General features: G+C 41.5%; 3 protein-coding genes and 4 pseudogenes across 3 annotated transcripts; 4 read left to right on the top strand and 3 right to left on the bottom strand.

Annotated features, from left to right (window-relative positions):
* The first annotated feature begins 27,375 nt into the window (after positions 1 to 27,375).
* LOC129492631 (protein FAM90A5-like) lies at positions 27,376 to 37,888 on the top strand (annotated as a pseudogene).
* A 3,759-nt stretch (positions 37,889 to 41,647) lies between these two features.
* On the bottom strand, positions 41,648 to 50,383 carry LOC129492629 (proline-rich protein 23D1-like; annotated as a pseudogene).
* Positions 50,384 to 59,780: 9,397 nt separating this feature from the next.
* LOC129457788 (beta-defensin 107A-like) lies at positions 59,781 to 63,538 on the bottom strand. The gene is made up of 2 exons (XM_055233281.1): positions 63,469 to 63,538; positions 59,781 to 59,923 (listed from the first exon to the last, which is right to left on the bottom strand). Exons 1-2 carry the CDS (start codon positions 63,536 to 63,538, stop codon positions 59,781 to 59,783), a joined length of 213 nt encoding a protein of 70 aa, XP_055089256.1.
* A 5,350-nt stretch (positions 63,539 to 68,888) lies between these two features.
* LOC129457651 (beta-defensin 105A) lies at positions 68,889 to 71,770 on the bottom strand. The gene is made up of 3 exons (XM_055233041.1): positions 71,659 to 71,770; positions 71,272 to 71,313; positions 68,889 to 70,001 (listed from the first exon to the last, which is right to left on the bottom strand). Exons 1-3 carry the CDS (start codon positions 71,729 to 71,731, stop codon positions 69,877 to 69,879), a joined length of 240 nt encoding a protein of 79 aa, XP_055089016.1. The 5' UTR covers positions 71,732 to 71,770; the 3' UTR covers positions 68,889 to 69,876.
* A 2,438-nt stretch (positions 71,771 to 74,208) lies between these two features.
* On the top strand, positions 74,209 to 77,743 carry LOC129457749 (beta-defensin 106A). The gene is made up of 2 exons (XM_055233230.1): positions 74,209 to 74,295; positions 77,495 to 77,743. Exons 1-2 carry the CDS (start codon positions 74,247 to 74,249, stop codon positions 77,641 to 77,643), a joined length of 198 nt encoding a protein of 65 aa, XP_055089205.1. The 5' UTR covers positions 74,209 to 74,246; the 3' UTR covers positions 77,644 to 77,743.
* A 7,487-nt stretch (positions 77,744 to 85,230) lies between these two features.
* LOC129457671 (beta-defensin 104A-like) lies at positions 85,231 to 89,927 on the top strand (annotated as a pseudogene).
* Positions 89,928 to 96,237: 6,310 nt separating this feature from the next.
* The window catches only part of LOC129493039 (sperm-associated antigen 11B-like), a 15,595-nt pseudogene continuing 10,199 nt past the window's right edge, over positions 96,238 to 101,633 (top strand).

Below are 101,633 nucleotides of genomic sequence, written 5' to 3'. Positions count from 1 at the left end.
CCAGGGCCCTCGGCCCCCATCTAGCTTGGTTAAACTCCCACTTGGGACAGATCAGGCTCTGTGCCTTATTCAGTGAGACGTGTGGAACAAATACTTCCCTCCCCAAAGCAGAAAGATCCCTGATTGTTGACAGTCAGGATTCCATGCACTTGACTTGGCCTGGGGCCCAGCTGCCTCTCACCCTCTCACCCAGTTCCAGTCGCTGCACTCTGTGGCTTCCCTGCCACCAGATTAGGTGTAGACAATGGGTGTGGGACAGGGCTGCTGACACCCCTGGCTGACCAAACCCCTTTCCCACACTGAAAGGAGAAAAGACAGGAGGTTAGGGGCTCCCAGAGGCAGCACTGCTTGTGACAGCACCATGGGAGTCCTTAGGGCCTACTAAGGGGCTGGGCTGGAACTCAGGGTCAACTGCCTGACTCCAAAGCCCATGCACCTCCATGGACCTCACAACTGAAGCAGCTTCCCTAGGCCTTCGAAATCCTGGAGATTGACTCTTTTGCAATAGAAGAAAGATTCCTTTTGATTCTCATCCTTCTAGTACTCTTCACAATTGGAAATAATCCCCACCAGAGAATGCTTCTGAAATGTCTTGGAAACATTTAGAATAATTTGGGAAAATGGCTGAAGGCTGAGTTTAAGAAATCAAGGCCTAACATTCTATTTTTCATTTCTTATAGGAGACATTTGATAGCACTTATAATGGACTCAGTATGTCTGCAAATTGTTTTTTTCCCCTTTCAGTATTTGTAGGCTGTCGATGATTTTTGATACAGATTAACTCAAACTACTGTGACTGAAACAAGCTTTTACTCTGAAAGCAAGAGACACAAAGGTATATCTGCTGAGAAGACATTTTCTTCTGCCACAATTAAGCCAAACAGCTGAGTACGTCTTAAAGTCAGCCTTTGATTTCTAACGAGTCAAGCTATGTGCCAAGACCACAATCAGACCATATGACTGCTTCAACTACTTCATTGTCCCAGAAGGTTGACCAGACAGATCGAAGCTCTAGGGGTGGAGTGGTGAGAGGACCCACACTAGCAGGTGGGCAGCCATAGGTCCATAGGTGAGAATCACTCATTAGGTGAGGTGTTTTGAGGTCCTGATATTTATGACACAATTATTGTATATATTACTAAAAGTAAATTATAGAACATTACAAATAATAGATCTGTATATAAACTAAACATGTCAGCAATTACAACTACTGTTATTTATTATTATTCTAAGTGTGATCATCATTATTACCACAATTAGAAATAGTAGTTGTGATTGCTGCTGCTGCTGCTGTTGCTGGAGGGATGGTGATAAAAACACCGAGTAAGGCTCTGCTGCCTCCTCCGCCTGTGGCATCGGGAGCTGCTGGCTCACTAGTTTGGTGCACACTCTGGACCTCTTTGGTGAAGCTGCAGCTGAAGAGCCTTCAGGCTCCCCTGTGGCAGAATTTGAACGTGGCAGGTAGGATGGTCCCGGGATGCAGTTGATGGTGAAGAGGCGCACACTACTTAGTGAATGAGTGAAAGCCTTTGGTGAAGGCAGAGTTTGTCCATGACACAGATCAGATTCCACTTTGACTGGGGCCAATCAGTGAAACAGACACATCTGCAGAACTGGAAATGGAGGACAAAGATTCAGTTGATGTGTTCCAGAAGCAGACAAGAGTGTCTACTGAGAACATACTCACTGCTTTACCCCAGAACTCTGTTCCTACAGACCAAGCAGACATTCTCACGTAGAAAATTGCAATATGGTTCCATCACGTCTACTGGTCCAGCATCCCTTTCTCTATTCTTCACTTTCCTGTTCCTCATTCCTTTATTGTACATAAATTATCGGGCATAGTTGTACAAACATATTGATAATTTTTGTTTGCTTCCTTGTTTGTTTGTACTGAATGAACAACAATCATTGATTTCCAATGGCCATTGAGTCATTGGTGTTGAGTGATTTCCAATGAAGACAGCTGAGGGAAAACACTGGTTGTGTGAAAAGACTCCCTTTCTCCACCAGGGACTGCTCACTCACCGTTTATCTCTATATTCCAGGACTTTAACAACAACAATATAAAAAATATAATGATCCTTTAGGCTTGTTGGGGGCAGGAAAAAAAGGGGGAATAACCTTTGCATACTTTGTTCAATTAGAAAATTTTATTTTTAAAAATATATCATTGTAACACTAAGGACAATTTTATAACTTTTTAAATGTAGCTGTTACACATAGAACAAATCTGTCCTCACACTAAGGACTAAGTGACAATTAAAAGAACACAACAGATCCCAGATATGTTCTTCTTCAAATCCAGGATCTGGTTGTTTAAATACACATCTTGTGTAAAATGAAAAGAAAAAATTTAATATATAAATAAAAACAGGAGGTAAAGTTTCTCTAGCCACCAAGTGTGTTAGTTGGACTGAAAATGAGGAAGAAGGGGTTTCTGTCTGCAATAAGCTTGAAGTTCCCCCCAGGAGCCAGGGAACTGTCCACACCCTCTGAGGCTGTCCCCTCCTCTTCTGCCTAGAGCAGGGTGCCTGTGAGATTTCCATGCCCTGACCCAGGAGGTACATGGAGGGTGAGAGGTTGTCTGTCTCACACCCAGGCAGACACCGCTGGTGCAGGGCCCTCTGGAAGATATTCCCAAGGTCTCCATAGGCTGCCAGGGTCGCACCCTTCCAGAAAAGTTATATAGGTAAATTGACCCAAGAAGGGGTCAGTCCATGGGTGATACCAAGCCACATTGCACCCTGGATAGAGGGCAATGCATCTCATGCAACTGCAAACTGCAGTAAAGCTCTATCTGCTGACAAAATCTGAGAGGAAGGAAATGAGACGTCCTCCTTATGCTTTGAAGGAAAAAACAACAGGCTAGAAGTGGTTGGCTCATGTGTTCATGACTGCCATTGTCAGGGTAAGCTGAGAAGTGCATGAGCTCAGAAAAGGACTGTGCCACATGACAAGCTGGAGGGGGTGTGACAGGAGAGAGAGGAAGATGACAAATAGACTATGGGAAGCAAAATGGAAGCTCCTCTTCATGGAAACATAGTACATTCTTTCCTCACAATGAAGAAAAAAGGAAGAAGAAAGAAACTTGAAGACAGGCTTTATTTTAAAAAGAAAAAATACATTCTATAACAAAGTCCTAATTCATCTGTGGGTAGTGTATCTGTGCTTTCATGCAATGATTGGATGAAACCTGCTACCAGCACGTCAATCCAATTGGCAACAGCATTCCAAAAAAATAAGAAAAAAAACGGGGTGTGTAGTCTCGCCAAAGACACCTGAGAAACTCAATTTCCATGCATTACCATGAGAAGAAAAAAAAATTACCCAGATTGAATCAGGGACAGGACTAATCACTCCTGGGATGAAATACATGCAAATAGATTAAAATGGTGCTTGTGGTGCACGCATATGTGCACGTGTGTGTAGTGTGTGTGTGTGTGTACTGTGGTGTGATTGCCACTGAGTACAAGAAACGCTGCCTGCTTGAACTAAAGGAAATGCTTAGTCCTGTGGAATCCAGAATCCTCTCACTTAGTAGGTGGTTCTTGAACCTCAGGTTTTGGTCTCAGCTCCTTTGAGAGCAGCCACACAGCAGACCAATCGCGGTGGGTGGGGGACTTGGTGGAGGGTGCCAAAGGTTTTGTTGGGGGCCAGGCCCTAATTTGGGAGAATTCTGTGAAAGAATACATTCCCACCCACATCTGAGAGCTAAGTCCTCATTTGGGCTCCAGAGGCAAAGTGGTCTCTTCATTTCTCACCCCTCTGCTTTCTTCCCCACTCTGAAGTTGGCCACCAGGTGGCGGCGGAAGATCAAAGATAGTATCACTAGACCCAGAGCAGGCTTTTTCTTTTTCACTGACAAATAATAATTTTATATATTTATGGGGTACAATGTGATCATTTTGATATATGTATACATTATGGAATGATTCCATCAAGCTAATTAACGTAGCCATCCACTCACCAATTTATCTTTTTTTGTAGTGAGAACATTAAAAATTTAATTTTGCAATTTTGAAATGTACATTATTCAGTGTGCTTGCCATGCAGTGCAATAGGTTACTTATTCCTCCAGCCTAACTAAAGCTTCGTATCCTTCCATAAATCACTTCTTTTTCCCTATCCCACCCTTCCCCCTGACACAGCCTCTGGTAACCACTTTTCTAGTCTCTATTCTTTGTTTCTGTGAGATCAATATTTTTAATTCCACAGCTAGGTGAGATCATACAGTATATGTCTTTCTGTTCCTGGTTTATTTAACTTAGCATAATATCCTCTGGCTCAATCCAATTTATCACAAATGACATAATTTCCTTCTTTATAAAGGCTAAATAGTACTCCATTGTGTATATACACATTTCTTTATTCATTCATCTGTTGAAGGACACTTAAATTTCTTGTATATCTTGACTATTGTCAATAATGCCAAAATAAACACAGGAGGGCAGATCCCTCTTCAATAGCCTAATTTGAATTCTTTTGGATATATACCCATAAGTGGAATTGCTGGATCATACGATGGTTTTTTTTCTTCAATTTTACTTTAACTTCCGGGGTGCGTGTGCGGCAGGTGCAGGTTTGTTACATAGGTAAACATGTGCCATGGTAGTTTGCTGCACAGATAAACACATCACATAGATATTAAGCCCAGCATGCATTAGCTATTCTCCCTGATGCTCTCCCTCCCCCATCCCCCAACAGGTCCCAGTGTGTGTTGTTCCCCACCATGTGTCCATGTGTTTTCATTGTTCAGCTCCCACTTAGATTCGAGAATATGCAGTATTTGGTTTTCTGTTCCTGCATTAGTTTGCTAAAAATAATGGCTTCCAACTCCTTCCATGTCCCTGCAAAGGACATGATCTCATTCCTTTTTATGGCTTCACAGTATTCCATGGTGTATATGTGCCACATTTTCTTTACATGGGATACTTTTATTTCTAGGTTTTTGAAGAACTTCCATACCATTTTCAGAATGGCTGTACTACTTTACATTCCCACCAACAGGGTACAAGGGTTTCCTTTTCTCCACATTCTTGCCAACACTTGCCTTCACTGGTTTTTTTGATAAGAGACATTCTAACAGGCCTGGGGTTACAGACATTACTCTCTTTTATTCTCAATTAAGTGGTAAGAATGGTTTATTTAAAGTCTTTAAATGACCTCAAATTCTCCCATTGAAAACGGTTTCTCATGGTATTAGCATAATTTCAAACTACTCATCAGAATGATAACTTGCCATGTGAGATGACATGGGGTGGGGAGAGCAATTGAGAGAGCTGCAGCCAGAACACAGACAAAGGAGGAGAAGGGCTGGGATGCCTGTGGTGAAACTTAACAGACAGAGAGGAACAGGGGAGAATCAAAAAATGAAGCCAGCAGAATTCTTGCACCACCGAATCAGTGCTGCAGCCTGGGAACAGGCGTCCTCTCTCCACATGTAGAAGCATCACCTGGATGTTGCAGTCTTTTGCCTGCAGATACAATTTCACTCTAATAGGACCATTTCTTAGCTCCACCGCAACCTCTGAGGAGGCAGAGAGGCTGAAAGTTAAGTTGATCACCAATAACCAGTGATTTAATCAATCATGCTTATTTAGTGAAGCTTGCAGGGAAGCCCAAAATGAAGAGGTTTCTAGAGCTTCTGGATAGCTGGATACATGGCAGTTCCTGGAAGGTGGGGTGCCCACACCAAGAGAGGGCCCTGAAGCTCCAGGTAGACGTTGTCAGAATCCAGTTGAATTATACAACACCCACCCAGTGTCTACTGCAGAATTGGCTGCTGATATAGAGAAATCTCCATAAATTTTGGTGACCAGAGGTCACAGAAGTATTCTGTATTGATTGTTGAGTGAAGAAAAGGAAATACACTTCGGTTGATTTACTTTTTCTTTTTTGAGATGGAGTCTCACTCTGTCTCCCAGGCTGAAGTGCAGTGGTGCGATCTTGGCTCACTGCAAGCTCTGTCTCCCGGGTTCACGCCATTCTCCTGCCCCAGCCTCCCAAGTAGCTGGGACTACAGGCAGCTGCCACCACGCCCAGCTAATTTTTTGTTATTTTTAGTAGAGATGGGGTTTCACCGTGTTAGCCAGGATGGTCTCGATCTCCTGACCTCATGATCCGCCCCCTTTGGCCTCCCAAAGTGCTGGGATTACAGGCGTGAGCCACCGCGCCCGGCCTCAATTTATTTTTTCTGTATCTCTCTGAGTTCGAAAAGTGAAAAATAAGGTGGGAGTGTGTATATATTAATGACAAAAGTTGTTGAAGAGAAAGACGTGTCAAACTGGCATCTATAAATGAGAAGTAAAATGGTTTTGATAAACTCATCCCAAGAAATGTGGAGAAACAGGTCTAAGAAACACATCCTATTGGAGCAGGCCATCATGCTTGTGAAAATCCCCCTGTGCAATATTCACATGCAGCCTGGGTTGACATCCACAGCCTTAGAAGAACAGAATTCTCTTTGTTATGAGCTGCTCTAAGGGCAGGGGTGACCTTTATCTTTCCTCATCTTAATGTACCACAGGGAGGCGAGGACTTCAGTAAGTGGGATTCACAGCAAGGTGCAGATTAGAACTCCCTACAGAGGGTTTCACCATCCTGTGAGGTCCCATCCCAGAGATTCTGATGGGATGACCCAGCTTAGGGCCCAGGCATCAGCAGGCCTGAAGCCCCCAGGGAGCTCTGATGCACCACCAGGGCTGGGAAGCTCACCCCTGGAGGGTCCAATGCCCAGGGAGCTTTTTCCCCTGAGATAAGGAAGACAGCTTCATGGACGTCTTGGGGCCTGGGGCAGAGGACTAGTGGGTGACTGAGGAGCTCTTCTTATCATGATAGAAAGCTCCATGAAGTCTGTTTTCATCTGGCTAATAGAAGTAAAAAGACGTTCTATTTTGTCTTTTTTTTTTTTTTTTGGTGCATATAGAAGTAAAACTACTACTCAGATTTCTTTGGTGATACATGAGGAGAAAGAGAGGAAAGAAAAGATCTTGGCCATGATGGGAAGTGGTTTCTACCTGTTTTTCTGAGGGTGTGACTTCAAAAGAGTTAAATCACACACACCACTACAACAATTAGTACTAATGATCCTTTTTTAAGGTAATAAAATGGAAAATACCCAATGGACACAAACATGTTCAAAAGGTGTTTTTTCCCCCTCAGGTCAATTTCCACAGTCATAAAAAGAGACAAAATGATTATATGATTGGACTGCTAACTCCATTGGACATTCTATAACTCACTCAGCCACTCGTCCCCCATAGAGGTGAGAGGAACAGGCAGTAGGGTTTATTAGTCATGTTATGGTAGTAATAAACAGATGTTTTAATGACAGCTTATTTGAGCTCTATTGATCCTTTGAATCCATATGACAAACCATGCCCATATCTGACCACATTCAGCTGCACTGGGAACCACAAAGAAAGAAAAAAATATTTACTCCAATGTTCATTAATTGGGATTTTGAAGTGATGCTTCTTCTATAGAGCCACAGGGTGGTGAAAATGTGACAGGGGCTGCTGTGATTTCTGGAACAAGCTCCCATCCTCTGGGGGTCCCGAGATGGATTGATCCTGGAGTCCAACACAGGATCCAACACAATGGATTGATCCTAGAGTCCTCTCAAAAGGAAGGTAATGGTCCTATTGGATGGAACATGGGTGGCTGAAATCCTGGTCGTAGCAGCAGGACACACCAGGGGCTGGTGGCCAGGCAATGCTCACCAAAGCTAAAGACGCATATGGGAGTAGGTTGCTGTGGTTGGCAGATACATCTTCTGCTACTGCAGGAGGAGGAAGAGTTCCTGTTCCTGGCAGTGCTGGAATAGGTGTTAGCTGGATCCCAGCCTGTGGTTCTGTCCTTTTTCTTTTCCTCTGGCTGCTTGGGATGCTCTCCATTTTCTACTGAGTCTGCAGCCCTTGACAATCAACTTATTAAAGGATTTCTCAGCAGCCACTTCTGCAGCCTGCCCTGTGGAAACCTGGATGAAAGCACTCTACATCTGCACAACAGTGATCATTCAGATCATCAAATAATTAGAAATGATTATTTAGATCTGTCTCAGTAATGGCATCACTGAGATCACCAACAAAGAGTGTAGTGACAACCTTGTCCTCTGGTGGATCCAGACAAGGCATGGTGAAGCCTGGTTTAGAAGCTTATCTGCTCTAGGGTCATTGATTCCATAATATCGGATTCAGTCTTTAATATTCTTATCAGCAAGGAGATCATCTGGATTTGTAGGCTTCTCATGTCTGTATGGACCCTCCTCTTTTCCCTCACACTCTTCTTTCACCCAGAAGAAGCAAATGTGCTTATTCCTTTGGCAGTAGCATGTGGTCTGTGCCAGTTTGAGCAGCATGTCACTGGTATATGTGACTCTCCCCAGCAGGCCAACTGACTGTGTTTCATCAGAGTCCAAAATTGCTCTGTGTGTATTCTGCATGTAGTACTCTTCAGTGATGTCTGACTCTGGCAAGTCATCTTTAAAGACAATTCTGTATCATGAACCTGAATGGACAGGCCAAAGTCCAGGACTAAGACATTCATTCTTCATCGTCCTGTAGGCTTGGCACACTTCAGTCTTCTTGAAATGCATGTGGAGCCCAGAATACCAGCAAAACATTGTGAATAGCCTAGAATAGATTTTCAATTTTTTCTCATACTTTTCTTTGGTTATTCATGTATGGGTTTTCTCTAAGAAATGTCTGACACAGAATGGAGAAGTTTGCATCCTACCAACTTTGCCTATTTTAGGTATTGGAATCAGGATATGTTCCCATCCCGAGAGGGTCTAGAGGCAGTGGTAGCTTTTTGGATGGAGACAGGACCACTACCATTGTGTCAGCCCATCTTTTCCTTCTGCCCCTGGTTCTTGAGATCTTGAGATGTTGAGATCATGGGTAATTTCCTTTGAAAGTATGTGATTCCTCTTTCTTGATTCAAGGTGAAACTCTCTTCCAAGGAATCCCCATTCTTGTAGGAAACTCTGGATTTCCTGGTCTCTCCAAGGACTGGCCTACAGGGGACAGGGAAATGTGAATACACCTTGAAACTACTCAGAGTGTATATTTGAGAGACTTTCAGAGACCCTCCCTCCATGCCACCAAGGCCTAAGCGTGACCTTGTGTCTTTTGGCAGGAGGATGATAAAACCTTAAATAACAAGTTTGAAAATGAGGATCACTGAGAGAAGTAATTATCCTTAAACTCATGGACACATCAGGAAGCATCTGTTTGTCTGGATATATATCATGCTTACTAATGGATAAAGACGCCTGAAAAGTGAGTGAACAAAAGAATTTTCAGGCTAAATATTCCTTCCCTGGAAGGGTTCTTCCTTTGTTGCAGGCTTAGTGCTCTGCCTTGAGGAGGGGCCTTGGGTCACCTTCTGATCACCAGGACTTGCTTGCAAGAGCTCCGTATATAACAGGCCATAGACCCATCATCTCTGGAGCCACTCCTGTTGCCCAGAATAAAGACTCATGGCTGCCAAAAAATGCCTGTGCTTAAAACAGAAAGATTGTGGGTTGGTGGGGGAAGAGAGCTAATTCAAACATTAAAGAAAAGGGTATTCTAACATGAGATAATCTCTTTATCATGCCTTTCCTATAAGTTGATTAAATATGGGAAATCACAGTACTGAAAATAATTATCTAAAATTCTAACTACCAAAAATTGAGCTACAATATTTGTGTCACTGTAAAGCAATAGATAATTTACCTCAGTCCAAAATTGATAATAAAGAATTTTAAAATCTGTTTAGAGGTTTGCCTTCTACGTATGTGAAAGAATAAGGTCCAGACTCCCTCCAGCATCAAACAAATAGAAAGCCAGATCCACTATGTGACCCGAATGTGTCCAGACCCTGGAAAGTATCTGACAGGAGCACAGGACAGTGGCCTGGAGGCTGAATCCAAGGGAAGGGACCCCCTGGCTGCCCCAGCTCAGAGCCTGCAAAGAGCATCCAGGAGGCAGTGCAGGGAGGGAAGATCCCAACAGAGCATAGAAATCCTTGAGTTAAGGAATCAGGATTGAGGATATAAGGAGAAAGGCAGCTGGAAGACACAGGGCTGAATACCAGAGAGTAGGAGGGAGTGGCTGAACTGAGGTAAGACTGGAGAATAGAAGATGGAGGTCATTGAATCATTGGCGAATACAAGGGTAATCACTAATTAAACAAATTTATATCAGTGTAAAACGGAAAAGGAACCCTGCCTTTTTCTTTGAGAGCATTTTTAAAAGAAATCTCATCCTTATGAGTTGGTTCTCTGTCCCTTTGTGATATATGGAAGTCTCTTCAAAAGTTAAGTAAGGCTCTTACCAGCTTCCGACCAGGGCTATCTTTCTCAAGGGCCTGGGAGCCATCTCTCTGAAATGGAATCATTAAGGGAGAGAGTTCCCATGAGAGGATAGGAGCCCAACTTCCGCCAGTGCCTGGCTCTAACTTACTAACCTACTCCTGCCATAAACTATGAGACACTGATCTTTTCTTGTCATAAATGCCATTAGTAAACACTGTGGCTACCCTTGAGGGACATGTAAAAACAGTGCTGTCAAGTCCCTTCCTTGAGGACTGGTTACTGTTTATCTCGGGAACACACATGCACTGGTTGTAACTGCCTGCCTATGCACGAGGGTGAGATTTCCTTCTTTCTTGCAATGTGCTAAGTTATTGTCTGTTTTGTGCATCACAATGCGGTTTAATGATTCTTCAATGAAACTGTTCTCTTTCTCTTCTGACTTTCTGGAGAGATTTCCTGGGTTGGTAGGAGATTTTGTTGTTAATCATGTTCTCCATCACAGGCAGTGACATCACTGTGCTAGAGGGGAGCTCAAGACCTGAATGGCAGCATCTCTCCCTGCTGCCGCAGCCAAGGCCCCAGTGCCCAGGAAGGGGTGCCACCACTTGGAGTAGGGTCTCAGATGGGGACTAATATCAGTAACTTGATATTTCTGCTTGGAATATGGGCAAATTAGAGATAGCTCAGTTTAATCCATTCACAAGTAAGCATTTCTGCTCTGGGAAAGACAGACTAGACATACATGTCTCTACTCTTCCCTATAAGTACAACTAAAATCCCTGGACATTATACGTAAAACAAAATGGAGAAAGCTCTAAAAGGTGGAAGAAAGCAAGCATACTGTTTGTAAACCGAAGAAAGATGTGATAACAGAGTGGGGTGAAACATGGGTTTCTTTGCTCATGTATTGTACTCTTGGAGCTAAAGAAACTGGCAACTCAGATACACCAATGGTCAAAGGCAAAAAAATAAAACCAGAAAACTTTTATCCAGTAACTGCCCTACTACAGCCAAAACCACTGAAAAGCCATGGCTGCCTGCCCACGTATGCCACCAAAAGTCAAATGAGAGGCTAGAGTTTCACCTATGCCTGGATGAAATGCAGGAAGCACCATAGGCTTTCTTTCCCTTTTGTGTTTTATAAATTGTATTTGATGCTTTAAGGAAAATGGTAAGATTTTCAACTCTGATAATTTCTGTATATAATGTTCTTGATCACACACTACAAATGCTATTATGTATTTATTGGGCTTTAGGCACCTCGCTGGAGCCCTGAGCTCAGAACATAGCCTGATGAGCCACAATGTCACATTTTAAGTACACATTGCATGCTTCATAGCATATTTGCTAAGTTACACAATCATAATCTCGGTCTAATTTAAGTACATTTCTGTTCATCTCTAAAAAGACTTTGTGCTATTTGTAGTCACTCTTCATTCTCTTCAAGCCATAGACTGCCATTAGTTTATATTCTGTCTCCAGAGATTTGCCTTTTCTGGACATGTCTTATGATTGGAGTTCTACAGTATGGGATCTTCTGCTTCTGCTTTCTTCTTAGCCTTTTGATAAGGTTACTCTTCTTGTACCACGTGTCATTATATGCCTCAATTTTGCTTCCTGAATAGATTTCATTATAAAAACATATATATATATATGTTTTTTATTTTACTTTTAAGTTCTGGGATACATGTGCAGGATGTGCAGGTTCGTTACATAGGTATACGTGTGCTATGGTGGTTTGCTGCACCTATCAACCCGTCTTCTAGGTTTTAAGCCCTGCATACATTGGGTATTTATTCTAATGCTCTCCCGCTTCATGCCCCCCACCCACTGATAGGCCCTGATGTATGATGTTCCCCTCCCTGTGTCCATGTGTTCTCATTGCTCAACTCCCACTTATGTGTGAGAACATGTGGTGTTTGGTTTTCTGTTCCTGTGTTAGTTTGCTGAGGGTGATGGTTTCCAGCTTCATCCATGTCCCTGCAAAGGACATGAACTCATTCTTTTTTATGGCTGCATAGTATTCCATGGTGTATTGTTTCTCCTCATTCTCACTGATTGATATTTGGGTTGTTTACCCATTCAGCTATCATGAATAGTGCTGCAGGGAGCCTTTGTGTACACATAGGTTTTCATATCTTTTAGTTATATAACTGATAGTGTCACATGAATAGTTTGCAAATATTTTCTCCCATTCAACAAGTTGTCTCATTACTGTTGATTGCTTCCTTTGTTGTGCAGAAGCTCTGTAGTTCAATAAGGTCCCATTTTCTAGTATTTGTTTGTTGCTTGTGATTTTGTGGTCTTAGCCATAAAATCTCTGGCTAGATCAATGTGCAGGAGGATTTCTCTTATGTTTTATTCTCATAGAGTTATAGTTATGGCTATTGTGTTTCGATCTTTTATTTTCAGTTGATTTTTATATATACAGTGAGAGATAGGGGTCTAGTTTCAAATTGAATTGAATAGCTTATGCATATAGCTAACGAGTTTTTTCAGTACCATTTATTGAAGAGGGTATCCGCCCAATGTATGTTGTTAGTGCCATTGTTGAAAGTCAGTTACCTGTAAATATGTGGTTTTTTTTTTTTTCTGAATTCTCTATTCTGTTCTATTGGTCCCTGTGTCCTTTTTTATACCAACACTATGCTTTTGGGATTGCTCTGACCTTGTATTATATTTTGAAGTCAGGTGGTACAATGTCTTCAGCTTTGTTCTTTTGCTCAGGATTGCTTTGTCTGTTCAGGCTCTTTTTTGGTTCCGTATATATTTTAGACTTTTTTTTCTGTGAAAAAGTTGGTATTTTGATAGTGATAGCATTGAATCTGTAGATTGCTTTGGTTATTTCAACAATATTAATTCTTCTAATCTATGAGCACGGAATTTCCTTTCATTCGTTTGTGTACTCTTCAGTTTCTTACATCAGTGTTTTTTGGTTCCCTTAGTAGAGGTCTTTCACCCCATAGTGAAATTTATTACTAGGTATTTTAATATTTTGTAGCTATTATAAATGACATGGCTTCCCTGACTTCCATTTCAGCCACTTCCTTAGTATATAGAAATCCTCCTGATTTCTGTATGTTGATTTTTTATCTTGCAACTTTGCTTATTTACCAGAGCTAATGGTTTTTGGTGGCATCTTTAGGTTCATCTAAATATAAGATCATATCATTTGTACAAAGCAACAATTAAACTTCTGCTTTTCCAATTTGGATGCCTTTTATTTCATTCTTTAGCCTGATTACTTTGGCTAGGACTTCCAGTACTATGTTTAAAAGAAATGGTGAAAATGAACATCTTTGTTTAGTTCTAGGCCCTGGCAGAAAAGTTTTAAGCTTTTCCTTATTTAGTATAATGTTACCTGTGGATTTGTCATATTTGGGCTTTATTAAGTTGAGGTATGTTCCTTTAGGCCTAGCTTGTTGAGAATTTCTTTATATATATATATATATTTTTTTTTTTAAATTATATTTTAAGTTCTAGGGTACATGTATACAATGTGCAGGTTTGTTATATATGTATACATGTGCCATGTTGGAGTGCTGCACCCATTAACTCGTCATTTACATTAGGTATATCTCCTAATGCTATCCCTCCCCCCTGCCCCCACCCCACAACAGGCCCCAGTGTGTGACGTTCCCCTTCCTGTGTCCATGTGTTCTCATTGTTCAATTCCCACCTATGAGTGAGAATATGCGGTGTTTGGTTTTTTGCCCTTGTGATAGTTTGCTGAGAATGATGGTTTCTGGCTTCATCCATGTCCCTACAAAGGACATGAACTCATCATTTTTTATGGCTGCATAGTATTCTATGGTGTATATGTGCCACATTTTCTTAATCCAGTCTATCATTGATGGACATTTGGGTTGGTTCCAAGTCCTTGCTATTGTGAATAGTGCCACAATAAACATATGTATGTATGTGTCTTTATAGCAGCACGATTTATAATCCTTTGGGTATATATCCAGTAATGAGATGGCTGGGTCAAATGGTATTTCTAGTTCTAGATCCCTGAGGAATCGCCACACTGTCTTTCACAATTGTTGAACTAGTTTACTGTCCCACCAACAGTGTAAAAGTGTTCCTATTTCTCCACATCCTCTCCAGCACCTGTTGTTTCCTGACCTTTTAATGATCGCCGTTCTAACTGGTGTGAGATGCTATCTCATTGTGGTTTTGATTTGCATTTCTCTGATGGCCAGTGATGATGAGCATTTTTTCATGTGTTTTTTGGCTGCATAAATGTCTTCTTTTGAGAAGTGTCTGTTCATATCCTTCCCTGACTTGTCGATGGGGTTATTTGTTTTTTTCTTGTAAATTTGTTTGAGTTCTTTGTAGATTCTGGATATTAGCCTTTCGTCAGATGAGTAGATTGCAAAAATTTCTCCCATTCTATAGGTTGCCCATTCACTCTGATGGTGGTTTCTTTTGCTGTGCAGAAGCTCTTTAGTTTAATTAGATCTCATTTGTCAGTTTTGGCTTTTGTTGCCATTGCTTTTGGTGTTTTAGACATGAAGTCCTTGCCCATGCCTATGTCCTGAATGGTATTGGTTAGGTTTTCTTCTAGGGTTTTCATGGTTTTAGGTCTAACATGTAAGTCTTTAATCCATCTTGAATTAATTTTTGTATAAGGTGTAAGGAAGGGATCCAGTTTCAGCTTTCTACATGTAGCTAGCCAGTTTTCCCAGCACCATTTATTAAATAGGGAATTGTTTCCCCATTTATTGTTTTTGTCAGGTTTGTCAAAGATCAGAGGGTTGTAGATGTGTGGTATTATTTCTGAGGGCTCTGTTCTGTTCTGTTGGTCTACATCTCTGTTTTGGTACAAGTACCATGCTGTTTTGGTTACTGTAGCCTTGTAGTATAGTTCGAAGTCAGGTAGCGTGATGCCTCCAGCTTTGTTCTTTTAACTTAAGATTGATTTGGCAATGTGGACTCTATTTTGGTTCCATATGAACTTTTAAGTTGTTTTTTCCAATTCTGTGAAGAAAGTCATTGGTAGCTTGATGGGGATGGCATTGAATCTATAAATTACCTTGGGCAGTATGGCCATTTTCAGGATATTGATTCTTCCTATCCATAAGCATGGAAAGGTCTTCTATTTGATTGTGTCCTCTTTTATTTCATTGAGCAGTGGTTTGTAGTTCTCCTTGAAGAAGTCCTTCACATCCCTTGTAAGTTGGATTCTTAGGTATTTTATTCTCTTTGAAGCAATTGTGAACGGCAGTTCACTTATGATTTGGCTCTGTTTGTCTGTTATTGGTGGATAAGAATGCTTGTGATTTTTGCACATTGATTTTGTATCCTGAGACTTAGCTGAAGTTGCTTATCAGCTTAAGGAGATTTGGGGCTGAGATGATGGGGTTTTCTAGATATACAATCATGTCATCTGCAAACAGGGACAATTTGACTTCCTCTTTTCCTAATTGAACACCCTTTATTTCTTTCTCCTGCCTGATTGGCCTGGCCAGAACCTCCAACACTATGTTGAATAGGAGTGGTGAGAGAGGGCATCCCTGTCTTGTGCCAGTTTTCAAAAGGATTGCTTCCAGTTTTTGCCCATTCAGTATGATATTGGCTGTGCGTTTGTCATAAATAGCTCTTATTATTTTGAGATACATCCCATCAATACCTAATTTATTGAGAGTTTTTAGCATGAAGGGCTGTTGAATTTTTTTCTGCATCTATTGAGATAATCATGTGGTTTTTGTCTTTGGTTCTGTTTATATGCTGGATTATGTTTATTGATTTGTGTATGTTGAACCAGCCTTGCATCCCAGGGATGAAGCCCACTTGATCATGGTGGATATGCTTTTTGATGTGCTGCTGGATTTGGTTTGCCAGTATTGTATTGAGGATTTTTGCATCGATGTTCATCAGGGGTATTGGTCTAAAGTTCTCCTTTTTTGTTGTTGTTGTGTCTCTGCCAGGCTTGGGTATCAGGATGATGCTGGCCTCATAAAATGAGTTAGGAAGGATTCCCTATTTTTCTATTGATTGAAATAGTTTCAGAAGGAATGGTACCAGCTCCTCCTTCTACCTCTGGTAGAATTCGGCTGTGAATCCATCTGGTCCTGGACTCTTTTTTTTTGGTAAGCTATTAATTATTGCCTCAATTTCAGAGCCTGTTATTGGTGTATTCAGAGATTCAACTTCTTCCTGGTTTAGTCTTGGGAGGGTGTATTTGTCGAGGAATTTATCCATTTCTTCTAGATTTTCTAGTTTATTTGCATAGAGGTGTTTATACTATTCTCTGATGGTAGTTTGTATTTCTGTGGGATCAGTGGTGATATCCCCTTTATCATTTTTTATTGCATCTATTTGATTCTTCTGTCTTTTCTTCTTTATTAGTCTTGCTAGCGGCCTCTCCATTTTGTTGATATTTTCAAAAAACCAGCTCCTGGATTCATTGATTTTTTGAAGGGTTTTTTGTGTCTCTATTTCCTTCAGTTCTGCTCTGATCTTAGTTATGTCTTGCCTTCTGCTAGCTTTTGAATGTGTTTGCTGTTGCTTCTTAGTTCTTTTAATTGTGATGTTAGGGTGTCAATTTTAGATCTTTCCTGCTTTCTCTTGTGGGCATTTAGTGCTATAAATTTCCCTCTACACACTGCTTTAAATCTGTCCCCGAGATTCTGGTATGTTGTGTCTTTGTTCTCATTGGTTTCAAAGAACATCTCTATCTCTGCCTTCATTTTGTTACGTACCCAGTAGTCATTCAGGAGCAGGTTGTTCAGTTTCCGTGTAGTTGAGCGGTTTTGAGTGAGTTTCTTAATCCTGAGCTCTAGTTTGATTGCACTGTGGTCTGAGAGACAGTTTGTTATCATTTCTGCTCTTTCACATTTGCTGAGGAGTGCTTTACTTCCAACTATGTGGTCAATTTTGGAATAAGTGCAGTGTTGTGCTGAGAAGAATGTATATTCTGTTGATTTGGGGTGGAGAGTTCTGTAGATGTCTATTAGGTCCACTTGGTGCAGAGCTGAGTTCAATTCCTGGATATCCTTGTTAACTTTCTGTCTCTTTGATCTGTCTAATGTTGACAGTGGGGTGTTAAAATCTCCCATTATTATTCTGTGGGAGTCTAAGTCTCTTTGTAGGTCTCTAAGGACTTGCTTCATGAATCTGGGTGCTCCTGTATTGGGTGCATATATATTTAGGATAGTTAGCTCTTCTTGTTGAATTGATCCGTTTACCATTATGTAATGGCCTTCGTCTCTTTTGATGTTTTTTGGTTGAAAGTCTGTTTTATCAGAGACTAGGATTGCAACACTTGCCTTCTTTTGTTTTCCATTTGCTTGGTAGATCTTCCTCCATCCCTTTATTTTGAGCCTATGTGTGTCTCTGCACGTGAGATGGGTCTCCTGAATACAGCACACTGATGGGTCTTGACTCTTTATCCAATTTGCCAGTCTGTGTCTTTTAATTGGAGCATTGTGCCCATTTACATTTAAGGTTAATATTGTTATGTGTGAATTTGATCCTGTCAGTATGATGTTAGCTGGTTATTTTGCTCATTAGTTCATGCAGTTTCTTTCTAGCATCGATGGTCTTTACAATTTGGCATGTTTCTGCAGTGGCTGGTACCAGTTGTTCCTTTCCATGTTTAGTGTTTCCTTCAGGAGCTCTTGTAGGGCAGGCCAGGTGGTGACAAAATCTCTCAGCATTTGCTTGTCTGTAAAGGATTTTATTTCTCCTTCACTTATGAAGCTTAGTTTTGCTGGATATGAAATTCTGGGTTGAAAATTCTTTTCTTTAAGAATGTTGAATATTGGCCCCCACTCTCTTCTGGCTTGTAGAGTTTCTTCTGAGAGATCCACTGTTAGTCTGATGGGCTTCCCTTTGTGGGTAACCCGACCTTTCTCTCTGGCTGCCCTTAACATTTTTTCCTTCATTTCAACTTTGGTGAATCTGACAATTATGTGTCTTGGAGTCGCTCTTCTTGAGGAGTATCTTTGTGGCATTCTCTATATTTCCTGAATTTGAATGTTGGTCTGCCTTCCTACATTGGGGAAGTTCTCCTGGACAATATCCTGCAGAGTGTTTTCCAACTTGGTTCCATTCTCCCTGTCACTTTCAGATACACCAATCAGATGTAGATTTGGTCTTTTCACATAGTCCCATATTTCTTAGAGGCTTTGTTTGTTTCTTTTTATTCTTTTTTCTCTAAACTTCTCTTCTCACTTCATTTCATTCATTTGATCTTCAATCACTGATACCCTTTCTTCCAGTTGATTGAATCAGCTACTGAAGCTTGTGCATTTGTCATGTAGTTCTTGTGCCATGGTTTTCAGCTCCGTCAGGTCATTTAAGGACTTCTCTACATTGGTTATTCTAGTTAGCCATTCATCTAATCTTTTTTCAAGGTTTTTAGCTGCTTTGCCATGGGTTCTACCCTCCTCCTTTAGCTTGGAGAAGTTTGACCGTCTGAAGCCTTCTTCTCTCAACTCGTCAAAGTCATTCTCCATCCAGCTTTGTTCCATTGCTGGTGAGGAGCTGCATTCGTTTGGAGGAGGAGAGACACTCTGATTTTTAGAATTTTCAGTTGTTCTGTTCTGTTTTTTCCCCATCTTTGTGGTTTTATCTACCTTTGGTCTTTGATGATGGTGACGTACAGATGGGGTTTTGGTGTGGATGTCCTTTCTGTTTGTTAGTTTTCCTTCTACCAGTCAAGACCCTCAGCTGCAGGTCTGTTGGAGTTTGCTGGAGGTCCACTCCAGGACTTGTTTTCCTGGGTATCTGCAGCGGAGGCTGCAGAACAGCAGATATTGGTGAGCAGCAAATGTTGCTGCCGGATCGTTCCTCTGGAGGTTTTGTCTCAGAGGAGTACCCGGCCATGTGAGATGTCAGTCTGCCCCTACTGGGGGGTGCCTCCGAGTTAGGCTACTTGGGGGTCAGGAACCCACTTGGGGAGGCAGTCTGTCCATTCTCAGATCTCCAGCTGCATGCTGCGAGAATCACTACTCTCTTCAAGGCTGTCAGACAGGGACATTTAAGTCTGCAGTGGATTCTGCTGCCTTGTGTTTGGCTATGCCCTGCCCCCAGAGGTGGAGTCTACAGAGGCAGGCAGACCTCCTTGAGCTGCGTTGGGCTCCATCCAGTTCGAGCTTCCCAGCCACTTTGTTTACCTACTCAAGCCTTGGCAATGGCAGGTGCGCCTCTCCCAGCCTCGCTGCCACTTTGCAGTTTGATCTGAGACTGCTGTGCTAGCAATGAGCAAGGCTCTGTGGGCATAGGACCCTCTGAGCCAGGTGTGGGAGATAATCTCCTGGTGTGCCATTTGCTAAGACCATTGAAAATGTGCAGTATTAGGGTGGGAGTGACTCGATTTTCCTGGTGCCATCTGTCACCCCTTTCTTTGACTAGGAAAGGGAATTCACTGCCCCTTGGGCTTCCTGGGTGAGGTGATGCCTCACCCTGCTTCAGCTCACACTCGGTGCACTGCGCCCACTGTCCTGCACCCACTTTCCAACACTCCCCAGTGAGATGATCCCATATTACCTCAGTTGGAAATGCAGAAATCACCCATCTTCTGCATCACTCATGCTAGGAGCTGTAGACTGGAGCAGTTCCTATTTGGCCATCTTGGCTCCAGCCGCCAATTTTTCCACTTTTTGGTTAAATTTATTTCAAAGTATAATTACTACAGTTATTGTAGATGAGTTTTTTTTTTTTTTTTTTGAGATGGAGCCTCTCTCTGTTGCTCAGGCTAGAGTGCGGTGTTGTGGTCTTGGCTCGCTGCAAACTCTGCCTCCTGGGTCCAAGCAATGCTGCCTCAGACTCCTGAGTGGCTGGGACTGCAGGTGCATGCCATCACATCCAGCTAATTTTAGTAGTTTTGGTGGAGACCAGGTTTCTCCATGTTGGTTAGGCTGGCCTCAAACTCCTGACCTTGTGATCCACCTGTGAAATTATGCTGAATTTCTGAATTAGAAAGAGAAAACATTTTTTCTAATAAAATCATAAATGTCTTAGGGCCATACCCCAAAAATGATGAAGCAGAGAGTGTAGGTTATTTAAGACCATGCTGTGGGCCAGGCACAATGGCTCATGCCTGTAATCCCAGCACTCTGTGAGGCCGAGGTGGGCGGATCACGAGGTCAGGAGTTTGGGACCAGCCTGACCAGCATGGTGAAACCCCATCTCTACTAGAAGTGCAGAGGTTGGCCGGGTGTGGTGGCACGTGCCTGTGGCCTGGCTCCTCAGGAGGCTGAGGCAGGAGAATCACTTGAACCCAGGAGGCGGAGGCTGTGGTGGGCTGGGGTCGTGCCATTGCACTCCAGCCTGGGCTGGACTCTGTCAATAACAACAACAACAACAAAAAAATACTGCTGCAAATGCTTATTCCCTCACAACCATGCTAGCGAGAAAAGAAATAATGGGTTAGAAGGTAATTTTAGAGTATGTTTCTTACTCCATTGCCCTGTAAAATTTTGGTCTTTATTACTTGCCATATTTGTACTTCAACAAAATATATCATGAATTTCAAGTAAATATGCTCCCACATATATTCTCCCTAGAAGGGTACTGTTGTATTTCCAGTCAAGTTGTAGCATTTCTGGCCTTTTTTGTGCTGCTGTGTTTGTGTGAAATAAGGCAGGAAGTAAAGCGGAGTCAACCATGACATTTCTTGTTTCTAAAGCCATGGCCTCTAAAATTTAATGTTATTTCAACTAGAAACAATGACAGTATTTAAGAACTAAAAAAATTATTTTTTTATACTTTATAAAAATTTATTTTTGAATTATAAGTTAAATAACTTGAACGTGCAGATACCTAAAAGTGTCATCTAGGTGATAGTATTAATATTTTAATAGCTTATAATTGTGAGTCACAATTGCCCCATTGGGTTTACTGAAAAGCAGTTATTTATCTTCCATGTGTGAATGGCAACAGGCTTTTTATAATCCTAAGCATACAGATCTTTTAAGATTAGCGCTATGCCTAGATCTGAATAAAATTTATAGGCTTGCAATAACAGAAATTTTAATACTTTTTTCTAATAGAAGTGAAAAACAGTAGAAGTAATTTGTTAAAATGAGTTTAAGAGAAACTTCACATGTATTCATTAAATAACATTTAAACCACATTGTAAGTTACTGATCAGTAATTCCAATCTATTTTATTTTAGTCACTGAAAAAGCATAACATTCTTTAATTATTCAATCAGAAACAGTATTCTTATTAGTGTTTCTGAAACTTCTAGCAACTGTGGACCACTCAATGGATGACAAGGTTCATGCAGACAACAAATTTTCTATATAATAATAGGCTCATTTTAACTTTAAATATAAATACTCAATATATTTCAAAAGTAAAATTAATGGTTCTTTTAAGTCATAAGAGGAATATTGTTATAATTCATTTACTGAAGTGTTGGTTTCAGACTTTGTAATGAATACTTTAAACGAAAAATTAAGTTCTACATACTATCTATGGATAAAAAGAAGTGGTTTGTAAATTTCTCTTTATTTTTACTAAATTAAAAAATTCAAAGTCAAAATGTTAGGTAAGGATTTAAAACAAGCATTGGGTTGATATGGTGTTTGGGCATAATTGTTAAGATTGAAATTCGATATGAGCTGGTTCCTGATTGCATCCCTAACTTTAGGGGTTTGGTAAAATTAAAGCAATTAATGCAAATAAAGGTGCCCGAAGAGCACCCAGCATGTAGCTGTCATTTGCTGATTCTGTTAGATCTTGATCAATGTTAAGCCTAAAAACAAGATGGCCACATCAGTGGTTTGTAACCCATGTTTATTCTAATCAGTCAGTCTGGGGCTATAATAGTAGTTGAATGTTTATAATACTACCCTTGGAAAATTCCCATATATTCACACCCAGCATGGATATAAATATGGAAACATTTCTCATTGAGTACTTCTCTTTAGCACTCCAGTAACACTAGACAAATAAGCACCTGAGTGTTTGTCACTTTTAAAATCAGAAAAGAAGGCAAGTTTTCTTGTCTACTTGTTTAATAAACTTTTTATTGCCAAGTACATATGTTCATTTGATTTAATACATTGAAATGTAGTTTAAAATATATATTCAAATATCTTTTCCCTAACAAGTGAAGGAATAATTTATTTACAAATGTAGAAATAATTTTACTCTAAGCAGTTGCTTTAGGGGCTGTCTTTTATAGTATTGTATTATTTTGAATATTAAAAATAAACATTTTATTCCTGAGTGTTGGGTTTAGACTATTCATTATAAGTTTACTTATGGCTGGGCGCGGTGGCTCACACCTGTAATCCCAACACTTTGGGAGGCTGAGGGAGGCAGATCACCTGAGGTCAAGAACTCAAGAACAGCCTGGCCAACATGGTGAAACCCTGCCTCTACTAAAATTACAAAAATTAGCTGGGCATGATGTCGGGCACCTGTAATCGCAGCTACTTGGGATGCTGAGGCAGGAGAATCGCTTGAACCTTGGAGGCAGAGGTTGCAGTGAGAGATCATGCCACTGAACTCCAGCCTGGGCAATAGTGAGACTCTGTCTCAAAAAAAAAGTTTACTTACATCACTAAGGAAGCAAGTCATTTGAAATATATATATATATGAAAAATATATGTGTCTGTTTTCTGAGATTTAAAAAAAATCAGTTTTTTCTCTTGTCAAATTTCTTAAAGTTTATTTCTTTCTCTTTAAAGTATGAATAGTAGTTTTGATTGGCAAATCAAAGTTGAATGAATTTATGGGGTAAAATGTGATGTTTGAATATATGCATGTAATATGGAATGATTGAGTTAAATAACATCTATCAGCTCGCTTACCAGCATTATTTGTGGTAAGACATTTGAAATTTACTCTTAGTCATTTTAAAATATACAATTACATTATGGTTTACTATAGTCACGCTGCTGTAAAATAGATCTCAAAATCTACTTATCTTGTCTATTTGAAACTTTGTACCCTTCAATCAAAAATTCTATAATTTCTTCCCACCACATCAACCTCTGGTAACCATTATTTCACTTTCTATTTTTTTTAGCTAAACTTTATTAGATTTTACATATAAATGAGATTATGCAGAAAAATATAAAGAATTATACTTTTATTATATCTAAATACTTTTGAAACCTACCAAGGAATTTTTAGTTTCTTTAGTTCAGCGTTCACCATAGTTGATATTCCCATATTAAGTCTCTTACTCTTTTTCATTTTAATTTCATACCAGAAAATGTTTCTTCCTTCTTGACGTGTACCCTAAAGAAGCTCCTGTTGGTAATAAAATCTCTCAAAATTTTCACTTTTGAAAATATTTTAATTTACTCTTATCAAAAGTATTTTAGGCCAGGCACAGTGGCTCACACCTGTAATCCCAGCAATTTGGGGGGCTGAGCTGGGAGGATTGCTCAAGGGCTAGAGTTTGAGACCAACCTGGGCACCATAGTAAGATCTCATCTCTACAAAAATAAAGTTTTAAAAATTAGCCAAGCATGATGGTGAGTGCCTGTAATGCCAGCTACTCAGGAGGCTGAGGTGGGAGGATTCCTTGAGCCCCAGAGGTTGAGGTTGCAGTGAGCTGTGACTGCACCACTGCGCTTCAATCTGGGTGACAGAGCAAGACCCCATCTCTAAAAAGAATTTTAAAATGAACAATGAATAAAAATCAAACATTTTAGCTAAATATTCAATTCTAGCTTTTAAATCATGCTTCTTCAGAAAAACTTTTTTGTCCCTGTAAAAATTATGCCAATTTACAAAGACTTCATGGTTACAACACCAAAAGCAATTGCAACAAAAGCCAAAATTGACATATGGAATTTAATTAAGTGAAAGAGCTTCTTCACAGAAAAAGAAACTATCATCAGAGTGAACAGGCAACCTACAGGATGAGAGAAAATTTTTGCAATCTATCCATCTGACAAACGGTTAATATCCAGAATCTACAGGGAACTTAAACAAATTTGCAAGAAAAAAACACAACCCCATCAAAAAGTGGGCAAAGGGTATGAACAGACACTTCTCAAAAGATGACATTTATGTGGCCAACAAACATATGAGAAAAAGCTCATCATCACTGGTCATTAGAGAAATGCAAATCAAAACCACAATGAGATACCACCTCACGCCAGTTAGAATGGTGATCATTAAAAAGCCAGGAAACAACAGATGCTGGTGAGGATGTGGAGAAATATGAACACTTTTACACTGTTGGTGGGAGTGTAAATTAGTTCAATCACTGTGAATACAGTGTGGTGATTCCTGAAGGATCTAGAACCAGAAATACCATTTGACCCAGCAATCACATTGGATTGTGGTATGGCTGCAATACTAGGCAGCCATAAAAAGAATGAGTTCATGTCCTTTTCAGGGACGTGAATGAAGCTGGAAACCATCATCCTCAGCAAACTAACACAGGAACAGAAAACCAAACACTGCATGATCTCACTCATAGGTAGGAGCTGAAAAATGAGAACACATGGACACAGGGAGAGGAACATCACACACTGGGGCCTGTCGGGAGGTGGGGGGCAAGGGGAGGGAGAGCATTAGGACAAATACCTAATGCATGCGGGGCTTAAAACCTAGATGATGGGTTGATAGGTGCAACAAACCACCATGGCACGTGTATATCTATGTAACAAACCTGCACGTTGTGCACCTGTATCCCAGAACTTAAAGTAAAATTTTAAAAAATTATGCCAATTTAGATTTTAAATTTAATCTAAAAATTATTTCAAATGGTCTTAAATACAGTTTACATGTGACTAGATATTAGTTTCGTTACACAATCTTTTCCCACCTTTTTTGGAGTATGATTGACAAATAGAAACTGTATTTAAAGTGTAAAAACTAAAATATATGTTTTGATATATTTATATATTGTGAAATTATTACCACAATAAAGCTAATGAACATATCTGTCATGTCACATAGTTACGATTTTTTAGTGTGGTAAGTTCATTTGAGATCCATTTTTCTTAACAAAGTTCAAGTATACAAGATATAATTATTAAGTATGGTCATAATGCTGTATATTGGGTCTCTAGTATTATTTATCTTGTGACAACAGGTTTGTACCCTTTGACCTATATCTCTCATTTTTTCCCAATCCCTCAGCCCCAGGTCACCACCATTCTGCTCTCTGTAACTATGAGTTCTACTCTTTTTTCGATTCCTCATAAAATGAGTTCATTCAAAATTTGTATTTCTATGTCTGCCTTATTTCACTTATCATAATGTCTTCAAAGTTCATCTATGTTGTTGCAAATGGCAGGATTTTCTTTCTTAGGGCTGAATAGTATTTCATTTATAGACAAATAGATATATTAACAGATATTTCATATATTCTTTATCCATTTTTCTGTTGATAGACATCTATGTTGTTTTTCTATCTTGTCTATTATGCATAATGCTGTGGTGAGTATAGGAGTGCAGATATCTCTTCAAGATAGCAATTTTATTCCTTCTGGATATTCTTAATGGTTTGAATGTTTGTCCCCTCCAAAACTCGTGTTGAAATTTTGTTGTGGCAAATGTGGTTGTGAGATAATAGGGCCATGAAAGTTCTGTCCTCATAGTTGGGTTTAATGTCACTATCATAAGGTTAGTTTGGTACCTTGTGCTTTTGCTTTTCTGCCACATGATGGTGTAGCAAGAAGGCCCTCACCAGATGCCACCACCTTGATCTTGCACTTTCCAGCCTCCAGAACTGTGAGAAAATAAATATCTATTCATTATAAATTACCCAGCCTCAAGTGTTCTGTCATAGAAGCACAAAATGAACCCAGGCAGATAAATATCCAGAAGTGGGATTGCTGGATCATGTGGCAGTTCTAGTTTTAATTTTTTGAGAAAACTCCATATTGTTTTCCATTATGGCTTTATCCACTTACATTCCCACTAACAGTGTGCAAGAGTTCTCCCTTCTCCATATCATCATAAGCACTCATTATCTTTTGACTTCTTAATAGATACTATTCTGACAAGTCTGTGTGAGGTAATAGCTCATTGCAGTTCTGATGTGCATTTCCTGACAATTCGTGATGCTAAGCATCTTTTCAAATGTCTGTTGGCCATTGTAGGACTTCTTTGGAAAAATATCTCTTCAGGTCCTGGGTTATTTCTTTATTGATGTTCAGTTTTAAGAATTCCTTATGTGTTTGATATATAATCTCATTCTCAGATATATTGTTACAGAATTTTTCTCCAATTGTACAGACTGACTTTTAATTTTGTTTATTGTTTTCTTTTGCTATGAGAAACGTTTTAGTGAATGTGGTCCCACTTGATTGTTTTTTCTTATATTGTATGGGTTTTTGATGTCAAATCAAAAAATTCATTGTTGAGACCAATGTCAAAGCCATCATTCTCAGCAAACTAACACAGGAACAGAAAACCAAACACCACATGTTCTCACTCATAAGTGAGAGTTGAACAATGAGAACACATGGACACAGGAAGGGGAACATCACACACCAGGGCCTGTTGGGGTGTGGGGGGCAAAGGGAAGGAAAGCATTAGGACAAATACCTAGGCTTAAAGCCCAGATGACAGGTTGATAGGTGCAGCAAACCACCGTGGCACATGGATATCTATGTAACAAACCTGCACGTTCTGCACATGTATCCCAGAACTTAAGGTAAAATTTTAAAAAAAGAAACTTTTCCCCAATGTTTTCTTCTAGAAGTTTTATGATTTCAGATGCTATGTTTAAGTTTTCACCCAATAGATGCAATTGTATTTTGCCAACTACAAAAAAGCTGGAAAAATATTTTCTCAAGAGACATAGAACTGTAAAGAAAAACTCCAGAAGTTGTTTACATCAGTGCTAGGAAATGACAAGTGAAAAAGTTTATCATTTAACCAAATAGTATATTTGGTATCCAGACGTGAGGTTTTCCTTTGGGAACCTCTGGTTGTCCCATCCTGCCACTGGGACTACTAAAGAGAATGCTGGCTATTAGAAGACAAACTGCAGGCCAGGCACAGTGGATCACACCTGTAATCCTAGTACTTTGGGAGGCAGAGGCGGGTGGAATCTGAGTTCAGGAGTTCGAGAGCAGCCTGGCCAACGTGGTGAAACCTCTAATAAAAATGCAAAAATTAGCCAGTTGTAGTGGCGGGCACTTGTAATCCCAGCTACTCAGGAGGCTGAAGAGGGAGAATTGCTTGAACCTGGGAGGTGGAGGCTGCAGTGAGCCGAGATCACACCACTGCACTCCAGCCTGGGCAACACAGTGAGACCCTGTTTCAAAAAAAAAAAAAGGAAAGAAAACAAAAGAAAAAAGAAAACAAGCTGCACAGATGACAGAAAATATGTAAGCGTCCACAAAACCCATCTAGGATCAATCACCAAAATCTAGGATCAGTCTGGGTTTCCTCCTCCTATCACAAGGGATTTAATCTTTCTCTTGTGGCTTATATGATTTTTTGTTGCATTATTAATTTCTTATTGGGTAACTAGGAAATAATTTCATCATGCATAAATGCCATTCATTTTGTACTACTCTACAAAACATATGCTTTAATTTTCAGTTGTCTTGGTCTGGGGTTGCAGAGTGTGTGTCATGGCTACACAAAAAGTTACAACATACACTGTGTGCACCTCAGCCTGACTACTCCAAAATGGACAGAATAACAGGTGGTGATTTTCTTATACAAAACGTAATAGCCAATTATTTCACCTATTCCCGCCAAAATGTCCATGATCACAGAACTCTTCTGATTCCCACTGCAATGCCAATTCATATGTTGTAATATTTGTTTTGAAATTATATATACTGGGCCAAGTGTGGAAGCTCACAACTGTAATCCCAGCACTTTGGGAGGCCGAGGCAGGCAGATCACTTGAGGTCAGGAGTTCAAGACCAGCCTGGACAACACGGTGAAACTCTGTCTATACTAAAAATACAAAAATTAGCCGGGCATGGTGGTGGGCACCTGTAATCCCAGTTATTCGGGAGGCTGAGGCAGGAGAATTGCTTGAGCCCAGGAGGTGGAGGTTGCAGTGAGCCAAGATTTGCGCCACTGCACTCCAGCCTAGGTGACAGAGCAAGACTCCGTCTCAACATCTCTTAAATGCATAGTGTTGGTAGAAGAGCTGAGGCAGGGCTCGCTTGTCTGACATAATGTAAAAGAGTCTTGGAACATGTCCTGGGTCCAGGGTCTAAACCCCTTGTGGCCTATGGAACACCGAGCTCTGTGCCAAAGGGTGGAAGGCTGCCCTGCTGCACTACAATGTAAGCCCAGGGAATAACACCCCTTGAGGCTTGGAGAGAACCCAGGGTTCAGGGCATAAAACCCCTTGTAGCCTCTGGAATGTGTCCAGACTCGCTGGCCCCTTGCTCCTTGCTCTCCCAAGATCATAGATTGATTGTATCATGAATTAAAGAACCTGTTCTCCCTTATCTCAAGTAGCAGAGCATATGCTAAACTGTCACAGCTATGCTTGATGCACCGCTACTTTCTACCCCCACATCCTCACATCCTCACCTGTCTACCCCCACATCTGCACATCCTCACCATCTGCTTCTTTGTTTGATTACCAATAAATAGTGTAGGCTTCCAGAGCTCAGGGCCTTTGCAGCCTCTATACACTAGCGTTGGCCCCCTGGACCCACCGTATGTACTCTTAATTTGTTTTGTCTCATTCCTTTGACTCCGCGGGACTTCGTAGTCCCCATGACCTGGTGTTGGGTCTGATGACCCCAACATTTCTGGTGCCCAATGTGGGGCTATGAAGACCCCAGTGAAGGAGTGCTAGAGTGTGTGGAAGTGGAGGACACATCGTCAAAGGACATCCGAGGAAGACTGAAAGAAGCTCGGTGGGTAAGCTGGGTGCTCAGAAGAACCAGGGTAATAATGGGACAGAATGAAAGCAAACATTCTGCTTATTTAAACTTTCTATGGTGTTTATTATGGAGAGGGGGAAGGAAAGCTAGTACTCAGAAATTATTAACACTCTTTAGTAGAGTAGAGCAGTTTTGCCCATGGTTCCCAGAACAAGGGACTATGGAGTTGGATGAATGGGAAAGAATTGGCAGAGATTTTAAAAAGGGGTATAAAGAAGGAGCCAAAATTCCAGCTCCTGTTTGGTCAGTGTGGGCATTGATAAAGGCAGCTCTTGGGCCATTTCTAACAGATGATGACACAGATTCAGATGAGGAAGAGGAAAACGAGTGTAAAAAACTAACCTCAGATTCTAGATGCGAGGAGCAAAAACCAGAGGAAATTAAAGAAAAGAAAGGGAAACTAAAAAGGGTATGTTTTACTAGCCCATGGGCTCCACCTGCTGAATTAAGTGAATGGCCACCTCCTCCCCCTCCCCATAATGGGCGAGAAAATGAATTACCTATAAAACTTACTGCTCCTGTAGTTGCAACATCAAAACCTGGAGCAATTGGTGGTGCTATACAAAATTCTATTCAAAACGCTAGGGCTGAGGGAGATCTTAAAGCATGGCAATTTCCCATTACTATCACCCAGCAAGAAGGGCAAAATATAGCTAATTGGGCCACTTTTCCTTTCAAGCTATTAAAGGAATTTAAGCAAGCCATTAGTCAATGTGGGCCAAATTCTCCTTTTGTACAAACTTACTAAAAAATGTGGCTCTTGAGAATAGATTAATATCATATGACTGGGATACTTTAACAAAATCTGTCCTCACTCTGTCTCAGTACTTACAGTTTAAAACCTGGTGGGCTGATGAAGCACAAAGTCAGGCAAGGGAAAACACACAAGCACAGCCACCTGTGCCTGTTTCTTTTGAACAGGTAATGGGAGTCGGCCCTAACTGGGGTCGATTAGAAAATCAAGCAGTAATGGAGAATGTTGCCATTGTTCAGTTACGCACTGTGTGCTTACAGGCATGGGAAAGAATAAATGTTACAGGAGAAAAATATCCTTCTTTCAGTTGTGTCCAACAAGGACCTAAAGAACCATATACTGATTTTATTGCTCGGCTCCAGGAGGCTGTGTAAAGGCCATAACTGACAAAAGAGCTCAAGATGTTGTAATACAGCTTCTTGCATATGATAACGCTAATGCAGCATGTCAAAATGCTATTAGACCGATGAAAGGGAAGACTCATTTGGCTGAATATATTAAGGCTTCTGATGGCATTGGAGGTAACTTACATAAGGCTACCTTTTTAGCTCAAGCTATGGCTGGACCAAAGGTGGGAAAAAATATGCCCCACTTCTCAGGCTCTTGCTTTAATCGTGGGCAATTTGGACACACAAGAAAGGAATGTAGATAAGGAAATCAAAAGGCAAAACTATTACCATAAATCAACAGAAAAGTCCCAGTGTATGCCCCTGGTGTAAAAAAGGCAATCACTGGGCAAATCGGTATCATTCTAAATTTAGTAAAGATGGGCAACCTCTTTCAGCAAATGGGAAGAGGGGCCCGCCTCAGGTCCCTCAACAAACCAAGGAATATCAGGCACAGTCAGTCCCTTACAAATGTACAACAATTATCCCCCGCCACAGCAGGCAGTGCTGCTGTAGATCTCTGCAGCACAATTCCTGTCTCCTTACTTCCTGGGGAGCTGGCAAAGAAGGTTCCCATGGGAGTTAGGGGCCCTTTACCCTCAGGAACAGTTGGTCTATTGCTTGGAAGGTCTAGTTAAATTTAAAAGGTGTCATTGTGCATACAGGAATAATTGATTCTGATTATGCCGGAGAGATTCAACTAGTTATTAGTTCCTCAACACCATGGTCTGCTTCTCCAGGAGAAAGAATTGCTCAGTTGTTGCTGTTACCTTATACAAAACTGGGAAGCAGCACTGTAAAAAGAACAGGAGGCATTGGTAGTACTAACCCAGCAGGAAAAGCTGTATATTGGGTTAATCAAGTGTCTGATAAGAGACCTATTTGTACAGTAACGATTCAGGGAAAGGACTTTGAAGGGTTAGTGGATTTTGGAGCTGATGTTCCTATTATTGCTTTAAATCAATGGCCCCGGGACTGGCCCAAACAAAAGGCATCCATCGGTATTGGAGTAGGAGCTGCTTCAGAAGTTTTTCAAAGTTTCTTGATTTTACCATGTCAAGGGCCAGATGGCCAGGAAGGGACAATTCAACCTATTATTACACCTATTCCTGTCAATCTATGGGGTAGAGACTTATTGCAACAATCGGGTGCTGAAATATCTATTCCTATGGATCAGTATAGTAATAACAGTAAACAAATGATGAAAAATATGGGATATCTCCCTGCGAAAGGATTAGGAAAGAATGAAAGTGGCCAACCAGAACCTTTAGAACTAAAAGGGTAAACAGAGCAAAGTGGATTCAGGTATCATTTTTAGATGTGGCCATTGCTGAGCCTCCCTCTCCCATTCCTCTTGTTTGGCTAAGTGCCAAACCAGTTTGGGTGGAGCAATGACCGCTGAAACAGAAAAAAATTGGAGGCTTTTAAAAAATTAGCACAGGAACAATCGCAAAAGGGACACATAGAGCCTACTTTCTCCCTTGGAATTACCCTGTGTTTGTTATTAAGAAAAAAATCAGGGAAAGGGAGAATGCTAACAGATTTGAGGGCAGTTAAAATTAAACCCATGGGTGCACTGCAACCAGGGCTGCCCTCTCCAACAATGATCCCAAAATACTGACCTCTAATAGTGATAGATTTAAAAGACTGCTTCTCTACCATTCCTTTAGCTACCAAGATTAGGCAAAATGTGCTTTTACTCTTCCTACTATAAATAACAAATAACCAGTGGACAGATACCATTGGAAAGTATTACCACAAGGCATGTTAAATAGCCCGACTATTTGTCAAACTTATGTCGGAAAAACTATTAAGCCAGTTAGAGAACAATTTAAAAAATGTTATATTATCCATTACATGGATGATATTTTATGTGCAGCTGAAACTAGGGAGGAATGAATACTATGCTACAAAGAGTTAGAAAAGGCTGTAATTGCAGCAGGATTAATCATAGCCCCTGATGAAATCCAAACTTCTACTCCCTTTCGATATTTAGGAATGAAGGTAGAACAAAGTACTATTAAGCCTCAAAAGGTTCAAATTCGAAGAAATAATTTAAAAACTTTAAATGAATATCAAAAATTATTAGGAGACATTAATTGGATTCATCCAACTTTAGGCATTCCTACCTATGCTATGTCTCACCTTTTTTCTACCTTACAAGGTGATTCTAACTTAAACAGTAAGTGCTCCCTGTCCAAAAAGTGTGGTGCAAGCCACACAAAATATTGAACGTGCTTTAATTCGCAATGTGACTGATGAACAACTTAATCTTTTATTTCATTCTTTACAACAAGCAGTACAACAAAGACATTCCCCTTTCTATATTACTCATATAAGAGCACACACTAACCTCCCTGGCCCTTTGACTAAACTTAATCAAAGGGCAGATGCACTGGTTTCTGTGGCTTTTGCTGATGCACAAACATTCCATTCCTTAACCCATCTTAAAGCTGCACGCCTCAGAGAAAGATATGGCTTATCCAGGAAGCAGGCTAAGGAGATTGTAAAACACTGCTCTGCCTGTCAAGTCTTGCATCTGCCACATAAAGGAGCACGAGTTAACCCTAAAGGTTTATCTCCAAATTCCTTCTGGCAGATGGATGTAACACACATTCCTGCTTTTGGAAAACTGTCCTTTGTTCATGTTTCAGTAGATACTTATTCACATTTTATCTGGGCCATATGTCAAACAGGGGGAGCTACAGCTCATGTTAAAACACATCTTTTCTCTTACTTTGCATTTATGGGAATCCCAGAAAAAATCAAAACTGATAATGGTCCAGGGTATTGCAGCAAAGCCATGGCTGCATTTTTTCAGCAGTGGAATATTACTCATACTACAGGTATTCCATAAAACTCACAAGGACAAGCAATAGTTGAATGAGCTAATCGTACCTTAAAAACTCAGTTACAAAAACAGAGAGAGGGAGACCAGGAATATAAAACCCCACATATACAATTACACCTAGCTTTATTAAAATTACATTTTTTAAATTTACAAAAAGATCAACCCATGACAGCCACTGAACAACACTTAATAGGACAAAAGGAAAATAAAAAAGCTGGACAAGATATATGATGGAGGGATGCACATACAAAAAGTTGGGAAAAAGGAAAAATAATTACATGGGGAGGAGGATTTGCTTGTGTCTCTCCAGGTGACAATCAGGTGCCTGTGTGGATGCCCACTAAACATCTAATGATCTATCATGAGACACACCAGGAAAAGAAGACTCTGGGGAGAGCCAGAACTCCTCATACAAGTGATGGCACAAATGAACATCTCAGAGACAAAGGAAAAGACCTAGAATAGTCACCAGGCAGACCCTCCAAACATGGGGACAAATCAAGAAACTGGCACAGATGGCAGACGACAATCTGAGAGCACAGAACAAACCAAAAACAACTAGTAACCTAATGGTGGCCATGCTGGCAGTACTCACTGTGGCAGTAAGCCTCCCTACTGTAGGAGCAACTCAAAATTTTACTTATTTGGCATATGTCCCATTTCCTCCTTTAATTAGGTCTGTGAGTTGGATGGACCCTGTTATTGAGGTGCTGTTAATGACAGTACCTGGATGCTTGAGCCCATAGATAACTGAGGGCCAATGCATCCTAATGAGGAAGGGAAGAAAATGAATATATCAATAGGATATTAATATCCTCCAATATGCCTAGGACCTGCCACTGGATGCTTACAAATGGGCACACAAGTCTGGTTGGCAGTAATCCCTGGAAAAAATAAATCACAGGCAACTTTACATATGATTTCAGGACAAAGTTTAAAATATAACCATTCTAGCCCTAAAACTCAGCAGTTCCACCCAGACAAACATGGATGTAAACAAAACAGAGTTTGGTTTGATGGTATGGATGCTTGGAATTGGGAAAATTGTATAGCAAGTAAGGCTGAGGTGCTACAAAATAATTCCTATGGAATCATCATTGATTGGTCCCCTAAGGGGATTTTTAAGAAAAATTGCACCAGAAGGCCCTCTTGTAGAAAAAATGAAATAAGCTGATGGAATTGTTGGAAAGAGAACCATACATAGTATATCGAGACGGAAGCTGATGGCCCTATCATATGGAGCCTTGGTGGCACTGTCACTCCTAGTCCAAAAATGATATCTCCTGCCATAGAACAGCAGCATTCAGAATTATGAAAATTAGCTATGGCTCAAAGTTCAATCAAAATTTGAGAAGGTAAATATAATAAGTATAAAGGGGAAGGAGGTAAAGATAAATACGTCCTTTCTTTTCTTTCTAACAGGACCTTTTGGATTCAGAGTTGTGTCCTGCCACCTTTTATGTTAGCAATAGGAAATATTACTCTTGGCATGAATACCCGTTTTATCACCTGCCACGAATATCGCTTGTTTACTTGCATTAACTCAACCTTTGATAAAAATCAAACTATCTTGTTAATTAGAGCCACAGAAGGAGTTTGGATCCCTTTGTCTCTAAATAGACCATGGGAGGCATCACCATCCATTCATATTATAACTGAGATCCTTAAAAAACTCTTATCTCGTTCAAAAAGATTTATACTTGCTCTTATATTTGCTGTAATTGGCCTCATTGCGGTTACCACTACTGCTGCAGTGGCTGGTGTGGCTTTACACTCATCTGGCAAACTTTAATTTGTTGATAAATGGCAAAATAATTCTATGAAATTATGGAACTCTTAAGCCCAAATAGATCAAAAGATAGTTAATCAAATTAATGATCTCTATCAGACAGTAACTTGAATGGGGGATCACATCATAAGTTTAGAGACTAGAATTCAAATGCGATGTGATTGGAATACGTCTGATTTTTGCATTATTCCTCAGTTACAATGAAACAGAATACCAATGGGAAAGAATTAAACGCCATCTAGAGGGTAGAGAGGAAAATCTCACCCTTGATATTGTAAAACTGAAAGAGGACTAATCTAACTCTATGAGGAGCTGCTAGATTCTATAGTGCCTGATAGACAGCTCTCAGGAGCTGTTTGGTTTGTGCACGACATTTCCAAGATAAACAAACATCTTGTGTGAAAGCCACTGCTCTTGTTAAAGGAGGGTCCAGACAATCTTTTTCTTTAATTCATTTTGATGAAGTTTGTTTTGGTAAGCAAATTTATCTTTCTGAGTTCTCAAAGTTTCAGATCCTAATTTTATGACAATATAGTTGTTTGCATAAGTTTCAATAAGAGTCGTTAAAACAATTAGAGACTTGAACTAAAGTGGTACATTTTTAGGTAAGGTGCTGGCAAAGCCAACTTAAAATGAGTCTACATGGCCAATCAATTCTTGCTGCATTTTACACAAATAATCCAGCCAGCCATGATAAGACTAAAACTTACTTGGCACACAAAATGGTCTCACTATAATGTCTCTTCAGCAGAAAAAAAAGTGCAGATAGAAAAATTGTTTCAAAGGAAAACCTTAAGGATTAGTACTAGATTTCAGTCTTAACTCTTTTAAGTGCCGATTAAATCATTATTTCTTTGCTATAATAATCCTCTACAGAGTACCAGATCATAATTTATCTGCATATTTTTAGCTGGTTCCCCAATGAAGTAGGTTCCTTTTTACATTCTGACACACAAATTCTCTTTTGATTCTGCAGGTTCCCCATGGCAGGGGGAAAAGCAATGGAGCCCAAATCACAGTCCTTAGTTGGGAAGCCTGGGGGGCCATCTGGAGGATGGGAAGGTTGGCACGTGAGGGAAGGTGCAGAGGCGCAAAGGGCACCAGACGTCCGTTTCTGTATCACAAAACACGGAATGGGACTGGGCCCCAGACAGGTTCTTCCTGTCTCCTGGGGAAAGTCAGGGGGCACGGCCTGACCTTTTTCTGTTCTGCAGGCAATAAGACCCTCAGAGGAAGGCTGTCCTCCAGATATTTTCCGGGAAACCTCCAGAGAAGCCGCTGCCAAATCGAAGAGGATCCACGGAATCTTGTGATGATCTGAGGGTGAGTGTCACCCCGGGCCCCTGGTCTTTTTCTCCTCTAGGTCGCCCTGGTTGATTTCCTTTCAGCTTCCCGTCTGCGGGAGGGAATCGGGGAACCCCTCTTTCTTGCCTTCTTGGGGTCAGGGACTCCACGATCCTTCCAGGTCCATTTGATTCCAGGTGAAGGCATCTGAAGACGCCGTATTTCCTGTTGCATTCTTTCTGTCCAATTACGGCAAGCCTGCCAACAACATGTTCCTAGCGGCATGAGGAAATTAGTCCCTCAGAGGTCTCAAACATGGAGAAGGCTAAACCCAGGAACATGCGTGTTTTCAGAGAAGATGTCCTGAGAACGCTTGAGACACCGACCTGCCTTCAGAAAGGCATTAGTCCCTTCCACTTCGAGGAAGGCTGAGTGGAGGCGCTTTGATCCAGTTAATGCCCAAGACATTGTTCTTTCGAACAATGGTGTGCTTAGATCAGCTACACACAGCTCGAGAGCGCACCTTTCATGTGTCTTGTCCTGACCAGCACTCAGGTGGAGGGTCTGTCCCTACTTCCAAGGACCGCCTGTCGATTCCGTATTAAGAATTTCATGGCGCGTGCCCCTTGTCTTTGGATATGGTTGATTTTCCTGTCGGCTCGACGCTGAGGAACTTGTAACGTGTGTGGTTTCCTGTCTTTCAGGTTGCAAGCAGGCCAGTGCCGCTCCACACAACCAGTAAGAGGCCACGCGTGGACCCTGTCCTCACTGATCGCTCAGCTACCAAAAGGTCTGACAGGGGCTCCGTCTCGGCTTCACTATCTCCCCTTAGAAAAGCCAGTCTGAGCTCCTCCTCAGGTCTTGGACCAAAGGAACGACAGACAGGGGCTGCGGCCGACATCCCTCAGCCTGCAGTCAGGCACCAGGGCCCAGGGCCTCTCCTCGTGGGGAAGCCGACACACAGCAGCCCTGAGGGTGGCTGCCGAGAAGTTCCCCAGGCTGCCTCCAAAACCCACGGCCTCCTCCAGGCCACTAGCCCCCAGGCACAAGACAAACGTCCTGCGGTGACCTCACAGCCCTGCCCGCCAGCTGCCACACACAGCTTGGGCCTAGGCTCCAATCTCAGCTTCAGGCCAGGAGCCAAGAGACCTGCCCAGGCTCCGATTCAGGCTTGCCTGAACTTCCCCAAGAAGCCGAGACTGGGTCCCTTCCAGATCCCCGAAAACACCATCCAGGGAGGTGAGCTGGGGGCCCCGGAGACTCTCCAACCTGCGCCAGCCGCAACCGACCTTGGACCAAGTACGTCGCCCCATATGGGCAGGAGGACACCCGCCCAGGTGCCCAGCATCGACCGGCAGCCTCCGCACAGCAGACCTTGCCTGCCTACTGCCCAGGCCTGCACCATGTCCCATCACCCAGCGGCCAGACATGATGGGACCCGGCCTCACAGAGTGCTCTTCCGGAGACTGGAAAACGGATGGTGGAGCTCCAGCCTCCTGACAGCTCCCTCATTTCACTCTCCTCAGAAGCCGGGAGCTTTCCACGCCCAGAGCCCTCATGTCTCAGAGAAGTCTGAGGGTCCCTGTGTTCGTTTCCCCACGAGTGTCCTCTATGAGGACCTTCAGGTTTCCTCCTCCTCAGAGGACAGAGATTCTGACCTGGAGTGAGACTGCAGGTGGCAGGGGCTCCTTGGCCTCCAGCTCCCGTGACTTGGAGGGGACTGTGGGACAGAGGAGCGCAGAGAGGCGAGCGAACTCTGTGCGGTGACTCCGAAGCTCCCCGGCTGTGGCGCTTCTGCGGATGTGGGAGCCCAGGCCAGGCAGGGAGTAGATGCGGGGACTCTGCCTCACTGAATTCTGGTGAGGGACATTGTAGTTCGCATGGCTCCCCGGAAACGCACCAGGAAAAGCTTCCGTGCCAGTGATTCGTTGCCTAAGAAACCGGGCGACGCGCAGGGGTCAGACTTCCGCTGGGACGTCAGTAGGAAACTGGGGAATGACTGTGTATTTGCTCTCTAGATGACTGAATAAGGGAAAAGTTCGGGAATCCTGAGAGGTGCAGCCCTTCCGCTGTGCCCCGCCCAGAGAGCAGTGTTTCGGACGCTGGGAGGCGTGCTGCGCAAAGCGCTCTCAGGGTCCTTCCTCAGCCTCAAAAACTGGGCTCCGGAATGCCTTTGTAAATATGTGTGTTTAATTTGTTTCGAAGTGAATAAAATTCTCAAAAACATGACATGTTGTCTTTTGACTCTCATTCCGTGTTTGTGTTTAACTGATTTTCCAAGGGCTTGAAAATTTCCCGACTTGTTAGCAATCCAAATCGTTATGTCCCCGAAACAGAGTTGACTGAGGGGACCGCAGGGCAGGGCAGGACCTCTGACTTCTTACACATCCACGGAAGCAAGAAAACCTCAACCCCACTCTACCAGCACGCACCTAGTAAAATTCCGCCAACTGAATCTCACTCACGCTAACACGTGGGGAGCGTTGCTCGCACCACGAGTCCCCATTTGGCTCAACTGCCGACGCCAAGTGTGTGGTTCCAATTGCGACGGCCACCATGAAGTGCCTTCCGGATGTGGGTATGAACCAGGCACAGTTTCATTCCCCAAGTAGACCCCAGCAAAGCTGAAGTTAACTCCTAGATTTGGGATGTACTTCAGAGGTAAAATATTCATCCCGTCGTCTTTCCGGATGTCTGACACCAGGCCTTTCCGTGGTTCTCCCCCAATCCTAAGAGCAGCTGAGGTAGAGACTCAGTGAAAGATCTAGGCAGGGATATCCCATCGTGCACAGGCTATCTCCATTCTCTGACCTGGGAATAACTCTGACCAGGATTCCACATCTAGGAGCCCTGGGAACTGAGCGGGATTCTCTGAGACACACCAGATGGCTGCTCCCTTTCTGCCGCTGTTGAGGGTCGTTATCTTGATTATCCAGATCACCTAGAAAGTATCAGTATCCAGAATCAATAAGATCAACTCTCTGCTCCTCTGACAGCAGAAGGAGCGTGACCACGGGACCACAATGATGAATGCCTCTGTCTTTCTTTCCAGACACAGAAGATAATCAAGAAAGAGCCAGGCTCCCTTTTAAATCCAATAAGAAACGTTTTGCAACCTACTCCCTCTCAAGTCTACTATCTGAAGGTCTCCTCTGCACAGTAAATCTTGGCCTCCCCAACTCTTTATCTTAACCTAAACATTTCCTTTCAATAGATCCCTGGTCGTAGATCAACTTGTCCAATCATCAACCAGATAATTTAAATCTACCTATAAGCTGGGAGGGCCCCTCCTTCAAGTTGTCCCACCTTTCTGGATCAAATCGATGTATTTCTTAAATGCACTTAGTTGAAGTTATGACTCCTTAAAATGTATAAAACCAAGCTGCACCCTGATCACCTTGGACACATGTTCTCAGGACCTCCTGAGGTCTGTGTCACACGACATGGTCAATCACATTTGGCTCAGAATAAATATCTTCAAATATTTTGCAGAGTATGACTCTTTTCCTCAACAAAGTCATGATGATTAGGGTCGAAATTCACTGATATGGAGGACAGCCCCAATTTCTCGACTCACAGAAATAAAGCAAGAAAAAACACCTGAAGAGGAGGAGCAGGAGGAGGAGAACCTGGAGCTCCCACCTGCCCCTGGGTGAGTCCTGGAGGTGGAAGGAGAGGGACTTGATACTGAGTTGGCCCCAGCTCCACCTGCAACAGAACCCTGGAGTGCCACTCCCTGAATGGGGCCCAGCTCTACCCAGGTTAGACACTCCCTTGCCCTAGAGCCTGGGTCCTCCCTGGCCCCCGCTACCACCGCTTCCTCAGAGCCCAGGCCCAGTGTACCACATCCGCCTCTGGTCAGCTCTTGGAGGGCTGCACCAAGGACAATCTAGTCCCAGTGGGGACTTCCTGGACACAGGTGGGTCCTGACACCCTGAGGACACAGAAGAGAATGGCCTTTGCAGAGGCTGCTGTCTTGGGCCTCACAGAAGTGGCCTCTCCAGCGACCAGACTCAGAACCTACCCAGAGGCCCAGGCTGGTGAGGATGCCCTGCCTGGGCCTTTCATGTGGATGAAGGAGGTTCCCACCTCAGCCGAGGTCCAAAACCCTGAGGAGAATCAAACATGAAAGGGTGCCTGTCCTCCTTTCCAGAGGGGAAAGGCAGTTCCTGAAACCTCAGTAGAAGAGAAAATGTTGTGAGGGTTCGAGGGACCAAGGACGCCCTTCCCAGGCCTGCAAGGCCAGAGTAGGAGGAAGCTGCACCCACCTCCAAGGAACATGTGAGGTTTTAGAGGCTCAGGCAAGTCAAGGCAAACGCCCTGCACTCCCTGCAGGGTCATGAGCACTCCCCACCTACTGGAGTTGGGCTCCGGGAGGCCAGGACATTATCCCCGCATCTCCCCTGCCTCCAGGACTCAGGCCTGGGCTCCCAGGTACCAGGAAAAGGTAGTGGTAGCTCTAGCTGGCCATGGACGTACAGGCTGGGACATGCAGGCCAACAAAGAGGTGCTGGGCCCTCAAGAGGACTGCTGGACTTCCTAGACACTCCAGAGACACAGGGACACCCAGGCATGACTGGGAGAGCCGGGGAGCAGCTGTGAGCAAGCGCAGGTGCCCATCCCAACACACAGAGCCAAGCTCTGTTCACTCATTTGCTAAACCAGACCAATCCCAGGGCCCAGAGGTGCAAACAGGGACCGCATTCAGGACTTGGAAGGAGGAGCACAGGAAAACCCCAAATTTGCCAAGAAAACTGTCAGAAATGTGGCAGTTATTTCATAAGTACATGAATAATAAACCCAAACAATGGAAAACAAAACTAAACAAAGGCAAATGTGAATGGAAACATGATGAGTGAGAGCAGGAGAGTGTCTCAGCTGGAAGCAAGCACAGCAGTCACCAGTACTTCATTCAATCATGCCAATATTTATTCAAAAGCATTGGCCTGGGGAGTTTAGGGAACCTGGACTAAGACAAGGAATGGGGCACATCTTGCAGAAAAAGGGGAGAGTCTCAGGGCAGAAATAGAGCACCAGCCTTAGGAATTATTTATTGTGGCATCAGACCAATGACTACAAGGACATCAGCATTCAAGGGGCGGTGTTAGCCCCTGGAGTGGCAAGCTATCTTCAGATGAATTTTCAGGTCACGTCATGCTGGAAGCAGAACTCTCACATGGAGCAGTCAGGGATTCGATTGAGTGTGGTTGGATGTATGTGGTTAAATAGGAAGAGAAAGTCTAAGGGACAGTGTGTGTGAAATGAAATGTGAATGTTTTATTTGAACTCCCTGCGGTTCTCCCCCTCCCTGCAGCATCTGGGACCCTCCGCTGTTGAAGACAGTGGGTGATGATGGGAAACAGCAAAGGGGAAGCAAGCGGTCCTTGGAATTACTTTCTCTCCACATTTCAGAGAATGCACTGACTAAGGACTTGGACAATCTCTGACCTATCAATGCAGGGGGTGGCTCTTGGGTTAAATCACTTCCTAAGAAGACATCTCTGTGCCCTGCTGGGAGGCCTATGGTGAACCCCGTGATAGACCTGGGGACCAGGACTTGGTGAAGGGGGCATAGGGCTGAGGGAGGAGGTGCACAAGAGCTCCATACCATGCAGGCTGACACTGCAGTCAGCTGGTCTAGGGCGTCCCACGGGACTAGGTGTGGGTGGTAGAGGGTAGCATTGGGGGAAGGCTGCCAGACAGCATGGAATGCACAATGGGGTTACTAGAAGAAAAGTGCTGATCCCAGCTATGTTGTTTGCTAGGGATATCATCTAAGGCTGATGATATAGGTGTGCTGCCTCCCCTTCTTCTGCAGGTGAAAGAGGCACGTTCTCTCCTTTCATGTCTGAGATGTCTCCATCTTGAGCATGGCACTCCAAGGTGAAGTCATCAACAGAAGGCATGATGTACTAGATCTGCACAGGGGACTGCAGACCATGTTGTGACCTCAGGATATGCCAGGAACAATCACAAGGACTGTGTTCTCCAGGGTCAGCTGCAGTGCTGTCTCTGGGGCCAAGATGAGGACGCCCTCTTCCAGGCTAAGCCTCACCTCTGTCCCTTGTTCCAGGACTATGATGAGCTCCTCAGTGCTGGATTACTGCTGCTCCCGTGAAAAGATGGCCGTCAGTATTCTCCAAAAAGGCTGCAAATGATGCTCATGTGGAGGGAGTTGCCAGGAGCTTCACCCTCTACAACTTTAAAATACACTCCGTCCCAGAATTGGCTCTCATGCCGATCCACCTAAATGTACATCCACTGGATGTCCCTTGAGCCTGAAGATTGTGAAGCACTGTCCAATCTTTGCCATGCAAGGACATACACACTTACCTGGGGAGGTTTCAGGAAATGGCATGAATTCAGGTGTGGAGCTCCTGGAATTGAGGGTGTTTTTGCACCTGCAGAGAGATCACAGTGAGGCAGGTTAAGGCTCTTCCAGCAAGAGTCTCTTGGATTTCAGAATATGACCTTCAGAAATCCACAGCCCACCACAGGCCAGCCTCAGGACACCAGCCCCCATTAATCAAGCATGACTTTCTACTCATCCTGCAGAAAGCATCCTCTCCTTTTATAATATTGTGAAACATGACACTGACCACCAGGCAGGGAGATCTTAAGAAATATCAGGGAAAGTGCCTTACCTATATTGGGACCCTGCTCCACTTGGTGACATTTGGGTGGATTCATTTGTGTGGTAGCCAAGCTGCAGGACAGAAAGGGATCCGTTAGTCTTCCACACAGAGTGTGACACAGAGTCTAATTCTCACAAGCCCCAAACTCCATTTATCATCCAGCAAACATTCTTTCTGTGTCCCTCAGTCAAGTGCACTTGTGTTGGGCTCCAACTCCTACCTGCATCCGGTAAGTCCTAATGCTCATCTCCCAACCTCAACTTTTCTAATGGCTTTTCCTATTGGTGAATGTGTGTGATAAGGGATGGTGACCACAAGAAAGAGTTTGCTTTCTCAGGAGCTCATCCACCTGAGAAGGGACATCTAATTTGGTCTGAGGACTTTCAGGGAAGAAGTTGATATTTCAGGTATCTGAGCCCTGTGTCTATGCAGTTACAGTGTGAATGGAGTGAGAGATGATGGGAAATGTTTCATTTTCTAATGAGCACAGGGAAGAAATTTAGATCATGCCCACAGTTTACCTGTCTCTGCACAAGAGGTGACTTTCATTTAGAGAGGGAACATAGATCTACAGTGGGAGGAAACCTGAGATGAGCCCCCTGACAGGTCCAGAAACCCCCCATGCTGGCAGGATCCTGTGGCCTCCATTGTGGGTCTCATGTCTCCCGCAGGTGTTCTAAATTTATAATGTTCAATGTCATGGCAGGCCAGGGTGACTTCTCTGCCCTAGTTTAACCCTTTATCACACATTCACACCACACACACACACACACAAATGCACACAGTCACACACAGTCACATGGCAACCTCCTGGCAACCCAAGGTAGACACACACTAGCATATCTGCTCTCTCCTTCATTGTCATTCTGCGATTCTGTCCAGGAATCACTGAGGCTTCTATGGCACCAGTAACCATAGATAGTAAAGGTTCTCTAGACTAGCTTGTATCAGAAAATCTCAATCTTCATCTTATTTTCTATAAATCTATACAGTCTATGACTTGATCTTTTACTTTTCCTGAAGAAGATGATCAGCTCAGCACAGCCAGAACATGGAATAGTGTGCCCTGGCCTGGGACAGGTCAAATGATGCTATGGTAGAATGAAATCTTGGGCAAATCCCAGAAGTTTTATAAGAGATAGAGCTGTGGGATTTTTCAAAATGGATGAACGCGATTGGCTAGTGCTGCTGATTAAATAATAGGCGGGACCTGGATGGGAGTGCTTTTATCAAAACTCAATCGATATGGGTGTGCCCCTATTAGAATTAGCCTAATGTAATCAAAATCAATCGAATGTAACCTCTACTCTGATTCACCATATAAATGTGATATAAAATATCAGTATTTTAAAATAGTGCTATTTACATTCTATTGTATACTATTCATTAATTAGGAAAGACAATTATTTTCTGTAAGTTTCATGTGCATAATCATTTCTGGGTAAACATAAAGGATTGGTTCTAGGAAACTTTGAAGGTAACAAAATTTGTGGATGCTCCAGTTCCTTGTATAAAGTGGTATAGAATTTAGAAGTAACTTACTCATATTAATTCATATAGTTTAAATTATCTCTAGATTACTTATAATACCTAATACAATGCCCAGACCTTACATTATTTATGTGTTTTCAACAAAGAACTTGGTGAATGGAAAACTCACATTTTTTTGGGGGGGGAGTGGAAATCGTGTAAATATTTTCTGAATATTTTCTATTCAAGATTAGTTGAATCCATGGAGCTGGAACCGATGGATGTGGAGAGCTGACAGTATTTTTTTTTTTCTGAGATGGAGTCTCACTCTGTCTCCCAGGAAGGAACGCAGTGGTATGATCTCGGCTCACTACAAGCCCCACTCCCTGGGTTCAAGTGATTTTCCTGCCTCAGAGTACCGAGTAGCTGCGATTACAGGCATGTGCCACCACACTTGTCTAATTTTTGTATTTTTAGTAGAGACAGGGTTTCACCATGCTGGCCAGGCTGGTCTCAGACTCCTGACCTCAAGTGATCCATCCACCTCGGCCTCCCAAAGTGCTGGGATTACAGACATGAGCCACTGCTTCTGGCGACAGTATTTTTAAATAATAAAATAATATGTATTTTAAGTGAATTAACTTTTAAAATGAATCTCCTGGGGAAAGTTATCCAAACATAATAGGCTTATATCATAAGATGAGCTGGGAAAATACCAAAAGGACCTTTACTTAATTTCTAATGTATCACTATGTGATAATCTGTCTGTTGGCTTATTTCTTGCCTGTATCCCCTACTGGAATGATTTCACAATTATAATGCAAGTTTCCCTTTCAATGCTACTTATTAATTAAAAATCCATGATTTCCATGGACAAATTCACCTAAACCTCCATCAGGAGGCCAGACACCAAATGCCCAAACTCAGAATTAATCATTTTATGATTAAAAATTATTTGACAACATAAAAAAGGTTGGATGGTATTGGGGAGAAAAGATGACCAGTAAATACCAGAATTGAACTGAATGGAAATTCTATGAGGCTGCACCATGACTGAGTGTGCTGTCACTAACAGGCCCTTGAGCTCAGGACGTCATTCTCTCCTTAGAAATTGTACAAATTTGTTTGTAGATTCTTTCCATTTAGCTGATATCCTCATCAGTCTTATTAGGTGAAGTATAGACCCTGTTTCCCTTGGATGCTCTTAAAAATAAATCTAATTACAAGATGTATTTTTCAGAACCTTCCTCTGTAGTAAGAAATCATTTAAATAAGAAAAACAGGATGATTCCTTTAATTCTGCTAACGTCTTAAATGCGCCCACGGCGGACCTTAGTGTCTTTATTCAGAGGTCTGTCTGCTTTGTGGATTTTGGTCTTTTCTGAGGAGAACAGCAGACACTTTGCTGAAGATCAGATGTAGTTTGTTTTTTTGTTTTTCAGATGGAGTCGTGCTCTGTTGCCCAGGCTGGAGTGAGGTGGCGCAATCTGGCTCACTACAACCTCCACCTCCTGGGTTCAAGCGATTCTCTTGTCTCAGCCTCTTGAGTATCTGGGGTTACAGGTGTGCACCACCATGCCCGACTAATTTTTGTATTTCGGTTAGAGACGGGGTTCCACCATGTTGGCCAGGCTGGTCTCAAACTCCTGACCTCAAGTGATCTGCCCATCTTAGCCTCACAAAATGTTGGGATTACCAGCGTGAGTCATGGTGCCCAGCCAGATGTAGTTTTAAAATTGGGTTACTTGGCCAGGCACGGCGGCTCATGCCTATAATCCCGGCACTTTGGGAGGCCGAGGCAGGCAGATCAGGAGGACAGGCGTTTGAGACCAGCCTGGCCAACATAGTGAAACCCCATCTCAACTAAAAATGCAAAAAATTAGCTGGGTGTGGTGGCAGGCACCTGTAATCCAAGCTACTAGGGAAGCTGAGGCAGGAGAATACAAGATCATGACATTGCACTCCAGCCTGGTGACAGTGCAAGACTCTGTTTAAAAAAAAAAAAAATTGGGTCACTTCTCTACATTTTCTCTGGTTGTAGGGATCAGGTTGAGATATTCAAGAAACAGCTTACACTGAGGGTTCTGGAGTATGCATATTTTATGGTCAAGAAAGAGGCCCCTCATTGTGAGTTTCCGTGTGTCAATTCTAGCTGAAAACCTAGTAGAAGAATAAAAATATGAGGGACTTGCCAAATATTCTACCTTTATAATCGCTTTGACTATAAACAAAATGTGTTTTAACCAACAAATTAATAAGGTTATAGCTTAAAATCTCAGGATATATCTTGCAACACAGAATAATGACTTATTTTTGAAGAAATATTTAAGCAATATATTTTCATTTGGGGTCCAAACTGTTGTTCACAAGTGTACCTCTTCCCCTTGCCTTTGTAATTAAAACCATTTTTTAAATCTGCAGTGCTATGATGAAAAGAAAGATGTGGCTCTTAATGCTTTATCGTCAACAACTGAATGTTGAATTAATGTCCCTCTCTTTCATTGTCTATTTTTCAATGACTTTAGCACTGTAGAAAAGATAAGCCCCTCCCAATGTGGAAATGCATGGATGCAGAGCGCGGGTTTCCCTGCAAGGGCCCCTTTCCCACGGGCTGCACTGAAACTGTGTGACCCTGCCCTGGCCCGACTCCTTCCTCTGCAGGGTCCCCGTATTCTGTAGATTTTCCTCACAATTCTTGTTTCTCCTCACAATCAATCCTCAATGAGGTCACAGGGAGGACATGTTACAGCCTGCTTCTATTATCTGTCAGAAAGCCCTCCCCAACCTCAAATTTATACATTTGTAAAATAATGCTAAAATATCCCCAAAGAAAATACAGAATAAAACACGTGGCAACAACCCTGAAAATGAAGTCTCTATTGCTGTTTCAGAAAAATATCCGGGATACTCTGCAGCGAATCTCCCTTTCCAGCAGTTAAGGTTGCAGACAGGAAGTTTTCCTCCTGATGGACATCGCCTGAGTTGCCCCAAAGCCGGGGCGGTGCCTCCTCCCTGACCAGAGGAAAGGAAGCTCACGTACTTCCTGGAGACCCAGCCCCGCCTCCGCAGGCAGAACGCGCATGCGCCCCGCAGGGCGGGACGGCCTGTTCCCGCGCCCTCTGCTGGCCATGGCGTTGCAGTGCAGAAGGCTTGGCTTTTACTGCTTAGCGATGGACCTAAGTCTCTGAATGGCTGAAATTCTGGTTTAGATTATTCAGTACCTTTCTTTTGGAGGATCAAATGAAAATAGACCACGGTATCACTTGCTTTGATGGAAGATAATTGAAATAAAGAAGCAACGTCCAAGGACCATATACAAAAGGCGATTGATTCCCTGTATGTGGACAGAAGAGGAGCTTGAATAAGAGAAGGGTTCTGTGATACTTTAATGCTGGAAACCTGCTGCCATTTGTCAAATCCCATACAATTTTACCGCATAAATAGTAAATTTTAATGTGGCTCAAGACTACAGCTTATGTCATATACGATTTGGGGGAAAATTACATATTTAATTAAATAGGTTAAACTGTGAAAAATAATGTGAGCCCTTCCTGGACCAGATTGCCTGCCAAGCAGATTGCCATGCTCATCCTCACACAGTACTTGACATAAACTCTGGCTTCAGTGTAGAATCACTTGTGGAGAATTTTTAGGATGTACCACTTTCACCTGTGAATTAGCCCATTTAATTGGCCTCAGTAAGGTCCATGGTTTCAGGATTTTGCAGTTTGCTAAAAGTTCAATCTCATCCCAATTTATTTCCTGGAACCATTTCTCCTTGAAGTTTACATTCAGTACTGAGATTTGCTGAAAGCCAATGCATTTCCAAGTTCTAGAGTCAAATCAGAGGACACCTCCTTGGTCAGAACTTTTATTTTGCTTGTGGAAAAGTATATTGAATCAAAGATAAGAAGGGTTTGCATGGTGGCTGAGAGATTAAGGTGCTTTATCTGCTATTCCGCAGTAAGGGGAGCACAACTGTGTCCTCTGTGTCATAACTCAGGACTCATGAATAAAACATGGAGTGTCAGGAGATGAACTTCTACTCCCACTTAGGGGAGTTTCAAGGAGAACGTCCCAGGGGCTTTCTGAGGGAAAGAAGAGCAGGGATGCCTAATTCTCTGGCCCCAGGCAGTTGTTCATGGGTAGAGACAATGGCTGGGGTAATTCAATGGTTTATACTGGGTGTTTTTGATACTGCCCCCATTTCCCTGTTAAATCTGTGTAATGGATCACTGAGAAACCTGGCACCTGGGGCTGAAGATCCCTGTTGTGTCAACTCCAGGAATGGATCCAGAGAAGCGGTTTTGGTGGAAGTTGGAATGAAGGGAGTTTGGATGTGGAAAGAAAAATAAAAGCTGTTGAAGATGGGGAAATGGGAAGAGAAGGGTGAAATCTCTACTCACATGCCAAGAATAGCTTATGCAAATCTATGTGTCAGACCTGCATAAATAAAACTAGAACTTTAACAACATATTAGACTTTTCAGCAAAAGGTTTTATTGTTTCAATATTTGCAAGTATTTTTCTATTAAAAAATAATAAAGTTGCTTATGTAATTTTGTATTCAAAATTCCCAGGTCACATAACTATTATACATTTACACTTCATATTTTTAATGAATAGATACATTCTCTAAATTATGAATTATTTGCTCAATTGTATGTTAGTTTTTTTTTTATTATTCTCCATAACTCAGTTTTCTGACCTGAAATCTGCAGTATTTGGTAATCCACAAGATGATCAGTTGCCCTTGTAAAGACTTTCTTTTCCTATTTCCTTCTCAAGAAGGTATTTTTTACTGAGATTTTTTTGTAACATACCAAGAGTGGTACCGGGCTGAATGTTGGTTCACAGTGAGTAGAGACCAAGGCTTCTCTTAATTTGAGTCCCAAACTCCTTACAGAGCTAGGAATTCTCTACCCTGAAAGTCCTGTGTGTTATAAGTTAGAGCTTTTGCAAACTATTTATTATATCGACAGTTTTCATTCTCATGTCATTTATAGCAACAAGTGTCCCCTCCTAATTGGAGAGATAATTTTGTTCTGTACTTAGTTTAAAAAGTCTTGACTCTCCCCCCATCAAGCTGCCTTGACATTCTGTACTTGGGACTTGGGGCAGGCAAGGTCAGTAGGACATGCCAGTAGAGAGTAACCACCACTAGCTTCACAAGAATGATGTGCTGTGACAAATTGTGTTAGGGTTTTTCCTTCTCCTTCCCCTAAAGATTCTATACCATATTTCATACTCTTGAGCAAGAGCAACTTCTTTCTCATGGTTTTAATCACAATAATCTGATTTCAAGCATTTAATTCCTTTTTTTCCAGAACAACTCATTGAATTTTCAAAAATATGAAATTAAGGATACCTACTTATTGGCTTGAAATAGCTCTGAGCAATTTAGTAATCATGAACAGAATGGCTCTGTTAGAACAAAATTCCTGATCACTTCAGCCCATCCTTGAAAATTTGCAGAGAGAGGTCAAGGGAACATACACTTCCCTGAAGACTGTATTTTACAGACCCAGTTAAAAGGCCATGTAAGGAAATAATGGAGACAGTAGAAGAATGGACTTACTGATTAAACTAGGTTTTGACTGTTAATATAAAAAAAAAAAACCCTTTCCAAGAGCACATTGAAATAGTGTAAAATCCTTTACTAAGTACTAAAAGATATTTCCAAAATATAATAAAGACTGAAAATCTAAACAGTCCTCATCATCTGAATCTGAAACAAAATTAAAAGAGAATATAATTAAGACTTTTTAAAAAAACCCTAATGAATTGGGGATCTATCTTTCCTTTACTCCTCTGCTGTGGTTGGTCAGAATCCCCTTTCTATTCTGTCCTCCACCTCTCTCCTGATTCTCTTTGTCTATGTCATCTATCCCACTGTTTCTTGCCCATGTAACTTTCACTATTTTTTTCAACACCTTCTACAAAGCTTCTAGAACTCTTTCACTATCACTGCTTTTCAAAATCCATCAGAGACAGCTTCCCAATACTCAATTTTACCTTCTTTTTCAACCTCACTCTCCCTAGCTCCCTGGCTCTCTGGTTCTCTTTTGGCCTCTCTTTTCTCTTTATCCCCTGGCTTCACATCTACATTCATAAGAAGAGAATGAAGAAGCCCCTTCCCAGTAAGAGCACGCCTTACATTGGGACACCAAAATCTAAGCACACCCTGACAGGCACAGCAAGTGGAATGAGATCTGGGACAGAAGATCACAGGGCGTCACAGGACTGTGGCCGGTGATGTCCAAGCCGAGGGGGTTCAGGGGCCTCCCCGAGTCTGTGACTAAGGAAAGGCCTGAGGGCAGCAGGGCAGGGTCCCAAGAGAAGCGAGAATGAAGGAGGGGTGCGGGCAGGGTGGAGGGCCTTAGAAGACTACTGATGTGTAAGAAACCCCAAAGCCAGTGGGAGGTTGCGGCCTTCCTCCTCCTGGCGTTGCCCACAAAGGGCCGCGAGGGGTGAGAATCCACTTCCGAGTGGGGACTTAGACGGGGCACTGGGTAGGGAGGGGAGAGGGTGAAAAGACAAAAGACAGAAAAGCGTGGCGGGGCACCAACCTCCCAGCGTCTGACAGCGATGTAGGGCTACCGCAGCTGAGACACGTAGGTGCGGGGATTGTGACGTTGGCAGTGACCCCAGACGCTAGATCTTAGGTGTGGAGGATGATGACACGGAGTCGTGAACAGAAAATATCAAAGCCCTCTCCAGGAAAGGGGCCTTTCATCCGGAAAATCTGCATCCGGGTCCGCCGGAACCTGCGGTCTCAGGATGGGGTAGTGGGCCAGAAACAGGGCAGAACCGGTGTGGACCAGGCCTGAGCTTCCCTGCTCTGTTCCCAGGGCGTATCAGGATCTGTCCCCACTTCCGGACAGTGCAGCCTTGGTCTCCGCGTTTGCCACCACGCGAGTGTTTTATGTGCAGTGGGGCTAGGCTGCTTCCACCAGCTGCAAGTTGAATGTTTCGGATACTTTATGGTCAAGGTAGTCAGACCACTTACAGTGGTTGATGACGCGGTTCATTCTGGACAAATTAAAAACAGTTTAGGAGGCTGGGTGCGGTGGCTTGCACCTGGAATCCCAGCACTTTGGGAGGCTGAGGTGGGCAGAGTTTGAGACCAGCCTGGGCAACAGAGCGAGACCTTGTTTCTACAAAAATACAAAAACTTAGCCAGGTGTGGTGGTGGGTGCCTGTGGCCCCAGCTCCTCCGGAGGCTGAAGCATGAGAATCACTTGAGCCCAGGAGGTCGAGGCTGCAGTGAGCCGTGATGGGGCCACTGCACTCCAGGCGGAGCAACAGAATGAGACCGTGTCTCAAACCAAACAAAACAAAACAATAACAACAAAAGTTTATGGCAGAAGTTCTTCTTCCTCTCTAGCGTGAGTGGGTGGAGCTGCACATCTTGAGTGGAGCAAGTGGTGGCGCCTTCACGACCCAGGGGCCCCTGGCTGGAGGTGGCTGGACCAGGACCCCCACCAGCCCAGTCAGAATGGGCCATTTATTGTCAGAGCTACAATGTGAATTGCCACACTTGGCCGGTGGGGAGCGTGCAAATTCACACCAAGGATGAGGAATGTAGGTTCCTTTTCTATTCCTCATTCACCCGGGAGGCAGGGACAAAAGCAAGGGCTCTGTTCCAGGGACTTCTTGGGCCAGGACCTGAGCTGGGCCCAGCAGGCCCAAATCATTGCTTTAAAAGAACAAAAGTTACTGTGTATATTAATAAATTCCTTTATCCATCTTTATATTTAATGTGTTCTTTTCACATTTCTTAAGATGAATCATAAATCTGAATTCCTTTGAGACAAACGTGGATGACATCCCCTAATTTTCTTAGGTAATCGTTTTAGAATATATTGTAATTTCACATATTTCAGTGTTCTCAGAGCTATTTGAAAAAATATTTTTAACTTAAAATATGGGATAGTTTAATGTTTTGTTTTCTGTTTCAGAGTATTTTGTGTTAACTATGGATATTGAGGCATGTAAAATGCCTACCTTTCAGGAAATACATGATTTTGTTGAGAACTAATGAAAAATTAAATGTTCAGTATTTCCATGGACATTTCCCAAGGGATGTCTATTCTCACACAAGAAAATTTTTTAAAATAGCAAAACTGCATTTTCAATTTTCAATAGCCTCATTAATATCCTTAATAAATGTTAAAGTGAAATATGTAAGTTAGCATTTCATTTTCTACATTTCCTGATTTTCCTTTTTCTTAAGTGCATGCTAGCTGGATTTTGGAAAGACGAAATCCCAACTGTTCACACTGCAAAGATTTCTCAAAGATTGTTTCCAAATGAGGGTACCCTTCTGGTTTTCCCATAACTAATACCCGTTTCTTTAAATTTTAAGTTTTTTAAAAAAATATATCAATATTTTGATTCAAAATGGATTTAAAATTTGAATAGCTTCCCTGAGGTAATTGAACAGAAAGAACACTGGGATTCATCAGGGTACTTGGGGGACCAGCCCTGCTCACTGCTTCTCCAGATTTCCAGAGCTAAGTTTGTTTCCCCTGAGCTGAGCTCATACCTGCCATACCTGCTGGGAAGTGGACACAGATTAAGGAGCCAGGATCGTATGCAATTTCAGTTGAAGAAATTCATATATCTGAGCCCTCTCATTTAGTTTTTCTGCAGCTCCCTCTCTCTTCACATAGGAGCCAAGTAATGTAGCTCTGCCTGTATGTACCGTTCAGACACTTTGACCTTCTCTACCAAGTATTTTGTTTTCTGGTTTCTACAAAATATGAGTTTGGGGAGTCTTCAAATAGACGGAATTGATTCCTCTTGAGTCTGCATGGCACACACATTGTCTACATTTGGAAGACCCTTAGGAGAAACTAACCCACTAAATGAATGTCTGGGTAAATTAAGGTCTGCTCACTGTGTCTCTGAGTCTCTGATTCCTTGCCTAGAAAAGAGATCTGATAAAAGCTGAGGAGTGGGCCGGGTGCGGTGGCTCACTCCTGTAATCCCAGCACTTTGGGAGGCTGAGGCAGGCAGATCCCGAGGTCAGGATATCGAGACCATCCTGGCTAACACGGTGAAACCCCGTCTGTACTAAAAATACAAAATATTCAGCCGGCGTAGTGGCAGGCACCTGTAGTCCCAGCTACTCAGGAGGCTGAGGAAGGAGAATGTCATGAACCAGGAGGCGGAGCTTGCAGTGAGCCAAGATTGCCCCACTGTACTCCAGCCTGGGTGACAGAGCAAGACTCTGTCTCAAGAAAAAAAAAAAAAAAACTGAGGAGTGAAAAAAATGACAATGCATTGAAGCATAATTTTTAAAATTATGATTTATTATTACTATCTAAAATAAGATTTTCCTGTCCTACCTTAGAAAATTTCCTTAGCTTTTCCAGAAGAAACTACAACACTACCAAAGCACAATGGTTGTAGGAAGGTTGTTTGATTGGTTCACTAACAAGTCCTGATGAGAAGATGGTCCATCTAAAATGCAATGCAGTGTATATAAGGCAACATGTGTCCACATCACTTCCTGGGCATAACCAGCCCTACCTCCTCAGAGGGGATCTGATCCTAATGCACATGCATTTCCTTGGACAAAGGTAGGGAGTCTGATTCAGAGCTGCTCCAAAGCCTGTCCATGCAGAAGACTTTGTACCTGTAGTTCTTGTTCCTACCTTGAATGTGAAGGAGTACATTCAGTTTCAGAGTGAGAGTTTTGATCTCTGTAAGTTCTATTTGAAAAGACCAAGGGTTGACCAAAAAAAAAAAAAGGTACAGCCAAGGATTGGAATAAAATCATAGGAACAGAGTCAAGCCCAGAAGAGCAGCAGCATTGAAGGACAATGGGTTAAGTTGCTAAGATTGATGGTGATCCTTACAAGTCAGCCCCTGTTACACTGTTTGCCTCGGGTCCACAGAGCTTTTTCATAGCTCTCTCTTGTAAGTTTCTTAAAATCACTAAAGAGGATTGCTTGAACTCAGGTGTCTGAGATCAGCCTGAGCAATATAGTGACACCTCATCTCTACTAAAATAAAAAAATTTAGCCAGACATGGTGGCATGTGCCTGTAATCCCAGCTACGATGGTGCCACTGCACTCCAGACTGGGCAACAGAATGAGACCCTGTCTCAAAAAAAAAAAAATCAGGAAAGTGCCCCATTTTCTACTACTCAGATCTTGTTCAGTGTCAGTGATGAATCAGAGGTGGATCCAGACACCTGGAGGACCTCTTACTGCAGTTCATCTAAGTCAGCCTTTACCTAGCCTGCTCTGAAGTTCACACAGCCGGAAGGGCTTGTGCACGGGTTAGACGACTACAGTTCTTTCTGTCATCAGTTTTCCTGGTTTCTCATACAGCCCCTTCTCCATATATAGATACCAGAGATTTTGCCCAGTGGATTCCCTCAAGGTCTCAGTTTCATTAAACTTGTCAAGGCTTCCGCAGATTCTTTTGCCACCTAGTGAGACTTGTTTCAAAAAAAAAAGTGAAATGGGAAAAAAATTAGGTGGCAAATGAGAATGATAATAGTCCTCACATGTGAAGGTGTCCATAGAGACAGGAGATAGATGGCTTCATTTTGGTCAGCAGCTTACCTGGGCCAGTGGAACGTCTTTGTTTGGATAAAAAGGACCTTTCTATACCTCAATATAGACAACCAGGGACAGAAGTGCACCATATGAGCAGAATGGCTTTCATAAGAGAACAGAGTCCTTAACATTTTTGGTTCAGTTCCCCAGAAGAATGAAAGTGAGCAGTTTTGAATGGAAATAATTGTCAAATGGGAACATAAACTACAAATATATTGGCAACAAAGGAAGTTTAGCAAGAACACTCCTTCAGTTTCAGTTAAAGTGATTTACACTAAGTTGATAAACCAGTTGGTTTAAATGGTCACAGGACATTTTGTCTGTGAAACCTCTCTGGACCCCAATGACTCCAGTCATAATTAGTCTAACTGCACATGTTCTAAACTCCCACAAGTCTTGGATCAGGCTGCGGAACTTAACACATGGAATGTTCGTTTGCTCTACATGTGTCTGTCTTCTCAATAAAGTTTAGCTTCTGTTCCTGGGGTTGAGCAAGGTGAACCACTTGGTCATGCCCTCTCCATACCTCCTTTACAAATGGAAAAGTGCAACACAGTGATATGCCACTGGACATGGCCGGAATCCTGGATTTGAGCCTGGATCTATTTCTGCAACTAACTGGAGGTGTGGGACAGAGATCAATGGATCTCAGATGCTTCTGTGTTCAGTGATCAACAGGTCTCAAATGTCACTGTGCAGGCGACTTAATTGGAAAAGTCATTTTACAAATTTAGATTCTTAAGAGATCCCCATTTGAAAGTGTTAGAGTGGGGCATAGAGCTCTAATAATAACTATTCTAGGCTAGTTACACTGATTATAATTAACCAATAAAGTTCTGGAAACAGGGACTTAAGTGATATCTAAGGCTACTTCTAGTTCTAATATTTGAGTGTTCTAAGGATTTGTAGACATCTGAATATAAATCTTAGACTAATTTTTATGGTTTGTCAATTCACATGGGTGTGTGTATGCTCATGTGTGTGCTCAAACATCATGAAAAAGTAGAACTATTCCTTTACTTCATGCAAAGTTCAATCCACAAATAATAAGTAAATTTTAGATAATTGGTAGTGAGGATGAATTTGTTAACACCAAGTTTGACAGAGTAAGAGTAGAGGCTGAAGATAATAAGGCACTGATCTAGAACAACATCAGTGAGGAGAAAGAGGCAAGGAGATAATTGCATTAAGATTTACAGGGATTAATGAGCAATTTTTGCAGATTAATGTCATGAGTAAATTGTGTGACTTATTCAGAAAAGTAAGCATTCCTGAGTAAACCTCTACTTATAACCTGAATATCAAGTAATTATAACAATATTTTCTAAGATTTAGAATATTAAATGAAAGCCAGATTTGGAAGCAAACCAATAAATTGCAATAAAGACATTACCTTTGAAGTGCCTATCAGAAATCCACTTAGAGTAGCTCAGTAAACTTAAATTGGATACATAAGTAGTGGAAGGTTGAAAAGGCACAGAGATAACCACACAAAAGAGATATCGCCTTTTAACATATAGGAACAAAGGAGTAAACGTACTCTCAGGGGCTAGCGCTCAAAATTATCTTACTTTTATGCAGTTAGAGCTTGAACCTATGAGGAGGAGACACAGTACCAGGTGCCCAGGTCTCTTAGTGGGTTACACCAAATAAGTCATGCTTAAAATTTTAAGGGAGCAATGCTCAATGACTGATGCTCAGGCAAATGAGGCAAAGGCACTTGATAGCCAGTGTTCAGACTTCTGAGGAGGAGACACGGTCCAACAGGTGCTTGGATAGACAAGGTGCATAGAAAAGCAGATTGTAGCTCAGCCGGTCCTCTTACAACCAAGGAGGTAGAGCTAGGATGCTGCTGGTCCTTTTCTGGCGTATTTGTAGGGCTACTGAGAAAGTGGAAAGAATATAAAGCCTGAAGCCTGGAGCCAACCATCTGCTACTATTGGAATGCTGCTGAAAAAAACGGCATAGGAACAGATACCCTCACTCCTTGTCTTGTTTTCCACTCTCCTGCTAATACCTTTCATTAAAGGTGCTAACAAAGCTAACTGGCCAAGCAGTATGACAAATGCAGTTTTCAGAGTCCTAGCACAGCACCACAGAGCAGAGTAAAGAAGTCATAAAAGTAAAGAAGTAACACCATGTCATTAGTCCATAAAGAGTGGGAACCATGAGAATGGAGGAGATTGTTTGGAGATAAAACGTATAATAAGAAGAGAATGAAACATAGGTGAAAGCAATCCTAGCCAAGAGAATATTAGGAAGAGTCAGCAAAGAAGACTGAGAATGTGTGGAGAAGACAAAGAGAAATGTCCAGCAGACAAAGATTCTCACAGCCAGAAGAGAGAGAAATTAAGGTGCAGGAGATAGATCACCTTGCAAAATGTTTCAGAAAGGTCCTGAAAGATGAATACTGGCCATAGGTCACTGGAGTTGTCCCTGGTAATTTATTAAGAGAAAAACTACTATTAACTGACTAAGGAGGTACCTGGTACCTTTATAAAGAGAAATTCCAGTAGTACAATGAGACCTAAAATCTTCTTCTTCTTTCTTCTTTCTTCTTCCTCTTCTTCTTCTTCTTTTTCTTCTTCTTCTTCTTCTTCTTCTTCTTCTTCTTCTTCTTCTTCTTCTTCTTCTTCTTCTTCTTCTTCTTCTTCTTCTTCTTCCTCCTCCTACTCCTTCTTCTTCTTCTCTCTTTTCTTCTTCTTCTTGTTCTTTCTTCTTCTCCTTCTTCTTCTTTTGAAACAGGGTCTCTTCTTTTTTTTTTGAGGCAGAGTCTCCCTCTGTCACTCAGGCTGGAGTGCAATGGCATGGTCAGGCTTACTGAAGCCTCAACTTCCAGGGCTCAACCCCCAAGCAATTGGGACTATGGGTGTGAGCCACTATACCTGGCTTTTTTTTTTTTTTTTTGAGAGTAGACTTGCTCTTGTCACCCAGGCTGGAGTGCAATGGCATGATCTTGGCTCACTGCAACCTCGGTCTCCTGGGTTCAAGCAATTCCCCTGTCTCAGACGCCCAGGTAACTGGGATTACAGATGCATGCCACCACACCTGGCTAATTTTTGTATTTTTAGTAGAGACGGGGTTTCACCAGGTTGGTCAAGCTGGTCTCAAACTCCTGACCTCCTGATTTGCCCACCTCAGCCCCCCAAAGTACTGGGATTACAGGTGTGAGCCACTGTGCCCAGCCTAAATTTTTAATTTTTTGTAGAGATGGGGTCTCCCTATGTTGCCCAGGCTGGTCTCGAACTCCTGGGCTCAAAGGATCCTCCTGTCTTGGCCTCCCAAAGTGCTGAAATAGCAGGCATGAGCCTCCATGCCTGGCTTTAAGACATTTCTATAGGTTGAGAAGGAAATAGGGTATGAAAACACTGGAGACAGGAAATGTATGCTGTATTTCAAGTCATTTGACGCTGACAGAGAAAGAAGAGGAAAAAGAAAAAATGAAGAAATGAGAAAGTCTAAACACACTTAGATTCTCAAAGGCAGTTAGTTTTATCTGAGACAATGTTTAAGGAATTTCCAGGGAAAATGCAGAACGGAAAAACCCTCTGACTGAAACAGACTACTTTACACATTTTCCTCCAGCACAGTTTTCAGAATAAGAAAATTAGCACCATGAAGACAAGTGGCAATACCAGAAGATCTTTCAAAAACACATTTTATTTCTCATTTTAAAACATTTTACCCATTGTCTTGTTCCAGATTTTTGTTTCTTTCTTTTATTTACATCTCTACAGGAAGCCAGCTTAATTGAATAGAGAAGGACATTTTCTAGAGCAGCACAGAGGGATTTTATTTCTTCTGTTCTGGGATGGTGTACTATAAGTCTTCTATGATGACATGGTCTGTGATACATGCTTTCTTCTGCTAGAAAGCTGGGACTCCAAATTTTGGCAAATTAGGGAAAAGTCAAGCCTCAGTTTGCCATTGTTATGCTCTGAAAGGGCAGGGATTGCAGGATTACAACAGAGATTTTAGAAAGTGTCTTTTTTTCTTTCTATTTTTTTTTTCAGTTTGTTTCAATTTCTTCCTCCATTTAACTGTTCACCTGAACCCGCTGAGAAACGTTCCATCTTTAGGACTGCCTTTTGTTGTTCTATTATCTTCCAGCATGCTATTCTGTGGACATGCTAAGCAGACAAGTCCAGAAAGCCTGAAGTTGGAATATAAATGTGACTAAGTCAGTAACTGTATAATCTTCTTGAGTCTCACTCTCCTCATTTGTAATAAGGGCATTGAATTCGATGACCTTTGGGGAACCTACTGCTTCAGAAACCCATGATTTGATCAATTCTCACTGCAAATGGCCAGAATGAAGATGTTGCTCAATCTACAGCCAACTTGAATTTTGAGATGGGTGCATTTCATTCTAAAACTTGATGTTCTAGATCGAACAGGTAAATGAACAAGAATCTAAACAATTCCTACCTATAAAAGAGAGAAAGGAGTACATGACTGATACTGCTGAAGCAGCCACAATTAGCATCTAGCAGGTATTCCCTTCACTGAGAGGTTCAATCTGCTCACATTATAGATATCAGAATCTTGGCACAGAGGGCCCAATGTCCTACATCTGTTTAAAGCCAGAGCTATAACTTTAGAAGTCAATTCACCTCAGTGCCAGTCCAACCATTCCATTCCATCTGTTTTATCTGTGTATTCAATGGCTCACTTTTATATAAAGTAAAAAAAAAATCATTAACAGGCCCCGTGTCAGGAACTGAGAGTGCAAAGGTCAACAAGATATAGTGTCTGCCTGGAAGAAGTTCACAACCTAGGAAGGGTATCTCCTTGTAGCATTGGGAACTGGACTGACATGGCTTCAGATAATCCAAACTTCGCAGAACAGAGAGAGACGGTCCAGAGATTTATCCCACTGATATCGCAGCCAGAGAATCTTCACCTCTTTCTTTCTTGCAGCTGGTGCTTAGTTTTTAATGTTTCTTTCTGTTTTTGCAGCAAAATGGTGCTAATTCAGCTCTACAGCCCCCAATCTTTACTTCAAAGGTAAGACATTCAGCTTCACAGTGACCTTCCATTCTCTTACAAATTAGTGCTCTGTGAATTGCTGTCCTGGCTAAGTAAAGAAAGCAATTTGTCTTTAGTTATCTAGTAATTAGTAACTGTAAGATAAAATTACATTGCCCAGGCCAAATTCAGACTTCCTCATTACCATAACTCCTAGAGACACAGACTATAAACCTAGAAATTAGAAAAATCAGATGTTATCTGAACAGTCATGTATGAGCTCAGACCCCTGGTACAATATAATCAATGTCCTTATTAAATAGCCAATTGGAAAAAACAGAAAAGATTTTCATATGTCAAAATCATATCTAGTTTGTACAGAAACAGAATGTTTCTTCCAAGGAAGGTGACAAAATACTTTCTAATTCCAATGAACAATCCTTACCAATGGATTTTTTTTTATGTCTCCAAATAGTCTCTGATTTATAGCAAAAGTTAAAGATTGTTCTGTTACATTATAGGCAGAACAATAGTAGATCATATGCCCTGGCATATGGTTTTGGAGTCTCACAGTTTTAGGTAGAAAGATAAACAACATGATGCTAGTCCTTCTCAATTTACTGTGCAAAGAACACCAATGCAATCGTGTATTTAGCTCTGGCAAGCAAATTTTGAGAGACATAGGCAATGTGTATTCATTCATAACAGACATTAGGTTGAAGAGGAAAAAATATATCAAAACAGGAATCTTTTTTAATTGGTAAGATACATTCTTAGGAAAAAATAGTGGAAGAAGTAGCAGTTATTCTCAAAAGGAGTAATGTTTATTCCTGGAAATAACAACTTTGGGGGAGAAACAGTACATATTAGCTGCCATATATCTGAAATATTATCATGTGGAATATATGTTGTTAGTGCCAAATTAAGGCAAAGACTAATGCAAAGAAATCGCAGGGACTTAGATTTCTGCTCAAATTAAGGAGAAATTTTTGAATAATCCAAAGTTGAACTTGGGATACTGTGAACTACAGATCACTGAAATTTATCAGGTATCTGGACAATCAGTTGACACACACACACACATACACATACACATACACACACACATATATATATATATATACATGTATTTACATATATACATGTATAGGGTGTTCAATACTGAATCAGGGCAGAGAATAAAAAAATAAGTAGAACAAATGACAAACAATGGTAAACTCTAACATAGCATAGAGTATGTGCCTGCCACTGCCCAAGCAGTTATACATAGTAAACTGTCCCAAAGCAGTCATTTTTACCTTCAGACTTTTAGTCATAGAACCTCTGGGTTTAGCTGGACACATGAATACTTAGCTAATCACATCAGCTCCTAGCTTCCTATTTCTATATGTCCACATGAACAAATTTGGAAAAATGAAAAAGGAGTGGAATGATGTGAGCTGCTTCTTTGTAATCTTAATCAGGTTCTATACTTTCTAACCCTGCCTGTTAGAATATCCGTGGAACCAAATAAAATGGTCAACTGTTCAGGATGATAGGGTTGAACTTCAGCCCAAGTCACAACATAACTTGGTGAAAAAGAACCCTCTACCTTCACCTAGTCAACTTAGCTATTTTTGGACTTTTACATGAAAGAGGAATAAGGTTTTGTCTTTCTTCAGTCACTCTATTGTTAAGATTCTTTATTAAAACAAGTTGGTTTCTAATTGATATAACAAGTTTATTCATCTTCAAAACAATGCTATTATTATTATCATTTATAGAATGGAAAGTGAAACACAGGGTGCATACAGCTTATAAAGATTAGCACTGAGATCCAAACTCATATAGTTTGGCCTAATAACCTGTGTTTATTACCTTTTATATTGATCATTAAATTCACTTCTAACTCTGAGATTCTATGTGATTATGCTGATGGTGGTGGTTCTAATTTGTGCCCAAACTACGCTTATTATTGTAATTCAAATACATCTGAGATGAGTTTTGTGGACAGGGAGCTATTAGGCATCCACATCTGTAGACTGATCTGAATAAGTTGGAGTACTGATTAAAGTGGATGGAGAAGACAATTTAAAATGAGTCTATCTATTCCGGAGCATTGTCTGACAACTACGAAAAGATGCCGAGGGCAGAAAATCGGGAACTGATTTTACAACTGAGACTTTCATGGAGTCACTGAAACTTCCATGGGGACATTGTTCCTTGGCTCTGTTCTTTAGTTCTAGTCTTGCCTATTTCCAAATGTGCAAAACAAATACTACTTCCCAGGAAGCCTTTCTGTATTTCCTAGGTAGAACCAAGTTTCCACATCTATGACTTCTCTTTATACTTTGCATCTTTATGGCATTGTGAAAACTGTTTCATATTAAAGTTATTTGTGAATTTTCCTGTCTCATTGAATATACTTACTTATACATGTTAAATGTATTGAAAGCTTATTTACCACTGCAGACAGCCTATTTTCGAACAACACAGAAGGAATAGACTAATAACTTCAAGCAAATTAAGGTCAATGTCCATGCTTTAATTATATTTTTACCTCTTCATTTTACCTACCTTTATCATAGTGGACAGAACAATTTCTTACAAGTGGTTAGCACATATTCAATATCTATTGGTTTTCTAGGACTACTGAGGACAGAATGTGCAATAAAGAAATGTGGAAATTCAGGAGCCATGAAGGAGCCGACAGGGGGCTTCATGATGCATGGAGAACCTCTAATAGGAAAAGCTTCACAACAGAAGGAACGAGGGATAGTTGAGGAGGTACAGACATAAACATTTATTGGGAACAGAGTCGTCGTATCAAGCAAAGAGAATCTCAAAGACGCAAAGACTTAAGAGAATAGTAAGCAAGATGTTCGTTTAGTGGTTTTAATGGTGTAATTTTCAACCAGTGTGTGAAAGCCAAGAAGTCTACAATAATATATGGATAAGAGATTTGGACCAATGACTCAGACATGAAAAAAAACTAGCTGTCTAAGAATCTAGTAACATAACTTTAGTTGAATTTAGATTACAAAGGCTGTATTTCCCTAACTTAACAAATATTAGCATTTGCCTTGGAGAATTTTTTTTTTCATTTTAAAGAAATCATTTTAGAATATGCTAAACTTGGCCAGATGCCTGTAATCCCAGGGCTGGGATTACCATCCTGGCTAACACGGTGAAACCCTGTCTCTACTAAAAATACAAAAACATTTAGCCGACCATGGTGGCGGGTGCGTGTAGTCCCAGCTACTCGGGAGGCTGAGTCAGGAGAATGGCGTGAACCCTGGAGGCGGAGCTTGCAGTGAGCCGAGATCGTGCCACTGCACTCCAGCCTGGGCGATGGAGCGAGACTCCGTCTCAAAAAAAAAAAAAAAAGAATATGCTGAAACTGCATTGCAGATTACAAAAGGAGGAAAGAGATCTAAAAGTACAAAGAAGTCTGAATTCCTTGGCAGAGCTGTCAGAGAAGTTGATGAGATATTATTATGGTTGGAGATGGTCCCAGTCAATGTGGTCCCATTGTTTTGTGTCTGAGCTCAGGAAAAGATTTTCAGTGACTGGTTTGCCTTGGAATCTTCAACTTTGTAAAAATTGAGCTTTCTTCTCAAAAGACAGATCCTGAGCAGACTGTCATCTCTACTTCTAAAAGAATTTCCCTCTTACCTTGGAAAATATGAGCAAGAAGAATGAGAGCAGCAAAAATAAAGAAAAATATTTTCATGGCTCCAGGCATCAGTGCAGAGCTGATGAAGGAAGTGCAGTAGCTTGAATCAAGCTCTTTTATCAAGGGGCATTAATTAAAATACGTTCTACTGCCCTGAAGGGGCTGGAAGTCATCCTTGGTTTGTAATGTTCATTGGGAACGTACTATTTTCCATGCTCCAATGATTAATGTGTGGGCTGATGGATCAGATTTTAACTAAATCACATTTATGGGAGAGAAATGCAGAGAACCCTCCCTTTCTGCCTGGAATATTCTATTCCGTGTCTCTGCTTAGACTTCTCTCATTTTTCCTTCAAGTCTTATCTCAAGTATTACCATGTCTATAAGATATATAGCCACCATCCTTTTCCTAGTACATGATTTTACATAAAACCTATTCTTAAAATAATAGTTAAAACAGACAAGCAAAAACCTTTAATTTTACATTCAGGAGTACATGTGCAGGACAGGGTCTCGCTGTATTGCATGGAGTGCTGTTGCTTAAGGAGAAAAGGGTTAGTCCATCAAAAATACATAAAAAAATTAACATTTTTTATATTATTTGATTTAATTAAAGGGAGAAATAGACACTCCTATATTCATAGTAGAAAATTTTTACACCACTATCTCAGCAACTGATAGAACACAGGGAAAAATTAGCAAAGTCGTGCATGATCTGAACAATACCTCCATTCCATTGACTACATTGATATTTATAGAACACATCATAAGACAACTGCAAAATACACATTTTTTCAAGTACATTTGATACATTCATAAAAATGAACCATATGCTAGGCCATAAAACAAATATTGATGTGTTTAAACACATTTAAATTCTTCAGAGTATATTTCTCACCACAAGGGGATTAAATTGGAAATCTATAAAATAAGCTATTTAGCATATTTCCAAATATGTGGAAATAAAGCAACATAATTCTAGATTGTGTTTGTATCAAAGAATAAATAATGAGAATAATTGGAAAGCATTTCTATATATCAAAATTTGTGGCACACAACGAAACAATAACTTCGAAAGAAATTTGTATCCAAATACTTATTGTAGAAAAGAAGAAATGTTTAAATCTATGACTTAAAATTATGCCCTAAGAACCTTAGAAAAGGGAACAACGTAAGTCCAAGTATGCAGAATAAATGAAAAAGAAGTTATCACTACAGATCCAAGAAACAATAAACTAATATAAAAATTTTGTCAACATGTATATGCCAAAACATTTCACAACTTACATAAAATAGAAAAATTCTCTCAAAAATTTAACTTACCAAAATTGACACAAGAATTAGCAGAAAATATAAGTATTTCTGCATCTCTTAAAGAAAGTAAATGTGTTATTAAATGAAGAATGGCTTCTGCTTAAGATGTAGAAATACGTAAAGAAAATCATCCCACATGAAACAAATACACAGCAAAACACAAGGCAAACTGCAAATATTTAGTTTCTTGAACTCATCGGAAAGCTAAGGTCACAAGTCAGCCACCTAACTACAAATATAAGAAAAGACAGGAACTTCCAAAAAATAAAGACCATGAGTGCTTGCTTACCTGAAGCAGATTACCCCCAGAATATGATTTAAAAGATTTCAGGTAAAGTCTGTAAAGAATTGCTAAGAGCAAGCATAAATTAGAGAAACAATATAAACGTCTGGGGTCACAGACAAAAGAGAAATTCACACCAACTTCTAATGTCTTCTCCGTAGACTCAGCAGGTGCTCACAAAAAAGATTAGAGTATTTCATGATGTAAGTTGGGTGAGGGGAACAGGAGCCACTGTGAGAGAGAACAAAAGCTTGCAAGAATCTTTCTCTTATATGGAAAAGAAAGTCTTAATTTTTTAATTAAGAAACTGGGGGAAGAACAACAATTGTTTGTACAGCACTGCTGAATAAACAATCTAAAAAAATACAAAACAAAATATTAAAGCTAGGAGAACTAGGAGAAGAGAGCACATTAAAAAACAAAAACAAAAAACATCCTCTACCTTTGTCAACAAAGAAGACATACATGCCTCCTGTCTGTAGAAAGATGACAGAATAACTGCAGCAAACTTCTCATCAAAAAATATGCAAGCCAGGCCAGGTGAGGTGGTTCACACCTGTAATTCCAGCACTTTGGGAGGCCAAGGTGGGCAGATCACTTGAGCCAGGGGTTTAGTTTGAGACTAGCCTGGGCAACATAATGGGACCCCCATCTCTACAAAACATAAAAAATTAACTGAACATGGTGGCAGGCACCTGTGGTCCCAGCCACTCAGGAGGCTGAGGTGGGAGGATCACTTGAGACCCAGAGGCAGAGGATGGGGTGAGCCGAGATCATACCACTGCACTACAGCCTGAGCTTCAGAGTGAGACCCTGTCTGAAAAAAAATCAAGGCAGAATGAAATGGAATAACATGTTTACAACGTTCCAGTGAAGCCATTTGGCCCTGGGTTTTACTATGTGGGATTTTTGTTAGTGTTATTATTATCAATTCATGGACTTTATTTGTTATAGGTCCATTTTAGACTTTCTATTTCTTCTTGGATTAGGTTTGATATGTATGCATTTCTAGGCATTTATTCATTTAGGTTATCAAAATTGTTGCCATACAATTGTTTATAGTATTCCTTTATAATATTAAAAAAATTGTAAGATCATTTGTAAAACTTCTCTTTCACTCATGATTTTATTGATATGAGTATTCTCTTTTTTTCTTAGTCTAGTTAGAGGCTTGTCAATTTTGCTGATCATTTCAAAAAATAAAGTTTTGTTGTGTTGATTTATTCTATTGTTTTCTTAGTCTCTATTTCATTTATTTCCACTCTAATATTGATTGTTTTCTTCCTTCTGCTTGCTTTGGGTTAGTTGGCTCTTCCTTAATTTTCTTGAGATGGAAGATAATTTATTGATTTTAAATCTATCTTCTTTGTAAATATAGGCATTTACAACCATAAATTTTCCTTTAAGCATTGTTTTAGCTGCATCTCACAGTTTTGGTAAGTTGCTGTTGTGTTGTGTATTTTAAAGTGTTTTGGGGGTTCTCTTTAAAGTATTTTCTACGTTCCTTTATGTTTTCTGCTTTGATCTATCATTTATTCACACTTGTGTTGTTTAATTTCCACATAGTTGTGACTTTCCCAAATTTCTTTCTATTATCCCATTTTGTTCAGAGAACACACTTTATACGATTCCTATCCTTTTGAATGTATTGAGGGAGCTTGTTTTTAAATCTAACATACAGTCTATTCTAAAGAATATTTCATGTTAACAGAAGAAGAATGTGTATTTTGCTGTAATTGGTGCAGTGTTCCACAGACGACTTTGAGGTCTAATTGTTTTACAGTGTTATTCAAATCTTGTATTTCCTTGCTAATCTTTTTTTTCTAGTTGTTTTGTCTATTATTAAAAGTGGTATATTAAAGTCTCCTGCTATTACTGTTGAATTCTCTATTTCTCCCTTCAATTCTGTCAATTTTCCCTTCATGTATTTTGGCACTCTGTTGTTAGGTGCATGTGTTTATACTTGTTCTATTATCCTGATAGATTAACTCACTAACATTATAAAATGCCCTTCTTAATCTTTAGTACCAATTTTGTCTTAAAGTTTGTTTTGTGCACTATTGGTATAGCCACTACAGCTCTCTTTTGGTTATTGTTTGTATGGCAAACCTCTTTCCATCCTCTTACTTTCAGTCTCTTTGTTTCCATGAATCTAAAGTGTAAAGAAAAAGTGTTCCTGGACCAAACTGAGGGTCGGGCTGCTATTTCTCACAGCCCAATAATGAGATGTAAATAAACTGGGGAGGAAGAGAGTTTTTATTTCTGCAGCCAGTTATAGGGAGAAGGCCTGGAAATTATCGCCAGACCCACTTAAAATTACAAAGTTTTCCAGAGCTTATATACCTTCTAAGCTCTATGTCTATGTGTAAGTGTGCATTCATCTAAAGACATAAGTTATTAACTTCCTTTAATCTATAACTAAGGTCTGAGTCCTGAAGACCTTCCTCTGGAGCCTCAGTAAATGTACTTAATCTAAATGGGTCCAGGTACAGGGGTTATTACCCTTATCTTGTCTCCTGCTAAATCACTGATGTTTGGGGAGTTCCTTCAGACCTCCTATAAACTTATTTAATCCTAAATGGGTCCTGTTAAGAACTCCTTCATTATTTTGTCATGCTTTAAGGTCCAGGAAAGGCCTAAGCAAAACTCTTGGTGGGCTTGTTACATTCAGCCTTTATATCAGGGCACTGGCTTTTTAAGCTTTTGATTTTTAACTTAACCACCCAATGAGTACTAAAACAGTTGTTATGGAGGCTTGCACTAGTGAGACTTGGCCTGCATGAAAGGGAATAATTTGTGACTAGGCGAGCACCTGTGGGAGGTGTCCTCTGCAGCTGCCATCTGGATGCTACATGAGGTCATTAGTGAGGTAATTCCAGGGCACAGCTACTGGTCTACCACTTTGTATGACTCTGAGACACTCACGTGAATCTTTTATTAAAAGAAACTTCGACTAGGTTCCAGAGCATTTTTAAAGGATAAAGCAATGCAGTATTTGGAATGAATAAGTAGTATTCCAGTTTCATGGTGTTCTGTAAGCTAGCAGCTGCATTTGCGCTGTGGAGACCTGGGGAGGAGGAGCATCTGCCAGCAGATAATTACTGTAAACTGGACTCTTAAGACCAAATACCCTACTTCCCACTTCCCTGGGGGTAATTCCTGTATAAATGAAGGAAACACTGTAGGCTTCTTGAGGGCTGTGTTTCAAATCTCTTTTGGAAACCAGTGGATCACATGTAAATAGAGTGAATCTAAAAATTGAACCAATCAAGCATTAAAAGGGTTCCCCCAATGGATAGTTCCATAGAAAGAATTTAATATGTACAAATAAAGTGTTGGAAAAGATGACAATGCAAAGCGGAAACGATGAGGCAACCCTACTGATAGTCACAGCTGAAATCTCTCACTGCCCTAAGGTTTGAGGAAAAACAGAAGGATTTGTGTGAGCCTGGGAGCAGCACTGGCTGGCAGAAGCTAAACTTGCAGTGGGACTGCCAAGTGAGAGCAGAAGAGAGAAAAGCAGGGGCTTTGCTGAGCAGGAAGAGCCACTGCTGGAGAGGAGAGAGAGTCAGGGAGAAATACACATTGTCCTTCCTTCTTCAATCTCCCATTCTCCTAGGAGAAACATTGACCAAAACCAGCCAGAAGTCAGGAAGCCTATAAAATGTAGTTTGCATTTAATAGTTTCCATTTTACTTAGCAAAGCAGAAAAAAACAAGGAACAGATGTGAGCACAAAGAGACAAATAATAGGCCCAAATATTAAACAAAACATTGTTTAATCTTATACGTTAAAACTAAGTAACCAAGTTCAAGTCACTGGTCATAGGACTGGTTTAATTTTGACCTTTATTTTGTGAAGCTGGGTTTTATTTCACAAGGCAAATGTTATAGTCAACCATTTATGCACATTCTGTGTTGAACATTTTAAGTTAATCTCTAATCATTTTCCTTCACAGGTAAATACACCGTAAGTACTAGAATCAATGAATGACAATATTTAGGGAAACCAAGAAATAATGTGAATATAAAAATAACATATTATATTTGATAGAATTATTACTCCATTAACATAGTTAGTACATACAGGTGGATACACAAAACATGACAGCAATATGCACACCAGTTACTGGATCCTAGCTATGGCTTTGAAGAACTAACAGCCTCTTGAGCCTCAATATTTTCAAATGTAAATAGGAGTAATAAAACCTACCTCATAAGGTAATCATGAGTCATATGAGAGAAGTATGGAAAATATTTCATAAATTATGAGGTACTCTACAAATACATAGTAGTGGTATCTGATTGAACAGATACTAGGTACACAGTCACGTCTTGATTTTTTTTAAAGGTCATCTCGCCTAGCATGGTGGCTCATGCCTATAATCCCAGCACTTTTGGAGGCCAAGGCGAGTGGATCACCTGAGGTCAGGAGATCAAGACCAGCCTTGCCAACATGGTGAAACTTCGTCTCTAGTAAAAATACAAAAATTAGCCAGGCATGGCAGTGTGCGCCTGTAGTCCCAGCTACTTGGGAGGCTGAAGCAGGAGAATCACTTGAACCCGGGAGATGGAGGTTGCAGTGAGCCAAGATCGAGCCACTGCACTCTAGCCAGGGCAACAGAGTGATACTCCATCTCAAAAAAAAAAAGTCATCTTTAAAAAATAAGCAATAAAACAAAGAGAGAAAGAAATGAGAATGATTCTGAGACTCACTCACTGTGTGATTTGGATAAGCCACATAACTTCTCTTGAACTTCTTTGAATATCCAGGTCTGCTTCTAAGGCCAGAAGTGTGCTGGTCTGGTTTGTCAGATCCTCTGTCTGCAGCAGAGAAAGTTCAGCCTGCAATTTCCGTCGGGCTTCTCATTCTCCAAGCACTCCTTCCTGCATTTTCCCCGACTGAGCTTGCACGACTCACAGACAGCAAACTCACCTGTGCCAAGAAAGAGCTGCTGAGGGAGCTTTCCAGGAAATGTCTAGAAATGGGGAACATGTCAAAGACCACCAAAAAAAATAAGGGAGAGTTCATATGTATGATTACAGAGAATATTTTCAAGAACTAGCCCAGATTTTTCAAAAATAGTTTCTGCTTTTTGCAGTAGGGAGTTGGGGAGAGTTAATTTTTAAGCAACAGATGATCACAATTCCTACTCTCCAAGAGTTTATAATCTTGCAGGGATCAAAAGTAAACCACGGACAGCCAAAGAGACATACATATTACAGAACTTTAAAAATACATACCTGATATGACTGTGAAGTTTGCTAGACAAAAAATGGGAGAGGTATATTGTGGCTTTGGAAAGATCCTTGAAGATGAAGTTAAGAAACTTAGGTTCAACTCTAGTTTGGGCCTAGTAATGGGCAGGTTAAGGTCCACATTCTCATTTGTCCAGTGGCCATTCTAGAAGGACCTGACTACATTTTTAAATCAGTTTAGGGATCAGATGGAATATTATATGCAAATATTTTCATTATAATAATACCTACCACATAGGACTGTTTTGAGGATTACATGACAAAGTCCATGTAAAGTTTTTAACAGGATGCCTGGTACAGAGCAAACACTCCGGGACTAGTAGCAACCTTAATATTTCTCACTTTGAAATTCTGTCTAAAACCTTTTCAACTTTGTCTACAATATTTCTTTTAGTTTTGTTTACAATGTGCTTTCTTTCTGTATAAGATGACTTCAAAGAAAAAGAAAAGACTTGGGGGCTATTCGCTATGAATAGCTTTTCTGCAATGGTGCTGAGTTTTCATTGAGGCAAGCTCACTCTTTAATTTGAACTTCCTTCAACTAACTTCATGAATTTGTGACATATATTATTACCAGACTTAGCAGCAGAGCTTGCAAGAGATGGGTAGGCATGTTCACAGAGCAGTGCTAATTGACTGGTACAATAATAAATCTAAGAACTTGGTTTAGTGAGCACCAACAGCTAATGGGAAAAGCCACTGAGTCCAAATCTCTATGGCCAAATTACAGTCCAGTCAGAAAGATATTTTTCTGTGAAATCAAAAATATCCAAATATTATACTTAGAACAAGAGAAAGAGAAGAAGATAAGTTAGTGAACTGGTTTTTCAGACAATTCTATTTCCGCCACTATCTCTGTCCCCTCTTTGCCTCCAGACATCAGAGAGAGCTAACGGAGCCAGAGTTCCTAAGAGAGAAAATAATTATATACAAGAGATTTAACTTACCTGAGGGAAATGGTTGGGAAAAATCAAGTCCTGCCTGGCACCCTAAATTCAAAACCAAATACATTTTGAAAATTAAAATCAACACAGGAATTAACACTGTATAAAACATTCCCAACTCCACGTGTGACATAGCATAACAGGAGACAGTAGATCAGACAGTTGCAATGTTTATTCTATTTCTCAAGGCCAGCATTCCAGGTAACCAGCAAAAACAAATTACAAAAAAAAAAAAATACACTATATGCTGTTTGCTCTTAGAAAATGTCACTGTAGGTCTAAGAAATTCCCATGACAGGCTCCATGAGAGCTTGACCATTAAGGTCAAATATAGAAGAATCATCAAGCTTTATAATCTGCCCAATCAAAATCCCATCCATTTTTATTTACCTGATGGCAGTTGAACCAAAATGAAGAACACAGCAAATAGAAAATAAAATGTCTTCCTGATCAGGGCCATCATTTAGGGAAGACTCTTAAGAATAGAGATTGGGATTTCCTTGAGAATACCCAAATGAGAGGCTCATTTTTATTTAAAAGTAATGGGGAGATGCTCTTGATCAGTGAAGTGAATCAATAAAACACAATTATATGCTCCATTTCCCAGGATCAAGGGATGATATCATGGATAATAACCCTTGGCATCCAGAAAGCCTTTTATTTTGGGGATTCTAACTGGTGTAGTGGAAAGAACACCAGGCTAGAAGTTGAAAGAGCAGGTGCCATGCGAGTTTCCACCATATTAATGCAGGGGCCAGAAGCTAGTGACCTCTTTCATCTCTTCCAGCTTCTGTTTTCTGGAAGAAAATAAGAACCCACTCACAAATTCTGCCTGCCTCTCAAGGTTTTTTAAGAATCTAGTATGATTATAATGCAAAAGTGTTTTGAACACGTGGAATGCTTGGAAGGAGGCCTGGTACCATGTAAGAACTCAATAAATGTGGACTCTCACTTTTCTAGCTTTCATTTTTATTGTCTACAAGTATCACAGGGAGAAAAGGAAGGGTAGCAATCATTTTGTCAAGTTAGCTCTGAGTCCCCTTCCCTGTAAGATATCATTTCACACACCAAAGCCATAATTACTGCAGATTTTAAATTCACTAAGGACATGAGTATTGGCCCAGATGGGTGGTTTGTGTCTATTACCATAGCTTTTTGGGAGCCTAAGGCAGGTGGATTGCTTGAGCCCAGGTGTTCCAAGACCAGCCTGAACAACACAGTGAGATCTTGTCTCCACACAAAAAATTTTTTAAAAATTCGCTGGGCATGGTGGTATGTACCTGTAGTCACAGCTACTTGGGAGACTGATATAGGAGGAGTGCCTGAGCCATCAGTTTAAGGCTGCAGTGAGCCATGAGCATGCCTCTGCACTCCAGCCTGGGAAACAGAGTGAGATCCTGTCTCAAAAAAACAAAAAAACAAAACAAAACAAAACACACACACACACACACACACACACAAACATGGAATGAAAAGCAAGATTTATACCACTATCTTCCCCTCAAATAAGTCCTGCTTATTCCTACCCTGTTGCCTATATTTATGCGATGTTCTCTTCTTCATTTCTGTAATGTAAAGTAGAATAATTTTAAAATATAGACTACAAAGTATATGACTTACAAAGTATATGACCTTGGATAGGTTCCTTAATTTGATGAACCTCAGTTTCCTAACCCTTAAAATGAAGATATAATTACGGTATTTAGTCACAGAACATTTGAGAGGCTTGACTGAGTTAAGGTATATAAAGTGCTTAGCAGAGCTCCTGGCTACTATCACTAGTACTACATGCACATTTCTCTCTATTCCGCCTTGAGCTCAAGTTTTCTGTAAACCTTTTTCAAGTCCATTAATTCACCATGAACCTTTTCTGACTTATGCAGGAAGGCACTCATTTTTATGTTGCTGCTGTGACTTGCAAACAATTCAGATTCAGAATCCAAGCTAATGCCTGTATACATAGGGGATAGGGCCGAGTCTCCAGGCTTTCAACTTTCAGGCATTTTGTATAGCCTGCATCAGGACCAGCCACCTGGGCAAATGCCCAGTGAAGTCACAGCTCCCTGCCTCAACTTGGGGTTTAATGATCTGCAGTCACTGTGTTGAAAGTCTTAATAACTTTACCTTTGAATATATGCATTGTAAATAAGTCTGTTGGGACAGTGAAGCGTGCTGTGGGACTTTGGAAGCATGGCTTATGTGCACTCCAGACCACCTTCCCCTTTTCACCTTCCTGAGAGTATTCTTAGCCACTCGTCCCTCACTTTTGGCACCCTGGGCCCCACCTGGCCTCCCCCTTACGACCATCCACCCCACAGTGACCTGGGTGTGAATATGCAGAGGACTGGAGTTGAGTGTCTAAGCCCTGAGTGTCTAGGGCAAGGCATTATGGTTGCCAGCCCCTTGCTGTGCCAACAGTGCCGTGGTACAAGTGGGCAGCATGGCAGGACCAAGCACCAAAAGCGTGCAGCATACAGCAAGATTCACATTTTTTTAACAAATATATGCTTAGGTCAAACACTTTGCCAAGTTTACAAAGCTCAAAAAGACTGAATCTGGAATTCAGATTCCACTTCACTACGGTTCATCAGCTCTTAACTGAAGAATTGAGATATTGTATAATTACTCTCATTTTACATATGAGTAAACCAAAGCTGTTCAGGAGCACAGCCAGGATTAGAAACCAAACTGCTGGACTCCAGATTTTTTAATTTTTTCTGTGTCTGCCCTACTTTGTCCTCCCTTCATCCCCACTTTCCTTCTTGAAAACTTTCCAGAATCAGAAAAATGATGAGCTGTAGACTGAATGACACCCACTGAGATTGGCTGGGCTCTGTGCAGCAGAGCATGGAAATCCTCTCATTTCTGCTAAGCCTCACTGATCAAGATGTTACTTGGTCTGGAGAAATGTATAAATGTGGGTGTTTGCTTCTTTGTCCTCATGGACGCGGTGCTGATCTCTCAAGACACTCCCAGTCATGAGGACTTTCCTCTTTCTCTTTGCTGTGCTCTTCTTTTTGACCCCAGGTAAAATGGGCATCTTTACAGGGAAGGTGATCGGAGGTGGTGTCCCAGAGAGAGGGTCCCCTTCAGTGAATGCCTGGGTGTGATCAACCCATCTACTACAAGAGGTGATATCCCCCAACACCTCTTCTGTAATTCCTTTGCATTTTACATTGTTATCTAGGAGGGGCTGTCACAGGTTTGAAAGAATAAAAGAAGGCCAGGAAAGATGCCTTTTGGCATCCAGTCTCATGCTCACTAACAAAAACAAAAATTGAGAAAAAAATTAAAAACAAGGATAGCAGTCTATGAACCTTTTAAAATGTAGTTATGGTAGAGATTGAGACAGGTAAGGAGGAGAGACAGGTAAGGATCTGAGCTTAGAGACACATGTGGATTCATGCCAGTCATGGCAACAGGTAAAGCAGCATAACTTGGACTGCCATTTCTTGATCACATATCATTAAGCTGCGTACTGTGATGAGAGCTTCACATAAAATGCATCTAGTCTTCCAGTGCCAGCGCCTTTAAGGAAAACTCTGTCCTACCCCTAATTTAATGGCAGTTAGAGAAAATCTTTTTGGGTTTGAAGGTCCATTTTACAAATTTTATTACAAACGCAGAAATTGTGCCTCAGATGGGCTAAGTGCTTCTCAGAGTCATATAGATAACCAAAAGAAAGCCAGGGTAGGAGCCCAACTGTCTTGCCACAGTAAGAGGCATTAAAGACGCCCTTCCCATATCAAAACTCTCTTCACTTTCTCCTGCTCCTGGGAATCTCCAATGGCTTCAATTGTATCCTCTCCAAAATTAAGGCATAAGACCAGGCTAATGTGAGCCTCCAGAGAGCTGAAGAAAGGAATTCTCAGAGCCCACAGTAAGTCCCAATTTGTGGCAGATGCCAGTGATATACGATCCCAGGTATAATGCTCAACTTTTCACATCAGGTGCTCATAGCTCTGGTCTGTTTTGTGACAAGCCTGTGAGAGTAGATTCTGTGTCAGGACACGAAGATCTAGGACCTACAGTGACCTATGCCATATTCAGGCCACTGGTTTTGATATGCACATTTGAAACTGGCCAGAGGTATCTTTTTCAGATCACTCATACTTATTATATAATTAGTCAAAAAAAGATGTTATATACTATAAAATTATCTGTTAGATAATACTATAATTATAAAATTATAATTAGTTACTACAATTATATAATTATAGATACTTATCTATAATTACATAACACTTGTTACATAATTATTAGATAATCTAATAATTACCTATTAGATATACTAGAGTATACTACTATACTATAATAGTATTTAGAGAAAATCTTTTTGGTTTAGTATAGTATTATAGTATAGCATAGTATATACTATAATTATTTACTAGTATTACAGTATAATATACACTAATATTACAGTATACTATACTAGTACTATGTAGTATATAGTATTGTACTAGCATATATTATATATATATATTTTTTGAGATAGAGTCTCGTTCTGTTCCTCGGGCTGGAGTGCTGTGGCACAATCTCAGCTCATTGCAACCTCTGCCTCCTGTGCCTCCTGGGTTCACGTGATTCTCCTGCCTCAGCCTCCTGAGTAGCTGGGATTACAGGCATGTGCCGTCATGCCTGGCTAATTTTTTGTATTTTTAGTAGAGATGGGGTTTCACCATGTTGGTCCGGCTGGTCTAGAACTCTTGATCTCATGATCCACCCTCCTCAGCCTCCCAAAGTGCTGGGATTACAGGTGTGAGCCACTGCACCTGGCCAGATATAGTATGATATACTAGTATATAGTATAGTATATATACTAGTATAATACACTGATATATAGTATAGTATATATACTAGTATAATACTCTAGGATATAGTATAGTATATCTATACTATAATACACTAGTATATAGTATAGTATATATACTAGTATAATACTCTAGTATATAGTATAGTATATATACTAGTATAATACTCTAGTATATAGTATAGTATATATACTAGTATAATACTCTAGTATATAGTATAGTATATATAATACTATAATACACTAGTATATAGTATAGTATGCATACTAGTATAATACTACAGTATACACTATTATACTAGTATATACTATAGTACTAGTATTTTTATAGTATATACTAAGCTATACTATAATACTATATTAAACAAAAAAGATTTTATCTCAATACCACACTATAGTCTATAGTATAGTATTATATTAGTATCTGCCTTACAGTAGAGCAGAGAGAACATAGATCCCTGCCAGTGAGAGCAAGCGTTCATCGAACTTTGAAATAGTGGAGTATTTTCACTTATGAACTGATGTGCTGATCCTGGATAAGGATTAGTGCATATGCTGGCACTAATCCATCTGGCTGTAAGTTTTACATAGAGGTGAATTAGGCACCTTTATATGTTGACATTAAATGTATATACATTATAGTATAGACATTAAATGCAATCTCTGTACATCTGATGCCTTCATTATGTATACACAAATAGGGCAACTCTAAAATGTTGATCCTGATAAGACATACTGTCTGTCCTTAACTTGAAGCAGGCTGCTCTTGGGACTGCTACTGATAAAGCCCTAAGGTGGGAACTGGAATTCTATGCAAATTGAACTGAGAAAATCTTAGAAAAACATTCCCAACATGCTGCACCCTCCTTCTCTAAAGCACAAGTTTTCCACAGTCAATGTTTTGGTGGAATATGGAGGAGAAATCAGGCTAAGCCTTCCAAGCAACTTTCTATCTACCACAGTAAACTCATTTTCTTTTTATATCTTTATCCCTTCCTTTGCTCTGGTCTGGAGCTATCTCCTCAGTCTCAGCTCTTGCTCTACTCTCACGAAGTAGCAGCCTCTGAGAGTGCACCAGGAAAATTAGCAGCCTCGGGGGGTGTTTATGGGAACAAGTTGACAATTATCCTCAACAGATTTTGATCAAAGAACCATAGCTTACGTTTCCCAAAGCTCCTAAACAGCTTGGTCTCAAATGCTGGAAGACAAATGTATTCTTTCTGGTATTTCACCCTGTGTGACTACGAGACTGAAATATCAGATAAAAATCAGGTCCCCTACCATCTCTTCTACCGGTAGGATATGGCACTATGACAGCTTGTGAAAAAATCTTCACCAACTAGTCATACAACTGTATCTGGTAAACATACATGCCTGAGAAGGGAATTAATCCAAATGGCTCCTTCTCTCGTGTAGCCAAGAATGCATTTTTTGATGAGAAGTGTGACAAACTTAAAGGGACATGCAAGAACAATTGTGGGAAAAATGAAGAACTTATTGCTCTCTGCCAGAAGTCTCTGAAATGCTGTCGGACCATCCAGCCATGTGGGAACGTTATAGATTAATGCAGAAGATTTGGGTTTCCAGAGAAGCATACATAACCTAGCTTCTTTTTACTCTTGCCTTTGCTGTAGGCAGACACTTTAATAAAAATAAATGACTGTCTTTGCTCAGTTTGTCAAGTGTTTCATTTAGAAAGGAGAACAGCACTGCCTGACCTTGATGCTCCCTCCATCCTGGTTTATTTTTCTATCATCCTGGAGTAAATAAATTGTCCCAAAGCCATCTGATATTTTTCTTGAAAGAGGACTAGAAGAGACTAGAAATCAACAAATCTCTAGCTTCTACTCAGTCAGCTGGTGCTTACTAACCTATTGAGATGAAAGAAGTAAACAAAAGAAAAGAAAGGAGAGAGAGGGAAGTAGAAAGAAGATGAATAGGTAGAGAAATGAACACACTTTTTTTTAATACAAAACAAAATTTTATCCTTTTTTTCTTTTTCTTTTTATTATACTTTAAGTTCTAGGGTACATGTGCACAACGTGCATGTTTGTTACATATGTATACATGTGCCATGTTGGTGTGTTGAACCGATTAACTCATCATTTACATTAGGTATATCTCCTAATGCTATCCCTACCCCCTCCACCCACCCCACAACAGGCCCCAGTATGTGATGTTCCCCTTCCTGTGTCCAAGTGTTCTGATTGTTCAATTCCCACCTATGAGTGAGAACATGCAGTGTTTGGTTTTTTGTCCTTGAAACTGGAAACCATCATTCTCAGCAAACTATCGCAAGAGTACACTTTTTAAAAATTTTTACCATCGTGCCATATGCCCACATAAATGAGCATACATTTACATGAATAGCTACATGAACGAAAAATTGATGGATAGGCAGTCCATTTATCAAGGACTTTTATGTGTCACACACACACCTGTCTAAATTAATCATCATGACTCCATGTCTTTAATTGGGGCTAGTTAACTATTTCCTATAGACTTGTTCTCTACACATAAGTCTGAGATAAAATTTGCTGACAGGCAAGGGGTCGTAAATACCTCTATGACTCTCAGTAACTCCAGTGATTTAGACCCTCTTCCCCAAATCACTGCCTACGATTTTCCTAGGAACTAGCTGACAATTTACCTTCTGATTCTAAGCCTCAAAATTACTGTTATGGTGGGAATGTGTTCTTCCAAAATTAATGCTGAAGCCTAATCCCCACTCTGGTGATTAACAGGTGAGGACTTTGGGGAGGTGATTAAGCCTCAAGGGCCCTGCCCTCATGAATGGAATTAGCACGCTTATAAATGAGGTTGAAAGAAGCTGCCTTGCTCCTCCCACCATGGGAGGACACAGCGTTTGTCTCTTCTGCCATGTGAAGGCTAAGCAACAAGGTGCTATCTTGAAAGCACAAACTGGGTCCTCAGGATATAATAAATCTTTTGAGGTCTTCCAGCCCCTAAAACTGTAAGTAATAAATTTCTATTGTTTATAAATCACCCAGTATAAGATACATTTTATTATAGCAGCATGAATGGACTGAGACAATTACTTGGTTTAAGTAAGAATTTCCTGTCATGTTTCCAGTGCTTAAGAGTTAGTATTGGTTTCCTGCTGGCTCAGAAATCTTGCCTTACCTCCCCTTTAATTTTTCAAAGTCGATAGATTTAATTCTACTAGAATCAATAACCCTTTCTGAAAAGGATGTTTTACTTACACTTTCTATTTTAATTTTAGATTCCTATATAGTTCCAAAAATAATAATAATAATGCAGAGAGATAGCCAGATCTTTTACTCTATTTTCCTCAAAAGTAACATCTTTGTAAAACCATAGTGCAATATCACAACCAGGTTATTGACACTGATGCATAACATTTCCATTATCGGGAGGACTTCTCATGTTACCCTTTCAGAGCCACTCCCTCTTCCCTCACACCTCCACCTCCGTCTTAACCCTGTATAAGTGATTTATTCTCCATTTCTACAATTTTGTCCTTTTAGGAATGCCATATAAATGGAATGTATAAATCCTTATTAGACTGGCTTTTTTCAGTCAGCATAACTTCCTGGGGATTCATCCAGGTTGTTGCATGTATCAGTAGCTCTTTCCTTCTTATTGTTGGGCAGTATTCCAGGATATGGATGAACCACAGTTTGTTTAATCACTCCTTCATCGTAGGCCATCTCTCTCTCTCTCCCTCCCTCCCTCCCTCTTTTCCCCCACTTCATTGCCTCCTCTTCTCCTCTCTACCTCTCCTTCTCTTTCTCTTTTGCATAGGGATATCTAATTGTTCAAGCACCATTTGTTGAGAAGACTGTTCTTCCTCCATTGCATTACTTTTGCTTCTTTGATAGAGAGGAGTTGCTTTTGTCTTTTCTGAGCTATCCATTCTGTTCTGTTGCTCTGTTTGATCTATTTATTTATTGCTTCACCACTCCCACACTGCCTTCATCATTGCAGTTTTTTAGTGAGTCTTGATATAAGGTAGTGTAAGTTCACTGTATTAACCCATTTTCACACTGCTATAAAGAAATATCTGAGATGGGGTAATTTATGAAGAAAAAGAAGTTTAATGGACTTACAGTTCCACACAGTTGGGGAGGTCTCACGATCATGGCAGAAGGCAAAGGAGGAGCAAGGTATGTCTTACATGGTGACAGGCAAGACAGCGTGTGCAGGAGAACTGACCTTTATAAAACCATCAGATCTTGTGAAACGTACTCATTATCATGAGAACAGCACAGAAAAAAGTAAACCCCTCATGATTCATTTACTTCCCACCAGGTCCCTCCCATGACTCATGGGGATTATGGGAACAAGAATCCAAGATGAGATTTGGATGGGGACACAAACCATATCATCAACCAACCTTGTCCTTTCCAGTATTGTATTGACGATCCTAGGTCTTTTGAATCAGTTTGGAAATATCAACAACATATCTTGCTAAAAGTTTGATTGGGATTATATTTAATCTATAAATGCCTCAGAAAAAATGAGATATGTTTTTAATTGGCATGCAGAGGCTTCTAAAAGACTAAGCAAATCAAAACTTGCCTTTCTTAAAGACTCTTTACAAAAGGCAAATTAAAAGTTGTAAATAATTGACATCTTAACATTAAATTCTCTATTATATGAACACAGAATATTTCTCTTGTTAAAATAATTAAATGAGAGGTCATTAGACTGCAGGACCTTCAGTGCACTCAGTTTCTGCATAAGCAAACTAAAATCCAACTCAGTTTGAATGGTAAAAGAAAACTTTAACCAATCAGAAACCACCAACTAACCTCTAACAAGGGACTGGAATGATTCAAATAAGGCTTTTACTCCACTTTAACCAATTAAATGTTTAATTTGCCTTTCTTTCATTTTCACCCTATAAAAGCCTTTTCCTCATGCCTCTTTGCCTGTGCCCCAAAATACTTGTGATTTGGAGCCTGCCCGATTCTTAAATTGATATCTGCTCAAAATAAAACTTTAAGATTTTTGTGTGCCTAAGTGTATTTTTTAATAGCTCTATTGTCAGAAGAGGGACCCAAAGAAGCCCTGATGATGGTTCCTGGGACAATGAGTAACCAGATGTAGTTACCAGCTGAGCTCGTTATACTCACCGCTTTCTCTCTGTGTCTGGATCCAACAGAAACTGGACTGGGTCCAACAGAAGGTCTTAAGAAGGTAGGGTTTGGGGAAGACAAAGAATCATGAGTTCATCCTTATCTGAGTAGTCTGGACCTCTCCATCTGGGACTCTAGCTACATTTGTGTATAAAAATTATGGACCCAGAACCTGTGTTTTTCTAAATAAATGTGTAAACTTTAACAATGACAACTTAGAATTAAAGTGGTCACAGTGAAGAAATTTTAACCTAAACAGTTATTCATTTATAAGCTACATTGAAAGAGAAGTGATCTTAAATGACTCAGAAAAAAATGAGATATGTTTTTAATTGGCATGCAGAGGCTTCTAAAAGACTAAGCAAATCAAAACTTGCCTTTCTTAAAGACTCTTTACAAAAGGCAAATTAAAAGCTTCAGCACTTAATCAGTGATGATAAAAAATTGTACATTGACTTACTCAACTCTGAATGCTCCTTCTTTTCTCCTCTCTCTCTTCTTCCTCTGCCTAATTACACTGATTCCACCAATCTCCTCACTCAGCTGCCTTTCTACTCTGAAGATGAGAAGCAAGTTAGGAAAATGCCTTCTAAAGTTAGTTCCTCAGATCAACTATGTCTGCCTTCTTTAATTACCTTTATGTCTTGGTCAAAATCCGAACTGACAGAAATAGTGAAAGACTTCCCTAACCCAAAGGAAAACCCCCAGGAATTTGCTGAGGAATTTAGAATCCTCGTTTAAACATATAATCCATGACTTCCTGATCTTTGTCAATTTATCCACATGATACTGGGACCTGGTCAATCTGTAAATGGAGACGATGGCTGAATGGGACTAACCTGAGGATGATATTAAGGATCTTATGTCTCAGACAGCTGCAAGAGATGAACAAAAAAGAGGCAGGGGAAAAGAAAGCATTCTATAATCTTATAAGTAAATCTCATCTTTACCTGAGCCTGTGTCCCTGCACTGTGACTGTCACAAGAACTTTTTTTTTTTAAATCTCTGTCACCAGGCTGGAGTACAGTGGCACGATCTTGGCTCACTGCAACCTCCTCCTCCCAGGTTCAGCGATTCTTCTGCCTCAGCCTCCCAAGTAGCTGGGACTACAGGCGTGTACCACCACACCTGGCTAATTTTTGTATTTTTAAAGTAGAGATGGGGTTTCACCATATTGGGCAGGCTGGTCTTGAATTTCTGACCTTGTGATCCACCCATGTTGGCCGCCCAGAGTGCTGGGGTTACAAGCATGAGCCACCGTGCCCGGCTCACAAGAAATTCTTAGCTACCCCCATCCCTCAAGTGAGACAGGAAGGTCAGATGGGTCTGGAATAGGGAAATGTCTTCCCCTCTAGGTGGGATATGGCTCTAGTAAAATCGTTTTTCCTGCAGAGGAGGAGGCTTTTATTATGGAGAATCCTCTGGACATGTTTCACAATATCACTCTTCCCTTCTCCTTTCAGAGCAATGAGGGCTTCCATTCTGGCCCTTCACCATGATAACCTTGGGGGCTTCCTGGATTTAAAACCCAGGAAAGCAGGGGTTGAGAAGGGAGAGCCTTTGACCATGGTCTCTAGCAGTTTTTCACTCTCCTAAATGTCCACGTTCGGCCTCCAGCAAGTTGTCAAAGTCACCGTAAGTGTTCCTGCTAGTTTATGGTTTCAGAGCTTCCATTCCAGGTTAGCTCATCTCAGCTGTGACTCCAGATTTCTGGGCGATGGGTTTGCCTGGAGCCCTCAATTCCCTAATGGGTCCAAGAAAAGTCACTGATTTTTCCGTTTATTTGGCTCTTTTTTTTTCTTTTTTTAAGGATTAAAGTAGTGACTTTCAGTCTTTTTACTTGCAGTGACCAAAACCAGAATTCTGAAATACTTTATAAGGACTCAGCAAATAAAGCTTCTATTAATTTTTTCTCCTAAGAAGATATAGGATTTCTTTTGAAGTTTGGTTATTCAGTCCCTGTATATGAATTCCTTTTTTTTTTTTGAAGAGCTGCTGAATATTTATTATCACCAGAATTTTTCAATTTTCTTCAGAATCCTGGTCACATAGATGACCTTGAATATTGGCTGATTTTTTTCCCTTGAAGCTTGTCATCAAAAATTACCAAAGCCTGACATGTGGCAGGCTAGGAGGGTCCCGTGGATCCTGCATGTTTGTGCTTGCTGTGTGTCTGCTGTGAGGAGAGTATCCGACGGCCTCTCCCTGCTGCACATATGTAACCTGCGGCAGGATTCCCATGGCTACCACTCTCGCCCTGGCTTCTTCCAGTCAGTGAGTGAGCACAATGTGGACTAGAGCTGGGCCATGTCGGCTGCCGTAAGACAGTCTTTGCACTGAGGTTCCCCACTGGCAATGCTGAAATTTTCTGCACTGCAGTCTGAGGCTCCCCCAACTCCAAACCTTTTCACAGGTGTTAATTGACATCATGTTCTGAAGACTTTCCCTACTCAATCTTGCTCCCTCTCCCCTTCATCTTTTGTTCTGAATTTTTATTTTATTTTTTTTCAGAGACAGGGTTTTGCTCTATTGCCTACACTGGAGTGCAGTAGTGCCATCATAGCTTATTGCAACCTTGAACTTCTGAGCTCAAGAGACCCTCCTGTCTCAGCCTCCCAAGTAGCTTGGACTATAGGGACACACCACCATCTCTGGCTAATTTTCTTTTTGTGGAGAGATGGAGTCTCTCTATGCTGTCCATGATGGACTCAAACCCCTGAGCTCAAATGATCCTCCTCCCTCCCTCAGCCACCCAAAGTGCTGGGATTTACAGGTGTGAGCCACTGCACCTGGCCCCCCTTTATCTTACACAGACATTTCCCAATAAATTTATTTCCTTTCTAATTCCTGTTGATAAATGCTTCATGGAGCACCCAAACTGGCATAGTTTGTGATTTCTGATGTTCTATGCTATTCTGTTACCGTGTAAGGAGACCTGGATTTCCATCACATTCTCCCCTAAGTGAGAACTCTGGGGAAGACACACTGACTGCTAGATTTTGCTTAGGATGTGCAAGCAATGTAAGTCTGTCAGGCTTTGCCTAATCTGTGTTCTAGAATAAGGGGAGCTTATTTGAGAATGTCAACTTCCAAGACTGGACGTTTTTACTTTCTCTAAAATGAAGTATTTTAGAGAAATGAAGTTTTTTTTTCTTAAAATAAAATTATCTGGTGTTTTCCCTAAGGGCAAATGCCAGGAGCATATGCTCTATATGTTTTGCCTGGGGTGGGGTTAGGGTTAAATCCAGGGAGCATAAACCCTGGGTTGAGGGCAGGGCATATGCTCTCTGGAAGGTTATGTTTTATTTGAAGCCATTGTTAGAAATACAGCATTCCCATGAATAGTCTCCTTTTAACCTCTCTTCTCACTCTTGTCCTCCTTTTCACCCAAGCCCTAAGTGAGCCTGATGCTCTGTGGTTACAATCCCACCCTTGTGCCCGCCGTCAAGTATTCCTTGTTGTCACTTGTCATCCTTATCCTACACTCTTTCTATCACAGAAATGTGCTGGGACCTCTCACGCATTTATGACCTCCCCACGCTCCGTGCCATTCTTCTCCTTAACATCGTATGTTTGTTTCAATGTTTACTTCAGAGAGGTCTTGGGGGCGATGGACTTCAATTCCATTACCCACATCACCATTTTCAACAAGAGTCTCCTGACTGAAACTTACTAAAATGGAAGAGAAAGTCCTCTCACCAGAATCAAGGAATGTCAAGGCTGGAAGTTATCTTAGAGATCATCTAATCCAATTCTTGCTTCAGAAACGATTCAGGGAAGCAAGGGAAGTGACTTGGACTTTACCTATGCTAATACTGTCTCCCCACCCTCAACACTGCCTGGCTGGCATTTCTGTAGCCCCAACACCTCCCCCATACTGTGCCTGGGTGAGTGTTCACCAAGGAACACTGCCTTTTGATAAGCCTCAGTAATCAGGAGCAGCCTCTGCCCATAAATACACCTGCCCTGCTCCTGCCTGGGGTGATTCCCTCCAACTTGCGTCTGCTTCTGGCCAGCAGCCCCAGCATTATGCAGAGACTTGTGCTGCTACTAGCCATTTCTCTTCTACTCTATCAAGATCTTCCAGGTAAAAAGAAACTCTCAGCTGAAAATATACACAGTTGCTGGGGATGACAGGTGGAGAAGAAAAACATTTGATTTAGAAAATAAATCTCGAAGGATGGAGTAACCTTCTTCAATCCCAGCCTTTTTTCTCTTTGCTTTCATTGGGTCCATTAGTAAAATGCAGTATGTGGCAGTCCTTGTATGCACCTTACAGCCACGAGGCTTACTGGCTCAAGGAGGAAAAAAGAAACGTAGGGATCAGGAGTCCTAGATGTCCTTGGCCCCCTGGTCACACACAGTAACAATTCCTCGTGGAATCCTCGGCGATGAGGACTCACTAGCCGTACTTGTTCCATTGCAGTGCAGCGGCGATTCTTCATTGTTGATTTTGTAGAATAAGATGCCTTCCTCCATCCTCCTCCTTCGGAACAGCTTTACTCTGCACAGAAAGGGCGCCTACTCAACCTCCTAAATTTTGCAACTTTCCATATCGAGTCAGATGATTAGGATTAAAGGGGATGCAGTGATTTCAGTAGGCAAGAGCATAATTTACTGACAACACAAATAGCAGGTGCCTTTGAACTCTGCTCAGGAAATTTTAAAGTTAGACTGAGATGTCAGCAATCTTCTGACTCCTACGTTAATCTATGTCCCTAGAAGCATGTATTTCTTAATATATCGGCAAGGGATATAAGAGAGCATTTAATCTAATTCCCTTCTTTTACAAGCTGAGCAACATTCTCTATAGTATAGTTAGAGAAAATAAGATTTTTAGAGTTGCTTAACAAGTCTAGCAGTGCTGGGATGAAACCAATTGTTTTGACTCATAGAAGCCGTCGGATCTCCTCTTCCAAGCTGTTCAGTCGATTTTATGGGGCTTTGACAGACACCCAGCACCCATATTTTTACCCTTCCAGGCTGTGCCTCCGCTGTGATTCAAATGAGTTAATGATTTTTTTCAGAGGGTACCTGTTTCGGTTAACTCTTCCCTTGTTCTTTCTTCCCGTGTCATTTCCCAAAGGCACTTCTGTGAAATTCTGCTATGAGCATGTTCCAGGTCTGTCAAAATATCATAGCAATTCATCAAAGAACAGGTTTTCTTCCACCTATGATTCCAAGACAAAGAACTTCTTGGGATGGAAAGCCTGGGTCAGGGATCCCTCCAGATCCTGAGGAATGCACCGCAGAGCTGGCTGCCATTACCCACACTTGGCTGCTGAAGGCTGGGTCAGACTGGCTTCCACAGTAGAATTCTGAGAAAGACCCTTAGCAGGAAGAGGATTTGGGAGGGAAGTGGTAGAAATGGGTGAGGGTGAATGACATGCACTGCCCACCTCTTCTCCTGCCACCCCTGCTTTGGGTAAGTTTGGCTGTCACACACTGTCAGCCCCTCAGATACCCACAGGGACTGGGAATGGGTGCTGTAAACCAAAAATATAATTCTAAGCCCCCTCCCCAACCATCTAAATGGACTCCCTCCTCAGCCAGGGCTCTTAAAATTTAATCTGAAAGACTGGTTCAGGCCATGAAAGGAAGTGGGGGTTGGACATGCCTCATTATACTTTCCAGCATGAACATCAACACAGACTTTAAGTCTGATAAGAGACATTTTACAGCCTGTTCTCTCTGAAGCCTGCTAGCTAAAAGCACCAACTGAATGATACAACTTTGGTCTCCACAACACAACTTCTTGTCGCAACCCAAACATTCCTGTCTATTGATCTCAGGTCTTTAGACAAACTCAATCAATTGTCAACTAGAAAATGTTTAAATTTACCTATAGCCTGGAAGGCCACCTGCCACACACTCCCACTGTACCCCCACAGGCCCCCCGCCCCCCACTTTGAATTGTCCCACCTTTCTGGACCAAACCAATGTAAATCAGCCAGGTGTAGTGGCTCACGCCTGTAATCTCAGCATTTTGAGAGGCTGAAGTCTGCAGATCACTTGAGGTCAGGAGTTCAAGACTGGCCTGGCCAACATGGTGAAACCTCATCTCTACTAAAAATACAAAAATTAGCTGGGTGTGGTGGTGCATGTCTGTAATTCCAGCTACTTAGGAGGCTGAGGCAGCAGAATCGCTTGAACCCGAGAGGTGGAGGTTGCAGTGAGCTGAGATTGTGCCACTGCACTCCACCCTGGGCTACAGAGCAAAACTCTGTCTCAAAAAAAGGGTAAATCTTACATGTATTGATTGATGTATTATGTCTCCCTAAAATGTACAAAAGCAAGCTGTATCACAACCACCTTGGGCACATGTCCTCAGGACCTCCTGAGGTTGTGTCACCTGTGTGTCGTCAACCTTGACAAAATAAACTTTCTACATTAACTAAGACCTGAGACCTGTCTATAGAGCAGAGGAGGAAAATTGCTTATGCAAGAAATAAACTAGTGTAGTGTAGTCTACCCTGGAATATATTTATTGCTTAGGATCTATTTATTACTCAGCCTTAGTGTATGGACTGTATTCTCCCTTTTGCATTCTGTTTACTCAGACTATAAGACATACCAACTAGGTTTTTGTTCCAGCTTTGACACATAAGTTGTTGTGTGACCTCAGATTAGTCACTTTCCTTCTCTGAGCCTTAATTCCCATCTCTGAATAGATGGCCTGTGAGGGCTTGCTTGAAACTGACAGCCAATATTTTGAAGGTTGTGTTCTCTTCCTAGTCTATTCTTCTTCTCCCCTAATGCTAAGCTTCGTTTTCCCTGAGTGAGCATGCTGTCCTCCTTTTCCTCCTCTAACTCCAGGTTGTACAGTGGCCTGCCACAGATATGTCGGAAGGCACATATATGCTACCCAACCTCCACATACTCCCTCAGCATGATCCACATTGCAGCCCACCTCACTCCTTTCTTCACTGCCTTGTACTGTAACCACAAGGGCTTGCTTTCGAATGAAACCTACAGCAAAACAGTCTTTCCTCATCACTCACTGTGGGGCCATTCCAAATATAAACCCCTTCAATATCCTATCAAGCACATGAATTGGTCAAACTGCCTTTTAGTCCTCACCTACATCCTGGACAAAGAACCTTGACATCTAAGCGTCAGAAACAGGAGGCTTCTCTTTACCAGAACGAAGGAAAGATATAAAACCCTGTTGCGAGGATTAGCAGCCTGTTTTAGTTCTCCTGCCCTTCTGCTTTGTGGAAAAGGAACAGATGCAACAGGGGAGAAGGACTCAGGGCTCAGGTGAAATTAGGACTCTTGGGCCCTGACCTCTGCAAAGAGGTCCATTTGCAGCCCTGACTCTCCTCTCCCCAGGGTTTCTCTGACACCCTCCCCCAAGCCTGGCTCCTGCTGAGTTTTCTAGAGAACCTCACGCAAAGCTCTCTCCAGCGAGGCTCTCTCGATCCACCTTTCACTGTCCTCCCTACCATCAGCCTTGCTTCTGGGTTTTCCTGATATCTCTGTAAGATCCTATCAGTGTGGCATACGAGATAATGAGCTTTACAAAGCTGCTTTCAGCCTCAGAGAGCACACCCTGGGACTGAGAAGCTAAATCCATGTCTCCTGAAAACTGCTCTGGGCCAAGGGCCAATCAGGATTCTGCTCCTTTCTAGATTCCTCCGCTCTACTTGCATCCAGTCTAGCTTATTCTGGTCTAGTCTATCCAATCATTTACTCACCAGGTCCTTACTGAGAACAGGCTATGTTCCTGGTACCAGTTACACAATGGTAAGCAACATAAACATAGGCCTCATTGTCGGGGAGCTCATTGTTCCATTGAGAATAGCAAATAACAAAATATACATACATATATACATATCTGTATCTATATCTATGTTTTTATGTATCTCTCTATGTGTATATATATATATAGAGAGAGATAGATAGATACATACATACATAAATACGTACATATATAACTACAACTTGCGATAGGTGATATAAAAGAATAACAAATGCATAGGGAGAAAAATAGTTTGGGGGCATTTAAATACATGAAGAGGACAGAGAAAGATTTGCCCAATATTGGGAACTTAAGGTTGAGACATAAAAGTTCAAAGAATCCACTTATGGGAAGGAAGAAAAACCTTCCAGGCAGAGGGAACAGTGCACGTGAAGGTACTAGGATAGCAAAGAGTAAGCTCACATGCAACAGAAGGGAGGCCCGCGAGAGTTTCATGGACAGAGTGAGGGCCACAGTGGAACAGCAGGAGTCTGAAAAAGTGGCCCAAGATCAGATCACGGTTGCTTTGGAGACCCAGTAAGGGGCTTGGAGAGATTTAATCAAAAAAAACAATAGTAAACTTGCAGGGATTTTGAAAATAGGTGTGACATGGAATCATGTATATTTTCAAATAAAATCCATGCTGGTTGGGAATCAGAAGGTCAAGTTAATCATCTAGGAAAGTGGAGGAGGATGGGGATGCAGGAAAACCTCTACCACCAGGCACTAGCTTTCTCTATCCCCCTCCGAAAACACCTTCTGCCAAAGCCTTGCCTTTTGGTGCCAGTATGCAATTAATCACAGTGTCATATCCCGTTATCTAGTGAGAAGCGAATTTGAATTGGACATAATACGTGGTTATGGGACTGCCCGCTGCCGGGACAAATGTTGAAGCCAAGAATACAGAATTGGAAGATGTCCCAACACCTATGCGTGCTGTTTGAGAAAATGGGATGAGAGCTTACTGAATAGTACAAAACCCTGAAACGCAGTAGTGCTGGTCCCTAGAGTCGCTGGAAGTAGGACCTCAGTAGCTTTCCTTCCTGTGGCCTTGCAGCAAGGGCATCCCCACTGCAACCACGGGTTCAGTTATCAACGAAGGTTTGCTGAGCTTCCACTCAATGCAAAGCCAATATAGGAGATTGAAGAAGAATACTGGCTGGAAAGCCCCCTCTGGTTGTGATAATGGAGAATAGCAATGGGGCTTAAGCATGAGTTTCAACACTTTATAAGTTGAACAAAAAATATGTCTACCTAATCAGCTATAAACCTAAGAAAAACATCATTTTTATCCTGATAATATTGGTTTTCTTTTCCGATCGAAAGTTTTGCTCAACAGTTATATATATCGTTTGTTAATTAAAATGGAAAGTAGATCAAAGTTAAGTGTGCCTTGTTTAGAATACACTATATTTCAAAACATAGACCTCTGAGGAGAAAAAAAAAAGAGGTGATGTGTGATGACAAGCTTGGGAACCCATTAGAACCTAAGGGGTTGATCAAGTGGGTGTCTGTGGAGAGTCCCATCCAGCAGAGGGCAGCAGAGAGCAGTCCTACGCTGAGCTGTGGATTCTTGATCCTGAAAACCGGTAAAGAAAGGTGAGTGGGCCGGGCGCGGTGGCTCACGCTTGTAATCCCAGCACTTTGGGAGGCCGAGGCGGGCGGATCACGAGGTCAGGAGATCGAGACCACAGTGAAACCCCGTCTCTACTAAAAATACAAAAAGAAAAATTAGCCGGGCTTAGTGGCCGGCGCCTGTAGTCCCAGCTACTCAGAGAGGCTGAGGCAGGAGAATGGCATGAACCCGGGAGGCGGAGCTTGCAGTGAGCCGAGATCACACCACTGCACTCCAGCCTGGGTGATAGAGCAAGACTCCGTCTCAAAAAAAAAAAAAAAAAGAAAGGTGAGTGATGAAACCTTTGACCTGCCTGCCTTTCCTGTCCAAACCAAATTTTAAGGCAGTCAAAAGCTTCTCTCCTTGAAAGCAGCCCAGCTAATAAATGAGGAGTGTCGCCGTTTTGCAAACACATAGAGAAACAGGGATCTAGCCAAGGAATGTCAACAGCGATTAAAACAAGCCAGAAAGACAACCTGCTACCCTGTGCTTCCTAATAGAAGGACATAATGCCACGTATGAGCGTCTAGTCATGGTAAGCAGCATCATCCTCACCTTTTCAGGGTGGAACTGAGGCTGGATTGTGCCCTTTCTGCCAAAACAGTGTAATGGCCCTTCACGTAGCCATCACTCAGCCTCAACATGTGGTTAGTCTTGTTTCATCCCTTGATAAGACCCTCTCCTAGATTACCTCAAATAAAAATTATTTCAAAGATGCCCATTTGAAAATACTCCAGAAGGGTAACTCAGGGGGGAAACAACTCATTTTGTAAAATAGAACCCCAATACTATTATCACCCCTGGAAAAAAATCAACACTCGGCCGGGCGCGGTGGCTCAAGCCTGTAATCCCAGCACTTTGGGAGGCCGAGGCGGGCGGATCACAAGGTCAGGAGATCGAGACCATCCTGGCTAACACGGTGAAACCCTGTCTCTACTAAAAATACAAAAAATTAGCCGGGCATGTTGGCGGGCGCCTGTAGTCCCAGCTCCTAGGGAGGCTGAGGCAGGAGAATGGCCTGAACCCGGGAGGCGGAGCTTGCAGTGAGCCGAGATCGCGCCACTGCACTCCAGCCTGGGTGACACAGCAAGACTCCGTCTCAAAAAAAAAAAAAAATAAAAATAAATAAATAAATAAATAAATAAATAAAATCAACACTCGTTCCTTAATACAATTTAACAGCCAATCTGTATTCAAATGACCCTGAGCATTTCATAAGTGCCTTTTTAAGCGTTGCTTTATTAGAATCTGGATCCTGGAAGGTCCCTATGCTGCCTCAGGTTGTTTACGTCCAAGGCCTCTTGCATAGATGGTGATGTGTACTTCTATTCCATCTATAAAATATTGTGCGGAAAATTGAGTGCATACCTGGGCAAGGCCCTAGATCTCATCACTGCAATTACAGGAAAAGAAGAAACTACTGAACCACCCCCAAGGATGCCACACTCCAAATGCAACATACAGAACACGCTATAAGACAATGTGACATTTATTTTATTCTTATATTGTTTTAGACTCTTTTCATTATTCTCATATTTTGTATTTTATAAAATACTTTTAATACATAATCTCCTTTGATCCTCACCATAAACTCTTGAATTAGGCATGGTAAGTGTCAACATCCTCACCTCGTAGGCACTGTTAATAAGGTTCAGAGGGACTAGTCGTTTTCCTAACATTGGCCATGATATTAGGCAAGACCAGGCCTAGACCCCACATCTCAAGTGCAATTCAGAAGCAGCACAGCATGGCATGCACGAATACACAAAGCCTGGAATCCCAGCTCTACTGCTTAGCAGGTGACCTTGGGAAGGTGACTTATCTGACTTGTACCTTGATTTCCGCTCCTGCCATATGGCCATTCTGTGCAGCAACACTTAAAAACACAGACCCAACTGCTGACTCTGTGCTAAAATTATTTTTTGTCTCCCTATAAAATTTAATTTGATGCCTGTGGGTAAAAGAAGGTGGGGTCCTAAGTCTTCCCAACATGACAAAGTCAAAGGCAAACACATGGTGAGTTGTAGAGCTGCCTTTATGGCTGAATCCGAGAGAAAAAATGGTCAATCTCTGAGGACTGGGAAGGGATGAAATGCTTTCCAGTTATGAGAAATTACACCCACAAAAATAAAAGCATCGTGGAGAAAAGATACCATTCCCATGAAAAACTACATTTCTTCTTATGTCTGTGACCACCATGAACTCCCCCTCTTCCCCAAACAAATTTGCTGCCTTTCCCTTAAACCTTGAGCACCCCTTTGTTTATTTACGTGGACTCCATTCTGTTAATAGTGTCTGCAGTACATAGTGTACTACAGATCTTTAGTATTTAATTAACACATACAGACACATCGCTTTCTCACTCATTCTCCATTTCCTCTTCTTAAAATATTGGTTAGGTCTCTAAGACAGTTTTCAGTTCCAAAGTGTTAAGATTGTTTCGTCAGAATTGGCAACCTTGGCCGGGCAGGATGGCTCATGCCTATAATCCCAGCACTTCAGGAGGCAGAGGCAGGATGATCACTTGAAGTCAGGAGTTCAAGACCAGCCTGGCCAACATGGTGAAAACCCGATCTCTACTAAAATTACAAAAATTAGCTGGGCGCGGTGGCAGGCACCTGTAATCCCAGCTACTCAAGAGGCTGAGGCAGGAAAATCGCTTGAACCCAGGAGGTGGAGGTTGCAGTGAGTCAAGATGGCGCCGCTGAACTCCAACTTGGGCAACAGTGTGAGACTCCATCTCAAAAAAATGAAAAAAAAAAAAAAAAAGAATAGGCAACCTCAACAGATTTATTTAAACTTATAACAATACCATGTTTTTATTACCAAAAATGAATGATGTTTATGCCTTAGCGCTTATATAAGGATTTCCTGTGTTCTTTTATATGCTGCATTGAGAGTATTCTTGGGATGGCTGAAATGGCTACAGGTCAAATTGACTTCTGAAATCACAATTCATTTTGTGATTCTGTGCATGAAAAAGAAACAAAATACTGAAGAATATTTTTGCACAATTCTCAAAGCCGCTTCTTTTACCACGATCCAAAAGCAGTTTTCTCTCCTGTCATGTAATTTTTCCTGACTTCTTTTTCCAAAGAAGACTCTAATATTTGTGTCTTTTCCATATATCAGTTATTTTCCCTAGAGGGGAATCTGTGCCTCTGTAAATGGTGTTCTAGTTGGTCTTACAGATTTGTTAGCATGTTACAATCTCAGACTTAAGAATAAGAAAACCTGCATAGGAATCTTTGCTTCACTCTTCTGTGTCTCCTCCAGGGAAACTTTCACTGGGTCATCTAGTAATGCAAAAGAAGAGTCTAAATTTGATTCTGAAAGAAAACTTCTGATTCCAAACTGTGCTACCATAGGGTTTTCCTTCTCACATTCATTATTTTCCAGGATTTACCAAGATGCTTTAGGAAGCAAGAGGGAGGATGTGCCAATGTGGAAAATCTTACTCCTTGCATGTGTGTGCAATTTCCAATAAGATCTTTCAGGAATATGTATTTGCAGAACTTCTTATTTGATAATAAAATCTTGATCATTTTACTTTAGCCCACCTACTTATTCCAAACGATTCAAGATACCACATACTAAGCAGCTTTAAAAAAAGAATACGATTTATTGGTTGAGTGGACCAAAAAAAATCTTGAAACAATTATTAGAATATTCTATAATGGGTTCTGCCATCCTCCCCCTCAGGATGGATGTGGCTTTTAGCAGGAGAATTATTCAAAGATTTTTTTTTTGGACACAGAAATCTGGCAGAAGAAGACAGGAGCTGAGAGCATTGTTGTGTTAGGTCAGATGTAACATTAATTGCCTTTATTACGACTCCACCAGCTTTTGCGTATCAAAGAGCAGAACTAGGTTTTCCCGGCTGCTCTTTTTTAAGATTGTTCTTTTCAGAAGCATGGGAGAGGGGGCTTACTTTATCTCAAGACATAGACAAAGGAAGTGAGATCTAACTATTTTTGGCTCAGTTTCTTCATTTAAATTATTTCAAATAATTCTAATGACTTAGAAGTTTCCGTTACCTGGGTGGTAATTACTCAAATGCTGTTATATTTTAAATCATGATTTTGATTAATAATTCATTACTATTAATATCTGAATAGTGCAATAGGCTTGTTTTTGTTTTCTTTCCTTTTATAGAGAAGATAAAAATATATAGAAATAAGTTACCAATATACTCCAAAATTGCCATCACTTTTATAAAAGATCCACATTCCAAGTTTAATTACAAATACAACTGTAAGAAATTGCCATTGAACTAGAGTATAAAAAATACCCAGAGTACATAGATGAGTGAATAAATCTTCCTTTATGGTTGAGGTAGCAGCAGCTGTCTACCTCCTTTCTTGACCATCTATGTTCTTCCAACATCCAGTTATCAGAATTTGATGCAGTAAGTGATTAAAGAAACTTACCATGGGCCAGTTGTCACCTATCTCCGCAGTGTCCCCCCGGTGCTCCTGGAATTGGAAGACTTCCTAATTCCTTAAAGCAAAAGGATGTGAATGATGCTCCTGCTCTCCCTGACCAGCACCTCATGCTTTGCAGTGGAGAATCTGTCCTGAGACTCAAAAGATAGTGGCCTCCACATTGTGCTGCCAGGGCAGCTGCTGTGAGCACCTGTCCGCAGCTGCAAACCTTCTGTCCTTTGTTGGTGCTTCCCCGGATGCCCAGGTCTCTATTGTCATTGCTGCCTCTTTCTCCATTTGCTTCCAGCTTTCTCCAGGTAGAGAATAAGTATTTTTATTTACACAAATGACCTAAGTTGTTTTCTCTGTCTGGATTAAAATATACATACAAATGAGACATATGAGGTAAACACTGTCTTTTCCAGACATTGCTGATGTTATATTGGATGTTATGTGAATACAAAATTCTTCAACCAAAGCCTTCATCACTTTAGTTAAGTCCAGAGCAGCCTGTCTGGGTTACATGCATGCCTGAGCTAATGCAGCCAAATAAGAAACACACACTTGGTTAAAATGTTTACAAGATGAAGGAGAAGGGAAGACAAGCCCTCTGCTTGGATATTACTAGAGGAGAAAACCCAGACTCAAACACAGATTTTTTTCTTTTTTAAAAGAATTGAAGGACCCAGTGACATCAACATGAGGTGTCTGGGGGTAAAGAGAACAGAAAGGGGAGAGAAAAATCAAGACAACTCAAATAAGTTAAAATAGAAAGGAGGGGTGTCCAAAGCGAGGAAGGAGAAGTGGAGGGGACCAAGAAACAGGGAGAGAGACTCAGAGAGGGGAAGAAAAAGAAAAGAACATTTTGACAGCCTTGGAACTCTCTGTATAACTTGAGGAAGGGACAGTTTGCAAAACCAGGTCCTACCTTTTATGCTGTGTGTCTTATGCTTGATTTTTTAACACTAAAATAAAAACGCTCAGCAGACAGGATAGAATCAACATGGCAGTTTATGTCCCTGTTCTCAAGAACATCAGGGGGCTTTTGAGAAGCATTCGAGGACATTGGCAACTTTATGATAATTCATGTTTGTTCTGCCCCTCCATGCCTTTCATCTTTCTGTTTCTCTCTGTTCTTGCTTATTACCAATCCCACCCAAGGCATTCAGGTGTATTATTTACTTTCTGAAATATGTGGCTCAAGTGTTTGTTCCACCAGCAGTGGGATAGGAGCACGTCCACATTGTCCTATGAGAATGAGAAGTCATTCTGGAGCACAGCTCTTCCCACACTCCGGGCCCACACACCCAGCCCCACTCCATCAAAGGAGCCCTGCTGCCTGCCCACCCACCCTGGGTGCTTTCTGGCTTGGAGTCCTCTTGGCAGACATGAGGCAACGATTGCTCCCATTTGTTGCCAGCCTTCTCCTTGTGGCCCTGCTGTTTCCAGGTAAAATGGAAAGGTGACCTGGGCCTGGGTGCCAGAATCTCTCTGCAATGGTCATCTGGGGTATGGGAGTCCAGGCTGGACAGGGAGAGATGAAGTCCTTGGAGCACGTATTCTTCGTGAAGCTTTGGGTACGAGTCTCTGAACTGGGTTCATAAATGGCACTCTGAATTGGCTGATGGCACTTGCTTCCCAGGGGAGACGGTCCCTCCCCAACTCCATTTTCTTATCCTTTTAACATTCCCCTTTCCCTTACAGAGAAGAACATTACATTTTAGGGAATCTTAACAACTGCATTAGTGGCACTTGAAATAAATTCTCTGGCTGCGCTGGCTTTGAGGAGGTGCTCAGACTCACTGTTCATGGCATACATTTCTTACACGTCATTCACCTTCTCCTCTGTCTACACACAGGTGCATACAACACATGTGCACAAATGTGCACACACATGGAATACTAGCACCCTTCCCAACTCCCCCACCCAATCACTCATGCTCACTCACCTGGTAGAGTGTAGGTACCTCATGCTGATGGGTCTGCCAGGTGGAGGCCTCAGAGCATCCTCAGCCATGTGTTTCCACTTGCACAGGATCGTCTCAAGCCAGACATGTGAACCACTCAGCCACTGAGGCTCTCAGAGAACTCGGGGAAGGAGCCCCTGGGCAAGGCACAAACAGGTCTCAGCTGCTACACCACCCAGTGAAACAGGACCTCTTACCACTCACTGCACACATCACCTTACCAAGGTGAGTCAGGGACCAACACGTGCAACAAGTGCATCCACTGGGGAGATGTAGAGGGAACAAATAGATGGGAAGGTGTCTATGTGGTCAGGGTAGGTGAGCAGTCATTGTTTGGGGAAGACATGATGTGGGTGCATTGGGCTGCCCTGCCTGTCAGGGAGGCCACAGGGTCTCACAGCTTCCTCTGGGGCTGGATCACTGAGGGCCTCGTGGAACGTGGGAGTATTGAGGGGCCAAAAGGCAAATTATCTGAGGCCATGTCTGTAATTGCTGACTTCCTCCAAGAACAGGAGCCAGAGGAGACACTGGTGGAAACATGGCCTCCTGCCAGGTTACAGCCCCATGCCCTTAGCTTTGGAGGTCGTTCCCCTTCAAGGAATTTACTGAATACCTACTAAGTTCCAGGTGTCCACTGAGGTCTGGGAAATGCTTCCCGAGGATGGGGGCAGAGAATAGACTGTATTGTCAGTCTACTCAGGCAAGGAGGTAGCAGGAAATGGCAAGGGACAGTTGAGCCCACAGCCACCCTTCTGGACTCTTCCAGAAAGGCCATGCTTCTGGTCAGACCCCAAATCCCTGGGCAGGGCCAGCTTCAAATCCAGAAGGGCCTGGAGGAGCCTATAGTTTCCAAGATGCTTCTTTAATCCCAAGCTCATTGCTGATCCTAAGACAGGGAGAACTAGGTTAGCAGCTCAGTGGGCAACAGCAAGAAAGACAGGAGGGTGTTGGCAAATTACTGTGACATCCAGCAAATAAAGTCCTGTTGAATTTGATGCCTGCAGCCTCCTACCCAACCTTCTATCCCTTTCTAATTGGCCCTCAGTTCCAAAGGACTCATTCATCTGGATCTCCTACCAAGGGAAGGGAAAAAGAAAACTCAATTATTGCACAACAAATATAAACACGTGCAATAGTAGGCCTGTGTTATTTAGTCTTACAGTATTCCTATGAGACAGGATTATTCCTTCCTTTGGTTAAAGGAGATTTAGCAGGGCAGAGCTATATATCTGGAGTTGATGTTTTAGTTTGGAACTTGAAGCTATTAACTATGGAAAGCTGTTTCATATCCATGCCATCCCCACCCTGTCCCTCATGGCTGAAATGACCACTGTTTGATTGTGGAGATGGTCTTAAGAAGCTAATGTTGGATTTTTTTTTTTTAATGCAGAACCTGCATCAGATTTAAAAGTTGTCGACTGCAAGAGAAGTGAAGGCTTCTGTCAAGAGTACTGTGATTATATGGAAACACAAGTAGACTACTGCTCTAAAAAGAAAGATGCCTGCTGTTTACATTAAAACTGATGTCGCTGATATAGAAACAAAGCTCTGCCACTTACCTGTTCTCCTGGACCACGTTGTCCAATCAGGTGCAGGATTTTTGTGGAAGTGTCTAAGCAGCAGGGAGCAGAGGTATTGGCACTTGTGCCAGATGGTTCAAATATTTTATTGTGGCAAAATAAATGACAAAAATACTACCTGTGACCTTACAGAAGATGACTTAGCTTGACATGAACAGAATTTTCAAAATCACACAATTTGTGCTAGTAAATGTGGATATAATAAACTTTTATTGGAAAGAATTCAAATAATTTGTTCTTTTATTTAAAAACTATTTTTTGAATACTTGCTTCTATTCTAGGTACTGTGCAATGGAGTCCATTCTATTCTAAGTACTGTGAAATGTAGTTAAGGTGTTAGGTGTGTGGTCAAACGCATTCTCCATCAGCCCCATTAGCTCCTATATGCAGCCAGTTCAAAGACCTGTTCTCTAGCAGCAGCTGAGACAGTGTGCAGGCAGATGCCTTCTGGGAGAGACTGGGAGCTGGGAATTACTGCCTGTTCTCTCTGTGCTAAACCCGGAAGAACACCCACTGGAAGTCCTCTTGTGCCCCTTTAAAACTACCTATTTGTTCTCTGTGGCCTTGGAAGACACAAAATGCAGAGCCCCATTTGGGATCCGATGGTGCTGTGCAGGTCCAGGCTTTTGGTGTCCTGAACAAAGAACTGGATGTGATACTCAAATAGCAAAGCAAGCAGCAAAAGTGGGTGAAGCGCAGTATTACGCTCCTGGAGAGGGGAGAGTGGGCTGACTCCTGCCAAATGAGATCAGCATGGCTTCGGTGTACCTTGGGTCTTTTTATGTGTGTTTTTTCCTTCTCTTCGCAAGGCTGCCTGATCTTTAGCCGGTGCCTGCCTTTTGATTGATAGATGTGTTGCTTAGTTACTTTAGCCTCTGTGGGCTTGTGCGTTGTCTCCATCCCATAATTTTAAGTACATGCATAATAGGTAGTCCATATGCATGAGCTTTAATGAGCTGATTGTCATATGGCGTCCTGTTAAGGATAGATTTTCTCTTTAATGTGCATGCCCATCGCTGAAGAGCTGCCCCTTCCTGGTTTGGTCTGGATCTTGCTGGCCATGGGGTCCTTGCTCTCTTCTTTATCTCACTTTTTGTTTTGGCTGCTTCACTTCTGCCTCTTATCTTGCTTCTTGCTCACCCACCCCTTCACCTTGCTTCTGTTTCTGCTTTTATTCATTCTACCCATTATCCAACTTCCAGTTTCCTCTGTAATTCTCCTGCTCACATTCACTTCTAGAGATAAGTGATTTAGGAGCCAGTCCCCCAGGTGGCAGCTATAAAACTATGCTTGATGTATTCTCCTTCTAGGGAGAAGCTGGAGACCTGGATTTTTTGCTGGAGCTAGTTAAGAGGAGCAGACGCAGTGCCTACCTATACCTCTGTTCAGGCTCCCACAGGTCTACTGTTCACCCTGCCCCTTTGGCTCCCAGATGCAGACCCAGAAGTCAACCCTCAAGCAGCAGATGGGAAAATGGGTAGATAAACCCCTTGCAGGTAGAAATCGGGAGGTGGGCATTTGCCTGCCTGCTGTGGCCTGAGCCTAGGGAGAGAGCTGCCAAAAGTGCTTGCAAATCTGTGTCCAACCATCTCTTTGGTGTCTATGGTTTAGGGAGACCTGCAGATGCCCAGCTCTATCAACCCCGAGCTGGGTGATTTAGGAGCCAAACCCCTGGGTGGGAAGCATAAAGGTCAGGGTACTATATGTGTGGTCCAAACCCTTCACTCCTCAGGGAGAAGCTAGGAGTTGGGACTTCCTTACCAATTAATTGTGAGGTGCTATGCCTGGGATAGGGATTGTGCTGGGAGTGTGTTTCAGCTCTTCCCACCTGTTTTCATATGAATATTTTCTCAGTTGCTTGATGTGTAGTAGTCTTTCAACTAGTCTTTGGCTTTCTCTCAGAAAGAACCGATCTGTGTGTTGTTATTTCTTTGGTATATCCGTGGAAGGAAGGAAAGGCTGCAGCCTCTTATTCCACCATCTTGCAGATATCAGTCTGGCACACCCTTGATTATTGTGTAGTTGAGCATTTTTTCATTTGTTTATTGATCGTTTTTTCTCTTCTGTAAAATTTAGTAGTTTTAGTGGGTTACTACTTTACTCTTTTTTTTTTTTGAGACAGAGTTTCACTCTTTTTGCCCAGGCTGGAGTGCAATGGTGCGATTTCGGCTTACCGCAATCTCCGCCTCCTGGGTTCAAGCGATTCTCCCAGGTTCAAGCAATTCTCCTGCCTCAGCCTTCCTAAGTAGCTGGGATTACAGGTGTGCACCACCACACCTGGCTAATTTTGTATTTTTAGTAGAGACGGGGTTTCTCCATGTTGATCAGGCTGGTCTTGAACTCCCGACCTCAGGTGATCCATCCGCCTCAGCCTCCCAAAGTGCTGGGATTACAGGCGTGAGGCACCGTGCCCAGCCAGGTTACTACTTTATTCTTATCCATGTACATGTGCTCCTTTTATATCTAACCTTACATATTCTTTCCTCCATCAATTATCTTCCCTTTGTCTGGAATGCCTCCTGCTTAAACCCCAGTTATCCTTGAGATATCCTCTCATTATAGTTCAACCATAATTTTCATGCTTTTCCCTTTTGTTCTCTACTTTGCAGATATTTATTTTTATATAAGTTTCTCTTTCTGTAGAGCCCTTCTATTTTTTTTGCTATTTTTGGATTTTGAAGTTCAGTTATTAGATTTTTAATTATTTTTAAATAGTCATAAGTGCAAACAGTCTCTTTCTCAACGTGTGACTTCCTCATGGGATCTAATTCTCATTTTGCTGACCATAGTTTCTCAAATCTCATTAGGAATAAATACATATTGATTTTTTAAAAACTGCATTTTTCCATTGAAATCGCACATATTCCAGTTCAGTTAAGTCTCCTCCAGTTTTTAAAAGTGCCGACTTCACTTCTGCTAGTTTTACACTGACAGCTAACATCTACTTGCTCATGCAGACCAGCTGTGGTGGGTTGCTTTGGTAGGGTAAGCAAGCGAGTGAGAGGTGGCAAAGAATGAATGTGGGTAGAATCTGCTGTTTGTCTTAAAATTTTCTGTAGGGTATCTCTACTTAAAAGAAGTTTCATAGATGTCTTTAATAAATAA

The sequence above is a fragment of the Symphalangus syndactylus genome, chromosome 11, assembly GCF_028878055.3.
Source record: "Symphalangus syndactylus isolate Jambi chromosome 11, NHGRI_mSymSyn1-v2.1_pri, whole genome shotgun sequence".
Lineage (NCBI taxonomy): Eukaryota > Metazoa > Chordata > Mammalia > Primates > Hylobatidae > Symphalangus > Symphalangus syndactylus.
The sequence above is the reverse complement of the archived record's forward strand: the minus strand, read 5'-3'. Positions and strand labels throughout refer to the sequence as shown.

Coding starts and splice junctions, on each gene's coding strand:
- LOC129457788 (XM_055233281.1), bottom strand. CDS start 63,538: ATGCCTGGAGCCATGAAAATATTTTTCTTTATTTTTGCTGCTCTCATT. Junction 59,924..63,468: donor TCTTGCTCATATTTTCCAAG/GTAAGAGGGAAA, acceptor TTCTTTACTTAG/CCAGGACAGCAATTCACAGA.
- LOC129457651 (XM_055233041.1), bottom strand. CDS start 71,731: ATGATGGCCCTGATCAGGAAGACATTTTATTTTCTATTTGCTGTGTTC. Junction 71,314..71,658: donor TTTGGTTCAACTGCCATCAG/GTAAATAAAAAT, acceptor TTTTGAATTTAG/GGTGCCAGGCAGGACTTGAT. Junction 70,002..71,271: donor TTCCCAACCATTTCCCTCAG/GTAAGTTAAATC, acceptor TTCTTGGCACAG/GTGAGTTTGCTGTCTGTGAG.
- LOC129457749 (XM_055233230.1), top strand. CDS start 74,247: ATGAGGACTTTCCTCTTTCTCTTTGCTGTGCTCTTCTTTTTGACCCCA. Junction 74,296..77,494: donor GCTCTTCTTTTTGACCCCAG/GTAAAATGGGCA, acceptor TCTCTCGTGTAG/CCAAGAATGCATTTTTTGAT.